The sequence below is a fragment of the Pteronotus mesoamericanus genome, unplaced genomic scaffold, assembly GCF_021234165.1.
Source record: "Pteronotus mesoamericanus isolate MK-2021 breed Mesoamerican mustached bat unplaced genomic scaffold, CSHL_Meso_final contig_263, whole genome shotgun sequence".
NCBI lineage: Eukaryota > Metazoa > Chordata > Mammalia > Chiroptera > Mormoopidae > Pteronotus > Pteronotus mesoamericanus.
In genome coordinates, this window is record NW_026555112.1 from 7,074,050 (window position 1) to 7,218,228 (window position 144,179).

At 43.4% G+C, this 144,179-nt stretch overlaps 2 protein-coding genes across 2 annotated transcripts; one reads left to right on the forward strand and one right to left on the reverse strand.

Annotated features, from left to right (window-relative positions):
- Positions 1-23,328: 23,328 nt before the first annotated feature.
- ASCL1 (achaete-scute family bHLH transcription factor 1) lies at positions 23,329-24,773 on the reverse strand. Its single transcript, XM_054574443.1, has 2 exons — positions 24,016-24,773; positions 23,329-23,631 (listed from the first exon to the last, which is right to left on the reverse strand). Exon 1 carries the CDS (start codon positions 24,756-24,758, stop codon positions 24,063-24,065), a length of 696 nt encoding a protein of 231 aa, XP_054430418.1. The 5' UTR covers positions 24,759-24,773; the 3' UTR covers positions 23,329-23,631; positions 24,016-24,062.
- A 22,683-nt stretch (positions 24,774-47,456) lies between these two features.
- PAH (phenylalanine hydroxylase) lies at positions 47,457-100,498 on the forward strand. Its single transcript, XM_054574618.1, has 13 exons — positions 47,457-47,636; positions 54,326-54,433; positions 64,951-65,134; positions 77,969-78,057; positions 84,192-84,259; positions 87,104-87,300; positions 89,381-89,516; positions 90,582-90,651; positions 94,232-94,288; positions 95,085-95,180; positions 95,722-95,855; positions 99,050-99,165; positions 99,894-100,498. The coding sequence occupies exons 1-13, from the start codon at positions 47,577-47,579 to the stop codon at positions 99,938-99,940; spliced, it is 1,362 nt and encodes a 453-aa protein (XP_054430593.1). The 5' UTR covers positions 47,457-47,576; the 3' UTR covers positions 99,941-100,498.
- Positions 100,499-144,179: the final 43,681 nt, after the last annotated feature.

The following is a 144,179-nucleotide window of genomic DNA, read 5'->3' on the forward strand; positions in this document are numbered from 1 at the left end:
CTCAGGCTGAAACAGGTCTAGAGAAGCTGGCCACATGATAACTTGGAACAGCCACGGGCTGATGCAGGCTGTGCAGGTCATGGAGAGCACGGACAAGGATGAGTTAATGAGAGACTTGTCAGAGACCCTGAGACCTCCCAGAGCCTAAAACAGGCTGACAGCCCTGCTTAGGAGGCGGGAGGAAGGGCCTCCCTCTCCTCCAGGAGTGGAACATTCAGGAAGTCTGTGGCAGGGGCTTTTGTCCTTCTACGTGGCAAATCTCCAGCCTTTTAGAGTTGTGCAGAAGTTAGAATTACCATCGATGGTCAAACCTGGGTGATTTTCAGTTAAAAATAAAACAAAAAACAAACAGAGAAATCTAAGAGCGCATGATTCCATAAATGAGAAAATAAAATGCAATTTTAATAGCTGGCATTAATTAGATCTTTGCACTTTTGAAAAATGCTTTTAAATACCACACTATAGATCATCTTTGAGCGCTTACTTTGGCCAGATACTGAGTTAAGTGTGTTAAGGATATAAGCCTATTTAATCTCTGCAACAAACCTTTAAAGTGGAAGAGATTATCCCATTTTCATAGATAAAGAAATTTAGCCTAAGTAATCTTATGTGACATTCCTCACATCAAGTTAAGGCTCCAACTTAAAGCTGTTTAAACCTCACAGTCAGCCCTTACCACCACATTTTACTTCATCTTTCTATATACTCATAAAACCCATGATGATGACATTTATTAGTTCCACTGTAAAGCGAAGGGATTTATTCAGCAAAATTAAAGGAATAAGAGACTCCAAGTCACAGCACTCAGTAGAAATGGGCCAGCACTAGAACTCAGATCTTTTCACCGAAGGTGAGGCACCAGGGTACAGTTGAAGATAATGTCTTTGAAATCAGACAAATTTGCATTGAAATGCCTGTGGCTGAATGTATATACTGTGTAACTTAGGCAAATTTCTCAACCTCTCTGAGTTATAAAATAGGATTTTTTATACCTACCCAAAAGAAGAATGGTAAGGATTCGATGAGAAAACGTGTGCTCTCAATATTAGCTTCCTTCTTTTTCCCTTCAAAATTTCTTCTTTTTCCATCAAGCTAGATAAAATGGAACAACTCCTAGCTCAAACTCATAAATATATACATAAAGAGAAGAGGCCCATCAAAGAACATGTATAAAGGACTCATGGACACAGACAACAGCACAGGCATTGTATGTGGGATGGGCGATGGGGGATGGTGGCACCAATTTACCAATGGATGGTGTTCCCAAGATTCCTGTACCAGATGTTACGTGGAACGCTGAATGAATTTTCCAACACAAGTAATTTGACTGAGTGTGTTGTGGGTTGAATTGTGTCTCCCCCAAAAAGATACAGTAGAATGTTTAACGCCTGGAACCTGTGAATGTGAGCATGTATGGAAATAGACTTTTTTGAAGATGTAATCAAATTGAAGTCATATTGGGTTGAGGTGGATCCTGATTCAAAGATGGGTGTTCTTATTAGATGGGGGAACAGGTGCACAGCACAGAGAACAGCAGGTGATGACAGAGGTCAACATCGGCGCCAGGAAGAGCCAAAGAACAGGTTCTCCCTCAGACTCCAGAAGGAACTAACCGGGCTGACACCTTGATTTCAGACCTCTAGCCTCCAGGAGTGTGAGGGAACAGGTTCTGCTGTATTAAACCACCTGTATATGGTACTTTGTCATAGAAATTCTAGGAAACTACTGTAAAGATGAAGTGAGTTAATGAGAATAAAGCAATTAGCACAATGCTTTGCATACCAAACAATCACCTTAAACAAACAAGGCTTAGATTTGTAGAGCTACATAAAGAGCATTATGCAAAAAGGATCATATGTGAGAAACTAACCTCCCTGCATTGCCAATGTTTCTGTGAAAAAATAATTTCTGGATTCTGGCTGAAAACGTAGCGATACAGCCTTTTCCTCCACTGTCCCTGTTGCACCAGAAAGGACCTATCAGAGGAAGTACCTGAGGAGGACTGCAGGGACATCAGCCATTAACCTGAAGGATGACAGGTGCCTAGCATCCTGAAGGCATACGGGTGCTCCATATATGGCATCTTTTATACCCCAGTGTTAATTTATCACATGTTCTTTCTCAGAAGCTTCCTAAAAATGAGTCTGTGAATCAAATCCAGCCTTATTTTGGCTTTCTGAGTTAAAAAAAAATAATCCAGACTCTAAAAAGACCCTTTTCACCCAGAGCATCAATTACACATGCTGGGGCGCAGAGAAGGAAGAAGAGAGAGGTTGCTTGCTTATCTATTTGTTACTAGATTTTATAACATTTGCATTTGCCTGCTTATGTAAATAAAACACACTTTCACACGGGAAATATTTCTAAAAAGGTAATTAAAACCATTTGAAATCCTCCTACCCAAGAATGGTAGGATGCTCTTTCTTTCCTTTCATACTCTTTCTAAAAGGGTGTGTATATTATAATTACGCAATTGGGTTTGGGTGCATACTGAACATGCAGTTTATGTGTTCTGCTTTTAAAATTTTATTTAATACTTTATTGTGATTGTTTTCATATCAATGAATAGCCTTCATAAAAACACTTTTACATGAAGATGCTAATTGTTCCCATTATGGCTCCAGCATATTTATGTTATTCCTCTGTGTTGGTCATTTGGATTATACCTAAGATTTTGCTATTACAGGTAGTACTTCAGTTATAGATTATTTATTTCTGATTGTTTCTTTATGGTTGTTTTCCTGAATGTTAATGCCAAGGAATGGTATTTCTGGTTTAAAAGATATGAAATTGTCAAAATTCTTTATAAGTATTGTAAAATTGCTTCCTAAAAGGTAGTATCAATTTGGATTCCGCCAGCCATTGTAAAATATTTATTTCCATGGCCTAAATTGAATATTACCAATTCTTTTAATCTTTTAAAAATGAATAAAATATAGTTGACATATAATGTTTTATTAACTTCAGGTGTATAACATAGTGATTCAATATTTATATACCTTATGATGTAATCACTACGGTAAGTCTACTAACTATCTACCACCACGCAAGCTTATTATGATACTATTGACTCTATTCCGTGTGTTGCACATTACATCCCAATGGCCTATTTATTTTATAAGGAATTTTATCCATTTCATATCCCTTCACCTTTTCCTCCATCCCCCCAACACCCTCCCCTCTGGCAGCCATCACTTTGTTCTGTGTATCTGTGAGTCTCTGTATTTATGTTTTGTTCTGTTCATTCATCTGTTTAAGAGCGTTTTCTTTGTGCTTTTTTGGGGGGGGCGGTTCTAGTTATAAGTGAAATCATACCATATTTATCTTTCTCCATCTGACTTATTTCACTTCGTATAATATCCTTTAGGTCCATCCATGTGGTTGTAAATGACAAGATTTCATTCTTTTCTTTTTATTGTTGCATTTAGCATCTCATTTAAATTTTTATTTCTTCAATTACTGGTGAAGCTAAATATTTTTCTAATCTTTATTGACCATTAACATATTTTGTAAATTATGTTTGTTTCTTTTCCTATTTTCTATTTTAAAATTTTGCTATTTCTATTGATTTATAAAAGTTGTTCTTATTGAAAATACTAAACAATCGTGATATGTGTTGCAAATATTTTTTCAGTTTGTCCTTCATTTTTTAATTTAATTATAACAATTTAATGTATTAACTTTTAAGTTGTCTTAACAGTCTAATCTATTTTTTCTCTTGTGTGGTTCTTTTCATTGTTTTTATGTTTAAAAATATCTTCACATCCCACAGATCAGTTAAGACCAATGTTGTCTTCTAATTGTTCATGGCTTTATTTTTGTATACTCAGTTCCTCACTCAAGTCAGACTTTATTTTGCATTACACAGTAAATAAAGTTAGAAACCAAATAACTGCTCTCTCCTCAAATAACCAGTTTTACCAACATCATTTGTCAAATAAGTTATTCATTCCAAATTTGTTTATAATAGCTCTATTATCTTATACTACTTGTTAATAAATATTGTTTCAAAATGTTGTATTCTGTTCCATTGATTCATCTATTGATTTGTAAATTATTACCATACTGTTTTAATTATTGTAACTTTCTAGGACCATTTAACTTAAGGAGGTTGCACCCAGAGTTTTGATATAATTATTCTGTTAGGACTTCTACACATTCTGGTTACACATAAAAATGTCATTAACCATTAACTACTTGAGGCGTAAGAGCCCTTGTATCTCATATATCTCATTAAACAGACAAGGTTACAACAAAAATGCTTAAAGTGACTTGCCCAGGATTTCTCAGCTCACTAGAAACAGGGCCAGAACTTGAACTCAGGCCTGTACACCCAGTTTGGACCCCTTCTACCACATCATACTATTTTTTCCCTACTGGGTCTGAACAAAATGCAGCGTTGGTGGCCTCATTTCAGCAAAGGATGAGCATTCACTGGGATGCAAACCTCGTGTCTACCCAGCAGGTACTGCAGTATCCTGACATTGGGGCATTAATATGCTACAGATTGCTAGCTTTCTCTCCCTTTTTTTAGCATTTGGCTTGGTGCCTTGGGGTCCAGGGGTGACCGCTCCACCTCCAGATTGCGTCTGCCATCCAGACAAGAAGGGGAAGGATAGGGAACAGAGGGGCTGTGCCAGCTGAAGCTGCTCACCTCTAAAGTGCTTTCTTCTAAGTCCCCTCAGCAAGTTCCAAATACATCTCTTTGGTCAGAGCTACAGCACTAAATTCTGTTTTTGTTTTTTGCCTTCTTTTCATAAAAGCAAAAATCCTCTTCTGATTTCTTTCAGTTAGCAAAAACAGGTAATAATGTAGGCCTTTTGTAAAAGTGAAGTGGAGTGAATGCAAACTTTTGAAAAGCAGGAGAAACCTGGACTTGGTTTGACATTGTGAGTGGTAAGATGGCTCTTCAATGACAAACAGCCCCTGGGCAGGTTCTGCCGGAGTTGACCAGCTTGCTCTACCTAGATCAGCGTTTCTCAGCATGGGCGCATGTAAGAAGTACCTCGGGAGCTTTGTAAACTCTCAGTGCCTAGGCTGCACCCCAGACCAAAAAAATTAGGATCTCTGGATAGGGGCCCAGACCTCTGTATTTTTCCAGCCTCCAGGGTATTTTCAGTATGCTGCCAAAGTTAAACTACTGAACAGGGTGATAAAGTTGCCACCAGCTTGTCACGTGACCGAAAACCAGTCCGTCTAGATGCTGATGTGCTTTCTGCCAGGATGCTTCCCACTTGGATATATGCTTGGCTGACTCTCTCACCTCCTAAAGATCACTGCCAAGTCCCACTGTTCGCTAAGGCCTGTCTTGACCACCATGTTAATGCTCCATATTGCAATCTGCCTCCAAGCCCCCACCCATGACTCTCCTATACTCCCTTACTCTGTTCTTCTCCATAGTATTTATTATCCTCTAACATACACAATGTTTGTATTAATTATCTTTTTTGTTCATGTTTGTCTCACCCTTCTAGAATGTAAGATTCTTGGGCACAAGGATCTTTGTCTGCTTTCTTCCCTAAATATCTCGAGAGCATGGAAAATTGCCAAGTACATGATGGGCACTGAATAAATATCTGCTAAACGAGTAAAAATCAGAGCCAGAAAATGCCTGCTTGATTGTTTGCTAAATTCAACCTTGCTGTTGAACTGATGTGAACATTGCAGCCCAGGGAGGAGAAGAAATGCATCCAGGGTCACACAGCAAGACAGTGGCTGAACTGAGACTAGACCTCAGTCCCCTGGTTCCCAGCCCAGTACCCTTTCATTCCCATAGGCAGGTTTCCTGTTTTGAAGTGTGCACACACACACTTCCAAGCAGCAGACCTTGAAGTGCAGCCTTTGTTAAGCATAGCGTTGTCCACACCCCACTCTTTGCTTTAGGAGGGCATAATCAGCGTTAGTCCTGGGTGAAGCTGATTCAGAATTGGGGACACCGCCGTATGCTGTCTATGTAATCACTCAAAACCTAGAGACCCTACAGAGAGATCGCTTTTTACCAAGCTTTTTCCCCCACCCCCAGCGATGTTTGTTTTTTTGTTTTCCTTAATCTGTGCTGAAATAAAGAAGCGGGGAGATCTCCGCTTTGGATGTGGTAAATGAGCCCACTGCGCATTGCACATTTCAGCAAGATAAGGCCCACATGGCATCTGCAGAAATGCTTCGCTATCTCTCAAGCAATCCGGCTCCTGTGCAGGCCCCTTGGTAACAGCCTGGCAAATCCGCAAAAGGAATGCGACTATACAGTTTGTGTGTGGACCGCGGAGTTATTATGGCTTCCAAATTGCCTAGCAGGTCATTAATCATAGGCCAAGATAGGCCATCGTCGCGGCAGCGGAGTGAAAGCACCCGCATAATGCCAGCAAAATCATGTTTAACATGCAGCCCTTGCCGGCGTAGATATGGAAGGGGGAGAGGGAAGGGAAAAAATCGTTCCCCTTTTAGGAAAGAAAACTTCTACTTATCTTTGATTTGCATTCAGTCCTCCCTCAATAGTCCTTAAGCCTGTTATTTAATTCATTTTGGTGCCAGGGTTCATCACAAAGCAAAAACCCTAAGCGAGACCTATGCAGTCTGTGACCTCCAAACCCCCTGTCTTTTCTTGTCAGTTCTATGTCATTTGTGCAGTTGAACTCCACCAATTTGAAATGCTGACCTCTTCCATAGACAACCTTATTCTCCTCCAGTGAAAGAAAGGCCCAGGCCCGACTAACCACTCAAGCGGGAGAGGGCAAGAAAAGAGAAAAGTGGTTGACTCGTAAATCAATTTCCACAGCCCACCCAAAACCCACACAACACATTGAATTTGTATAAATTAAAAAATTTTTTTTTTTTTTTTTTTTTGCTGAATGGATGTATAAAGAAGAGGACTCCAAGAACTAAATAAAAATTATGAGTTGGGGCCAAAGAGAATGCAAGATGAAATGCTACCCCCTGTGGGGCAGACCAGCGCTGAGGGCCCCCCACCCTCTTTTACACCTGGACTCCCTGAGGTTGTTTGAAAAGAAAAGTTGAAAATAAAATGCAGGAATAAAGTTCCATGTCCCTGGCAAAGGCAACAAAAGAGAAGGGGGTAGGACTACCAGAAACATGGAACTTAAGTGATGGACCCTACAAGTTGCCAGGCAACTTGTATATATGGCCCATCTGAGCTGTACGGTATTTGTGCACATGTATATTACCCCAAAATGTAAGACTAGACAGCCCCCTGCGGCCCATGGTTTTATACAGCCAGTGCTTTCATGCTGTGTCTATCCTTTCTCTTAGATTTTAGATCTTTTCCCATCAAAACCAGTCATCAACTATATAATAGTTTCATTTAATTGAAATCTGCATTTATTGAGCAACTACTATGTTTCTACATGAGGCACTGAGAACATAAAGCACACAGTCCCTTTACCAAATACCTAACAATCTACTGTGAAAACAAAATATGAAAGCCCCTTCTCACGGGAAAACAAAATTATGAGAATAGAAATATGAGTTTCTTCTTTAACACCTGAAGCAGTTATCCTTAGATTTTTATTTCCATATTCCCTTTCTCTTGCTACCTGGATTTTTTAGGCTGAGAAGAAAACATCCAAGTCAGCTTGCGTATTGCTATGGCCTGTTCTTTCTGTTCCCTAGACCTTCTGACACCTGGGCGGTAAAAAAGAGAATAGTTCTCTTGTTGTATTCTGAAAGTCAAGTGTTTCTTCCTATTGTGAAGCACACACTGATGACCCCTTTTATTTCAGTTACTTTTAAAACTTGTGAAACATTGTTGGACAATTAATGAGGATTCACAGATTGTTACAGTTGAGTGAGATGAAGCATCATGGAGTTTCTTGGCTCCTTTTCTTAAGAGCTATTGTTCTCAGCGCTACAAAATGCTCATTGTAACTCCTGGTGGTCAATGTGAAAATTGTCATCATTTCTCTTCTTGATACAGCAGTCTACTAATAAAAGTGAGCCTGGCAGTTTTTCTGAATTTTAAACACAATTCAAAGTCCTTTTGTTTTGATCACCTCTCCGCCCTATGGGGGAAAAAAGGAAAGGCTGTAATTAAAGAAATATAAATCAAATAAATCACATTGTGATAACGACAACTACAAAACACCAGAATACGTCAAAGTTTCCGAGAAAAAGTGGCCAAGAAAGGAAGTGGTGTCTGAGCTGGAATTTAAAGGGTAAATAAATACACCAGACCAACAAAGAGAGTGTGTGTGTGCAAGGGTAGCGAGAGGAGAAAAAGCAGAATGTGCTTAAGGGACTATAAACTCTTCGGTATTGCTGGGATATAGTGGTCAACAGGTTGGATGTCTGGACAGGGCTGCAGACAGAAGCTAGGTCATCAGTACCCTTTTTAACCATTCATTAAAGTGGAAGCTCCAGGAGAGTAGCCGCATGTTTGTCTTACTCAGCAGCACAGCGACATTGCCCAGCCTAGTACAGGCTCATGGCAGGAGCTCCACAAATATTTGTGGAGTGAATAAAGTAGCTTTTCTCCTGGGCACTGGGGAAACAATACAAGTGTTTTAAGCAAGAGAAATATATGATCACTCTTCAGAAAGATAACTCTGTTGGCAGTGTTATGGTCTGCATATTATTGTTAAAGTACTCAGGTGGGCACAATGTGAAGGATGGATTAGGGTGACATGAACAAGGAGATTCTTTAAGAGGCAGAGGTTCAAAGAGAAATAATAAAGTCCTGAACAGAGGTAGGGCAATAAAGTTGAGAAAATAGAAGCTGAATTTAAGAGAGTATTAAAAAGTCTAGAAGCAAACATTATTTTTAAACAATATATTAATTATATTTCCAAAAAGCATGCCCTGAATGTTTCCTTCAACTTCCAGATACATTTCCATGCAAAGTATCCCTAAATGTAAAACCTAATTCCTTGTATTCCCAAATCATTCATCTGGGGAAAGAGTTCAACAAATCACTTGGATAGCTTTCCTCATTTTGTAGAATTTTCAGACATTATATAGAATCTTTTGGATTTAGTACTGCTCACTGGGTGACAGCTGCAGAGCATGAGAAAGGATTATGCACTATTCTTGAGTGTCTTGTTGAAGATATTGGGGAGAGAGGCAATATCTGAAACCAAGATTTGAAAACAAGCTTGGCATGTTTTTTCAACCAATGTATTCAGAGCCTGCTAAATACCTAATGAAGGCTGGATTGAGATCCTTAGAGGCCCTACAAATGAAAAAAAAAAAAAAAATAGGAGGGGCCAAAAATGTAGTTCAAATACCAATACCACTGCTATGGGCTTAAATGAAATAAACCAGTTAGAAAAGATTCCACCTTGTCTTGATGGTTTGCAGTTCTTGCAATTTTGAAATCTGACTGAGAACATAATCTTTTGAAAGAATATACCCAGCATTCTCTCCATGTGTTCTAATCTTGGCTATGCCCCTTACTAGCTGTGTGGTGTTGGGCAAGTTACTTAATATCTCTGGGCCTCCATTCCATCATGTGTGCTCAGGGGGTTGAAAGAAGAGACCTTTTAGGGACTTCTACCTTTAAATATTTAGTGACTCTATAAATGAAACTGATGAAACTCTGCTGTGAAATATGACCTAGTTTCCAATTTAAAAATACAGACAAATGAATAAGACTGAACAGATTAGGAGCAGATGCCAGCTTGTTGATGGGGCCCATGAGTTGGTACAAAGCAACTGTTGAGTGTGAATCTACTGTAGGGGGACCCTGAGTCTCTTTGAGATACCGTGTTCATTCACCTCTTCCTCCTTACTCACAGAGTCTTACCTGTGTTGGAAGCAGTAACACTCTTGGCTGAAAAAGTACATTCTTGGCTTCTTTTGCCTATTTCATTAGTCATTTGATATAATTCTGACTAAAGAGGTATATTTGGGACTTCCTGAGGGGACTTATAGGAAAGCATTTTAGAGGCAAGTAGCTTCTGCTGGTACAACCCTTCTGTTCCTTATCCTTCCCCTTCTTGCCTGGATGGCAGATAGAATTTGGAGATAGAGCAGCCACGCTGGGACCCCAAGGCACCAAGCCAATAAGTACCTGTGGCCTAAGAGAATTATGAGTCATCATAATAATCCTAATTCCTACATCCAGACTTCTTCTTCAAAGAGAGACACAGAAAGAGAAAGGGAGGAAAAGAAGAAAGATAGAAAGGAAGGAAGGAAGGAAGGAAGGAAGGAAGGAAGGAAGGAAGGAAGGAAGGAAGGAAGGAAGGAAGGAAGGAAGGAAGGAAGGAAGGAAGGGAAAGAAAGAAAGGAAGGAAGGAAAGAAAGAGAAAGAAGGAAGGAAAGAAAGGAAGAAAGAAAGAGAGAGAAAGGAAGGAAGGAAAGAAAGAAAGAAGGAAAGAAGGAAGACAAGATAGAGGGAGGAAGGAGCAAATCCTGATATTCAGTTCGCCACCACGGGTTGGGTTTTCTGCACATTCCATCAAACCTATTTCTGATCAAAGTGATGACCAACCTCCCTTACACAGTGATGAAAAAGTCCATTTCCCTGCAACATTTAGTATGTTTGGGAGAAACAGATATAATAAGTGAGTGCTTTCAGAAAAAGAAAATCTTGCTTATAAGGACAAACAAAATCAACTGAATGTCCTCCGGGACAGAGGCCATATTTCATTCATCTTTGTAGCCTCACTGCTCAGTGTAGACAAGGCATACTTCAGGATCACAATTCCTATGAGTTAAATGAATGATGGAAAGAAAGAAACAATCTTTTTCCTTTTGATGATTTCATATCTGATGAATTGTCATGAAGTCCATTGAACTGACTCTCCTCTGTCCCCAGGTCACATAAACCAGTTTATGGCAATATCACATAGAAAAGGAAAGAAGCTACAGATTATTTCACCAATGTGGCTGGCATACGCTTGGGAAAAAAACTCCAGGATCCTGGAGGAGACTCAGTGCCTCTCTGATGTCATCCACGGCAGGCAAGGATGCCATGTCCTGTAAAAGGTGTGATAGTCCAGCAGAGCTGGGAGAGGAGCACCTAGGAGACACAGGGGAGACCTGGAGTGATTGTACAGGAGGGCAGAATGGAACGAGGTCCCTTCTCTGCCACACTTCTCACCTGGAGGGGGATTCAACTGCTTCTCAAATATAAACTGTAATTCAAATAATTTACCTGTCATTAACCACCTAACTAGGAAACTTTGCACAGTGAAAGCTGCAGTTACCAAGGGCGAGTTGCTGCTATCTCCACCTGCGTTCATTTCCAGCCAGGACTCAAAGGACAGTTTTTGAAGTTGCCCTCATTGTCACCACCATCATCACTCTAGAACAAGAATCTGCAAACTATGACCTGAAGGCCAGACCCTGTTTTTGTAAATAAAGCTTTATTGGAACACGGCCACACTCTCATTCACATATTGCTCCTGTTGTTCTTATACTACGATCACGAAAATATTTACTTACTACCCTTTACAGTGATAGTTTGCTGATCCCTGCTCTACAAGATTTTCCCCTTCTTTTGTTATTTGTCGTTTTGTTTTGTTTTAGGCTGTCCAGCCTCTGAGCATCCTTCCCTTGGATGCTCTCGGGCATTTTGGTAGCAAGCAGGGCCCATCTGTTAGTATGAAAGTGGGCGGGGCCAGACACCCCCTTCCTGGCCTCCCTTGCAGCCAATCAGAAGCCACCCCCAGAGGCGGACCTGATGGCTAGTGGCTCAAGGAAACGTGGACAGCAGGGAATTCGTCTTTGTCACAACAGCAGCTGCAGCTATGGCTACAGCCAACTAGTTTCCAGGAAGTGACGCCGTCAGTGCCAGGGGGACATGCAGAGTCTAGTCCCCGAGATGGTGGCAGTACAAATCAGAGCGTCCAGAGTTTGGAGTAGCTGCAGCTTCACCCAACTATGGTTTCAGCCATGGTTTTGGCTGCTGCTCAGCCTCACCTCTACTACTAGCCCATTTTCTGACCCTGGAACCAGCCTTTCTAGTAATTCTATGAATGACTCAAAGCCTTTCATTAAGTTTATTTTAGTTTAAACAGCCAAAGTTTATTTCTGTTGCTTGCACGTTAGAACTCTGACTCATAAAATGTAACATGTAACACAAAAATAGATGTATGTTTTACATCTATTAGATGTAAAAATAGATGTGTTACATGTAAAAATAGATGTGTTACATGTGTGAAGCAGCTAGCAGATTACAAAGCACCATCATATAACCTGCTGTGTTCATATGCCCCACTTAACAGAGGAATAAACTGAGGCTAGGTGAGGTTAAGTAATCCCTTTGAGCCAACACCGGAAACCCTTCTGACGAAAACAAAATCTCTTTCTACCATGCCAAGTAGCCAGAACTCTTTTTTTAACACTAGGCTCATGCTCCTTGGTTTTCACTTATAAAGGAAACAAACCCGCAGAGGCTTGAGAGCTCTGTTAATGCTTACCAGGATCCTGTCATTTTTCACCTCCTTTCCCCCAGTCCAGGTGGCTTTATTTTTTCATTGAAAAATGTCATCACCACGTCATTAGCGATGTGCTGCTACCTGGCCGTAGGAAGACGCATCCCCAGGCCATATGGCTGAGTTTAATCTACATGGTCACGGTGTAATCCCATTGAAATGGCTTCCCTTTGCAATCAAAACCGAATTTCACACTTTACCAAGATGAGGACAGCTCTCGTCCCCCCCGGAGTAATATAGATCTCCCCAGGCGGCCAGGGCCGGTGGGAGTGGCTTTCTTCTCTAGGCCGGCAGCAGGTGGGGGGCAGGGCTGGGAGGTCAGCAAGAATGGGAAGGGGAGGAAGCTGGAAAAGAGAGGCATGAACACGTGGAGAATCAGAGTCCAAAGTCGTCCTCTGCATGCCCCACCTGTGGGTTTTCCTGGAACTTCGGAAAAGTACATTGAGAAAATAAGTGGCCTTTACAAGATTGATGGTTTTAGCTTATCCATAAGTTTCTGTCTCTGATTTATCTTGCTTATCTTCCCAGAAGGGCTAAAATAATAAAAATAAAAATGGCTTTATATCAGAGCCACTTAGTTCATCAGAATTTTCAAGAATATAAATTTTAAGCGAATATTGCCTCCCCCATTTATCATAATGTAGCTCATCCAGTGTGTGAGAATCACTAGGGTAAATAAATATTTAAAAAATTGGATGGTGCTAGTGATGTAGGACAAACAGAATGGAGGAATGAAACATCAATTTTTTTTAACGTACCAATTGGTAAATTTATTTATTTGTATAATAATACCAAGTGTTGAGTACAGCATATGTTGGTACTCATATCACCGCTGGTGAAATCATAACTGATTCAACATTTCTGAAGGCAATTAGGTAGTGTGAATCCAAAAACCTTCAGAAAGCACATCTCTTAACAAAGCAATTCCTTTTCAGACGTATCCTGAGGACATAATCATGCATAATTGTTTGGCTAGGAGGTTTTTCATCACAGGATCTATTCACAAATGGCAAAAACTAAAAATAAAGAGAAAGAAACCTCTTTGTGTGAAAATACACAGATTAGTTAGGAGGTTATTGTACATTCAGTCACCATTCAAAACTGTGCTGTAGAAGATGATTTGATGGTTCAGAAATTTGTAACCAGTAGATTTTCTAATGTCTTTCTTACTCCATAAACTTTAAAGGCTGGGACCATGGTGATCTTTTTCCTTGACTGTATCCTGAGGGCATAGAAAAGGGCCTGGGAAAATACATGTTGACTTAATAACTAAACATTAATGTTCAGATTTTAAGTAGAAACTTGAATTATATGACATCATTTTGTCAAGAAACATTTAGACTAAAGATTGACTGGTTTTCTTTGGTTAGTAGTGTTATATAGGTGATAGCTGTTCTTTTCACTTATGTGTAATATATCACAGATATATTCCATGTGAGTAAACATAAATCTCCATTACCATTAAAAATTCTTCATGATATATACTATTATATAAGCCTGCCAATATTTATTTGAACCAATATTCCAACACTAAAAGTTCAGGTTGTTTTATATACTTTACAACATTAATTTAAAAGTAATAATATTAAAACAAACATTCTTTTCTGGGTGTTTTTTGAGCATGTCTAACCTTTTTCCTTAGAAAAAGTACCTACAATTAGAATTAGCATGTCTGTTTCTATCTGTAGAGGACCTCTAGCAACAAGTTAGCTGCTCACTGAAATGTACAACCTATTTAGATGCCACAAAATTAACCCTCTTCATCTGTGTGTTTAAATGAAGCAGGGTAATATTGTAGAGAGTGGGGAGGTGAATGTAAGCAGGCCTCTTCGTTGGCTGCTCCAACAGGAAAAGACTGGAGGAAGAAGATGCAGGTGCTGAATTCTCTCCTAAACTTGGCGTTCATCTCTTCAGGAAGTGGGGACACTATGAACTGTCTGCAGATGAAGCGGGACTGGTCCAGCCTGGCTCCCTCCCAGGGCTGCAATGTTCATTCATTCTGTTTTTTCTTTTCATGGAAAAGATAGCATCATTAGTTTCTGTAAACCATCACTGACTACCTCTCAAAGTTTTACAAATATATATTTCACTGCAGCAGTGTCATAGCATGTGCTGGGCAGGGATGGAGAGTGGTTCCTAAGACTGGCCTGCATGATTGTATTGTGAACATCTTCAGACAATGTAATATTTCCCGAAAATATTCCCCAAAGTAGACCTCATGCTTACACTCCTTTATTTTTGGCCAGCAGTCAGTGAGGTAATGAATATCTATCAAGGACAGACTCTGTCTCCTGGAAGATGAAGAAGGATGCTCAGAGAAGGAAGACAAAGGAGAAATCTGGGAGGACAAAGGAGGAATCATCCCTGTTGTCTGGAAAACATAACATTCACACAAGGAGTCAGTGGAAGAACACTGCCTGAGAAGCTGACCAACTGTTGCAGAATTATTCAGTATTCCTGGAATTAGAAACTGCAGCTTTTCTCGTTTCTTTTTATTTTAATTGGTGTTTCAGCACTTGAAAGAGCTGATTGGAGAGTGAGGAGGGGACAAGCAATCCCGAGTTTGGGAGTGGATACCAATTTAAATAATCTCACCAGTGACAAATGCAATGGAAGTGATGGCCAACACTTGAATTTTTACAAATGGTTTTCCAAAATTTTTCCTTATAAGGCCTGTGGAAGAGGCTGAAGTCCTGAATCACTCCAGAATGCTGAGAGAATAAGGTTCCCAGAGGGAACAGAGGCCAGTTCTGACTCCTAGTGCTTACTGTCCCCTAGCAAAATGAGCGCTTCTTGGTGCTTCATTTTTGTCTTATGAAAGGATGACTGCTCACTTGTTAGAGGCCCTGAAACTCTTAGGCACCACCAGGCAGCCTCCCTCACAACCATGGACTTGGACTCCGCTTTATCTCACACCATCTTGATGACACTGATGCCAGGGAAGAGCAGAACACAAAATTCCATGATGACTCCACTATACGCAGCGTTTTTGTCTCATGGGTGTAAGTGTATTTGTGGCATGTAGTTTCCTGATACAAAAAAATGAAAGGCCAAATCCTATTTATTTTCAACTAAATTTTCTTGACCACCTCCTATGTGCTGGACACCATGCTAGGCACTTTGGCATAATTTGTCTTATTCTATCTTCATTATTACCCTCACAGTTAGCTGTTATCTCCATTTACACAAGGGAGGAAATAAAGTTTCAACTCCCTACCTAACTGATGGTACATGGAAAATTACAACCAGAGCTCTTGACCCAATATCAAGTATCTTCCAGAACAAAATTATGTTCAAAGAGAATCAAAAGAATCTTTATAGGGAATCCTCCTTCCCCTCCTCCTTTTGTTTCTCCTTTTATTCCCTCTTTTCTTCCTTCCACAAGTTATTGAGTGTCAAACATGTGCTAAATAACTGTTCTAGAAGCAAGGAATAGTCTTTGTAATACAAAAACGATGACAAAGAACATTCTCATATATTGATAATGTTTTCAGAAGCAGACAAGCATAGAGTTGCTCACTAGCTCTTATTGGAGAAACTAGGGGCTGGATTACGGTGGAAAGAACACGAAATTGGGAGTCGGGCAAACCTGAGTTCAAACCCTGGCTCTGCCACTACCTAGCTACCCATTCATGGACAAGTCATACAGTTTGTTTGAGCCTCTCTTGTTTGTTTTTTTTTATCTATGAGGTAAATATAATAATATACTACCTACTAGGGCTGTTCTGATTATGAACAAAATAAGATGCCTGGCACTTGGAAAATGCACAGTAAACAGGAGATGAGGGTATAGCCATGTGTGTATATTTTAATCATGCCCATTGTGGGGAAAAGTGTCTGCTCTACTGCTCTAGTCTGGGAAGTCTGTCCATCTGCCCATCCGTAGGGCTGTCTCTGATGACCTCTCCCAGGCCTCTTGTCCCGACTCCGAGGAAGAAGACGACAGGGCCATCTCCTCACACCCTGATGCTACAGACACCGCACTTCGGCAGGCTCCATCTCTTTTGGCGTTCACATCCCTGCTCCTTTGGCTGGCGGGGGCCTTCACGGGGTGGAGAGACAATTCGCCATGGCGGTTTGTGTCTGCAGCAGGCCTGACAGGCTGGGAGAGGAAGGCGTTAATGTTTTCTGACAGGCGACCCCTAATTGTGGGAGCTTTTCTTCTGGGCCTTTCTGTGAAATTCTGACTTAGGCGAGCAGCATAACAAAGTGGTAGGGCATTGATCAGGGCTTGCACTACATTGAGCTGGGGGGTTGGGGGGATTGGGGGGGGGGGGGTGGCCCAGCATTATTCATGAAGACTTTCAGCTGTTTTTGTCTTTTAACTAACCTTTGAGTTTGATCAGAGGGCTGGCCGGCCTCCCTTTCGCCAAAGGCCCTGCTGGCACCTGGACAATGGAGACAGACTGTTTTTCCCAGTATAAAGCTATAGCTGGGGGAGGCCAAAGGCTGTGTGTTCTGGAGGTGGGAGGGTAGGGCTGAATGTCGGGGGGAGGGCCAGCTTTACTTCTTTCTTGGTCTTGGGGACAGGGGTAGTTAGTGATAGAATTTCCAGCCCCCCAAACACAAGCAGCTGACTCGGACTGTTGACTCTCTGGGCTCAACAACTTTATCCAGGAAAATGCAGTGGACTGATTTCCCCATTTGATTTTCAAATGCCACATCCCCTTTGCTTCCAAATGTCTTCCTTCTGCTCTTTCTCCCTACCCTGCGCACTCCTTCCAAAGGGCCCATTGGCTGGAGCCTGGCTTCAATCTAGAAGTGTTTGGGTGGGGTGTTTTTTGGTTTTGGGGGTTTTTTTTGGTCACAAATGATGACAAAAAAGGGAAGAGAGCAAATGAGTGATGAAAGAAGAGGGGGAGGAAGAAGTAAAGGGAGAAAGAGAAATAAGAGGAGAGGAGAAATGGATTCTGAGGACAGCTAGAGAAAGACCCCCAGAAAGGGAGGCAGAAGTGCTTGGGTCCAGAGAGGATTTAGCAGGGAATTCAGTTGCAGTGGGGTCCAGAGGCAGCGGCGCTGGGCAGCGCCCAAGCCTAGCGCTGCAGCTTCCCTGGCCCGCGGGACCGCGGCGGGAGCGAGTCGGGGGGCGGGCCGGGAGGTGCTCTCCAAGTGTTCTGCTTTGGGCAGGTGCCGAGCTTTTGTCCCTGCGTCCACTTCCTGCCGTGACCGCCCAGACCCAGGGCCCAGTCCTCTCCAACGTACTTTGCAGAAAGTGACTCCTTTCAAGGAGTGTGGGTTGGCGCCTTTTCCCCCATTTCGTCCCCAAAATAGCCCTGGTAGCGAGCGCCTCAAAGGCCGCTTTGTGAGCGGCTGCCTGCAGGCTGCCTGGAGGGGGGGCGCACGTGGGACATTCTGGAAACTGCCCACTTCCCTCTCCAATCTCTCTCTCTCTGGTCTCTCATTCATTTTACTCCTCTGTCACTTTCTTCCTCTTGTTTCTCTCTTTTCTCTCTCTGTCCATCCCTCTTTTCTCCTCCCATCTCTCCTTCCCTACCTTATTCTCGGCATTTTTTCTTCCTCCCTCCATCCATTCTTTCCCCTCTCTCCCTTCTCTCCAAATCTCTTTTTCTCTCCCTCATCTCTTTCCCCGCCACCTCCATCTCTTTCTCCTCCCCTCTCTCGCCTCCTACTTCTTCCTTCTGTTCACACCACTCCCCTCCGGGGCAGGTGCCCGCGACTCCCCTCTCCTCCACCCCCTCCCGCCACCCCGCGCGCCACCCCCGCGGTCAGGTAGCTGGGCGAGGCCGGCGAGGCGCGCGCAGCTGACAGCGGACGCATGCCTGCAGCCAATCAACGCCCGGATGCGCTGCAGCCTGAATAAATCATTAAACCTGACACGCGCTCCAGGCCCGCGTCCGCGCTGCAACTTGCTTCCTGCCATTAACCTACACACCCTCTTTTGTAACAACCTAATCTTGCATACAAAGGAAGAAGGAATATAACTTGGACCCGCGCTAGAACCCGGCCCTTTGCCTTGGCAGGGGCAAGAGAATATTAGTGTCGACAAATGCACTTCCCTCGCTACCTTTGACTCCGGACAACCTGGAGTTTCTGGGGAAATCCGAAAACGAATCATGTCTTGGCCCAGGAGTGAAGAGAGGGAGAAAAAGAAGTTCAGACTTCTCAACAGAAGCATAAGGGAAACAGGGATGAGGACATTAGTACATCAGAGAAGCATCCGTAGTGTTTTTAAAAGAGATTGCAATAATACAAGCTTCTCGGAGCTCCCTCTAGAAGATACAAATTAGGACGATTAGGTCCTGGAAATGTTGGCTAAATTTCATCGTATTCCCTCCCTTTTTAAATGAGTGCGTGAATGGCCGAGTGAGTGAATGAATGGAGGCAGGGATGGCCCCTCAACAGGAGGACGGTCTTTGTTTATCTTGGTGGCAAGTCCCCAGCACCAGCTCCTTTCTGGTTGTGGAAGATGGTGAGAAGCAATTATCTCTTGCACTGATATAGCCATTGACAGCTCTAAAGCGCTTTCCTTTTTCAACTTCCCAGTTGACCTATAAAAGGGAAGATAGCCGAGATAACTGCATTTTCCAAAAGAGAAAACCATAACTGACTTTGTGTGCAAACTTTCAGGTAAGTCATTCCCTGCTCAAAAGATGCAAGTGATTTTCCAGAGTTAGGTTTTAAACAGAGCTTGGTTTGTCTCTGCCCTGGGAAGTTTCTTTCTGACAGCCACAAGCCCCTGGAAATCTCTCCCAAAGCTAACACATCCCCAAGAACCAGTGGGAGAATAGCCCAGGCGCCCACCAGAGTCAGCAGGAGCAGATGACACACTTTAAAGGGTCAATGAAAAGAGCTTAATAGAGAGACAGAGACGTGCATTGGGCTAAGGGAATCAGAATGATGCAGCACCCTAAGACTACTAGCAAGACAGGGCCCTTACCACCTTTGAAACTGAAGGAACAAGGAGAGGAAGCTGTTACTGCCGCCATAACAGCTGCAGCAACAAGAGCTGGTGGCATGGGAGAGAGGCCTCCTGACCAAGTGGCGGCCTTAGACTAAGGAGCAGAACCAATGCCAAAGCAACTGAGCCCAAGCGGTGAGGAGCAGGGGTATAAAGCTCCCACCTACTTCCCCTCCTACCTCACAGTCTCCTAGCGGTGCTTCCCTGTGGCCAAACCCTACAGGAAGCCAGAGGGCAAGGGAGCCCTGGTGATGAAGTACAAAGAATCAGCCTTGGGAGACACAGCAGAGCAGAGCAGAGAGGCAGAAAGTGGATCTGGAGCAGGAAAGGAAGAATAGGGAAAACAGCTGTCAATGCAACAGAGCAGACCCCTCTTCAGTTAACAAATACCTATCTCCCCAAGGGCTAAGGAGATACCAGTGAATAAGACAGGTGAGGTCCCGGTCCTCATGTAGTTCACCGTCTAGTAGCGGGCTATTGACAGCAACTGCAGGGTTTTTTCCCACATAGTGGTAAATACCAAGGAGAAACAGCATAATGGGTGGAGAGTGACTGCAGCCTACATGGAGCTCTGCTTTAGCCGGAGCAGACAAGTAAAGCCTCTCGGAGGAGGTGGCTTCCCAGGAAAGCCTAAGTTGACTCCACGTCTACTCCCAAACTGCTATGTGGTTTGTGGGTAAACCTCACAGCTAGCCTGTGATTTAGAGGCATCAGCTCTCCAGTCCCCAGGAAAATGACAGACAGGACTGGGAGATGAGAATAACAACAGGCACTCACATTTACATAGAGTTGTCACCTCCCCCACAAGGCCATGTGCTAACTCCTTTACATTGTCACTTGCTGCTGTGGGTACCATCAAACCCATGTTACAAACAAGGATACGGGGGAGGAACTGGGCCCTTGATTCTGTGTCCTAACATCCACAGCCCTGAACGAACAGAAAAGCAGAAAAGCAGAAAAGCATGTTGGACTCCCTCTTTCTTACTACGTCTCAGTCCTATTCTTTTGATGCCCAGTACAGAGAGCAGCCTGGTTTCTCCTCTCTGTCTTGGTGGGCCCACCTGACGTGAACTGGAGAGAGATTCTTCTCCATACACACCCTCTTACTTCCAATTAAAAAATATATATATACATATATATGTATATAAAGGCTGTAAGGTTATGTCAGGGAGATGAAACGTGTGTTCCAGCAGCTCCTGTCCAGCCTCTGATAATACTCGCATTCAGCGGGTCTGCGGTCTGTTTATTCTTTCTCTCCTGCACGCCCCGCTCCTCCTCGTCAATTTCATGCGTGTCTCCAGCCTTAACTCGGTGGTCTTCGGGTCATTTGTTGAATAGGTAAGATTTCTCAGTCAATAAAGTCAGGGCAGTTTTCTTCCCCAGCATGCCCCCCCCCCACCCCGAAGAAAGTGGGGTGGGGGCTACGACCGGGGAGAGGCCATGATTGCTGGCCGCTGGGGTCTACATTTTGTATTTCGCTGACAGCCCAGGGCCGCTCCAAAGCCCGCCGCGCAGCCAATGGGCAGCGGTGATTTATGGAGCTGACTAATGCTGGCTGAATGCGGCCTGTCACAGCGCTGTGAATGGCTTCCCTTTGCCGCACAAGCCCCGGCTTTGTGTTGCTAAGCGATTAGAGCAGATGTAATGAGATTTTGCCCAATCCCCGCTTTGCCCTTTCCTAGCTTCGGCAAAATTGTGTGTGTTTTTGTGAATTTTTCGAGTTTGCCTTCGCATTGTGGCAAACAACGGCTAACTTTGCCTCGAGTTTAACGAGACTGGATATTTCCCATTCAGAAGTGAGTAAAAGAACACCTGTCTTCACAAGGGGAAGGGGGGCAAAATCCCCTTTGTGGGGGCTGAAACATTATCCTAATGTTATATTCATAGCAATAAATGACTTGCTACACTTTCTTTACCTACCTTATCTGAAAACTTGCAAAGGAGCTAAATTAAAATAAAAAGAAATGAGTGGGGGTGGGGGGGGGGCCCAGCTCTGGTCCTTTCAATGAGAAGATAAAAATGAAAGCCGGCATCACAAAAGCATTACTTCCCTCAAGTAAGCTCTAAATTGGCCCACTGCTGGCAGAAAGTCCGATTATTTATGGCGATGAGGAATTTACTGATTTTTTTCCCCTTAATTACGCTCATCTCTTTGAAAGGGACTGAAGCCTCAATGTGCATTCTATAGAGGGTCATTTAGCAAAATGACATCAGACGCTGCGGCGTGCTCCGCGCATCGCAGCTTTAAAAAATGATTATTCTGTGCCTCTAAATGGTATAGATGTACCAACACAGACTAGATTTTTAACTCTGGAAGACGTGCTGGCTCCCCGTTCTTTGTTGGGTTTTGTAAGACGCATTTTGCGCTCGGCTTTCCGCTTGGCTGGAGACACGCAAACTGAATGTGCAAGTAACGCAGGAGGCGAGCGAGGCGCCGGCGAGAGGCGGAGTGGCATTCTGATCACGTCCTTGCTAACTGACAAGAAGCAAGCCAGCCAAAAACCCCACCAATTTCTTTTTGAATCTTGGTAATTGGGTACTTTTACACGCAGCTCACGCTATTGGGATAGAGTCACCAGCTTAGATGGGCCAGTGTCTCTGAAGCGACCACACATTTCTAAGGCTTTTCTTTCTTTCGATCTAATTCCTTCCGCAAGGAATTCATATCATACGTGCCCTTTACTTAAAACCAATATGGAAAGTGTGCATCCTGGGGCGAAGAAGGGGAAAATGCGTGCCTGGCAGTGAAGGCAGAACACACCCAGCGCCGGGAGCGCGGAGAGGGCTGCTTCCGCGGGCCGGCCCTGCCCAGCCCTGTACCACCACCCTTCCTCGCGCCCGGGGGTCCATTATTCCATCCAGCCCTTCTGCAGTCCCACAGCGAGCGACTCAGAAATGCTGGGAAGGGTTAGACTGTGGAGCGACGACCCTCTTTTTGCCAGTTCACTTTTGGGGGTACTTTTTGAATTGTTAAGCCCTAAGACAATGCAGCCTTCAATCACCACCTATTCTCTTGGTGTATGAGTGTATCTGCAGCATAAACGGGGAAGAAAACATCCCTCATAGAGCCACCCCAGGTAGGACGGGTCCCACCTCTCATCTTTGTCATTTCTGCCAGTGAGCAAGCTTTGCACCACCCTCTCCTCCCTCACCCCCCTCCCCTCGGGCATTTCCATAGCTTGGACAGGGCAAAGGAGTCAAAGAAGACTTTTTCACTTGTAAAAAAAAAAAAGAAAAAGAAAAGAAACATGTTTTATTACGAAACTAGTTTGTATAAAACAGGGTTATACATTTTTTTTGTAAGTTTGTAATAAAACAGTAAGAAAAAAAGGCAGTGATAGAAATTTCCCCAAAGGCAACCTATCAAAATCACGGGCTGCCACTTTGCGTTTGGACAGTAGCTGCATAAACTTTGTTCTGGAACAGCATTTAATAACATCATTAATACATTAACAAAGTTTCTATAAAGTAAGACACATTGGTGCTTAAGTACATCTGGTGGCCTTTTGATCTCACCTATGAGGAGAGCTCTTTACAAAACCACATAGGGAAAATGGCAGTTGTAAGGTGGACTACACATCTAAAATATGAAGAGGTAATATCATTACATGTTAAAGTATCAAGATATACACATTTTAAACCATTTGTACAAAACTCTATAAATTTTTTCTTTCTCTCTTATGTACAAAAATATCTTAATATATCCCCAAACTGGTTAGGATAGATACAAATAGATTTTTTTATAATAAAAAAATTCACAAAAGATTGGAAGCATCCTATGATGAAAATGGTAGAAAAGACGGTGTGAGGGAGTGGGGCGTGGGGAAGGGGCCAGATGACAGGGTGTCGAAGGACTGAGGACAGCATAGTTTCACTGCAGACAAATGTCCACAGCTTATTGAGATGGGGGATACTGAGAGGAAAGACACCAACCCATTGCTACAGGGTTAAGAACTGCGCTTTCAAAGAGGGCGGGGAGGTGAAGACACCCAGCAAGCGCTTTCAGCTCGGCCTGTTAGTTTGGGCGGGAGTTCCTATGGGATGTGTGCTGCTCTCTTCTGCCAGGAGCCCAATGGTTTTGCACACAAGCAGCATTTTGCACATGGACTCAGGTCCTAGTCACTCTTCTTATCTCCGTGAATGATTGGAGTGCAAAGATCCGGTTCTGAACGCATCCCTGTTTTGTGAGAGCCTTGCTTCGCAGGCCAGGGTCGCTCGGTTGGTACTGGAGTTGGTTGCCTTTTTTTTTTTCTTTCTTTCTTTTTTTCTCCCTTCCAGCATCACTGTCGAGAAAGCACTAAAGACGCAGGTTGTGCGAACACCCTGCAACAGAAGGAGAAGAACGGGAGACGTTAATGTGAACTTGGAGGCCAGCGTCAGGGGGAATGGAGGTTTAGGGAGGGGACGATCTGACAAGTAGAGCTCCTCTTTTGACAGGTCCTACTACTCGGTTCTCCAGCGCCTCTCCGCCTCGCCCCTCCCTCCGGTTCTTGGAGACCTGGGCAAAGCCACTCTGAGAGGCCAATGCTGAAAGTAACAAATCAGGATTTGAAATCGACTAACTTGAGCAAGTCCCTGCAATCAATCCCTGCCCCCCGCCCCCGTCTCCGTGGAGACAGTCCCCCTCCTACAGATACTAAGACGAAGGAAATGGAATGAAGACAAGGAGACCCCTCTCACCCCCCTTCCCTCCAAAATGCAACCTACCTGCTTCGAAAGTCCATTCGCACTGTGGCCTGAGCAGGCCGAGCGCCTCAGAACCAGTTGGTGAAGTCGAGCAGCTCTTGCTCCTCGGGACTGAGGGGGTCGTAAGATCCCTCGTCCGACGAGTAGGAGGAGACCGGCGAGCCGGCCATGGAGTTCATGTCGTTGGAGTAGTTGGGGGAGATGGTGGGCGACAGGACGCCCGCCTGGAAGGCGGCGCTCACCGCGTCGTGCTCGTCCAGCAGCTGCTGCAGCGCGCGGATGTACTCGACCGCGGAGCGCAGCGTCTCCACCTTGCTCATCTTCTTGTTGGCCGCGCCGTTGGGGACGTGCTCCCGGAGGGTGGCGAAGCCCAGGTTGACCAGCTTGACGCGGTTGCGCTCGCGCTCGTTGCGGCGCGCCACGGCGGCCGGCTGCTGCTGCGGCAGGCTGTAGCCGAAGCCGCTGAAGTTGAGCCGGCGTTTGCAGCGCATCAGTTCGGGCGAGGACGAGCGCTGTCGCTTGACTTGCTTGGGCACGGACTTGTGACCGCCCCCTGAGGGCTGGCCATCGGCCGCCGGGCTCAGCTGCGGAGCCTGCGGGGGCTGCGGCTGCTGCGCGCTCTGCGCCGCCGCCGCGGCCGCCGCGGCCGCCGCCGCAGCCGTGGCAAAGAAGCAGGCTGCGGGCGGCAGGAAGGGCTGCTGGGGCTGCGCCGGGGGCTGCTGGCCGGCGCCGCCGCTGCTCTCCATCTTGGCAGAGCTCTCCATGCGCAGCGGCTGCCAAGGAGTCGCGGGATCGCAGCGAGCGGGGACGCGAGGTGCGGGGCGCGTGCAGAAGACGCGGGCAGGACTAGGGCGCACGAACAGGGAAAGACAGACGGGGAGAGGTGAAGAGGGAGTCCGCAGGGGAGTTTAAAATAGTACAGAATCCCCGGGAGACTTCGGAGGATGGGAGCAAAGAAAGTGCAAATGCTTTTCCTCCTCCCTCCACTCCTCCTCCTGACTCCCCTCCTCCCTCCGCGGGTTGGCTTCGGGAGCCTCGCGTGGCGCTCGCGTGTGAGGCTGCCGCTAGCGCCTTCTTGTTTTAAAAGAAAAAAAAAAAAGCAGAAGAAGCAAAAGTCAGTGGTGAGCGCGCTCTGCTGAGTCTCCCGTTCCTCTCCCCCTAGGGCTGCGCTCTCTTGCGCCGGGTCTCGATCTCTCCAGCCGTGGGGCAGGCAGTTTTTATTATTTTGTTAACCTCCTTTCTTTCTTATTTCCTTCTTTCACTCGCCCTCCCTGGCCGGCTCCCTGTCGGTGCGCCGTCCACGTTCCCTGGCCAGAAGTGAGAATGCTGGGCGGCCGGAGTGCGGCTCCCTTTTCAATGGGACACCCAGCCCCACGCGCAGCCCTGGCCCCGCCTCGCCCCCCACTCCCCGCTGCTGCTGCGAGCGGCCGCAGCCCCCACTTCCCCCTCCTCCTACCTCCTCCTCCCGCCCACTCCCTAAACTCCCTCCCCGCCCCCCCTCCCCGGCCCGTTCCCTGCGCCCGCTCCTTGCAAACTCTCCATTCAGCAGGGTTTGTTGTTGCAGTGCGTGCGCCTGGCGCGTGCCGGACTCCCGGCTGAATAAACAGGCGGCGCGCTTGGGGCGGGCTGCAGCCGGGGGTGGCTCTAGAAAGGGGGGGCCCAGCGTCACAGGAGGGGTGACCATGCTCTGGGATTTGGGGTGTAAGAGTTACCAGGTTTGGGGTGAAGTACCCTGGGATTCTCCTGAGAACTTGGAGCAAAAGACAGGGAAAGATTTGAGCAGAAAAAGCAGCACGGGCGATGTGGAAGTTAGAGAGGAGTGGGGCTCCTTGTTTCCTGTTTTCTTCTACCCACTGTGATTCTCTGGCTATGGGGGGAGGAGGTCTTCACTGTCTTTGGGAGCTAGTGCAAATTTGCGATTGAAGTTCAGAAAGATGGGGGCAATTCCTTCCGAAGCACTGGACTGTTAAAACTACAAGTACCGCTAAGACTTCGGTTCTAGTCCCAAAGTCTAGAGCTCACACTAGCTCTGCGGCCCTCGGTAGTTGGCATCCTCTCTGAGCCTCAGCTTTCTTGTCTGTAACAACAGAGGTTGGATTAGATGGTCTGTGATGTCCCATCCAGGTCTAAAAACTGGCCTGTGCGCCCCACAGTTGAGCAAGGGTGGAGGGGTCCGAGGAGAAGGAGGTGATGGCATTGCGAGCTGGCTGGGGTCAGCGTCCTTGGGTAGGTGTGTACGTCAAGGATGTCCCCCTCCTCCCCAGGATGATCTCCGGCTGCCTGTATCATGGCCCCTACAAAGGATAATTTCTGATCCCGTTGTGTGTGGGAGGGGGTGCAGAAAGGGAGTTCTCTGGGACATTCGTGGTTGGATCTGAGGGAAAAGATGGGGGGCACGGAAGTGGGGTGCGGGGGAAGGTGATGGAGGGTCCTCGAGGGGCTAGAGGAGCTTCCTTGGTTGTTCGGCGCCGCCGCAGGCACCTCGGCGGCCTTGGCGCAGCCTCCATCCCGCCCCAGGCGTGTGCCGGGCGGGCTGGTGGCAGGCGACTGGGAGCCGAGCCCGGCGGAGCCGCGTGTTGGCGCCGCGAGGGAGGGGGAGGCGCTCGCAGCAGTCTCTCAGCCGCTTGGACAGCGCCTGCCCAGGCGCCCTTCCTGGGCCCTCGGCCCTGTCGCTCTTTGGCCGGAGCCTGGTCCAGCTTCGGGGCGCCTTGGGACACGGCACTGCGGGGAAAGCGGCCGAAGCACCTGGTCCCATCTCCGTACAGCTCTGCTGAGGAAGGAGGCTGGGGCGTGTCCCAAGCTGCGTCTCCGTAGGCAGGAGAAAGCAGAGAGTACCCATCTGGGTGCAGGGATGATTGTGGGGAATTATCCGTGATGGCTTCTCATTGGATTTCCCTTGGTGGAGTTGGGTCTTTCTAAAGCATACGTGGCGGGTGACACAGGTTGCAGCCTTCAGCTTGTGTGGCTGGCCCTGAGTTTTGGCGGTGTGATGGGCAGTAAGGAAGGGTGGCTCCCAAGGCGAATCACCTCCCTTCTCTGCCACAGTCTTCTTTTTTAGAATAGGCGGGTCTGGGGTGTAAAACACTGAATCAAGCCAAAAGAGTTTAGTTCTGTAAATCTCCCCACCCTCACAGCCCCTTCCCATACAGTAACTGATGGCTTGCTGACTCCACAGGACTTTGCTGAACCGGTGGGATTTACACCCTCACGCCCCGCCCCAGGAAAGGAGCTGAGAGGTCTCCAAATTCACCTTTGTCTCCATTTCCGGGGACTGTAGGAGGCGCTGAGGCCTCCTACACAGTAGAACCACACCTCCTGCTTTCCAACGCGAGGAAGACTCACCACCTGGCGAACTGGTTACTCATGCACTTCCTGCCGCTCAGCGCTGTTCTCTGGGTGCTGGCCGCTAGGAGGCGTCTAGGAAAGGCCTACGGTGTCCCATCCATGTCCCATCCACTCCTCCTAGCAACTGTGTGTGTGTGTGTGTGTGTGTGTGTGTGTGTGTGTGTGTGTGTGTGTGTGTGTGTGTGGGGGGAAATCACTAACATCGAAGCATCTAAGTGCGTTTCCTTTCACATTAGGCTGAACCATGCGCCCTGAGCTCTCTTGCAACTCAGGCTCTAAACATTCCACACTTAAAGGTCCCTAGTTCTGGCTCTGACCCCTATTTTGAGTTGTAATCATGAGCAAGTGCCTCTTCCTCTGCGGCCCTCAGTTTTCGGATCTGTGCTTGAGGGGCTTACGCCGGCTAATTTCACAATGTATCTTGGTGCAGGGAAAATCTTCCGATAGCTTCCAAGTGTTCTCAGTTTACTTTTCGAGTGCAGGCTCTTCTTGTGCATGGAGGCCCTAATTATCATGGACGTCAAAGCCAGAGCCTACCGTCAACCACCACCACCAACACACACGCGCACACACGCCGGCCCATGTAATGCGCGCACAAATAAAAGCGCCAACCAATGAAGCTAAGCATTGTAGTGGTCCTACACGTTGGCCTCCGCCCAGGAGGAAAGACAGCAGGCGCTGGGATCCTTCCGGCCAAAGCCACCGAACCATTTGTCCCTATTCTCCCCGCTCCAGTTCTGAGCCAAAATTCTGGCTTCATGCTCCAGACTCCTGCATCCTAAGCTTACTTCTTTATCTGTTTGCAAAGCTCTCCAAGAACCCATGCATTCTCCTCCTCCAATTGGAGTAAATAAATACAAAGAATGTTCCCCACCACCATCCGAGCCTGGCGCTGTGGGCCCCCCATTGTCCTCCAACTGAAAAGTAGAGCGATCTAAGATTTCTCTTGGGGGGTTTGCGCCTCTGCCTTTGGGATTCTGTATTACCGAGGGGAGTTTTCCACTGACATTGGCTTTCCTGTTGTGGTCATTCATTTGGAGCAAAAGACTGAGGCTCAAGAGCCAGTTGGAATCCTGCCTCAGATCCTGTGACCTAGAGTTCGACATCTGTCCCCTCCACCTGCCCCCCACACACACCTGAGAGAATTACCACAGGCTCTCTTATGCCTATGGAGCTCCAGATCTTGGGGGAGGGGTACATAAAGTAGATGGGCTTGATTTGACATCCAGGCTTTTTTACTTGAAGAGCAGTGTGACCTTGAGCAGACAGCCAGCACTGCGGACCTCAGTTTGCTCATCTGTCATGCCTCTCCTTCCAACTTTTGTGAGATTTCAGAGAGATGTGTGTGGAGCACCGCACATCAGGCCTAAACAGGAAGGGATTAATAAGAGTAGCCTTTTTAAAACAACAAGGAAGCCCTGCTGCTGCTCACTCAGCCCCTCCAGGGAAGGGTTTATAGCGGGTGGAGGCCCAGCTCTTGCCTTTCCTGGAACTACACTCTGATAGTTGCTACAGCCACGGGGGATCCAGTGCCACTTGTCTCACGGTCCCAGCGCCTGGGAATGGGTAATTCCTGTCATTTTTGAGCTGTGATGGTGGTGCTTTCAAGTCAAGGTGATGGGAGTCAGCAACCAAGGTAACATAAACAGTAGAAAGTAAGAGGAAATGCGGACATGCGCCATGGCTGGCACGTGGGAGGGACTTCAGCAGGGCCACTGGCTCTGCCCTCCCTTGCTACCCGTGGGCCTGACTCTGAACAAGGCCCCAGGATTTACTTGACCAGGACACTCAAGGTTCCATTTATCTAGATGTGGAGGGGAAAAAAATAACTCACAAAGGAGTGTTGGATGACCTCATCCCTAATGGAGTAGGGAGGCTCTCTCTGTTCACCTGTCAAGGCTGTCAGGAGGATTACATCAGATGTTGTTAGATGTTGTTTGGGAATTCACTTTGCAAATCCCTCCATACATATCAGGGACTGTCATCCTTGTGATGGGGAGACAGGAGGCTGCCCCACTTTGGGATGTATTACCCAGAACATAGACATCCCAGAGAAACAGGAAGGTTTCTAATTCCCTGCAATACAATAAGGACCTTAATTTCTGCACCTTAAGGCCCCTTTCTCTTTAGGGAATCCTGAAGCTGGACCATACTTTAGATTAAACCTTATCCACGCTCAGCTGCTATATCTACATGGAGAACCGGCACTCCTAGAGATGCATAGGGCTGGTTGCCTTGGAGACAGGAGAGTCTGGTGTCCCGAGTCTCCTGCCACCTTAATTTCCACTCACAGTTGAAGGCCAGCCAGTGTCACCTCTGCTCACACGCTATCCTCATGCTCCAGAAATGTGAGCCTCCTCTCGGCAGAAAGGAGATGTGCCTCAGCACTTTTGAAAATGTTTCCTGTGTGCTTTTCTTTGGGGAGAGTGAAGTTAATATGAAAAGTGAACTTAGGTGTGCACTGAATGAATCATTTAGTAAAATTACATTTATAGTGGATCCTGAGGAAGAGGCAAGGAGAGTGCAGAGCTGAACACAGGTCTTAGATTTTTGTGTGGGCACAAGAGTTTTAGTGCAGCCCTCAACTGTGATAAGCACTAAATGGCAGAATCCAGGGGTGTTTTGAGAAAAACAAGTGTTCTGGGCATTCAGATATTTGGGTTCCAGTGGCTCTACCACGGGGCTCCTGGCCTGGGCGCACGCCGCTCTGAGCCTGTGCTTGCCCCTGTCCCACCCGAGGAAATGAAAAGCACGTTACTGCACCATCTACTGTCTCCAGGGCACCCTTCCCAAGGTAACTTCAGGAACAGCTGCTGCCCAGCCTGAGTTAAGTCAGACTAGCCTGGGACAGCCTGTTCACGGGGGCAGAGCAGGACAAAGTGCAGACTTGGCTCAGCTTCTTGGTCACAGCAGCCGGGCCTGCACCTGCATTAAGGAATCCAGGCTTCTAACAAATATATTTGCTTTTTCAATACCCCTGGAAAAGGGAAAAAAAAAAAAAAACTCCGGGAAAACAAAACAAAACAAAAAAAGCACAAACTATTATTTTCCTGTGGCTTTTTGGTTAGGGAGAGGAGGTTGGGGTGAGGGGAGGGGTAATTTGCAGCCACCCTCACAAGTCCTTTTGAAGTTCTCCAAATAAGGAGAAGTAACTCGAAGTCTTTATTTTTTTTCTAAAGCCCCATTTACATTATGATTAAATACCTTCCTCGGTTAAGCATAAAGAAAGTCGTTAATCTATATAGCTCTCCAAAGAATCAATACATTCTAAACTTTTGTAGGATTTGTTACACTCTATTTTGTTACAGTAGGCCAGCTCCTCTCTGTCTAGGCACATGGCTTCTCTTCCCTCCCTCCTCCCCACCTTCTCCAAGAATGAAAATAAAGTAAAGGTCTTTCACGGTAAACAAAACCAGCTGATTCTTCACAGAGATCCCATGAATAGCTGGAGAAGAAAAAAAAAAAAACTTACAATAAATGGTGCATTTTTTTCTCTGCTGGGTATAGTATTCAAGGATCAGGGCAGTATTCAAACAGAGGTCCATTTTTTGCTCACAAGAGAGTTTAGAAAAGAAGCGTGGGGTCCATTCAGCGCTTTCCCCCTTCACAATCGCAGGGTTCTATGAAACCTATCTTCCATGCCTTGTCGGAGTGTTTCTGGGGACCAATTAGTGCTTTGTTGTACGGCTTCTTTGCTGAATCTTTGAGCAGCAAGAAAAAGCGCTCTCGAGTCTCTCCTTATTTTGACCATTTCAGTCATTACTCAGTGTAATAATTAATATGACAACTGGACGCTCGAGTTTGTATAGAAACACCTCAGCTACAGGAGCGAGCGTGCAGTGGGTGGTAAGGAGCCGCGTATCAGCCGGAGAAGCCACACACACAAAAAGGAATGAATGGCCGGAGAGAAAGAGAAGGAATAAAGATAAAATAGTTGGCACAACGCAGAGGAACATAAAACAGACTCGAATGGAGAGAGGGAGGGGAAGAGGGACAATTAGAAGCGGAGGAAAAAAACACCCTACAGAGGTTAACTTATTTTGAAACAGTTTTCTGAAAAGAATTGTGGGCGTGAGTGGCCGGCTTTCAGTCCAGCGCGGTCCGCTGTCCCCCAACCCCCAACTTTCTGAACTCTCCTGGAACGCGGGGTGGGGGTGGGGGAGAGGGAGGGGAGGCAGCCTTGAGGTTCTCCCCAGGGTCTCCCCGGAGGGTGCACCCAGCATACAGCCCAACCCGAGTTCTCAGCTCCTCGTTTGGCTTCCATTTTTTGCAAAATCCTGTTCCTCTTTGCTCCAACTTCGGAGCCGGTGATAGGGAGAGTCCGCACAAACGTAGACCACAGAGGTAAGTACTGCGCTACCTCCCTGGGGGTGAATTTCGGGGAGAAGGCATGTCTCATGCACCCCAACAACTCTGCAATGTCGCCTTGAGGAACAGTGTTTTGCGGCGCCCGAGGCGGGAGGGTCTCCCCTGGCAGAGCGCGGCCCAACTGGGCGGTGCGCCCCAACCCCCGCGCGGTGCCCGCTTCTGCCGGTCCCCGCCAGTGCGCCCCGGGGTTGTGACCTGCTCCGTGACGGCATAATAAATAATTAGAGAGTTTAAGCGTGTTAGCCACAGCTCATGCTAATGAGCCAGATAAGGGCTCACGCTAACCTGAAGTGACAGTTTGCATATAGGAGGAAAGAAAAAAAAGCCCTGCTATTTTCCCCCAACTTGATTGCTCCTTCTCAAATTCCCTTCCCCCTTTCCTCTGGGTTTCCCTCTTTTCATATCCCTCTACCTCCCACTACACGCACACTCCACACTTTTTTGACCCTTCTTCCTCAGTGAATCCCCCTGCCCCGCGGCATTGTGACGTCACAAAGTCCCCCGGTGAGTCCTTGGGACCTGCCAGGAAAGTTCACTGCCAGAGCGTCCCGGTCAGTCTCAGCGCCTAAGCAGTTCGTGCACCTCTCTTTACACAGTGTGGAACGCACCAAGGCTGCCATTCTCCGGAAATAACTTTGAAGCTCAGGTCATGGCCCCTGAGAGCTCCGGGGCCCTGGCGCGCCCTTGGGTGCTCTCTGTGTACTCAACCCGAGCGGCGGAGAAGTCCCCTGGGGCGCTGAACGCAGACCCCGGAGCCCTGGAGCTTCTGAAACGGTCCTGCCGCCTCCCGAAAGCAGGGGCAGTTTGCCGAAGTGACTGAGGTCAGTCGTGTGTCCCCATTGTGTGGCCACGTGTCCTGTGTCCATCATCACCTCTCCAAAGTCCGAGCTCAGCCCGACTCCTTGCGGCGCGGCCTGGGAATGCTCTGGCCTATAAATCAGCCCGGCGACTGCGAGCTCTCTCTCCATCTCGGTGCAGACCTGAAAGGAGAAAGTTTGCTGGAACCCAGTTAGGAGGAAGCAGCCTGCCCCAGCTTGTTGTCCAAGTGGGAAGCTGTGCGCGCCCAGGTTGTCGCATTGATTCTTTCCTCTCCTTCCCACCCCACCCTACCTCTCTTCCCCAGGCCTAGCGTGCACCACTGTAAGGGTCTTTTCTTTAATTTTTATTTTTTATTTTTTGAGAAGTAAGGGAAGGAAGAAGGTAATTGCTAATACATGGATATTCCTTGACATGGAATCTTAAAGAAGCAGAAAAAAAAAATTAAATGATTTGATATTTGTAAATGCTGAAAACAGGGCCTGGCACACAGTGAACACCGTTTCTGTGACAGTCAATAAATACAAAAGTACTGAATTCATAAAGGGAGGTATATGCTCTCCATCGAACACAGCGATCAACCCGTGTGCTGCAAGAATTTTTAAAACATGCGGTGCCTGACTATTGAGTCAGGGGCACTGACCTTTTTTCCTTTAGATTGTCAAATAAAAAAATGGCAACAGCCCTGATAGTGTGGCTCAGCGGGTTGGGCGCCCTCCCTCAAACTGAAGGGCCAACCTTACAGTTCAGATTCCCGGGCAGGGCACACGCCTGGGTTTCGGGCCAGGCCCCTAGTTGGTGGCCAGTGGGAGGCAGCCGCTCCGTGTCTGTCACACGCATGGGCGTGTCTCTCCCTCTCTTTCTCCATCCCTTCTCCTTTCTCTAAAAATAATAAAATCTTTTTTAAAAAAATGACAACAGCTAACACAACAATAGTCACCTGGTGTGAATGAATAAAAAAATTATACCTATTTTTTGTCAGGTTGGCAACAATGGTTTCTGGAGGGATCCGCAGAATTTCAGTAATCAGTCTATGTGCGCCGTGAGATGAAACGGGTTGAAAATGACTTAAGAACATACCACTTAGATGTGAAAGGATCAAGGTTGATATGCTCATTTATTCACCAAAAACGATTGAACATAATCTAAGCCAAGCAAGACAACTATTGCCTTTGACAGGCTTGCAGTTCAGTGGGCAAAAAGGGGAGTAAGTAAGACAAGGAGGTCCATTAACACACCATGGGCACAGCTAATGGAGAGCCCTCCTCCTCCCCCAGGCTCCGTCCGTTCTTGGACTCCCACTTCCCCCATCCTACAGGCAACTCCCAAACAAATATACAATCTACGTGTTTTAAAAAAGGGTGGGCTGCTTATGCACATACATCCTGAAGTCACCCAGCTCCTCTTCCCCCATCAGATGGTCATCCCTAAGCTGCTGCTGTGTGACAATTTATGAGCAAACACTATAATGAACTGACATGCACTTTGAACCCCTGTTAGTGTTAGGTGCAGTGAAAAGGCAGGTCACTTGAAGTTAAGAGAGACTCCAAGTTTTAGAATTGTTTAGTTAGGGGCCCCGGGGCAGATTGCTCACCCTCTCCCAGGCTGTCTGTCTATATGAGGGGCTAAGATGCCTCCTCTCCAGCTCTAACTATATAGACAATACAGACACAACCATATGACCCTCTAGTGGCAATGGCTTTCCCTTTTTGAGCAAGCATCTTCTGTTCTCTGCCCCTCCTGCTTCCGCCCACTCCCACCCCCACCCCAAGAACCTGTAGCCGGTAACATCTATAGACAGCTTCAGGAGGTAGACCAGTCCTTGCTGATACCAGGATTTTGGCTCTTGATGGCCAGAAGGTGGCGTCAGGGTTCAGCAGGGATTTAACCTCGGGAACTGGGGTAAGAAGCGGGCCATTGGCTCATCGGAATTCGCGTGCAAAGGGAAGACATACACTGCTCTCGCTAACATCTTTGCTGGGGAAACAGGATTCCTCATTACTTGCTTGGGAAGTTTTTAACTTAAGATTTGGGGGCTGGAAATGCTCGAAAATTCTCCTTTGCGGGTTGTGTGAATCGCTTGCCACCTGCCGGTCGTTCCTCAAACTGCAGTGGAATTTGTGCGAAAATCAAATACTTAAAAACATGTTAATTTATCTACCCCAAACAATTCAGTTCAATTTTAAAGCACCTTTCTGCCTGTATCACGTCCCCCAGATACCTACATTAGAAATACATGAGCTGCCTATTAGTATTCAGGTTCTGAATCTTCATCCCAGACCTGCCAAATCAGAATCTGGCCAATCTGCCTTTTTAACAAGTTAGAGTAGTCCTTTTGTATACTGAAATGAAGAACTAGTACTCTAGAGGTGTTTTGGGGTGAGAAGACACTTTCCATTATTCATACCTGAGAAGAACAAATCCCTTCTGATACAGAAGTTGCGTTAGTCCCATAAAGATACGTTCTTTGGGTAAAGGGATGCCCTGGTGACTTCTAAAGGGGGTGAAGAGAATTGCTAAGTCATTACAGAGATGGCCTTTGGAGGTGGATCGTTAGAAATTTGAAATGGAAACAAAACACTCATGGGAACAACTTACCCAGCATGGAGCCTTTTGCCTCCTTGACTTTGAGACTCCAGCAGTCTTAACCTCTCTCCCCTTTGACCACCCCTTTCAAGGCTAAGTCTGGAGTTTTTTTCTGTACGCAGAACAGCTCCGCCTTGGAAATCTTAACTTTCCATCCTCTGTTGCGATTCTTTCTCATTTTCATTTTTGCTGTACCTCCCTCTAACCTCCTTTCCCAAGCTCTGTTTCTTTCCAAACTGGTCTCTCCCCAAAATTCAGGCTGGAAAGCATGATTGATTATTCAACCTATAAACCTATAAAATTCTTACCTTCCCATCCAAAAAAACCCCACAACAGAAAACAGCCAACTCATTCCTTGATCTTATGCCCTTCACTCGGTCATATGTTGAATTCCAACTCACCCCTCCGAAGTCCATCGCTGCTGGAGTTCCTAATGGTAATTGTTGAATTTATGTGCTACCTCGTCTGGGCCCAAATTGTTTATTTGGTTAAACAATTTTCTGAGTGTGCCTCTGAGTGTTCTGGGTGAGTTAACACTTGAATTGTAGACTTTGTAGAACAGATTGACCTCCCCAATATGGGATGACTCATTCAATCCATTGAAGGCCAGAATAGAACCAAAACGGTGAGTAAGGGAGAATCCACACACTCTTTCTCTCTCTGTCTTAATGTCTTCAAACTGGGACATTGGTCTTTTTCTGCTTTCAGAGTTGGACTCAGACTGGAACTATATCATCTACTCTTTTGGGCCTCCAGCCCGTCAACTGATGATTTTGGTACTTCTCAGCTGTTAAAACCACTTGAGCCATTTCTTACAATCTCTTAATAAATAATAGATAGAGGTGTATCTACAATTGGTTCTGTTTCTCTGAAGAATCCAGACGAACACACTCACCAATGACTCCATTGTGCTACAGGTAATAGCTACTTCAGGCCCTACCTTATTGATTGTCCCAATGCATTTGGCATTGGTAACTGCTCACTTCTTACTGATGTTCTCTTCTCCACTGCCTACCATGATTCTTATCCTTTTGATATTTTTTTTTCAGTGTTACCTTTCAGTTTCCCATTTCCTGCATAAAGTCACACAATGACACATGTTTTTAGGTTTTAGCTTCTACATTTTTTTTTTGGTTGATGATTCCTTATTTCTAGTCTGGACTGTTCCTTGGGATAGCAAACTGTGTGACCAGCACTCCTTCTAGGGTGTTCCACTGGGTAGCAAGTACAACATGTCTGAAACTGGGCTCATTATTCTAACTCTCTTGAATCTTTACCTCCTTTGTGTTCTCTAACTCAGGGATTGGCATCATCTGCCCATACTTTCAAAACAAAATCCTGGGAGTTATCTTACATTCTTCTTGCCTCTCATACCTCTCCACAATGACCAAGTCTTAAAAAATATATAATATGTATGTATTTATGTATGTATGTATGTATGTATATCATTTCCCTCCTGTCTATCATTCATATCATTGCCCTATTTCAATAGTCTCCCAGTTTCACCTCCCTCAAACATCTTCTCCCTGCTGACACCAAAATGATGTAACTCAATGACATCACTGATATAAAAGGCATCAGAGTGTAAAGAAATGGTGCTTTATATCACAGCCCAGGCAAAGCAATCTTTTCAAAGTATGACATACTCTATTGCTCCTCTATTCAAAACCCTTCAATGGCCTCCCATTTTCTTATGATAAGAGTCCACTGCCCTTGAAACTCCATGATAGCAGGGGTTCTGCTTTACCGCATTTGCCTTCCTGCTACTCCGCATGGTGTCTAGAATAAGGCATATGCTCAATGAACACTTGTCTGAGTAAATAATCTTGGTGGAATTAAAAACTATTTTGATGGTATAAGAGGTATGCATATGTGATACAGAGAGTGGCATGCAAAAATTTTTAATGAAGAATTTAAAAAGCTTAGAAAAACTATTCACCCCTCTGGGCATGTCCCCCTCATTTACCACTTGGCATAGTCTCTCTAAGATCAGCAGTGACCTTTTCACGTGTATCTTCCTAACCTCGAGGTCTTCCCTCCAAGGAACATTCAGAGCCTAGAATATAGCAGGTACTTATTCAATGTTAATTCTAGTTGATATTGATTGTATCATACAATGAGTATTATTAACTTGTCAGAACTCTTAGTGTATATTTTTCCAAATGTGTGAAAGAGGCAGAATGAGAGGAGCAGGGGCCATGTGTTAGCTGAGTGCACTCTGGTGGATATCTTGGTCCTTCAAGATCAAGGATGGAGCCATCCTTGAGAATGGCACTGTCTCCATCTATTCAGTGGCCTATGAGTCACCTTTGACCTGTTTCTCCCCTCTCCCACCATATCTGAACCAATTCCTTTTTTCAACTTCATTGTGTAACGGCTACCCACCGTCACCTAAATGACTAATGGCTGCAGGGCCTAGCTTTCAAATGCTCACACGTACCAAGGCTCTGCAGGTGCCAGGGGGCTCTGAGTGGACAGAGGTATTCATTTTACCCTCTCCTTCAGCAGAGGGCTTCTCTTTCAAGAGCCAAAGGGAAATGACGATGGGCACTTTTCTCAACCCTAACATCACTATCCCAGGTCTTTTGCTTCCTTTCCCACAAGACCACAATTTTTCAGATTTCTCACCCATACAATAGGAATACTAAAATTTTTTCTCATTTGATTTTATAATAGAGTAAGTAAGAATGACCTCTGCAATATGGCTGGTGCTCTAAAAATATTTGAGTGCTAAATAAATGTTTGTCTTTTTTCTCCCCAGACAGGATGATGGAAAAAATAAGGCTGAGGAATAGTCCATTTATGGCTAATAGAAGTGGAGAAGGATTGAGGGAGGGAGATGGGGGAGGGGGCAAGGGAAAGTGGTGGGGGGAAGGCAGAGACAAATGTATTTGGAATAATTAATTAATTAAAAAAAGAAAAAAGATATTGCATACTATATGATCCTATCTAATAAACATTATTAACATGACACACACACACCCAAAAAAAAGTTTAGTATGGCTTTGGGCAAATCCTCTAGGAAAGCTAGTTTTTTTTTCAACTTTCCTTCCTTACATACATTTAAGTGGAAAAATAAAAGATAAAAAATAATTTCTCTTCTAATCCCACTGTCTATAGAAAATGGCTTTTTCTCATTCTTTGTTATTGTTGTATGACTCAACATATCTGCACAATGACAAATACAAGACTTTGCATGCCACTATAATCCATAACTAGGTTGATTTTTTACATTTAAGATATAATAATTTTTTATAACTCAAAAATAATTTTTGTGTCTGCATTTATGTGAATGAACTGTAATTAATTTAATTATTCCCCTATTGCTAAAGATATTTTGTCTAAACTTTTAAAATAATGTTGCCTTGAACACTTGTGTGAATATTTTCCTATATTTCTTATTAAAGTAATATGAATTGAGTACTATGTATCAGGCACAAGGCTTAGTTCTGGAATTCAGAAAGACTAATATTGTAGTTTCTGTTCAGAGAGCCCTTAACCCAGGAGACAAAAGAGTGAAAACAAAACCAAAAGAGGGCTGGTGAGTCTGCTAATAAAGTTTAGTTCAAAATGCTATGTGAGCCTAGAAAGGGTGACCACACCTGTCTGGGGGCAGTGAGTCAGAGAAGTGCTTTTGGAAGATGCGGTACTTGAGTTGACCAATTGAGTACTGGCCCTAACTATTAATCCTCACCATTTTGGCAGCCTTCCCTAGCATAGACCTTGGATTTTTCTGCAGACAGACTCTTACACTGATTTGCTTGGATTTGACGCTAGTGCTCTGTTGACCAGCAGCTGGACCCACTCTGCTCCAAAGTGTCTTCAATCCCTGGGTTACATTGTTTCCCTGCCCTCTGAGGCACATGGTTTTAATCCAGTCCTATATATGTCTTTGCAGCCATAGTTATAGTAGGTGGGATGATGGTCAATGTTTAGCAACCCATTGACTTCACATTTATAGGGACTGATGATGTCTATGTTGTAAATATTGCCATTATGGCAGATTTCAAGCTACCAATATGAATGTGTTCAGAAGATATATGCAGTAGCATATTATTATGTAATATTTATACCACACAGATATATAATGAGCATAAATAACTTTAAGGACATGCATAATGAAATTTAATAAAGTAATTATAAAATGAATTTTGAGTATTATCTTTGCTTTAAATAATATAATTTGTTTAATTGTAAATTTACATAATTTAGTTATTAATCATGGATATATTTAGCAACAGCCTCACTGAACTCCTGAAAGATCAACTCTAGGCCTTCCCTATACATCTAACTTAAATCAGCTTCCCCAAAGCAGTTTATCTCTTTTATAACATGTCTTTTAAAAACTTTATTTCTTACAACCACATCAATATTACAATTAAAATATAGAACAATGATCATTCAGAACCATCAGAAATCAAGTTGAATGGAGTTGTGACAACTATGGAATTAAAGAAACCACATCCACCCAGACTGGTAGGAGGAGTGGAGATGTGGAATGGGCTAGCCCTATATCCACATGTGGTGGTTAAAAACTTAGGAGGGATATCTCAGGAGTTCCAGAGCCATACCAGACCCCCCAGCCCAGGGTCCCAGTGCCAGGAAAATAAGTCCCTGTAACTTCTGGCTGGAAAAACATCTCAGGAGTGAAGAGTTCTAGCCCCATACCAGACCCCCAAGCCCAGGGTTCCAGTGCCAGGAAAATAAGTCCCCATAACTTCTGGCTGAGTTGGAGGAAGAAACTTCTGGAGTCCTAAGCAGTTCCTTTTAAAGTATCCACACATGAACTTATTCGGGCTCACTCCCTCTGAGGTCTAGGACTGGGGTAGCAGCTTGAAAGACACCAGTAGCGTACAGGGAGGAACTGAAATATCTGACATCAAGGCAATAGCTGGGGACAGCTTTTTCCCTTTGCTGAACCCTCCGCCTGTGGAGACACAGAGATGGCAGGTGGGTGCCATATCTGAGACCCCATCAACCTGGCTAACATTGTTTGCATTGCTCAGGAGATCCCTTGAGGCTCTGTTCCACCCAACTTATCCCCACCCAAGCTGTTAACAGTGTCTCTTCCATATGAATGACTGGTCTTGGCTCATGCTTCACAACTTCCTAAATCTACTCAAAAAAACAATAGTTGGCCTCGATAAGCAACTAGCCCCTGTAACGCTTGCTGAGTGGCCTCAGGCACAGCACTAACATCAGCCAGCCTAGATTCACAGCTTGGCTTTGCCTGGGAATCTCCAAACCCAGCCATAAGGAGGAACTATCTCAGATTTATAGCCCATGCAGGGTGGCTTTGGACAAAACGCAGATGGGGGTTGAACTTGGCTTGCTTCATCTGGGAAACCACAGAGCCTAAGCACCCAGTGGACAGCTACAGACCATGTTGGACAACCACCACCATGCCCCGAAATAGCTCATCCTCCATAGAGGGCAGAGGTTGGTGGTCAGTGGTCACAGCCAGTCTTTGCAGCTGACTGGCCTAAATCCCTCCCATTGACCTGCCAAAAGCAATCAAAGCTCAACTACAACATATAAGTGTACTTAGCTCACCTGAAGGGTTCACCTTGAGTACCCAGCCTGGGTCACAAATGAGGCCATGCCACTGGGTCCTACAGGACATCTACTACATTAGGCCATACTACTAAGACATGGAGTCAAAGCAGCTCTACCTAATACATAGAAACAATCACAGGGAGGCTGCCAAAATGAGGAGACAAATAAACATAGTCCAAGTGAAAGAACAGATGAAAACTCCAGAAAAAGAACTAAACAAAAAGGAGATAAACAATCTATCAGATGCAGAGTTCAAAACATTGGTTATAAGAATGCTCAAGGAACTTAGTGAGGATCTCAATAGGATAAAAAATAGCCAGTCAAAAATAAAGGATACACTATGACATAAAGGACAATTTGCAAGAAAACAACAGCAGAGTGGATGAAGCCAAGAATGAAATCAATGATTTGGAACATAACAAAGCAAAAAGCAACCAATCAGAACAATAAGAAGAAAAAAGAATTAAAAACAAAACCCAAAAACAAAAATCTGAGGATAAAGTAAGCAGCCTCTGGGACAACTTCAAACCTTCCAAAATTTGCATCATAAGGGTGCCATAAGGAGAAGAGAAAGAGCAAAAAATTGGAAATATATTTGAAAAAATAATGAAAGAAAACTCCCCTAATTTGGTGAAGGAAATAAACATGCAAGTCCAGGAAGTACAGAGAGTCCCAAACAAGATGGACACAAAGAGATCCACTCTAAGACACATCATAATTAAAATGCCAAAGGTTAAAGACAAAGAGAGAATCTTAAAAGCAGCAAGAAAAAAAAAACAACAGTTAGTTACCTATAGGGGAGTTCCCACAAGACTGTCATCTGATTTTTCAAAAGAAACTTTTCGGGCTAGGAGGAATTGAGAGGAAATAATCAAAGTCACGAAAAGCAGGCCCCTACAGCCATGATTGCTCTACCCAGTAATGCTATCATTTAGAATTGAAGGGCAAATAAAGAGCTTTCTAGACAAGAAAAAACTAAAGGAGTTCACCATCACCAAACCATTATTATATGAAATATTTAGGGGACTTATCTAAGAAAAAGAAGATCAAAACTATGAACAATAAAATGACAATAAATACATAACTATCAACAATTGAATATAAAAAACAAACTAAGCAAACAAGAAGAACAGAGACAGAATCATGGATACAGAGAGTGTTTTGATGGTTGCCAGATGGTAAGGGGCTGTGGGGAAATAAGTGAAGAGGTGAGAGGATTAAGAAGTAGAAATAGGCAGTTACAGAATAGCCATGGGGATGTGAAGTATAACATTGGACATGGGGTAGCCAAAGAACTTATATGCATGACCCATGGGCATGAGCAATGGCATGGGGGTTGCCTTAGGGAGGGGAGGATGCTGGGTGGAGGGGGGTAAAGGGAGGGAAAACTGGGACAACTGTAATAGAATATCAATAAAATACAATTTAAAAAATTAAACTTTATTTCTTGGCTATTACCAGAACTGAGCATGTGTATGTTTGTTTGTTTGTTTGTTGGTTTGTTTGTTTGTTTGGTTTGTTTTTTTTTTTTTTTTTTTTTAGCTAAGGGAAAGGAGGGAGAAGGGGAGGGAGAGAAATATCAATGTGTGGTTGTACTTCATCCACCCCCTACTGGGGACCTGGCCTGCAACCTAGGAATGTGCCCTACACTGGGAATCGATCCAGCAACCTTTGCAGACCAGCACTCAATCCACTGAGCCACGCCAGTTAGGGTTGTATGTTGATTTTTTGTTTTTTGTTTGCTTATTTACTCGTCATGTTCCCTAACAGAATGTGAGATCAATGAGAACACAGACTGCCCTGCTTATCAAAGGCTAAAACAGTCTGACTCATAGTATGTACTCAAAAAATATTTGTTGAATAAGTGAGTTCATGAATGACAATACTCAGTGCCCTCACTCTGGTATTGTCAAAAAGGGATAATAATGTAATACTATTATATTATGGCACCAGAGTCTTGAGTGTTTATATGTATGTTTCATTTAATAAACCTGTGATCAAATGTACTTAGTTTACCAATTGATTTTATTATGACCCAAAGAAATGCCTCCATTCTCCTAAGAATTCCTGGAATAACCTGCTATAAATCTTGTTTTGATACAAACCATGACTTCATAGATTAATTTGCATTTACTTTATGTGGGCGTTTGTTTGGTAGTGATTTTCATATTTCTGAGTTGTCTGTGTAGGAAAAGTTAGACTAAAAAGAAATATGACATAAATGAGGTTCTGAAGAAGCCCACAGCCAGCTAACTTTGCAAAAGGAAATCTAAGTTTTTGCAATGGGGTATGCATTATTCTCTAAATTCTGATGTGAAAGGTGTAGTTCTTGGACTGATAAACCTTAAATCCCATTCCCATGTTTATTCTATTGTTAGAACTGGATTTGCCTGTGAGTGACAACATTTCAAAATAATAGAGGTTTAAGCAACATTTTCTCCTGAATCTAAGCCAGTAGCCCAAAGCTGCTGGAGTGCCCAGAGCTGAGCTCCTCCTACCTTGATTCTTTTTGCTCTGAAAAGCATGGCTTCCATTTTTAAACTACCTCATAATCCTATATGGCTGTTCCCGCTGCAGTCAGCATTTCTGTATTCTGACCCTCAAGAAGGAGAATGTAGAGGGACAAAGGTGTGCTTCCTTTAAGGACAATTCTTAGATATTGAACACACTTCTTGTTGCATTTCTTTGGTCAAATATTAGACTTGTAGTTATACCTAGCTGCAAAAAAATAAAAAATTAAAAGTATTTAAAAAGGCTGAGAAATGTAATTTTTATTATGGGAAGTCTTGGGGCTGGATAGCTAACTAACATTCAGAGCTTCTAATTCCATGAGAGAGAAAGAAAAAAACAGGGTGATGAGCTGTATGTGTCACATTGATTTCTTCTTCATCAAGTGGGGCAAGTAGTTCCTAAACATCAGTGTAACAACTAGGCTAATTCACTCCATGTCTATGAAATCGGTCAAAATTCCACAGTAAGAAAAGTAAGGAAAAACCAGGCTCAAATGGATTTAGACAGTTTATTGCTCAGAGCACAATAGACAACTGAGTTTCAAGTATACATTGGTTCCCCTTGTCCACCAAATTCCATGGGTGTCAATGACAGCTGATTTTGCAGGGTGGGAAAGAGCAAATCCAAGGAGACACTGAGCACACATTGGATCTGTGTCACAGCTGAGGGACTCTGGGCTTAGTGAACTCTGCTCTTACATAGGGATTATCACACATTCTCCATCTTGCTCTTCAAAAGGGAGGCATTATCTTTATCCTGGAATGTAAGCAAATTTTGTCTGGGGAGAGAAGATATTATCATGGAATATCTTCAGAGATGGAAACGTTCTCTATCATACTGGTCAGGAAACAAATCTAATCTTTGACCAAGGCTGTGCCAACCCCAACAAAATCCTTGAAAAGGTAATCTGAGAAATGTGGAAATGCCAGGAAATTACCTCCCTCCATACCCCCTTTCTAAATTCTGCATAAATGTATGGACCTAGTTAAATATTTAAGGGAATATCTCAATTTTTTTGAAACCCGTATGTTTAGTTTCCTACTCTAAAGGTATGTTCAATTTTCATGCAGGTCTATGAGGGGAGAAGGATGAGGATGTTTATCTCAGTACAGCTTGGGGATGGTGAAAAGTTAGAGACAGACTAGGTGTCCATCACTGGGGAATGGAGACATCCAATGAGGTGGATACACACTACAGAATACTCTACACCAGTAAAAAAAAAAAAAAAAAAAAAAGAGCAAAGACTTAGATGTGCAGTTACCAGCATGGCATGATCCTAAGAACATAGTTGAAAGAAAAAAGTTAGAAATTACAAAATCTATATTAGCTCTATATACTGTAATAAACCTATACTACATCATTCATATCCATGAAAAATACATACATGCACCAAGATATCCATGCATTTTAAAAATCCAAGGCTAAATAGGAAGCATATTAGGGACGTTGACTCTGGGGGATTGGAATGGGAATGGGGAATGAAGACAAATAAATAAATAAATAAATAAATAAATAAATAAATAAAACAAGAGAGGGGCCTTGGAGATTTATGTGCTATGAACTCATGGGTTATGATTAACTCAACCCTCTATCTAGGAGGTTAAGTAAAAAGGGACTGATAGCCAGCGATGGTTGGGAAATCTTTAACTTTCAAATCAGTGGTCAACTTCAAGTTTACTGTGTTTCCAACGCACGTCTTGCAACATGGCACCACCTGTCCATGGCCATTGACATTATCTCATTGGTTTACAAGCTGAATTCTTGGATTCCTTCTAGACTTACATTGTCAGTACAGTTTTCTGAGGACCCAGTACCATGCTTGCCAGTAACAGCAACACATAGTATTCCATCCAAATTAACTAAAAAAGTTTAAAAATCATTTAAAAGATTTATGTTACAAACAATCTCTTCTTAAGTCAGGCTTTGTCTTAGTGTGTGAGTATATTTCACCTTTCTCTCTCTCTCTCTCTCTTTTGTTTTTACCAGAATAAAAAATTTTAAAGGAGCCGTTAGTGTTTTTCTCTGAGTGGCAGACAATTAAGTATGTCCTCCTCCCAACCCAGAGTGGGGGCACTTTTTCTGTGAGTTGGGATTTTAAATCCCATTTTTAGCTGGTATGAGGATAAAGAGAAGTGCTATTAGTTTGTTGTCCTAAAAAGAAATCACTATTTCAAAAAGGAAAGAAAGAATACTTAAGAGCCAACACTTTGGAATCAGGTGAAATGTAGTGTGACTTTGGACTACTTATTTAAACTTGCTGGGCCTCAACTTCCTTATCTATAAAGTGGGGATGCATAATTCATAGGGTTGTTGAGCAAAAAAAATTAAATTATGTTTATGGAGAGTGTGGCAGTGTCTAACATACAGTGTGCATGGAAGTAAGTAGGTGTTTTTGCTTGTTTATTTATTGCTGGTGGTTACGTTTACTTCTTTCCTTAATATACCAGCAGCATCAAGGGAAGAAATGATGTTTGTAAGGCAATCCTGGGATAAAGGAAAACTCTTCATTTTATGTCTACCACACAAGAAAAATATTGGAGTCAGAAAAAGGATAGAGATTCTTCTGAGAGTGGAACTCAAGGTCTTGTCCTTCATGTTCAACAATACTGAGCATTTAATTTACCATATGAAATATATATTTTAAAGTTTTTATTTATTTATTTTTAGAGAGAGGGGAAGGGAGGGAGAAAGAGAGGGGGAGAAACATCAATGTGAGGTTGCCTCTTGCATACCCCCTGCTGGGGACCTGACCTGCAACCAAGGCATTTGCCCTAACGGGGAATCAAACCAAGGACCCTTGGACTCGCAGGCACTCTATCCACTGAGCCACACCAGCTGGGGCTAACGTATGAAATATGAATCAGACACCCAAAGACTCTTGGACAGAAATTATACTAATAAAATTATGTCTGTATTCTTAGTAGGCAGTAGAAAACCCAGGACATTAGAGACGCTCAAGAAATCCTAAACAACAACCCTTAAAACCCCTATTTTAAAGATAAAGAAGTGGAGGCAGGCACTTGGCCAAAGCCTCAGTGGTGAAATCCATTGGCTTCGAATCTCACATCTGAAATTTTATTTTTTCTTTTTTGGTAGATGCTTGGTCATTCCATTAGAGGATTGTGGGAGGGGAAGGGGTGGATTTCTAGCAACCTCTATTATTGGCTTGTTTTCTTGCAGTTCATTACCCCTTCTGGTTAAATATTAGGCAGCCACTCATAACCTTGCTGTCCCTGATTTTTCACATCCTTCTAGAAGTTCTGAGTTTGCGGCATTCTTTTATTTCTTGTTTTGCTCCCACTGGAAGTGACTGCCTCATCTCAGTTTGCTGATCTGAAAAAAATGGGGTGAATGACATCTTCTTGTGTACTTGAAAGAGTCCACTCTCCAACACCCACCAGCTCACTCCCAGCTCTTTTCTTCATTTTCTTTTGTAAGCTTAGCGCTGCCTAAACTTATTTATTTGTTTATTCTCTGACTCCTCCCCAAGAACGGCAGCGGCAGCGCGGTGGGGGAGGCAGGATCCTCCATTCATTCGTTGATGTTTCCCCAATGCCTACTGGCCCCGCAGTACAAGTCCTCAGGAATTACTTGTGTTCACATGCTTTTCAACAATATCATCCATTTACCAACTATTTAACATATGGCAAGGACTGTGCTAAACATTTAATGCATTGCCTTATTATCCTTATTATTCATATCCTTAAAACGCCCTCAAACGGGGGGCTCTGCCATCCTCTTTAGGGCACTCCCCGCAGTTAGGTAAACAGCCCCAGGACACATGGCTGGATTTCAGTCCAGGTCTCTCTTTCTTACCTTTGCTCTTTAGCAACTGTGCTCAGCGTTCACGTCACCTTGTATGTCTGAAGTCAAAGCCTAGAAAGGCAGCGTGCTTAGTGGTTAATACAAAGGGCAAAAAAAGAAAAACCACCCCAAATCTAAATTAAGGATCCTGGCTCTGTTTCTGTGGGTGGAGGGCGGGGTGGAGGGGGAGAAAGGATTGTTTTCTGTAGTTGTAATCCTCAGGCGGTCACAGGTTTACTCCAGTGCAGAGAATCTGTTTCCATGCTTCTGAGAGTCCTAGAAAGGCCACTCTGTCCAACCATCCGCTCACAGGTGGCCTGTGGGGCAGCCTCCTCCTTTGAGGGCAGGCAGCCAAGTGTGGCCTCCCCGCCTCACGCTCCCCCATGCTCCCCGCCCCAGGGCTGTGACCTGGAGCTCCCTGCGTCAGAACAACGCCCACCAGGGGCGGCGCTGTGGCCGGGTGCAAGGCACCAGACAGCTAAGCAACGGTCCTGCCCTTCCCAACCTCAGGTTAAAAACTTCAGCACCTAGTGCTGCTGACAAACCTACCTGTGACTGACAGCCCGGAGCTAGAGACCTCACTCGTGGGGGCCAGCATGTCGGATGTGGTCCTGGAGAAAAGTAGCTTGACCAGGAAACTTTCCAACTGCGGCCAGGTGAGCCAGCTGGGCAAAGAGGGAGTTTGGTCCCAGTGAAGGAGGTCTGAGGAATGTTGGTGTTTCCTACTTCCTTCCATAAGCTCACCAGGGAGTCTGGATCCATTTGAAGATTATGAAATTGCCCAGGAGGTCATCAGATAACACAGGTCCTCAACAATTGTTTTCGATGGCGGACATCTGTCCTGCGTGGCTTTCAGGGGAAAGGGCATTCATTGCTTTGTGAGTTGGGGATCTGGCTTCCAGAGCTGCCACCAACTAGCTGTGTCTCTGGACAGGTCACCCTTCCTCTGTGTTGCCTGCTTTCCCTTATGTACATTGAAGGAGCTGTTCGTTAACAATCTGGAAAGGGAGATGGGATCCTTCTCTACCTGCTCTTCTGTGATGTTTATAATATGCTCTCAGCCATGTACTGAAATGGCAAAATTGGGAGAAATTGCATTCTCTTTTTACCTTTGGGAGAAAAGGAGGCATCAAAAAAGGCCGCAGACTTACTCAGACCTGGGGAAGGCGAAAATAAACAGGAAAATAAACAAGAGAACCTTGGACTTGGAATGTGAGAAAGCCCTAAATGTGACTTGGGGATAACACCCAGGGTGTGTCCCATTGTCTGGAATTTAGTGCCTTTCTCTGGAGGTGAACAATGGCAGAGCACCTTCTTTGACTTGTCACGGTCCTGGACTTTGCAGTTCTGAACTGGAGCCCCGCTCAGGGAGATAGCGTCACTCTGCAGGCACCTGCTGTCTGTAGGACTAGTGAGGACCAACCAGAGATCAGGAAGCCTCAGAGAGGATGGAGGTGCTTGCTGTTTCAGTGTAACTAGAGAAACGGCAGAACTTTGCACTGACTCTGTTTTGAGTTCTGAGAGGAAGACTTCCTTTGAGAATGGTGTGCGATACTTGAGAGACAGGAGAACTTGGGCTTGAAGAGGGACGGTGTGTGGGTCGGACAGATCCCAGGACAAATCCTGAATTTGTCATCATTTAGTTTCTGCTTTGCCGGACAGAGGACCCCCCACAACCATGGGAGGAGGTTGGGGGCAGCGATCTGGTTAGGGGGCCATGGAGTGTAAAGCTTTAAAAGATGGAGATCCACAAATTATCACTCTTGACAACCAGGGGTAAAGAGCAAGGTTGAGAGCATGCCCTGGTTCCTCCTGTGCATGGAAAGCAGGGTATTTAACTTTACAGAGCCGCAGCTTTATTCATTTGAAAAATCGGAATGAAAATGCTACGGTTAGTGCGAGAATTAAATAAAATGTCAATAAAGCTCTTGGCCCAGTTCCCGGGTCACAAGAAAGTTCCAGCGCTGTCTAGCTGTAATTAATTTAGTTATTCAACAAAATATGTCTGGAACATTGGTTGGATGGACAAGCTCTGAGTCAGGGACAGTGAGTGACTGGTATAGATTTGCAATGAAACAATGCTGGGCATGAAGTCAGGAGACCTGGGTTCTCGCCTTTGGGTTACTTAAGTTATGTTTTGGGAAAGCAACCCATTTGGGGTGAGGAGAGGCTCAGTTTGGTATCTGTAAAATTTGTGAGGAGTGGGGAGTGGAACTAGAATAAACTTAAGGATCCTTTCTACTTCTGACATTCTGCAAAAGAGATATGGTTTATACCTTTGCAAAACTCCCAGCTCAGGTGAAGAGCACACAGTGGGCATAATTCTCACCTGAGGCTGGAAGGCATACAGTACGGCAAGTGCTCTCCAAGTGCAACAAACACAACAGTGCTCTAAGAGATGGTGATGCATTTGTTCACCCAACAAAAAATTACTGAGCACCTACGATGTGCTAGGCACAGCAGAGTTTCTGCCCTGGAGAAACTTACATTCTAGTGTAGGAGACAGACACAAAAACTAACCAAATGAACATATAATTCCATGTAGAGATAAGTGCTGTGAAGAAAAATAGGACAGAGGGTGGAATGGAAGACCAGGGGAACTCAGAAATCACAACTATGAATGGCGAGACCAGTGTTCAAAACCAGATCTGACTCTGATCCCCTGCATGATCCTCTGCCTCACTGCTTTCTCCTGTAGACAAATGCTGGGATATGGTATAGTGTGCTTATGGCAGGATGTTTACATCTTGTTTTTAGTTGTCTTAACACTGTAGATACGTGTGTTTAACCACACCAACAAATAAACACCTCCTACTATGGTTCCCCCAAAGCACTAAGGTTAAAAGACCAATCTGTTGGCCTTTTAAGGCCAATATTCCTTGGAATATTCTTGCCAAAGAATACTACTGCTTGCAATTTGGGAACGTGCTTTTTTTCAAAGATAATGGATGTATTTGTTAGGCACAACTAAACATAATATATTTCTATTGCTAAAGGTATGACTCAATGATCAAAATAATTTTTCATTCCTAGTAAAGTTCTTTCTCGGCCCTATTTCTTCCTACTTAGTTTCTGAGCTACTCTTCTCTATCTCTACCTGTCCTGGAGGTACCTGTATTTCTAAGTCAACTTATGTGTCTACTGGAAAAAAAAATAAGGTATAGATTAAGAGCCAATAAAAACATTCTGGAAGAGATTTGCCGACCGTCCCATGCCAGGCCAACAGAGTAAGGTTGAAATTAGTATCCACTCAAGACAGCACAATTTCACATATTTCCATGAGCTTCCTTCCATGTAAGTCTCTCAGGCTTTGAAAGGGGAATCTGTAGTCCCAGCTGATTTTGCCAAGAGCTGTGGGACCTGAGCTCAAAACCAGACTCTGCCATTCATTAGCTGGGCGTCCTTGGACAGGCCACTAAACTTTGCCGAGTTTATTTCCTCCTATTTACAATATTACAGCAGCCATTTCTCGGGGCTATTATTGTGAAGACTTGTAACCTCTTAGACTAGTGCTAGTTGCTGCCGATGATGATGTTTATTAACTCTGAAAAGTACCAAGTGTGGATCCTGGCTCATAGTGGGTACTCAATGGCAGGTGCTACTGTTAATGTTACTAACACTAAGGAGTAGGGACTTGTCATGGGGTAAATGTGAATTTGCTGACACATTTGAGAAAAGTTATGATTTCAAAAAATAAGCTGTATATTTTTTGTCAGTGGTTTAAAAATATTCCATGGTTAAGAATCATCTGGGGTGCTTTCGAAAATGTAGATTATAAGATCCTACCCCAGAAATTCTGATTTGATTGATGAGGGAGAAGCCCAGGGATCTGCATTTAAACAAGGAGTCACTAGGTAATTTCGGAGTGAAGATCCAAGGAACACTCACTGAGAAACGCTGATTTAGAAAGTTTGTGGGGAGAATGGAAAAAGTAAAAAGGACATCGGCACAGCTAAGGGGTGGTGTTGAGTAAACTAGTAGTTAGACCAGAGAAAAATCCTTGCTTTGCAAGAAACCTAAGCCTTTATATGGACATTATGTTCATAACAGAGGGAATTGTATAGAATGGCTGATATTTAGGAGCCTGAGTTCTTGACCTGGGACCACTTACCTGTGTGATCTCAGGAGAGTCACCTTCTTTGGCCCATAGTTTTTCCATTGAAAAAAGAGGGTTTGAACTACATGAACTCTAAAGCCAAGCCTAGCTTTGTGAGCCAATTATTATCGAGTTCCATGTGGGCATCAGAAGCCAAAGAAATACACACACTGAAAAGGCACTGCTTCTGAAGGAAGAGAGACCCAAGAGGGCTTTTGAGGAAGGGTGAGTTACTTGAAAGAATAAGAGACAGAGGGGTGCAGTGCATTTACTCCGATGAGGAGTTGAAAGGGCAAGGAGGAAACCAATTTGCTGGCGTGGGTGGGGGGCTATTTCTTGTGGGTGGGCCTCAGGAGGTTCCTGAATATGAGGAGATATTTGATCCTATTGGCCACGGGGAGCCTCTGAAGAATTCTGAGCAGGGGCACATGAGCTAAATTCTGTTGGGGCTGGATCAAAGGGCTGGGTTAGTGCTGTGGCAGTAGGAACAAAAGAAGGATCTGATCATGAGAGCCATGCTGCAGAAGGTCACATTGGACTTGGTGGTTGACTGGTCATGCACAGGAGTGGGAAGTGGGTGGTGATGGAGTTTTGAGCATGGTGCATTCACATCTGAATTGAAAGGTTACATCTGTGGAGATGTACCAGGAATATGTTAGTGGGTTGGCCAAAAAGTTTGTTTGATTTTTTCCATAAGATGGTTCTAGTAACACTTAGTTGTCTTTAACTTCATTTGAAACAACTTTGTTAGATTATATTGTGACAGCTGTCATATCAGGGTGCATTTAAAAAAACATATGAAAATTAGTGAATTTTTGTGCAGCCATTTTCACATTGAAGATGGAAGAAAATATGCATCCTTTTTGGCGTATTATGCTTTATTTCAAGAAAGGTAAAAATGCAACCGGAACAGAAAAAAAGATTTGTGCAGTGTATGGAGAAGGTGTTGTGACTGATCAAATGTGTGAAAAGTGGTTTGTGAAGTTCTGTGCTGGAGATTTCTCACTGGACGAGGCTCTGTGGTCAGGGAGATGAGTTGAAGTTGATGGTGATCAAATCAAGACATTAATTGAGAAAAATCAATGTTATGCCACACGGGAGATAGCTGCCATATTCAAAATATCAAAATCAAATAAGTTGTTGGTGAAAATGAAAAACCTTGTTTTTTATTTTATGGGAAAAACTAAATGAACTTTTTGGTCAACCAAGTACTTTTCTTGTAGGCCAACAGGAAAAGAGAATATTGCCAAGGGAACGTGAAACAGGGGAACCCTTTGTCATTTCAAGGAAACCAGAAAGGACTAAGGGCTCACTGTTCTCTGGTAGGAAGAAGAAGACTGCTGTCAGAAATTCATCTGCATATCTTTGGCAGGGCTTAAAAGAGGGAGAAGGCAGGGTAGAGTCTGCAAAGAGTCCTGATTCATAGACAGTATCCTGGGATCAAATAGGCTGGGTTCCCATTCTGGCTTCACTGTGTACTATGGGTAACTTACTCAACTTCTCTAAGCTTTAAAATTGTCATCAGTAAAAAGAGGTGCCTGGAAGTTAATCAAACCCACCTTCTCAATCAGCAATTTTCAGCCCTTTTCATCCCATGGCACACATAAACTAATTACTAAAATTATGTGGCAACCAAAAAATATATTTTTTGCAGATCTGACAAAAAATAGGTATAATTTTGATTTATTCACTCTAGATGGCTATTGTATTGGCTGTTGTCATTTTTTAATGTGACAGTCTAAGGAAAATTGGCCAGTGCCCCTGGCTAAATAGCCAGATATTGCATGTTTTCAAAATTCTTGCAGCACGCTGGATGAAAATCACTGCTCTAGATTGTTACAAAAATTAAATGAGAGCATCCAAATCAGGTACTGATAATGCCTGCAACATTATAGGCTCATAATAAAAGATGGATTAAAAATTTTTTAGGAATATTGCATCATGATCCTTATAGGGATGTATAACAGCTCAGTCTTCTAATTCATTTGAAACTCCCTCTAATCACACTAGCTGATAATTTAGGGTCTTTCTCCACATCGCTCTTTCAGGTGAGGTTCTAGGAACATCTGAATTTTCTGAATTCAAAGAAGTTCATCCTAAGGGTCACCAGTGCTTATTCAGGGCTTATTGTGCCTAGTCACGGGTATACCCTGCCCAACACAGGCTTCCCACTGACAAAACGTAACATCCACTCAACTAATTTCTTCACCTTGCTTATGGGAGAGTAAATTTCTGCACATTTTCTTCTACCCAGGTTCAGGTACATGCTGTTTGTTTGTGGGCACACGTGGAATTTTACATATTATTATAAAACTTAATTTTAAACATTTAAAAGACTCCAGCAAACTCTTTGTGGAATACCAACCCTAATCCCACCTTAATTTGCTGTCCCATGCATGTGGAAAGTGCTATCTCTTTGATATCCTTCATTGTCTTAAGACATCCACTTTCCAATGTGTCTCGTAACTATTTTTCTACAATTGGATATCCAAGATCCCAGTATACAAAAACAAGTTAGCACTTCCCTGAGATATTTGCCAAAGGCCAAGAGGCCATTCTTGTATATTTAAAATATTTCCATCATTTTTATAGACTCCTCTTAATATTCTATTTCAACTACTTTATCTTTTTCTTTTTCCATCTTCTGAATACTGTTTAGACAGGGCTTATTATTAGCGTGATTTTATGGATAATGAAACTATGAAGGCTGAAATGATTTACCCAAAGTATTCCATCTGAGAGGATCCCAACCCATGTCTTCAGACTCAAATGCCTACATGTGTTTTCTATTTTTAGGAATTTCAACCCCGTCTTTTTCAGTGTTTTCCTGGGACACTTTTTGACTCACCTCTAAGGATCTTTTTTTCCCAGTTATTTGGTGTGTTGTGTGTCTATTAAGCCAAATTTTGAGCTGCTTCTATTTTGTATGTATTTCTTAGCACCCTGTTACTTGACACATGGTAGATATTCATTAAAACTTATTGGATCTATAAGGTGACTGGTGACATCAATGAATAATTGAAGTTCCTAAAGTTGAAATCTAATCTAGGAACATTATTGAAAATATCACTGCACTTGACTTACTTATTTTCCACCATGCTATGTACTTCTGTATAGAATATATGTAGCTCATTGTATCCTAAGGCTTAGTTAGAAGAAACAATTCATGATGGTCTTTTCTTGAGGTTTCACAGGGATGAATTGCTAAACCATGGAGAACATTTTAACCAAGTGTGTTTAATCCTGTAGGAAACAAGTTATATTGAAGAAAACACCAACCAAAGTGGTGCCATATCGCTGATTTTCTCACTCAAAGAAGAAGTTGGTGCACTGGCCAAAGTCTTGCGCTTATTTGAGGTAGGAGCTTTATTCATTTCTGCCAAAGATACTTGATTTTCAGCATACGCTCTTACATTAACCAACTGTGTGACTTTAGTTCAGTCTTTCATTCTCACTGAACTTCAGCTCCTGCATTCGCAACCAGATCATTCAGAACCACTGGTTGCATACCCTGGAAATGAGCCCTGGCCTCAGACTTCTTTTTATCAATTTTGTCTTGAATTAATTATTGTCTTAGCAGTGTCCTCAATACACTTTTTACTTTTAACAGTAGCCCTTACTTGTCTTACATGTGTACATTTCTATCTGGCCCTGAGGATGGTTTCAATCATGGCTCAGTAATCTTATATCCTCTACAGGCTCAGATTTTTATACAGTAAGTCTTCAATTAAGAATGAAATTATATTTAAATATAAGCAAAGGAAGTGGTCTTTTCTTTTACTCTTCTGCTTTGGATTTTAAGAAGAACTATTTCTGAAGCAATTAACTTTTACTTCAAGTTCCTTCATAAAATTAAACCTGATGGCTGATTACATAAGTAAATGGAGAAGACATAAAGCTCCCATGCAGAAGAATTCCAAATCACTTAAGTAGATACCCTACTCAAAGAAGGAGAACGTAACTCCTCGTTTCTTTAGTGAGGGTGGCACAGAGCGATGGCCAAAGCAAACAATATGAAAAAGAGAGGAAAAGGTAACTTTTCAGAGAAGAGTCCAATGAACAGTAGTTCAGCCAGGTGATCAAGGTCAGCATCAATGGAGAGAACGGCACTTTACCTCTGTGATTTTTCTCCCCCAAACCCATCACCTCAGTCTAACCATGAGAAAAATATCTGACCAATCCTAATGAAGGGACATTATGCAAAATACTTGACCCATATCCTTTAAAACTGTCAAGGTCATCAAAAACAAGGAATATCTGAGAAATTGTCATAGCCAAGGGGAGTCTCAAGGGACATAATGACTAGATGTAATATGGTGTTCTGAATGGGACCCTAGAACAGAAAAAGATGTTTGATATAAACTAAAGAAATTCAAATTCAGCGTCGTCTTTAGTTTATGATAATGCATTAATACTGGTTCATCAGTATAAGATGTTAATAATAGGGGAAACTGGGTGCAAAGTATATTGGAATTTTCTGTACTATCTTTTTGATTTTTCGGTAAATTTAAAATTGACCTAAAAATAGTTTATTACAAAAGAAAACTTGGCTATCCAAAAAGGGGACTGAGGGTTGGGGAAACGTCTGCTTTAGTGAGAGCAAGCCATAAGTGGCGAAGAGACATAGGGTACTTTCTGAATGACAAACTGTTTATGAGAAATAATATACCCGTAAAATGTGCCTTTGTAACAATTTAGTATTTTCCCCTTGAGCGGTCAGGCCTTAGAGTCAATAAATTAACTAATAGTAAATTAATAGGATGTTTTCAACTTAATAAATAAACTGCAAGTAACTAAATTACTTGGACTGGATGAAATGTTTGTACCCAAGGCGTGTGTGTATGTGTGTGCGTGCGCGCATGTATGTATTCTGGATAAACTTTTTAAAATTAAATTTATTGGGGTGATATTGGTTACTAAAGTTACATGAGTTTTAAGTACACAATTCCCTAATACAACAAGCATATATTATGTTGTGTGCTCACCATTTAGGTGAACTTTTTAAAGCATTATCCAAAATCTCAATTGCCCTGGTCAATAAGTGGTCTTATTAGACCCATTTACAGAGAAGAAAACAGAGGTTAATGTATTGGGTGGTTGGTGAAAGTGTTGGTGTTAGCATGTGATGATTTTTTCCAGAAGTATTTCAGCTGCCCTCAACATTGTATAGTCCAGCATGCCTTCTGCCCTTCTTACCACCTAGCAAATAAAGAGTTAAGTTGTCATTATTCAAAGTGCCAAGGCAAGGAGGAAAACCTCATTGCAGTATATGTGGACCCACATTAGGTGATGGATGATGCTTAATTAAATCTTCATTGAACTTGGTGGAAAAGGTATTGCTCCATTTCATGAGTGAGCCAACCACACAGCCAACGGGTGGGGCAGGTGGGATTGAACTCAGGATCTTGTTTCCAAGGCCCATCAGCTCTCTCTGAACCCCGATCCTGCTGCCAAATGCAGCTGTCCCCGCACATCTGAGCAACACTGGAGTTGTTTAAAAGCCCAGATATTCTGGCCCCATCCTCCCTTCTCTGGGGAGTGGCGGATCCGTTACCAGGTATTCTTTCTCTTTTCCAAATTGAAAAATGCGTCCATATACAAGAAAAATATTGTCCATAATTCTACCGTCCGCACAATAAACCACCTCCAGCTTTTTAACACATTCACTTTCATTTTTTCTCAAGTATAACTATGATTTCCAAAGTTACAAATTTTTTAATATATTGTTCTTTAAAAATAGTCCTTTCTGACAACCCTGCAAACTTCCTGGTCAGTGCAACACTGTTATCAATTTAATATATTTCCTTCCCGTCCTTTAAAAAGCTTGATGGATACTGACAGGTACCATGCTATGCACATAGTTCTGCAAACTCTTTGTGTCGGTTCACTAGTGCGGTCAAGGGTACAGACTCTGGGAAGACAGTGCTGTGGCTTTGGGAGAGTTGTGTGATTTCTTTGTGCTTCAGTTCCTTATCTGTAAAATGGGAATAATAATAGTGCCTGCTTCAAAGGGTACTTCTGAGGCTCAAATGATTAAATGACTTCATGCATGTAAAACACTCAGAGTAGTTACATATTAAGTGTTCAGTAAGAATCACTCTGTATGTTTTTCTGAATACAATGTTTTTGAGATATATACTTGTTAATACAAAATTCATGACCTTTGAATTCTGAAGAGCAGCTCTTGATATGTGTACATGTGTGGAAGCTTCCTTAGCCCCTGTCTACCAGGAGTATGTACAAGACGTCCTAACTCCTCCAAGAAAAAGCGAGGTCTGCCCGGGAGGGCACACTTCTGCCCGCAAGGCTAGGTTTCATTTCCTTCCTGAGAGCCCATCTTTTCCTTTGATGAGCAGCAGCAAAGTCACCATCCCAGTAAGAGAAGATGTTGCTTGCCCAAAGGGCTTGTAGCTTTCCGGGCCTCAGCTAGTAGCCACACCAGCATGCAACACAGCGGGTTTGATGTTTATAACAGAGATGCAGAGGAACTGTGTTTGCACATGCTGCACAGGTGAGGGGCGCAAAGTAGCAGGCGTCTTCATGAATTGGAGCCAAACTATTAGGAATATACCAACACCTGTACCTGCTAACCCACAAATGTCCCAATGTCCTCAGTAGTTTGTTCTGCCAATTCTTCATGTATTTATTTCGACATTTTCCATAGTGCTCTAGTTTTTAGCCTCTATTATTTTATGTCCCATTCCTTCTTTAAAAAAAAAAAGTCTCCTGCAAGTCTTTACTTCAAGTGGTCTAACCATGGGCCCTCAAATGAGAAGCAGGCTTCTTGGGGGAGTCGCACACAAGACGTTGCTCTCCCTCCACCAGCTCTCCACTAGCTACTTTACTGTGTATTCTCTAGGGAAGGGAACATCCAAATGAGCAGATACACAGAAACCTGAAGTGACCAGTATGCTCCTTTGCATCATGGGATTGATGGTGACATGGAGGCTCAGACGGTGCTGTCCAAGGCTCGACACCTGCAGCTAAATATTGCTTCCGACTTCACGCTCCTTTTTCACAGTAGACTGGTCCTTTGAAAACAAGTGGGAAAGGCACAGTCTATGTTTGTCACACTCACTTCCTGTACTCAATCTACCTCTACCCAGACGGCCCAGGCCTTCGCCTCAGCAGATATTTGGGGGGTTTGTAGTCTCCCATTTTTGCGTTCAGCTAATATTTTTTTGAGTATCTACTGTTTTCAGACCCTATATAGGCATTGGGGAGACTGGGATGAGCCAATCAGTCCATGCCCCTATCAACCTTAGGAGAGTTCAAGGTTCACGAGCTTCCTTAACCCACACTGGAGAGAGAGTCGGCCAGGGGAGGTGTCTTGCACACAGTGTTCAACCTGAAACCTGAGGGGTGGGCCAGAGGAGAGGGAGGGGGAAGTAAATTTCAGAACAAAGATGCAAGTGGTTCGAAGTAAGAGATTAAACAAATGATCGGGTCATGAAATCCTCCAGTCCTTTACCATCTGCCAACCTTAGCGTTCTTGGGCACGGGGACTGGGTTGCAGAGTGGGCATCCAGGCAGATAAATGATTATTACTCTAAAGTTTGGACTTTAGTCCTGCCTGTGACCCCTGGGTCTGGTAAGTGGCAGGATCAATGGTAAGTGACAAGGGCTGTGTTTGCCCCACTGTGGCCTCAGGCCCAAGGTAGTAATAAGTAGTAAAATGCTTTTGGGAAACATTCCTTCTTTAATAAAAATATAAAGAGCTTTGAGTTTCACTGGAGGGAAAAAAGTTCTTTGAATCCAGATGACTTTTTCACTTTGTTTAAATGCCTCAGTGTAGATATTGATATAGAGAACACCCATGGAACTCACTTCAGGCTTAAAAAAAAAAAAAGCATTGTATAAATGACTAATGTCCTTTAGTGTCCCTTCCCCGTACTGTCCCTCCTTAGAGGCAGCTATTAATCTGAGTTTTATATGTGTGATTCCCATGCATGCTCTTTTACTATGTTTTATATAGATAACCATTGGTGATACATGGCATAGTTTTTCAAGCTTTTAATCTTCACACAACTGTAAAACTCTCCTCTGCAGTTTTCTTTCTTGAGCAGACCATGGTGAACATTGTTTCTGAGATTTGTTCACACGGGTCTTACTCTTGCATTTTCCCCTCTGCATATGCCATCTTGTGGCGATATTTCATTCATGTCCTGTTGGGGCTATGTAGGCGGCTTCCACTCTTTATCCATACGAATGGCACTAAGCATTTTGTACAAGCCCTATGACCTACTTATTGGAAAGAACAACCTCCAGTGGAAAACTGGCACTGCTCTTAGCTACTAAACAGGTCCGAGCTGGACACACTTGAGAAATAGCCACACAGAGCTTACTTTTAAAACTTTCATTATGACGTTAGACCTCACACTGTGACCTTTTAGACAGCACTGTGACCTGTGGATGATGCACATGTTGTCACTGTTCTTCAGTAGCCTGGACTGGAACAGACCACTGTGCCTTTTTGATCTTATCACTCTGGTGGCAAGAAAAGGTGTAGGAAGAGGAATAAAAGGAAAAGAAAGCCTTTTTCCTCAAAAGCCTTGAAAAGACCCTTGATGAAGCTGCTAACCCAGCTCTCCCCAGGAAGGGGTCTCCTCCGAGTTGGAGGCAACTCCAACCTCAAGGAGGGTAGGGTGGGGCAGAAATAATCGAACAAAGAGAGAGAAGACTAAGGGAAGGGAAGGCCAAAAGATTACAAGAGACACTTGTAGAGGAAGCAAGAGTAGAATCCCAAAAGATGGTCTCCAGGATGTACTGAGAATCCAGCATGAACCTGCTCAAGAACTCTCCTCCAAGTTAGTGTGTGTGCGTGTGTGTGTGTGTGTGAGTGTGTGTGTGTGCACATGTATGGGAGGTTTAATCTTAGCTCCCTCTAGAATTTAATTGTGCTGCTCATACTTTCCTGAATGTTTTTGGTTTCCTGATAATCCTAGTGGGTTGAATTTCCAGACCCTTGATCATTCAGGGCTATTGCTGGCCCTCTCACAAGAGGAGACCAGCGAAATACATAAGAAGCCCTGGCTGCACCTGTCTCAAGTCTGGGTTAAGTAACCTCAATCTTTGCAACTATCGTTTCCCACCCCCAATAGTGTAGCAGTCTCCAGATTGTCTTCTGCCCCTGCCCAGAGTACTCCTTTTAAAACAGGAGTAAAAGGATGTCTCTTTTCTTCCTGATTAGCAACCTTAGCTTCTCCTATCACTTGGAGTGAAAAGCAAACTCCAGGTCATGGCCAACAATGCCTTGCGGGGTCTACTCTCAGTTACTTCTCTGCCTCATGTTCTGTCGACCTCCCACTTGCTCACTCTGCCCTAGTCACACTGGCCTCCTCGATGGCTCTCAGTCCTGTTGCACGCTATCTTACCCCAGGACCCTTGCACTGGCTGTTCCCCTGTGCCTTTCTCCTTCAGCGACTCCTGGTTGGTGCTTAAGTGTCACCTGTTTATTTTTCGAGGCCTTCCTGACCATGCTGTTTAAAACTGCATCTCCACTGCACCCCTAGAATAACGAATCCCCTTTTCCTGCTTTATTTTTCTCCTTTCCACCTAAAGACTATATGCTATTTATTATAGTTATTGTTTGTCTCCTCTTTCGAGAACATAAGAGAAGGGCAAGGATTTTTCCTGCTTTGTTCCCTGTTGTACCCCAGCACCTGGAACAGTGTTTGGCACATGGAAAGTGCTTGATTGGATGAGCTAATTGGAAGCTCCTGGGGGTTTGCTTGAGACCAGTGATTTGGGACATTCTTTCTGAATGTCTTTGTTACTACCTCTGAACTAGGCCAGGTAGAGCTTCGTGTATGCTTACTCTAAGGCCGCAGCATGTAGTGGTTCAGGGAGCTCTCTCTTTTCGGTCTTGCCTCATCTGAAAATAGGCTCAGCTTTTCCTTCTCCTTTTTGAAACACGCTCTGAGGAAAGGCTCCGAGGAAAGATTAAGGTAAAGCAAATATTATAGGGAGAAATGGCTCATGAAACGGAATGTGTTTTGATGCCCAGAGAAATGCACATCTGTACCAAGTTGCGAGAGAGTCAGAGTGTAATGAGTTCTTACTGAATACCCATGAAAGAAGCCAAAATTATGCTTTTTCTCCTAATTCTCACAAAGCGGTCAGTTATTATTATCCTTATTTTCATCATGAACAAACAAAGTTCATGGTCTACTGACATACTCAAAGGTAATGAGCAGCAGAACCAGATTTTGAACTCAGATTGTCCCAAATCCCATACTCTTTTCACGATACTTTTTCTCAAGAAATGAAACAGGGGAGGAAGGGAAGGGGCCCTGAGATTGAGGTCAAGGAAATATACAGAAGCACCAATCTCTTCTCCACCATTGTGAATTCTGTGTTTTCATAGTTTTATCCACTTGTGACCAATCCCCTTTTAGAAAGATTTTCCTCAAGATTGGGAACAGAAAGGGTTTTCTAGTCAATCTCTATTAATTTAGACTATTCATGTCACTTTGCTCTTCTCTGGGACCCACACTTTCTGCTCCAGGGTCCTGACTGATCAAGTATTACACTGCCATCTTTTATGTATAAATCAACTATCAGACAGATCATGAAATTGTCTTTGAAATCTTTGACTCTAACCCTTTCTTGCCTCCACCCAGATGCCCATGTGGAGTAACAGAAAGCTCTTTCTTTATCCCTCACCCGAAGGGGTGGTTAGGTTAGTGTGTTGGGGTCAATTGGTAAACCTGCATAGAGCCCTTGATTAAAAATAAAAATTTATTTACTAAACGGTAATTATGATCATAATCAGGTTTGGAGGTTCATTTCTAAAACCATGCTTAGCAACCCAAATTATCTAAATATCTATACTGATCAGCTGGAAAAACTTCAACACAGAAATTGCATCTCAAACTAGAGAGTTAATTACTAACAAGTTGATTCAAATGGGAAAGAAAGAGTTCAAAGAATTAGGCTGGGTATTCTTAGCTAGAAAATTCCCTCACACTTAAAAAATACATTTTTTGGGTGGGGGGGAATGGGTGGCGGGGGAAAAGGGTAAAAAATTAAGACAACTGTAATAGAATAAACATGATTTTAAAATTTTAAATAAAAGTAAAAAATACATTTTTCTTTTCATTATATGGGTAATATTATAAAACTTTTGGCAAATAAATAAAAGTTACACATAAGCTTGTCATAACCTATTCTGATGCATTCCATTCTAATCATTTATTTATTTGTTTATTGCCATATTTAAAAAAATATGTTTTCATTATCACATGCCTATATCCATCATAACTATTTTCCCAAGGGGTTGTCGTTATAACCCTGTAAGAAATAAAGTGAAGTTTTCATTATTAAACCAATAAACATTATTTTAGAAAAGTTGAACTACGATAAAAACGAAAATAGAAAAACAATATCACCTCTAGGCCTATTATCCAGAGACCACCAGTGGTGACAAGTCTCACAATGATCAATGACACTTTATTTTCTGTACGGTGCTGTTGTTACTTGCTTTTTAATAGATGTATCATCTCCACTGACTGATTATACTACAGTCTACCTAACCATTCCCCTACTGTGGAAATTTAGTTTACAAATTTTGGTAAACAATTTTCCTGTAGGATAGGTCTCTAGATTAATAAAAACTGAGTTTGGGGGTATAAATTGTTTTGTGGTTCTTCCCAAAAGAAGTGTTGTTTCCAGGGGTGGAGTGTGGGTGGTGATCGCTACCAGCCTATGGCCAGCCTTCCAGCCCTTCCTCCCCCTTCCACCCCTCCCCCCTCCCTTAGCAGTCAGCTTGATGGAGGTGTGGGGGTTCCTGGCTGCTGGCCTGGCTGTGTTCTCTGCTCTCCATGAGGCAGAGGTTGGTACCTTCTTCTTTGAAGTTTCAACTTATGTAAATAGCAGGTGGAACTCACCCACCCTCTCTCTTTCCTTCTGAGCCAAGAAGGATGATTCTTTGCTTTGTTTAGGAAGTTACCTCTGCTTGCTTAGGAAAACTTCAGAGCAGCTACTATGTCTTTGGCCTTCCCTCCTCCACCATCTCTCTCTCCAGTCTTCATCCTCACGTCGGGTAACCTGGTGGTTCAGGACTGTGTTCCCTACAGTGGGCACCCACCGAGAACAACTCCCTCACAATGACTCTGAAGTGAGAAAAAATGGGCCCCTGGCTCCTACCACTTCTGGCAAAGCCCCTTCATCTTTGATTTCATTTTTTTATATCTCCTTTAACCTTCTCATATGATTGTTGGGAAGATCACAGAAAATAATTGTGAAGTGTGAAGTGATATTCAAAGTGAAAATGTATTTATATTGTAATTATTCATGTTCTTGTCACCACATGCCATTAACCATCAAGGGAAGAAGTAGACTTCTTTCACTACAAGGTTGATGAATTTTGTTTTTTAAAATTGTTGAGTTATTCAAGTTTTTCCAGGGTGTATACTCTCTATTTAAATGCTTGGGATAACCCCAATTATTATTTTTTATTTAAATAAAAGGTAGAGGGTGCCCCTTAGTTTCTTCACAATGAACAGCACTATGAAGAAAACTGACAAAGAACACAGACTTTCTGAATAAGTAGCACATGACTTGCCATGCGTTGAAATTTGAGGATCAATTTAAGTAAATGACTCTTAATGACAAATCCAGAATAGCTAAAATATCACCGGCTAAAGATGTTGAATTTGAGTAGGCATAGAAAGTAGTTATTATTTTTTGTGGCATTTAGTAAAAGTGGCAGGTACACATCTCTGCCCGTTCTCAGCGGGGCCTCGTGTGTCCTCCCTGTTAGCGTCCTCGCTGCAGTCTGTCCGCACGCCACCCAGGACTGCCTGCCTCCTTCACCCTGCTCCGCCTCGTATTTCCTTCCTTAGCCCTCATCATTATATAATAATATATAAATTAGTTTTCTTTTATGAGTGTTGTTTATCTCCCTGTAACGTGAATGTAGGCTTTTATAAAGGGAAGCACTTTTGTTTTGTTTACTGATGCATCCCAACCACCTGGAAGAGTAATCGGTACCTGGTACGTGCTACATACACATTGGCTGTGTATTTGAATAAAAAGTAATTACACAAAACTATGAGCAGTAATTTTTACTGAGCATTTACCATGTACCTGGCAGTGTACATGTGTCATTTTATCCAGTGTTCCTGAAAAATTTATGAAGCAAGTGTCACTGTTATCACCAAATTGCAGATGAGGACACTAAAGGTTAGAAACATGAAAGTAAATTGTTTCAGGTCTTATAGCCGATATACTGAAGAACTTGGATTTAAATCCATTAAGCTTGACTCCTGTGGACCCTGTTCAAGCAGAAATCTGTTGCTTCTATATATTTATTTATAATATATATATCTATATATATAGATTCTATATTTATATAGAATAAAGCTGCTATAAACATTCCCATGTTTATATTCTATATATATATATATTCTATATATAGCTTCTATATATATTATTCAGATTCTATGGAGTTTCATTTGGAAATGGGGGTTTTCCTATGTAAATACTTCCGGTACACACTGTCCTAGACATTGGGACCAGATCAATGTTTTACTTTTGCAACTCTGGGCCATCAGCTGATTTCCATGTAATTAAATTCTGAGGCATTGGAACTATATCCCCACCTCTTGCCATTTATTACTGGGTTTTGAAAAAAAATTAGAGAGGTGATGGGCAAGGGGAGGGGACTGGGGACATCTGTGAACAATAAAAATAAAGGAAAAATAAAATGTAAAAACCCTGTGTAATGTTAAGGACTTTCTTCTACTGTAATTAAAAAAACCCTATTTCTCATCTGCTGCATTTTGTGTGCTGTGTGTTTTGCTCTGTTTTTGTGTTTTGTCTGTGCTAATGCCAATGTCTGTCCCCTTCACATGTCCAATTCTGTTTTCTAGGAGAATGATGTAAATCTGACCCACATTGAATCGAGACCTTCGCGTTTAAATAAAAATGAGTATGAATTCTTTACCAATCTGGATAAAAGTAGCCTGCCTGTTCTGGCCAACATCATCAAGATCTTGAAATATGAGATCGGTGCCAAGGTACATGAACTTTCCCGAGACAAGAAGAAAGATGCAGGTAAGAAGGAGAAGAATTTTGCAATTCCAGCAACTCTGCATTCTGTTTAGAAAATAATGACAACAATATCCACCCTGGAAGATCCTCGGGGGATTAAGTGAGAGGATGTAGGTTAGAGACCTAGACAAGTGCCTAACACATTTTAGACATTTAATAAATATTAGCTTTTTTCCTCCTTCCTCAGGATAGCTGTATCTTGTGTTCGTTGTCTTCTTTCTGTTGCTGCAGCTTTTATATATTTCCTTCGTGGGTTGTCATGCTCTTGACCTCCTACCTCAGGAGGTGAGATGGTCAGCATGACCAGGGTGCTTTCTGTGTAAATACAACTTCAAGACAAACTCTGTGCTTCTCTCCACTCCAGCCAGAGGGCTGTCCACACGTTCTTCTTGTAGCATGTTGTCTCTGTAGCTGGGGGGTGCCTGCCCCCTTGTCCTAGTGCTCTCATTGTCATTGTCCACCTCTTTGTCTGTCTCTTCCACTACATTATGAGTTTCGTATAGGCAGGGGGAGGCTTTTATGTTGCTATCCTAGGAGTTTAGCCCAGTGCGTAGAACGCAGGTGCTGAGCAAATAGTTGGGAGTGAACGATTAAATCGAGGAGTTGTCAGGACTTGCTCTCTCTGTCTCCTTGTGGACTTGCTGAAATGCTTCCCTCTGATGTCCCTTGAACAATAAGGCAGCAAAGTAGGACGATAAAGTGCTGGCATTGTAAGTATGGGCTGGAGTTGAACAGACTTCAGTTCAAGTTCTACCTCTTCCACTTAATGACTTTGAGACCCCTGACAAGTCCCTTTAACTGCTGTGACCTCAATTTTTTGTAGGGTTTTTGTGAAGGTTAAACAAGATCATACATAAAAAATGCTTAGACTGGAGAAATAGTAGTATGTGGTGGTTGTTACCATTATGATTATCGTAAAAAGAAAACAGAGGACCAAAGTGATTGCTTTTTTAGGATACAAAGTATATTCAGATAAACTATTTTCATTAGACTTTTTATCTGTAAAAGCAGTTTCATGCTTACTGAGAAATTGTGCAGAAAGTCCAGAGACTTCCCACATGCCCTCTTTCTCCTCCCCCTCCCCCACCCCAATTTCTCCTGTATTTAACATCCTGCATTAGTCTGCTACATTTTTTATAATCGATGAGCCAGAGTGTTACATTATTCACTGAAGTCCGTTGTTTACATTAGAGATCATGCTTTGTATGTACGGTTCTTTTGGCTTTGACAAGTGCGGGCAATGACTTGGTGATTGGCAGTGATGGTTAATATCATGTATCCATCATTACAGACTCATGTAGGTGTTTTAACTGCCTCCAAAATGCCCAGGCTCCACCGATTCATGTCTCTTTCTTGGTCCCTCCGGCAACCACTGATCTTTTTACCGTCTTCCTGATTTTGACTTTTCCAGAATGTCATGTAGTTGGAATCAGGGTATGTAGCTTTTTTAGACTGGTTTGTTTCACTTCCATGTCTTTTTGTGACTCAGCAGCTCATTTCCTTTTAGTGCTGAATAATGTTCCATTGTATGGACGTGCCACAGTTTGTTTATCCATTCGCTTATTTAAGAACATTTTGGTTGCTTCCAAATTGTGGCGATTATGAATAAAGCTGCTATAAACATTCCCATGCAGGTTTTCGTGTGGACCTGAGTTTTTAGTTCATTTGAGTAAATACTTAGGAAGGCCATTGCTGAGATAAACTATTTTTTTCTAAATAAAAAATGATTTTATTATAAAATTAAATTTTTTGTTTTTGTTTTTGTTTTTTGTAAAAACACTGGAGACTTTAGGTCAAGAGGATTTCAGGACCTAGAGCTGAAAATAGCATTTTCATAGGCAGAGACGCTTTAAGACGAGACAAGGCCCACCTCTTAGCACAAGGTACTGAAACAGTTACTAAGAGACACCTCCAAGGCCTTCCTAGGAGAACACGCTTCTTTTTCTGCCTCTGTCCCCCTGTGGCCATCGCGCAGACCAGGGAGTCCATTTAAGGCTCTGTCCCTTCCGAGTATGGACAGCCACGCTCGTGGGCTCAGGTCTCTGGGGGCGGCACTTGGAACTCCTCCTCAGATCAGCCCTGCCTCTCTGCCTCCCCCTTCCGCCTTCCAAGCTGCTTCCCGGATGATCGTCTTCTTTTGCGTTTCCGGCCACCTGCTCCCCACAGGAGCTGCAGGCTCTCAGGACAAAGGCGCTGCTGGACCCGGGGCCGAGCTCTGCTTCTGCCCGGAGCAGGTGGAGGCCTGGCCAGCTGGGGCCCTGGGGTAGGAAATCAAAGCAATTGACAGGCAGGCACACGGCCCCTTGGGGAGCCAGGGAAGATGTATGTAGATCAGATGACGGGCTGGCGGCCTGCACTGGAGGCTCAGAAAAGAGGCTCTTAACTGGCCGTGGAAGAATAGTTAGGAGCCCACGCTTTGAAACCAGGGCGCACCGTAGCTAGTGTAACTTTGGGCAAATTGCTGACCTTTACAATCTCCCAATGTATCCCATGGGAGTAACAAGTGTCTCTGTCTCCTAGGATTAATGAAATAACAGCAGTGGACCATTGAGAACAGTACAGAGCGTGTTCAAGGGCTTAATAGATGTCCTCTCTTTGGGCCATTATCACGATTGCTATAAATAACGGCCCGAACGCGGGGGCTACGAAAAGCCAGCCTGCACACAACTACTTTTTCAGAGATTCTGGGCACTAGAAAATGACCTCAGAGGTCATGCAGCCCAACAGACTCCTTAATTTTTATTGTAAAAAACAGAGGCGGCGTCTTGCCTTAGGGCACAGAGTGGATTCTGTGCGGCGGTGGGTGAACGTGTGTGGAGTGATGCTTGGGGCCAGGCACCGTGCTGGGGGCTGGGGTCAGAGAGGGCCACCCTGCCCTTCCTTAAGGAGCTCACAGGCTGCCGGCGCTGACACGGCACCCGGGTGGATACCACAGAGGGACAGGTGCTGCCGTGGAGACAAGGCTGAGGGAATTGGGTCTCTTCCCCAGTGTTTCATGTGAGGCGAGTGTAAAAGCGAAAAAACCACCCTGGCCACTCTGGCTCATGGGGTTGAGCGTCATTTCACAAAGTGAAAGGTCGCCGGTTTGATGCCTGGTTGAGGCACATGCCTGGGTTGCTGGTTTGGTCCCTGGTCGGGGTGCTTATGAGAGGCACCTGATTAATGTTTCTCTCTCACACTAATGTTTCTCTCCCTGTCTTGCTCCCTTCCTTCCCCTCTCTCTAAAAATAAAAAAAATAAAATCTTTTTTAGAGAATTGAAAAAGCCAACGTGTCACACAGAAGAATCGTGTTGTCAGTGTTGGGCTGATCAGAGGCTGGGCATAGCACAGGTTCGATTCCCCAGCAGGGCTCAAAATAGCAGGGCATTGAAATTTGACGTTGGGTTACACTCTGCCTAGTGGAGGAAAAACTGCTCAGACTAATCCTTTAAAATAAGGGTCTCGGACGCCCCATCCCATACTGGCTGCCCCTACCTGACACGGCTTCCTCACCTTCACTCCTTGTGACAGAACAGCTGCTAGGGATGCAGGTGATGTGGAAACGGCACGACCTTGTACCTGCAGAGAGAGATGGGCCCCATGGGCATCCGGGGTAGTTTTGTGGAGAAGTCTGGGCCCAGAAACAGATCTTTTCTAGGGTAAACAGAGCCCCACTGCTGAGCTGCTCTTTCTGCAGAGCTCAGTGGGAGGATGGCTGGAGGAAGGAAGGCACCGTGGTGGATCCGAACCCTTGGTTCTTTTCACTCCACAAAACGCCCTTTCTAGTGAGGGGCTCAGGTCTTAGGGCGAGTGTGACAGCAGGTTGAAGGGTGAGATCTGAACCCCTCAAATCAATGAGGTTAAACCTCCTGTCACTCTAGTTTTTAAACCATTCAAAGGGCCATCTGAGTGATAGAAAATGAAACTTTTCAGGTTCTTAATTGCCAAAAGTTCCCCACCCAAAACAGCTTAAGAGAAGGTTAATTACAGTGACAAGTTAAAAATAAACCCCAACCTTCTAAAATGCCTCCTGGAGAAAGTGGTGTGAGTTTAATAGGATTTTCATCCAGAGAGTCTTTTGAATGCTTGAGGTCTTTTCTCCGGCTCCTCTCTCTCCTGAGGACCTCAAATCCTTCTCCAACCCAACATAAAAGGGCATTAATATCTTCCTTCAATCCATCTCCTAATCCTTTTACCTTTCTCTTTGAGTCCTGCATGACATTGCATTTGGAGGGGGTTGGAAATTCCTGTATGGAGGCAGATTGCAGCCAGGAGAACAGACGGACCATATAGCTTGGCGAGACAGAAGTATAGGATCATCGCCTCTGGAGAAAATGACCTGTTGGGAGTTATTTTCTAAAAGCATTTTGTGGATTTTGTTCAAGTTGTGGTGATTATAATGGTCCTGGTGTGGAAGCAAAGGGAATCCAGATGGCTTTGTGGGGGCAGAAGAGCTATTTATTTTCCTTATCTACCTCCCTCCCTCCCTCCTTACCTACCTACCTATCTACTTATCTATCTAGCCTGGGGGCAATTAGGATTTTATTTGTCTTTTTTATTCGGACCAATTCATGAAGCAATGGTTTAAAGGAAAAAATCATTGTGAAAAAACAAAGCAACGTCATTATACTCATTTCTTTCCTCTCCTGCCCCCTCTCCCCTCCCAGCCCTGTTTGGAGTTTTCTCTTTTCTGCTTCAGTGTCGCTGCCCTGAAGAGCAGAACCACGAGACAACTGCAGTTTCAGATCATTTGTTGGGAATGGAGGGACAGGGGTCCTTGGAGGACTCTGAAAAGACCCTGAATTTGGGGCAAAATGGTACCCATGTGTGTGCACGCGTATTTTTAAGAGAAAAGGTTTTTTAAGGCCACCTTGACTCCTGAAGAGATGAGAATCTTGACAGATAAGCTACTTAAGGCTGGAGGGGGGTCCTGATGGCTGGGGGTGTCCCCATTCCCGCCACCTGGGCCCCTCTTTCTTCTCTCGCTTCCTCGGCTCCTCTGTTCTGCGTCCCCTCTTTGTCTGCTTCTCAGCTCCAGCGCTTCCGCCGTGCACTTCCCTGGGGCCCGGGCGTGCCTCCCAGGCTGCAGATGCCCGTGGCCCCTGGCCTGCCGCGGGCCACGCACCTGCACGTGTGCAGGCTGCCTTTGGCAGCCGACCTGGACGCTTGTCGGGTGTGCTGACGTTGCTGCAAGCCCGAGCAGCTGGGGATGGGGCTTGTGTTTCAACAGGTTCCACCCCCCTCAACACCCAGGGCTTTCCTCTCCTGGGTGTCATTTCATTAAGCCTTGTCCCTGATCTCCAAGGTGGCAGCTGGTGGGATCCTTCTCCCAATCCTTAGGCCTGGCCTGGGCCCTCTGAAGCCAGCAGGGCCAGGCAAGGGCTCCAGGAGGGAGAAGGGTGTCCTCTGGAAGAGGCTTTGCATGCCTTCTTTTGGACCCAGTGTAGGGGGACCGGAACTCCCCTTGTACGCGGCAGGTAATCAGGTCTCAGTGCAGTGCAGTGTTTGGGGGACAGAGTGGGCACCCTGCCAAAAAACATGTTTATAGGATAGTGACATTTTAAAAAAGAGCATTGGGAGGACAGTTCCAGTTTAGATTGGTGATTGGAATAAATGACCTTGCAGGTCTTTTAAAAACTTTATTCTATATCTCATCCATATACATTTACTTATTCTGTTCATTTATTTGTTTCAACACATTTTTACTCTGCGTTTCATGACTAGATCCCTTTTACTCCTCTGGTTCTCGATCCCATTTTAACGTGTGGGTGGACCGAGAGCAAATGTTTTGCGGGTCACACCAGGGGCAGGAGCAGGTGCTGAACCCTCCCCACCAACCACACCCTGTCCATCTGGGGAGTGGAGGGGAAGAGCTTAGCACCTCAGCCTGCATCTTGCCCAGACGCTGCCGAAAAGTGTTTCTTCTCCAGAAGGAAAGTAGATGCTCCTTAAAAGAGGAAAAGAAAACCATCCAATGTCTCCATCCTGCCGGATGTTGGCAAGCCATCCCTTCTCTCTTAGGGGGAGATGTGATTAGCACAGAGACTGCTTTTCTTGGGGGCTGGAGACCATTGCCTCGGAGGAGAGACACCCAGGAGCCAGGGAGGAGGGGGTGAGAGCATCCTTCTATTTTGGGCCTGAGAAATAGAGGATTTATTGCTTCCCCCGAGACAAGCTGGAGGCCGGAGTCTGGGGCAAGCCCGGTGCCTCCTCAGCTAAACCCCGGGGCTGGTGAGGGCCTGGTGGAGGGCAGGGTTTGATGGCGACTCAGCCTGCACCTTGAACCGCTATAAATTTAAGAGGCCTACTCTGACCCGCTGGCCTGGAAGCAGGCTCCAGCCAGGCCTGTGGGGCCCTTTGGCTCAGGAGCACCCCCGAGCCAGCCGCCCTTTGGTCTGAGCTGAGCAGTTGACCCCGACTTAATGAGACTACGACGTGGGTGTCCAGGGCCAGCTCTCCTGCGGCTGCTTCTCTTGAAGCCAAATCAATATTCATTACGATCTGCCCCCACGCCCGGGAGCCTCGGGCCTCACAGAGGGCCTCTGTATCCTCACGCTGCCCAAGTCATTCATTAACCCCAGAGCCAGCAGCCCGCAAGTCCGTGGAGGGGCTCACGGAGGCCAGCCCACCACCGAGGTATTTGCAAAGGTCATTAATGAACTAATCTGATTTAACTTTTCAAAACGGAGGCCTGGGTCGCGGGGTTCCCAGCTTTGTGAGTAAGACTGGGTGGGGAGAGGGGCCTCTGACCTTCACTGAAGAAGGGAAAATGCAAAGGTGTGTGGGAGGCGCTGGGACTTTGGTACTAAAAAAGTCACTTCCTCTAAATCCAGGGAGTCTTGACAGGGAGGGTGGGAAGACCCAGGGCTGTCCTGGGGATTATCCTCAAGGGCCTTTACATTCCTGTTTCAGTTTGCCCCCTGCTGTCCCTCTGCTGGTGGGAGAACAGGAATCTCAGACCCAGGACCCCCACATGCCCTGCCCAGTCAGTGGTCAGGTGCCCAAGCTGCAGAGCTCTGATTCCAGCTTGGCAAGCCCAGTGACCTTGAGCTGGTCCTTTCATCTCTTGAGCTTCAGCTGGCTCATCAGTAAAGCACTAACAATAACGGTGCTGCCCAGGATTGCTCTGGGAATGAAAGCAAACAGTAGAAGTACAAAGTGCTTAGTACAGGATCTGGTGCATTGTAAGCTCTCCAGGAATGTAACTTAAAAAAAAAAAAAAAATGTAGCTCTAATTTTTTTGTGGTTGGGAAACTTGGAAGACCTCAGTCATAGAGGAGGGGGGTCACAGGTATGAACTCCAATCCTGCCACCAGTGGCCTGTGTGACCTTATCTCAACAAGTGTCTGTGTTTTGTGTGTGTGTGTGTGTGCATGTGGGTATGGTTCAAGGGTCATGACGATACAGGTTGACCTACAGTCCATTGGTTGCTTCTCATCCCAACCCAGGAGGCCAGTGAGGGACTGGTTGCCTCATGCATCTCACAGATGAGAAGCCAGAGGCTCAGGCATCAAGTGACATGCTCAGAGTGGCACAGTTTTTGGGTGGGAGAGAGGAAACGTGAACACAGTCCTGCTGGCTTCCAGTGCTGCATGTGCATACCTGTCAACCAATATAAGGCATAAGCACAAATATAAAGGCTTGGTCCTGATTTTGCCTGGGGTCCTCTGTAGTCTTTCTTCCTCAAGCACTTAATGTCCCCACACTGCTTGTTTTATAGCCCTGCCCCGTCTGGCCTCTTCCTCAGACAGTGAAGCATGTTAGGACCTCAATACCGTGTTCCCAACACCCAGAACTTGCCTCTCCTGGGTCTCATTTCCTTAAGGCTTGTCTCTGCTCCCCAAGGTGACAGCTGGTGAACTCTTCTTAGTCGTTAGGCCTGGTTTGGGTTCTCTTTCTACCCAGGTGATACATAGGCTGTACTCAGCTTTGCCAAGACTTGAAACGTTCGAGTCTTTGCAAACATCTCAATTTTTCTTTTTCCCACCAAGATGTCTGAGCTAAGTCACCGTAGCCCAACTAGTGTTTTCCCTTTGGAGGACAAAAAAACACAACACAACACAACACAACAAAATAAAACAAAGAACAGAAAAAGGAAAAAGGAAACCAGAGCTGGAAAATATGCTGGTTTTGCTGCCCTCTAGCGTTCAGATGAGAAACAGCCAGTACCTACGGCAAGCTGAAAATATTCTGGTTCTGCTGCCCTCTGGCGTTCAGTTGGGAAACAGCCAGCACGCCCAGCTTCCACCTGTGGAGCAGGAACTTGTTTCTTTGGTGAGAAGAGAATGGAAAATGGTAGAGGCAATGAATTTTGGGAGCTGAACACATGCAGTGACTACACTTGCAGAAACAAGCGACACTACCACACTGATTGAACTGGAAGTGTATTTTCATGTGTCTTGGCCAGGCTCAGCCCTTCAAAGACATTCCGCAGGTCTCAGAATAAGAGAAACCCCAAAGGGATTGCAGCAAGTGAATCCAACAGTCCACATTTTATGGAGAGGTAAACTGAGGCCCAAGATTGGAAAGCTTGTTAATATCAGAGCTGAACTGACCACCAGCTTCCTGACTCTAGTCTCTCTTCTCCCTCCATCTTTTCCCTCCCCCTCTTTCAAAAAATATCATCATCATTAAAATTTTGGTCATCCTAATTGTTAACACTGAGCACTGACTGTGGGTCAATCCCTGTGCTAAGGTGTGTCACATTCGCTAATGTAATTCATGCAATAATGCAATAATGCAGACAGTTTTTGTCCGTTTTGTGGATGAAGAAACTAAGCTCTGAGAGAGAAAATACTTGTTCAATTGTACAAAAAATAAAAAATAAAAAAAAAAGGGGCTAGACCTTCTAGCCTTGCTGGAAGACTTTCCATTCTGTTCTCTGTGCTATGCTGAGCTAAGAGCAGAGTAAAAAATTCCCTGGAGCTTGCAGCTGAACAATAATAGTACGGTTGACCCTTGAACAACGTGGAGGTTGGGGCCACTGGCCCTGCGCAGTCAAAAATCCGCGTATAACTTGACTCCCCCAAAACTTAACTACTAGTAGCCTAGTATTGACCTGAAGCTTTACCAGTAACATAAACAGTCAAGGAATACATATTTTGTATGTTATATGTATTATATACTGTATTCTTATAATTAAGTTACAGAAAAGAAAATGTTAAGAAAATCATAAAGAAGAGAAAATACACTCACAGTATTTATTGAAAAAAATCCACACAGAAGTGGACCCATGTAGTTCAAACTTGTGTTGTTCAAGGGTCAACTGTATTTACTGGGTACCAGTACTGTTTTTCAGCAAATCACCTATATGAGCTCATTTAACCTCATATTGTTCCTATTAAGTAGTACTTTATAACTCTATTATTATCCCCATTTTGCTGCCAGGAAGGCTGAGGCACAAAGAGGCTTGATAATCTGTTCTGGGAGCCCCAGATAACATATGCAGAGACAGCGCTCCCGCCTACGCTGTCCAGCTCTGTTGCCTAGGCCCTTAACCATTGCTGGACGGACTCTCTTGAGTTGAACAGGGAACCAGCTCTGGACTAATGGGTCTTGGCTATTGCAGATGCCCTTGGGCTATGGTAGGCAGTATTGCGCCATTAAACCCCTTGCCTGGGGTCTGGAGCCGTAGAATGTCCTGTAAAATGGTATCCTCATCCCTCGCCATCGTCTTATGCTGCGTTCTTCTTCAAGAACTTCCTGGCATTGTTACCTATTTAAATTTATGTATTGCTTGCTTCTTGTGACCCCCTGCTAGAACACAAGCGCCGCAAGGGCGATGATTCCATTGTGCTCACTGGCTAAGGTCCAGTGCCTAGTACTAGTAGCTGCTCAAGAAATGTCTGTGGAGTCTCCTTTGGCAAGTCTAAGGGTCCCGCAAGTCAGAGGGGGAGTAGTAAGGAAGGGCTGGCTTGTCGTGTCTCTAAGAAAAGCTGGAGTTACCGCTGGAGATAGGGAAGATTCCTGGACAAAAGAGAGAAACGAGTGGGGGAGGCGCGCCTTGGGAGAGAAGTGAGGCGGAAACAGGAATGGCCTCAGAGGGGATCCAGAGCCCTGGTTGACTGCAATGGGGAGGGAACAGACCCCATTTCCAGGACTGACAACAGAGGTCCATTGAACAAGGCAACGTGCTGGATTCAAGAAGAACGGAAAGCGTGGGCTGACGTTCAAGTGATGAAGTGGGAAGCCAGGTCCTGTAATAGGTGGGCGGAGTGTGGGGCTGAGTCCTCCAGTGGCCGGCCCGAGGAGGCTGTGAAGAGGCATATCCTCTCTGTTCCTCCGTTCAATTGCAAAATGGTGGTAATAGTGTCACCTACAGCATGGGGCTGTTTCATGGACTGGCTGACGTAGTGCATGGAATGGCTCTGGAAGTGGTGTATAAGCAAGGGCAGGAATTATTATCACGACGTCTATCCCTGTTATTGTTATCAGAGGGAGCCGGTCTGGAGAAATGGGCTGGGCTTCAGGGGTGTCGAAACCTCCAGGCGGGAAGCTGCAAAGACAGCCGGGCAGTCGGGCCCCAGGGCCAGCCCTCCAAACCCGCGCGCTCGGCCACCAGCCCGTAAGGGGTGGGACGGATTCTCAGTTAAGACCTGAGATGGCAGAGTCAGCCGGGCCTGAGTCAGAACCCTGACTGTTGTTTTCTAGCAGTGTGTGCTCGGGTTCGCCGCTCAAGCTCCCTGTACCTTCGTTTCCTCCAATAGTACCCACCTCATAGGTAAGTTATGTAGAATAGCTCTCAGTGTTAGCTTTTATTACTCACCTAGGCAGTAGAGAGCTTAGCACCTCAGACCTATGGAAACAGGGCTCTAACTGAACTTTTATTTTTTACTTTTACAAAATGAACCTTTACTAATGCGGTCGAGATAACCGTTTTGTTTTGGTGACCGGTGTCTAGATCAGGGATGACATTTCCCATGTAGGGCCACTAGGTGGCATACATGTTCTATCCTGCCCCACCTGAGCTTTTGGGCCAGAATTGCAAATAACTGGCCGGTGATGGAAAGATACCTTTTTCATGGGCCAGACATTGGGCTGTGCTCTTTGCCTAAATTCTCATTTGCTCCTCACAGCAGTCCACATATTAAAAGAGGCATTCTCTAAAATGCTAAGCACGGTGCTTGGCACATGTTAAGGCCTCATAAAATGTTTGCTATTCTTCCTATTGTTGTTGCTATTATTCCTGTTTTTCCAGTTAGAACTGAAGCACAGAAAGGATAAGGAGGTCGATGGGGCCTGGATTCGAAGCCACACCTGGCTGACTGCAAGGTCAGCATCTTTTCCCCTAAATCTCATTTCAGGGGAATGAGGGGGGCCTTGGGTGCACTTCACGCCTCCCCTCCCCCATGTCTACTTTTGCTCTCTGATATTTTCTGGATCTACCAGTTTCTCGTTTCCTGTGTGATCGTAAAAGTTATTTAGGCTTTCAGACCCTCAGTACCTCATTCATATAATAGGAGTCATAATACCTTCCTAATTTTGGAGATACTTCAGAAATAGCAAGGAAGCCAGAGTTGGCACTGTGCATGATGGTTAGTTATTAATGCCTTACATGTTAACATGGCCAGACTTCCTCCCTCCCTTCCTTCCTTTTTCCCTTCTTTCCTCCTCCTACGCACCTGGAACTACAGTGCGGTCATGGCTCCTGCCTTCGGGGACCTTACAGTCTGAAATATTCTAGTCCCTGTTCATTCCTGGGACAATTTTACCCCCAGGGTGCCTTCTTTCCTATAGGCCAGAGGGATTTGGGTGCCACCACCTGCTGTCCCCCCTGGGGTCCCTCTCTATGCGGGACCCAGTCTCTGAAGCCATGCACCTCAGCCCTCATCTCATCCCTGCTGAGCTGCTTCAGACACAGGCAAGCCCACGGAGCCCTTGGGTTCTGCCAGGCACCTGCTGCCTGACTCCACTCACTTCACTAGTGGCTTTCAAGGCGGCTTTGGCATCAGAAGATCCTTCCAGGATGCCCAGGGGCCTTTGAGGGGAGACATGTGATAGGAAGAGGGGGTCTTGTGGGCTCATCCTTGCTGACAGTAGAACAGCTCTGGTTTTTATCTGATTTATATTCCAGGATGACCTGTAATATTCCGCTGCTAAAGAAAAACATCAAAAACGACTCCGCTGTCCCATAACAGGTGGGAGGGAGATGAATTTTGAGATAATTCAGAGAAAATCTCCAGGAAAGAGAATACGTTTGTGAATGTGTTTTAAAATTGGTTTCCAAGGTGCTAAGTGAAATAAGCCAGACAGAGAAAGACAAATACTGCATGGTATCATTTCTATGCTATGGAACCTAAAGAAAAAATTAAACTCATGGAAACAGAGAATAGATAAGTCGTTGCCAGGGGCTGAGGTGGAGGAAATATGGAGATGGTAAAAGGGCACAAACTGTCCGTTATAAGGCAGATAAGGTTGGAAGATCGAACGTACAACATGGTGATTGTAGTTAGTGACACTGTATCATATGACTGAAATTAGCTCGGAGAGTGGAATTTAAATGTTCTTACCCCGCCCCTCCCCCAATAAGGAGAAACGCTTGTGAGATGATGAATATGGGAATCAGCGCATGGGGGGGATCATTTCACGACATGTACGGATATCAAATCACAATCATGTGCACTTTAAGTACCTTACAACTTTGTCAATTATACTTCAACAAAGCTGGAATAAAAAATACAATCATTTTTCAAAGAAAATATGATTTCCTATATAATCAGCCATTTGGAGGATACCCGGAGCCTTAGCTTTCACCGCCATGGACTCATCCGGGCGACCACGCGCCGCTGCCCTTGGAGACGTCTCTGGCCGTGCTCTGCCGCCCTGCCGCTCAGGACTCTGCCCTTTCTGTGTTGCAGTGCCCTGGTTCCCGAAAACCATTAAAGATCTGGACCGATTCGCCAACCAGATCCTCAGCTACGGCGCGGAACTGGACGCAGACCACCCCGTGAGTCCACGGCCCTGCCCCTGCAGTTCTTCGGCTTCCTCCCCTCCCCCACCCCCAGCATCTTACTCCCGTGACCCCGTTTGCAGCAAAGTGTCTTCGCTTGTTTGCCTGGACAGCAGTCATTCACGGAGGGCCTACTCAGTGAGGGTGGTGACATCATCCTTACCATGGCCATTGTTGCTGGAGTGAGGAAGGGTTACCATCCAGACACTGTTGTTTATACATAATACAGGCATGTAAGTATGTGCATACACTCACACAACCACACACATATATGCAAGTCATCTTTATTTCTCTGACTTTGTCCAGCTACCGAGTTTAATTCAAGTGCTTGGGAAACAGTGAGCTGCCCTAATAGCTCTGCCACGTCCCAGGTGGCACAGGGAATGGTGGGTGACCTGGGGACAGGATCTTGGAAACTGAGTGGAAGATGCCAGTCAAATAGGGAAACAGGAGGTGTTCCCGTCTGAGGAGACAGTACATGCCAGGGTCAGGGCCCTGAGGGAACCCGGGATATTTAGAATGGCTGGCTGGTGTGTAGGTGTAAGGCTGTGCACGGTGTAGTTCCCGTCGAGAACTCAGACGGTGTCCTGTGTCCTAGGGGCAGGGGAGTGGGTCCTTTAATGGTTCTGGGTAGAGGACCAGGGTGGGGAGATTTTTCCCCCTCTGCGCTGGGGTGGAGGGTCCTGGGAGCCACAGTCCAGGCTGGGCTTGAAGCCCATTCTGACAGCCCCTGGAGGCGAGAGGTGCTACCATCGGGGTGATGGCCTTTTCATGTCCACCAGGCAACTGCCTCCATTGATTGATTTCAAATGACTTGAAGGCTATTCTCGTTGGCAGCGGTTTAGTAGACCATTAATGGGAGTGTCTGTGTTTCATCCAGTGTCTGTTTTTTCCCCACATCATGTGGGTCCTTACTGTTGAGTAGATTGTGAATGACTCTCTTTGACACATCTCTGCCTGGGGCCTCTGGCCTATGGGCCCCGAGAGCAAAGCATCTCCAAAGATATCGTTTCTCTAAAAAGCTGTCTGATTGCCTCTGACCCAGGCCCTGGAATCAGCCCATCTTGGTCCTTCCTCCTCTCGCCAACCTCCAGCCCCCACCCCCAAGCTCCTTCCCGTTTGTTGGCCACACTCCCGTCATTTGAAGATGTGGGAAGAGAGGCCAGTTCATGGGCTTGATCTTAAAACTCTGGAATTAATTTCTTCTTACAGACCCAGCCCACGTCTTTGGCTCTCTGGCCTCTCGGTGTCATGAATTTTGTCATAAAACTATAATTTATCAGGTACACAGTCCCCCTGACGAGGGAGCCAGGCTCTCTCTGTTCCTTCCTGTGGCTTCTCATCAGATCTGGGAAGTGATGGGCCAAGGACAGAGCAAACCCTCCAGGGTGTGAGGAGAGGGGCGGGTGTTCCTCCAGAGAGGACCCTCTGTTCCCCGCTGTCCATGGTATTTAGGATGAGCTTGCCTTGCCCTGACCCCTGCTCTTGGCAGTAGGTGCTGATGTTTGACCCAATACCCCAAGCCAGGGCCTCCAACACAGCTGCTCGGAGAAATGAAGCCAGGGAAGGATTGTTCCCCAAACAGAGGAGAAGGGCATCTGCCTTGGGGTGTTTGTGAAGTGGGGAAATGAGCTCGGATAGCTGTACTCCACTCTGTCCACCCTGCCTTCCCCTGATCCTTGATTTCTTTCTTCCATCCACACATATTTATTAAGTGAGTGATATTCAGAGCCAACATTTCTTGAGTATGGTTGGTATGCCAGGCACTGTGCTAAACGCTTTACCTGCATTTTAAAAATTTAAATGTTCTAACCCATGGGAGGGTTGTACTTTCTCACCTTCAGATGAGAAATCTCAGCCAGAGTGGGCTCTGTGGCCTCATGTGTCTGCGAATGGTGTCCCTGGCCATGTGCAGGGAAGGGGGTTGAAACAATTAATGGAACATGAACCTTGCCCTTCAGGAGCCTCCACGTTTGGGGTTGTGGGGGGAGGGGTGGCTGCTCTTTCCAAAGGGATGTCTGAGGGGACTGGGATACCACTGTGAGCCTGGCAACATGGGGGAGAAAAGCATGGTGTGTTTGAAGAATTAAAATAAGACCATTCTGGACAAACTTGGAGACATAACATGTGGAGAGTTGTAGATTAGCACAGAGTGGGAAGTGTGGGCAAGGCAAGATCACATAGACCCTTGTAGACTACCTTAAGGATTTTGGACTACATCCTAAAAGTGATGAGCAGCCATTGAAGTTTTTAAGGCGGGGAGTGATGCCACCAGGCTTGCATTTTGTAAGGTTGACTTGGGCTGAAGTCAAGGGGGGTGGTTTTGGAGAGGAGCAAAGGAAGCAGTCATAGTGGTCCAGGCAAGAAATGAAGGAGGCCTGAGCCAAGGTGTGACAATGAGAATAAAGTAAAAAAGGATTGGCTCAAGATATCTGAGAGGAAAAAATAGACAGATATAGAGTATTGGATGTGAAGAAAGGGAGGAGGAGAGAAGCAAAACAGTGACTCCCAGGTTACTGGCTTGGGCAACCAAACCAGGTGTCTGAATCCTTTCCAGAACAGGCTTTATTGGAGGTGACCATGGCTTACAACAGTGTGGACAAGGGCAGGAGTCAGGGTGAGCACTGCCTGTGTCCCTTGGTTTGCAAACCTTTGGCCTGTGTCTACAGAATGACAGTAGCACATCCTTAAAAAGTGTCACTTTGAACCTCTTGTCTCCTATGTACCAACCTTCCTCCTGTGGGCATGAGACTGATAGAATGCAAAAAAGCCTCTTCTTACTGGTCTAGATGAAATATAAATAGCAAGATAAGAATTCTCAAGATGCTGTTTAAAAAGCCCAAGGATGGGTGATGGGTGGGGTTCAGTGACCCTTCCAGAGAGTATCCTTTCTCTGTTCTGAGCAAGACATCTCAGCTTTTGGACTTCCTGCCATTGTGAACGAATGCATTATTCTTTGAGTGTCTCCTTAAAAAAAACAAAAACAAAAAACTTTTATTTATTTATTTTTAGAGAGAGGGAAAGGGAGGGAAAAAAGGAGGGAAGGAGACATCAATGTGAGAGAGAAACGCGGATGGGTTGCCTCTTGCAGGCGCCCCGACTAGGGACCGATCCCACAACCCAATCTTGTACCCTGCCCAGGAATGGAACAGGTTGTCTTTTGTTTTGTGGAATGATGCCCAACCAACTGAGCTGTACCAGTCACGGCGAGTGTCTCCTTCGTACTCAGAATTTTAGTTGATCTAATCCACCCAACATTGTGAGGTAGCTGCCATGAACTGTCTCTTTTTACCGACGAAGGAACTGAGGCTGTGAGAGGTGAACTGACCAGCCTTGCTCCTAGTGATCAAATGGGTTAAAAATCCAGCCCAGCCTGTCAGACATTTTTTTAAGGTTAAAATTTGCCTGTAGTCATTTTCTTTTTTAATTTTATTTTTTCAATGGGAGTTGGCATTCAACATTATTTTACATTAGTTCCAGCCTGTCTGACTAAAGATGGCATTTCTGAAGTTTAGCTTTAGCCATGATATCAAGAAATGATGACATCAAGGTCTCTATCTAGAAGAATACTCTGAAGGCTTTTCCTTATAACTGCTCTTTCCCCCAAGCTCCCACAAAAACAAAATCAGACGCCTCCACACCCTCAAGTAACAAAAATCCTGAGATTAAGAAAAGTGATTGCATGTCAACTTTGCATCCCGTAGAATTCCCTCTACTTTCTTCCATCTGTCCTCCCTCTCCCCCCTTCCCCTCATCACTTCTTCACCAGTGATATATTTTCCTGTCAAAACATACTTGGTTACCCGCAGTGCAACCAAAATTGCTGCTATTAGCTTAATTGAGATAGGGCGATTATAAATAAATTACATGCAGCGCTACTGACATTGCTGCTATTAGCGTAAATTGACACAGGATGATTAGTCGTCTCCAACTGCAGCTCCATTCAGAGCGTATTCCACATGGCTGCAGAGGCCTGTGGTCACCCAGCAGCCCGAAGAATGCAAGGCCAACTCCTCGAGAGGTGGACTTCAAGGTTACATTTCGCTGGTAACTGAGAAAGCAAAAGCCCAAAATCCATGCAGCCTAGTTGATGGGATCCCCTTGCAGACTAATAATGAACTTTTTAGCAGCTTAGAGCTGAAAAGGACCATTGTTAGAAACCATCCCATAGAGAAAATCTGTGCAATACAGTACATGTGCATGTGCTGATGCATCTCAATGAAACAGTCTGCTGCCACTTTCTGTAATGATTGGAGACAGGCTTTTACTAGTATTTTACTTTTTTTTTTAAACTATAAGCCCCCCTACACACACACATACACACACACAAAAGAAAACTTCAAAAACATAAATAGTATACAAGAATAAAAACTGTTACTCTTTCTCATTTTCATACCATTTTTTAGGCTCTGGTGTATTTCTTCCATCATTTCATTTATGTATTTATACATTCTCTCTGACATAGTTGACACCTACTGGATACACAATTTTATACTAAGCTTTTTTTTTCTTTCGTGGATGGAAAAATAATTAGACTGTACATTACAGATTAAAGATAAAGAGTCCACCAGGGAAGAGAAGTTGTCATGACCCCCCTTTTCTGGAGACAGCCTGATGAGTTGGATCCACGGGTTAAGGGAATTTTTCTCTTGTCTCCCTAGTTTTCTGCCACAACCCTCCCACCTCCACTCACCCCCTTGGGTAGGTCCAGCAAACCCAAGTGGAGGTCCTGGTTCTGTAGTTAAGGATTCTTGGGCAAACGGCTCTCTGAGCTTCACCTTCCCCAGGGAGATGTTCTCCTATTCTCCAAGGCACCTTGTAAGTGCAAAAGTCTACACTCCTTACTTTGGAGCTGTTGATGGTCATTTACTACTGACTGTTAAATAAGACTGGAAGGTGAGGGTGACTGTCACGATTGAACCTTAGTGATTGACAGCCATTAAATTTATCTTTGGAGTTCGAAGTTTGGAGGTGTGTTCTTCATCAGCCCAGAAAACAATTTCATAAAAGGTTATGCTAGTCCTGCTTGGAAATCAAATCATGGTGCCCAATTTTCTTACCACATCATCTCAAAGCAACTTACCTTCTCCCAGAAGAAGTAGACCCAATGGTAATTCTAATTTTTCATATTCCTAAACTTTTTTTACCTGCAATTAATGATTCAAAACCACTCAATGCCCTAAGGAAAATGAATTATACTTTGTAATAATCATGTCATAGAATGTTTTCTAAACAATGATCCTAACTTATCTGGAACTTAGGTTTGGAATGAAAAAAATGTATGGTAATTTTGCTTTACTTTTCCAGTGTGAAACATTTGCATTTCTTTATTTCTCAAAATATATACCTATAAGTGAGATCATACAGTATTTGTTTTCACTGTCTGACTTACTGCACTTAGCCTAATACCATCAAAGTCTATCCATACTGTCAGAAGATTTCCTCATCCTTTTTTATGGCTAAATAACATTCATATGTAATGGAATATTGTTCATTCACCCATCAATTAAACCGTAGGCTGTTTTCAGGTCTTGGCTATTGTGAATTATGCTGTAATTAACATGGGGGTACAGATATCTCTGTAAAATAGTCTACTTTACAAGTTTATTGTGAGAGTTAGAAATAAAATAAGTTTCTAGCACACACAGACAGGCTCAGAGCAGGCAGTGAATAAATGGCATTTTTAAAAAATTGCAATGACTGTAAGCATATACTGTTTGTCTGTCAAGAAGTTAGGAGGCAGTGCTGGACACTTACCATTAGTCAAGCATTTAGGGGATATTGTATATCTTCATCATAAATGCCGATCCTACTGGCTTGGCCTAATGGAGCAAGTGTCCACTGTAGAAATGCTATGGATGAGATTTCTTTAAAACCTGTACACCCTTTGCACTTTGCAATCCTGTGGCACAGAGGTTCACACCAAGTTGGAGGTTTTGTTAATTAACATGTCTCCCATCATAGTGGTAGGAGAGCTTACCCTCAGTTTCACTGAGACTTTATTTTCAGGGTACAGTCAAGGCAAGGAAAAACACTGTCCAAGGTCAAGAGCTCCCATTCAGAGTGTTCATAGGTACACAAGGCCTCTCCCTCCAAAGTCTCGAGATTAGCAAGTGTCTCCTTTCTCCTAGGGTTTTAAAGATCCCGTGTACCGAGCCAGACGGAAGCAATTTGCTGACATAGCCTACAACTACCGACAGTAAGTCTGCTTACTTTGGTTGGTGGGGGAAAGAAAGAAGAGCACACTGCTAGCCTGCCTCTCCCTTGGCCAAGATGGGAAACATCAGCATGGAGAACCCTGCCATGTGTGCGCGCGCGCGCGTGTGTAGACCCTCCCTTTAATAACACCTGTTAAAAAAAATCCTGCTAGACAAAACAAATTACCCACTGGCTGGGGCCCAGCTCCCTTCTCAGGCTTTGTTGTGTAATTATGCAGTGATGTCTGAAGTGATTATAAAGGGCCTCAGTCCTGAATAAAGGAGCCTCTGATATTCTCCATATTAAACATGGAAGAAGGAAAAAGAGAATCATTTACATTCAAGAAGCAGTTGGTGAAATAATGAGTCACGTGAAGTTCCAGGCGAGCCAGCCTCAGCATTCTCCTTTCATCCACCCAACCCAGCTGTGAAGGGCAGTTTTCCGATGAGTGTCTTTTTCCCTCTCTTGGATTCTCTGCCCCTCTCCTACCTTCTTTTAGCCAAAGGAAAGTGCAAACATCAAATAGGTTATTTGGAAGAGAACTAGTGTGCTATTTTGAGTCCTGAGGAACCATAGAGATGCTACCATGGGAAACTTAGTGTCTGGGGGTCTGAACCCCATTCCTGAGTTCAGGGCATGAGAAAAGATGTGCACCAGGAGAAACTTAATAATTGGCCAGAACACTGAGTAATGGTTCTTTAGAACTTAGACTATGAGGGTGATAAAGGAGATGATAGAGTTCTATTCTGGAGACCAATTCACCTGTCAAATGAGAAAATTTCCTTCCCTGAGTGACTCCTCATAGTGGAAGTATCCAGAGCTGTGCTGAGTTTGGTCTAATGCATGTGGGTTTTGGCTGGTGGCAAGCAGGAACCACAGAACCTGGGGCCTCTCTCTCCTCTCCTTACCTTTGTCCCAGAATGGCAGGTGGACATCATCAAATCAGTTAGAGACAAGAGTCCTTCTTCAGCTCATCAATAACAATAGATCACATTTATTATCTCCCTGCTTTGTCCGGGCCTGTCCTAAACACTTTATTTACATTATTTCATTTAGTCTTAGCAGTAACTCCCCATTTTCCTGATGGGAAAACTAAAGCTTAAAACAGTTAAGTAACTTGTTAAAGACATACTCTAGTAAGTGGCATGTTCTGGTTTTGAATTCAGGCTTGTTTAACTGCAAAGTCATTCTCAATCACTTCCCCGAGTGCCGGGGAGCCCTCAGAGTCAGGAGGTGTTACTTCTCCATCTATTTCACTTTCTGCTCATTTCTCTCCTTCCTTTCTGAAGTTTCTTCTCAGTCTCCTCTGGCCAGCTCCTCCCACCCCAGAAACTACAACATCTTTCAGGACTCAACTTTGGCCTTCTCCTTTGCCTTCTGCCACCCTCCCTGCCCACAGCCTCCACATTTGGGTCTCTAACACCTTTCCAATCTTTGCTCCACATGGGAATCGAACTCATGCCTCATGAATCGTAGAATCTCGGTATATTGATCAGTTGATAAAATGTGCTTCTGAATAGTCAGCCCATGCAACAGCTGCACAGGCTAGGCTCAGAGAGGTTTACTAAATTTCCCAAGGTCATTCAGCTATGAAATGGCACAGCCAAGTACTGACCCCAACTTTGCTCGTTTCCAAAGCCTGTTCTTTTCCTTCATCAGCACTTAGCCCTGAAATAATGTCACATCCTCAGGCAGGGCCTTACCTGATGTTCTTGTTTTAATTCCTGCTGGTTGTTACAGGGCCTTGCCCTTCTCTCAATACTTAAGCAATCATCTGTCTTTCCTCCCTAAGTCCTGCCCGCCTCTCTGTAGAACATAACAGGGACCTTGCTTTCCTGTCCTTGGATGAGCTCCAATTCTGAAAAGGCAGGGGCGACCTAGTTTAGGGCCTGGTGATGACGAGCTGTTTATCAGATAAGGACACCCACTGTGCACCCTGTTAGGAAACAGGCTGGCTGCAGCCTGCAGAACAGTCCCTGGGCTTGGAAGGCCGGCTTTCTTTGGTTTTATTTTATTTCGCTGTTCAGAACACAGCTCATTCATAGACAGTTTTCAAAAGGACCTTTGGAACTAATGACTCTCAAACTATAACGTGTCACCTGGGAGCTTATTGGAATCTAGATGCCTGGACCCTCCCTGCCCCCACAGATTCAGGGTCTATGGGGCTGGGCCAACATATGTACTTCAACAAGCTCCCTGTAGTTCTCTTACGTCATGGCAGAAGATGCTAGGTAAGCAGATTGTATGCCTAACATGCATTTAAATACCTTTATGACTTCCCAGGGGCTGAAATATAAATTCTAGAAAGTGCAAGCCCACTAAACAAGAGTCTCAAACTCATGGTGCACATATTAAACCCACTTTAGGCCACAGATATAATTGCTTTAGTTGACATAATACAAAACTTTAATTGAACTTGAATGCCTTCCTTTAGAAAGAGGATACACTCTCCAGTTTTTTCAGCCCCACCCTCTTATTACCTATAGCTGCTGGTTTATACATTTACATTACCTGTCTGGCTGGCCTCTGAAGGTAAGTGAATTTCCACCTTACTTAAATAACTGGAGAGATAAGAGAGCAGAAAGGCCAAGTGACTTCCCAATGTGACAGCAAGTCTTTGGTGCAGTGGATGAGGAGAGACCTCGTATTGTTGTTTAATCAAATCAGTTGAATGTTTCCTACACCAAGAAGTAGAATTTCCCTCTTTCAAACAACCTATGAAATGCACTGGAGCCCAGGTGGTGGCCGCTCACAGACCCTGGCCCATCTCCCCCTGCTGACGCTCCTTCATCCACCACTGTGCACCTGCTGAGCCAGAGACAAATAACTCATGCCTGTCTTCTAGTGGGCAGCCCATCCCACGAGTGGAATACACAGAGGAAGAAAAGAAAACATGGGGGACGGTGTTCAGGACCCTGAAGAGCTTGTATAAAACCCACGCTTGCTACGAGCACAATCACATCTTCCCACTGCTGGAGAAGTACTGTGGCTTCCGTGAGGATAACATTCCCCAGCTGGAAGAGGTTTCTCAGTTCCTGCAGTGTAAGTCCACGTCAGGGTCCAGGCTACAGGGGCAGGCGGGGAAGTGTGTTTGTGGCAATGCATTCACGTTGATTCTCCCAGGAAAAGCGAAACGTCACTGCTGAGCTCCAACTCCCCGCAAAGGCACCAGGCATGAATTTAGCCTCATTGGTGCCCATGAAAAGTGTTTTATTTTTTTATATGCAAAGCCCAGGTCTCTCAGTCAGGGTTCTCCTTGCACCTCTGTTATGTTATGAGAGGCTGCAGCGTGCCTTTGTGTAGGTAACGTGCTGTTTGTGGGGCAGAGCTAAGGGCCCTGAGCTCTAAGTCTACATACATCCTTCTGGTATGAATCATGCTCCGACTTTCTCTAGTTGGGTGAACGGACCTCAGTTTTGACATCTGTCCAGTGGGGCCTGTGTCAGCCTTTTAGCCTTTCTCAGGGCGATTGTGAGAATAAAATAAAATGTTGCGTGGAAAGCACTGGCACAGTGATATATCTGTGGGAGGTGCTCAGTGCACTGGGGCTCGGTGCATTTGCACTCTGAGTACCGCAGTGGAGAAATCCATTCTTAGGGTGACCGCGCTCTTCAGTGCATTTCCAGGAAGATAAGTGTTTCCCTCTCTGCCAGGAAGGGTTGTTAATTCAGCAAAACCAAAACAGAACAATCAACTAACCCATGGTAAACACCCACCTGGAAGTAGAATGCAGGGAAGTGGGTTTATAGGAATGAAGAACTTTCTGTGCTTCTGAGCTCTGTGGTGATGGTGTGGTCGGCCCTGGGGCAGGGAGCCAGAGAGGCTGTGTGGCAGGAAGGGGTGGCAGCTGGGACAGATTGTAGATGGGCTAGATGACCTTTTGGGTTCCTTCCATTGAGAGAGTCTTTGCTTCTCAGATCAATAGGAGAACGAGAGCTCAAGCAGAGCGAACTTCGCTCTGAAGGCCCAGGGAACATAAGTAGAGGGGTAAGGGGGTCCTAAAGACATTCTTTTGCTAATTACCCATGTATCCATGGCCAATAATAATAAAAAGAAAACATTAATATTAACAACTGGGGAGTTAGATAGTAGTAATTAAGAGAACACCTTCTGAAGCCAGGCTGTCCGCAGCTGTGACCTTGGACAAGAACTTGACCTGCTTTGTGTTTTAACTTCCCCGTCTCTAAAGTGGAGATAGTAAATGCATCTACCTCACTGAATTTTTATCAGGATTAGTTAGTGTGTATAAAGTGCTTAGAACAGTGTCTGATAGATGGCAAGTAATGCACAGTGTTAACTATTATTACCGTGTTCACTGTTCACTGTCATTCTCCACCTAAGTCTGACAGGAGTTGAAAGATAAATACGAGAACCAGAATGACGAACAAAATGTCAGCCTTATTGCTGATAAAAGCAGCTTAGAGAATGTGGTAGAGAATGTGGTAGAGATGTGCAGCCCCCATGGACTCCCTGATATTTCACCCCTAGATTAGGTGAACTTATTTGACAATTCATTGGCACAGTGTATAGTCCATTGCATGGCCAAGAGCAGGCCAGAGTGTGTTTCTTGGACAGACAGTCAAGAGAGAAAGGGGAGACAGTGTGGAACTGAGAATATTCATTCCTCTTCCCAAGGGCTCCAAGGAGAGAAGCCACCGCTTCTCCCAGGGTGGCCTGTGTGAGGTGCAATGGGGAGGCCGGGTGCTCCTTTCATATTTTTCTCCCTGGGAAGTGCAGTGAATGTCCCCTCTCACTCTGGAAACAGGACAAGGGGGGAATAGGTGTTTCGACTTAACAAACAACAATGACAGCTACATTTATTGGATGTTTCCAAAGTGCTAGGTATGGGAAAGTACTTTATTAGCTCTGTTGATTCTTAGAGCAATCTTAAGAAGTGTTTATCCACGTGTTGCAGGTGAGGAAACTGAGGCTCAGAGAAGTGAACTGACTGGCCCACACCCCCCCGCTGGCAAGCCCTGGGGCAGACAGTTGAAGCCCAGTCTACCTGGCGTTGGCACCCATGCTCCTGGGTAGCTGCGTGTGTTGCTTCGCTACCTAAAGCTTCAGGGCCCTCTGGCCCTGCTGTGATGGGTATTGAGTTTTCTTTCTCCCTGCTCCCCAGCTTGCACTGGTTTTCGCCTCCGGCCTGTGGCTGGCCTGCTTTCCTCTCGGGACTTCCTGGGTGGCCTGGCCTTCCGAGTCTTCCACTGTACCCAGTACATCAGGCATGGGTCCAAACCCATGTACACACCCGAACCGTGAGTATGGTCCTCCCACCGCCAGCCTCCAGCGAGAGCGTAGGCCACCTCTCCCTCATTCGGAAATGAGGGTTGGGTTCATTGTGGACGATCTTTAGAACAAGTTGCCTGGATTATTTGATTGACATGAAGAGAAAAACTCATCTCTTCTAGGGATTTTCTCTCTCCAAACAGATAGACCATACTGATCGGAAATTTGGGCATCTTGTGAGCTAAAGATTCAGACCTCCCCTGGCCATGGGAATGAAAGGTCACATTCAAATTTCAAAAGGATTGTAGAAGTCAGAGCTATGAAGTTTCAAATGGGAACAGGAAAACAGGCGGCAAGCTCTGTCATCACCTAAATACACGCCTAGATGAGTCTAAGCTTTCCTTGCCTAGATTGTATTTTGGTTGAAGGTACAGAATGGCTGGAGCTACACTGCTTACTTTTGAATTTAGCTGTCTTCTTAGGCAGCTAAATATTAAGTAATGTATAGAAAAAGTTGGCAGGACACCCCAAATAGTCTTTCTCTGCCCACAAAGTTCATTACTTTAAATCAGAAAAGATCTGTTTTTAATGGATCTGGCACATAAGGTGTTAAATCAATGTGTTTTTTTCTCTGATTGACCACTGCCCACTCCAAAATAAGAGAGGAATGGTACTATTAAATTTTTTAAAAATTTCCTTTGGGGAATACCTGAGCACATTGGATATGCCCAGGAATGTCAATGCCAAGGTGAAGACTTGGGATGGAAAGTGTTCATGACCCACAGCCCACTCAGGTGTATGAGAGGATGCCCACAGGAATATTTGCCCCTCTGCACCTCAGCGGGCATACACCTAAGACCCCCTGGCTGCTGTGTCCTGCCCTGTCTTTTACTTTTCTTTCCCCTTCCTTCTTTTCTCTTACACCCTGCCTCATCTCTTCCCAAGGTTTGCACACCCCTTATTCTTGGAAGTGAGGTCATAAACCTGAATGAATTACTTCATTTCTTTCTGCCCATTCCTTGTGTGAAAAGACTGAGTCTAGCTCACGTTGTAACCCTTCTTTACTCCCAAACTCTGTGCTTTCTATCTTTCAGCGACATCTGCCATGAGCTGTTGGGACACGTGCCCTTGTTTTCAGATCGCAGTTTTGCCCAGTTTTCCCAGGTGAGGAGTGAACCTCTTTAGCCTTCTAGCTACAGGGGTGAGACCTCGGTTGCTCAGATAAACTGACACCATGGAGGCGCTCCCTTATCTTCTGGAAGGTACAGTTCTGTGCCCCCCCTGAGAGGGGCGTATGGTTCTGTGGAGAGGGCTAAATATCCATTTGAGAGACCGCAGAGTGGGATTGGTGAATTGCTCATCTTCTGAATTATATTGTTGAATTTGCTAATCTCACTTGTCCTGCCAGGTATAGTTTAAGAGCCTTTTCGTCCATGAAAGCTTCCTTGGTCCCCATGTAGAAGTAACCCTATCTTCTCAAGCAGTCATTTGGCACATGCTTTCATTAAGTAAGATGACATTTACCAAGAATTCAATGCCAATAGAATCCAAAGCCAACTCAGAGTTGGCAAAAAATAATAAGCTGCTTGTTTTGATGATGGTCTTCTTACTATCATCAAAATAACAGTCTAGTTCTTGATTCATCTATCACAGTGGTGACCAGGTTAAAAAAATGCCTTTGGGGTCAGTGAAAGAATCCTACTTGTGGTCTCTGGGCACTGGCAGGCAGCCTAGTACTATGGTTGGGGAGGGGGAATCATGAGATTGTTGAATGATGAACTCATAGGTGCCACTGTGCCACCCATCAGCTGTGTGACCTGAGACAAGTAGCCTTGCCAGGCCACCCTATGCTTCAGTATCCACAGATATGGATCAATAAAAAGCCTTAAACACACACACACACACACACACACACACACACACACACACACACACAGGATCAAATAGAATGACCCATGAGCAAATGCTGGACTGAGGATGAATTTCACAATAATGGAATTGTATGTGAATTTTATAAGCAACTGGAAGAAATAACTATTTCTACTGTTGAATGAAGAGGCTACTACTTAATATCTGAAATAGATAAACAAACAAAGAGCTGAGTTAATTGCTTGTTAAGTAAAGGAGAATTGTACTTGTGAGACACAGCCTTCTCCAAACAAAGAAAACTACTTCTTTTATGTAGGATTCTTGGAATTGTGGAGTTCAGAGATCACTGGACTTTTAGAAGTGGGAGTGTTTAAGAACTAGTTGAACCTTAAGTGTGGAAGTGTTATGACTGGACTGAGGTTACTGCTGAGTGGCGGACTTTCAGAAGTGTGGTTCTTGCTGCCAGGATGTCATTGATTGTTTGGGAAGCTTTAGAACCAGAGTTTGTTAGTATGGCCAAAGATAAGTCAGTGTTCTCAGAGAATAGGAACTTTTTGTCCTCACCACCAGAAGCTATTCCACACAATCAGAGGCTAAGTAACAATCCTTCTTAGGTCATTTCCATTTTGTGGAGCCTCACAGAGGAATGGACAATAACCTGAGTCAAGAAATGGAAGCTGTGGGCCATGAGGGTCACATGGTTTCTACTTTGACCTGGGAAGTCCCAAGGCTGAGAAACATTTTGAAACTTCCCTGGGCACATTCCTTTTTAATCTAAAAGCAGAACTTGCTTTCTGCTAGAGTGAAAGATAGGGTAGGGATGGAGCATAGGGAAATATTGAGACCCCATGTTCTAAGCAAGCCCAGGGCTCACAAGGAATGGTGACTACTGGAACAAGGTATCATTTTGATTTTGGATTTAAGACAGACTTAGGACTGTGGCATTTCTGGAGAGGGGATGGGGAAGGGGCAGGAGAGTAGAGCTAGGTTAAGCCAGTATCTAAATTTGGTTCATTTTAACTAGACAGCATTTTCCCAGCATGCAATCTGGGCCAGGTATTGGGTTTAGCCTGGGTAGAAATACAGGGGTAAAGACCATATAGCTTTTTGCTTTATAGTGGACTTAATTCCTAGTTCTTCTCACTGTCTACATTAATTCCTTGGTTATCTCACCCAATATCATAGCTTTGAATACTATCTTTACCCAGATAATGAACACATATCTTCATCCCAGACTTTAATCCTAAAACTTAGATTTGCATATCCAATCACCTATTCGATATCCCCACTTGGATGTCTAGCAGGCAACTCTATTTATCCTATCCAAAAGTAAATTCCTGACTTTCCATTCAAACCTTCTCCCCACAGCCCTCCCTATATTAGTTCATGACAACTGTGTCTACCCGGTTTCTCGAACAAAAAGCACTTGGGGCACATAACTGCCTTTCTCTCTTACATACCTAAAACCAACCCTTCAGAACATTCTAAGTGTTTTACCTTCAAAATGTGTGTAGAATCTGGCCATTACCCATCATGTTCACTGCTCCCAACCTGGCTCGGCTGCTAGCATTTTTCACCCTGGTGACTACAGTAGCCTCCTAACTGGTCTCCCTACCTTTACTCCCAACCCCCTGGAGACTTTTCTTACCCAGCAGCCAGAGTGAATCTTTGATGACATAAAATAAGATCTTGCCACTTCTCTGCTCAAAACCTTGTAATGGCTCCCCATTTCACTGAGAGGACAATCTTAAGCCCTAAATAACCAAACAGGTCCTACATGATTGGGCTCCAGATTCCTCTTTGATATCACCTGCCACTCCCCTCACCCTCTTATTCTGCTCTAACTACACTGGTCCCTCCCTCTCTGTTCCTTGAACCAAATGAATTACCCCTCCTTACAGAGCTTTTCATTGAGTGTACACTTGGCCTATACAATGCTCTTCCCTCAGATGTCAGCAGAGTCAAGAGCCTCACTTTCATCAAGTTTTTGCTCAAATACCATCTCAACAATGCTTACCCTGGACCCTATTTAAAATCACTCCTGGCACTACTCCCACTCCGGGCACTCTCAATGCCCCTTGACCTTTTCTCCTTTTGTTTCTTCCAGAGAACTTATAACCTTCTAACGTACCCATGTATATGCTTAATACGTATTGTCTGTTTCTACCCACTCAAATGTAAACCCCACGAGATAAAGGATCTTGATCAATTTTGTATACCTACAGCCACATAGAATGCACTCAATGAATACTTTTACAATAAATTAATGCATGCAGTAAAGGCGACGTGTGTGTGTCTGTGTGTGTGTGTGTCTATACACACACTGATGCAAGGCAGGCTGAAGCAAATGCTGTAACAGACAGAGACCACTAGAGAAATTATACAGCTGGAGATGTGATGAGAAGTGGTCCATGACATTTCATACCCTCCAACTATACGAGTATATACCTGGACAGATGTCCAGCACTTCTCTTGTGATGTCTTCAGGATATATGATCAAGACTCACTTAGCACTCAGGAATGTTCCACCTCTGCTGTGGGAGAATAATCACTGAGTTGGAATCAAGAGATGAAGCTGTAGACACAAAGTACTGTGTAACCTTGAGCAGGTCATTGCCCTTTTCTGTGCCACTGTGTACTCATCTATAAATGGATACAAAGGACCAATTGTTTCTCCTACTCTAGAGATCTGGGGTTCTATGATGTGTGGTTAGGGAAGACTTGACAGAAAAATCAGGGTCTCTCTGGGCTCTTTTGAGGGCATCAGGCTAACTATCACCTTTCTGTGGTCAAGTACAAGGTTGAAACTGAAGATAAAGGTTGAAGATAGGCAGACCCCAGTCATGCCAATGACTCTGTTTCTCCACAATTACAGGAAATTGGCCTTGCCTCTTTGGGTGCACCTGATGAGTATGTTGAAAAACTCGCCACAGTAAGTTCCTGTTTTCCCTGGTGGGTAGTGGGAATGTTACGGGCTCTAGCCCTCAGGTTTTTTGTTTCTATCCTCCCCTGAAAGCCAGGTCATGTGGAAAGAAAATCAGAATGTGCTGGGTTATATTTGCACAAGTGAAATTTTACATTTTTACTTCTCTTTAATGGTTTGATTTTGAAATCAGCTGCATGCAGATATTTACATGTGATTCTAAACAAAGTGCCTTGAAAACAGCAACAGGCTGCAATAATCACCATTGGGAATTCTTGGGCATAAAGTGTGTGTGTGGAAGCAGTGACTGATGGGGTAATTTAGAAACAGCCCAAGTTTAGCACAAGCGAGGGAATGACCCCCCCCCCCCATTGATTCTATCACCACCCAATCCCCTGCCTCCCACTGTTGAGCTTGATGGAGATGCCTGATAGCTTCCATCAACTTAAAGAGAACATCTTACTCTAGTTGATACCATGGAGAAGAAAGCACAAGTGGTGGTGGTGGTGGGGGGGGGAATTCCTGTCCTAGAGAGAGGAATTTGTTAGGGGTATGCTTTTGGGGCTCCCTCAATACTCTCCCCCGCTACCACGCTTCCTGTTACATCCTGCATTCAGCTGACTCTTGATTCAACAGGTGATGGTGTAATGTGAGACACCAGAGACAGAGAGGTAACTCCAGGTCATGCTGATTCAGAGAAGAGACCTGCACAAATTCTCACCTGAGCAGGCTTGTCCTTGATCCTGGGGCCTCTGCTGCCTTCACCTTCCCTGGGGTGTGCTCTCAACTTGACTTTCCATTGCAGATTTACTGGTTTACTGTGGAGTTTGGGCTCTGCAAAGAAGGAGACTCCATAAAGGCATATGGAGCTGGGCTCCTGTCATCCTTTGGTGAATTACAGGTATGGCCCTAACAGGAGCCAACAACGGATTTAAAAGTGGGGGAAACAGCTGACGATTCTTTTTTTCTTGGTGCTATGGAAACCCCATTTATATCCATTCTGAGACTCAATCCTGAGGATTAACCTCAAGTGATTGGCCCCTTAGCAGATATGATTTGATCATGAGTGTGGGTGTTAGAAATTGAACTGCACGTACGCAGGTCCCCAGGACAGAAGGGCCTCTTGATTCCAAGGCTGAACTGTGCATACAGATGTATGTACACACATGCCAGAAAAATGTGGTTGGCTCCCACATCATCTATCGATCACCTTACTTGAAAATGGTTGGAGTGAATTATTCTTTTCTATCTTGTCTGTAAGTTTTAGATGAGCTATAAAGGGTGGTATCTAGTAGATGCGAAATAATTTAGCTTACTGCACTGGCCTGGGGTGCAGAAGGAAACAGGATGAGATGGGAGAAGGTGTACAAATGGCTTGTAGGAGGCAACAGGGACCGCTGGCCCTGATTTAACTATGAAAACTTTCTACTTGGGATTTACAGTACTGCTTGTCAGACAAGCCAAAGCTCCTGCCCCTGGACATGGAGAAGACAGCTGTGCAGGACTACACGGTCACAGAGTTCCAGCCCCTGTATTTTGTGGCTGAGAGTTTTAGTGATGCCAAGGAGAAAGTAAGGTGAGTTGGCAACTAAGGTGGGTCAGCCGCTCTTGGGACCTCCTGGCTTAATCTGATGCCCCTGATTTGTGGATAGTGGGTCGGGAGGGGGACCCCAATGCCCGTAGCAACAGTGTGCAGCAGACAGAGCCTTCCACACTTGTCCCTTCCCACCCTCTGTTGGGAGGGGCTCCTGAGTGGGACCCTGTTTCACAACTTATTGCTTGGAGAAGCCAATCCCTGCAGACTACTCAGCCACCTGATCCTCGTTCAATGCAACCACCAAGTCCACACATTGAACCCCCGTGGGTACAGTGTAGCCATAGAGGTCCCTGCACCAAATCTCTCTTCGAAATCTTATAATCTGGGGGAGTCCCTTGTTCGCTTTATTTTCCCACACACCTGCATAACTTTTTCCCTGATTTCCTTTAAATCTTCACCCACATTTAACCTTCGTGCATCTTTTTTTAACCAACATATTTAAAATAACTAATTAGCACCATCCCAGCACTCCTTTCCCCCTCTTATGATTTATTTTTCTCTTTACTACTTACTAATGTCTACTATTCATATATTATATGGTTTAAAATCCACAAGGATAAGGATTTTGTCATTTTTGTTTTCTGCTCTTCCCCCAGCCCTTACATTGCCTGATGCACCGTAGTCACTCAATAAGTAATTAGGAAATGCACCAACCTCGGGTGCTAGCTAGCAAGAAGTTGATGGAATATACAAGGACTGTGAAACTCTCAGCCCACTGAGCTGATAGCTCTGCCATTAACCTGCCTGAGCAACTCTCTCATCAGCAGGAGATAGGCCAAGCAGAGGGTCTACCTGGACATGCTTATCTTGATACTCACCATTTGTTACCATATCTTTTTAAAATAAATGATTAGTGAAGGATGATAAACATGAGGCATATAGGCCTCTGGGATCCTATGATGCTGAACATGTCAGCTTTCAATGCATTGGACTGAGGTCATGAAAGGTAAAATTCTCACCATGAGTCTACACGGTTTGGCTTAAAATGACTCCCTTTCTCCCCTTTCTTCCAGGTTCTGAAGTCCTTCCTGCCACTCTTTTCCAATTCTCTCCTAAGCCTCTACCCCTCCCTAACCCCTAAATGTTCCCTTCTGCCATTCCTGTGAGCCCATTAGGGTTATGGGTTTTAGTGGATTAGTGCAACATTCCACCTGAGTAATAATAATAATAATGATAATAATAATAACAGCAACAACAACTGGTAAGATGCCTATTACTTATAATTACTAAACACTATTCTAAATACTTCCATATATTGATTCATTTAATCTTCAAATAAGGCTACAAAGTTTGCAAATGAGGGTACAGAAGCATAAAGGGGTATAAGTAACTCACTCAGGGTCATGCAGCTAGTAAGTGGCTTGGCCAGGGTTTGGACATGGGCAGTGGGGCTCAGAGCCAGTACCTTTCACACAGGGATCCCATTGGGATAGGACCTACTGGAGACAACTCCCTAATTCAAGAAGTAATAAGTCCCAGACCCACAGGGAAAAGCTTGCCGGGAACTGGGCCTGTAAAGCCTTTGGAATCCCACTTGCGTTGTGGGTGTTCAGGGCCCAGAGGCGACATCCACAAAAGCTCCATGCTGCAGAGAGGCATCTTGCAGAGACAAAGAGAATTCTAAAAAGAAGACTCAAAAATAAAATTAAATTAAAAAAAGGAGGCTCACAAAAGGAAGGAATCTGGGCATCTCTGGAATTCTCAAGAGGCTTCCAGTTAAGATAAACCAACACCAACCTCTTTCAGTTTCAAGATTCAAGTTCTAGGCAGAGACAAGGCTGAGTATGGTCATGTTCCTACTCCTTGGCCAAGGGAAGCCTGGGCCCTGAGACTCAACTCAGGTACATCGGTGGGGTAGAGGTAGATGACCCAAAGCAAAAGTGAGGTGCACTATGGGAATAAGGGACGAGCTGCAGAGCAAAATCAGATATGTGTGGCATGATTCATGTCACCAGCTAGGCTGAGAAATCTCTTTTCAGAGAAGAGGGGAAGAGGTATACTTAACCGTTTATGCTTCACAAGTCCCCAGTCACTAATAAAAGATAACAGCTAGCACACGTGTAGTGCGTACTCTGTACTGTAACTGCACTTGCTACAACCCTCTGAGGTAGTCCTGCTCTTGTTCCAATGTTTACAGAGGAATAAGGAAACTGAGGGATAGAGGGTCCCTTGCCCATGGCCACAGGGGTGGTCATTGGAAGAGGCAGATGTGAGCCCAGGCATTCTTGCTCTGGAACTTGGGTATGCAACCACTATGCTCCACCACTCTTGCTAAACTTGGAGAGCCCTACTAGCCTCCCTTGTCATTGACTTCTCAGTATGGCAGTTTCTACTGTCACCAGAAGCCAACTTAGAAATATCATTTGTGATATCTCTGCATTTTATAGGTCACTTTGGAATATCTTGTTAATTATATTGCTTGATGTCCCTCATAAGGCTCTCACAGTACAATTCTTCCAGACCCAGAGTAATACAGAACACAGGCCTAGTGAAGGATCAGATTATCTGGGTCTTTTCCCAGCTTCACAGTATATCGCCAGTGTGGTCTTGGTAGTCACTTAACTTCCCAAACCTCATCTGTAAAATGGGGATAATAATAGTACCTTTCTACTAGTGTTTTTATGAAGATTAAAATAGGAATAACAATTATAAAGAGCACAGAACATTTAGAACTCAACAGAGTTCTTGGTACATAGGAGGCACTCGAGCCATGCTAAATTTCATTAATAATGTAGTGTTTTCTTCAACTCTTGAGAGCTGTATTTCCTTTCTCACACTGACTTTGAAGCATCTCAGAGCTTATTTTTTTCTGTAATATTCTTTAGCTGGTTTTTTATACTCGTTTTATTACATTTTATGTAACAATGAGAATTTTAGCCTTATTGTAACCTGTGCTTTTATTGTAAGCTGCCTCTGTCTTTTTGGAGGTAAGTGACCAAAAAAAATAATGTGCATACATGTGTTTGTATATTCATACAGACAAAAAAACAGCAAAGGGTTTCCAAGAGGACCCTGCTAAAACTCCACTTCACTTCCCAGCCTGGCTTCTAAACTCCTATTCTAATGAGTTTTCAGTGCTCCTAGTAGCCAAGTGAAATGCCACTGAGAAATCTTGCAGAATTACATTTACCCCAAATGCTGCCCTTCACTCAGATCTATGGTTTTGGTTTCAGGAGCTTTGCTGCTACAATCCCGCGGCCCTTCTCTATTCATTATGACCCATACACCCAAAGGATTGAGGTCTTGGACAATACCCAACAACTTAAGATTTTGGCTGACTCCATCAATAGTAAGTAACATACTTTTGAGGTAACTCCCTCTCCCAGAAAAACAGGGTTGTGTTTCTTGTTTTCACAATAGGAATGGTAAGAAATTTATTAAATATTGAAGTAAGGAGAAAATCATCTCCAGGTAAAAACATGGCATGAATAAGAGTGGCTTCATCGTATCTTAGGCCAGTGGTCTAGGCTGCGTTATCTGCTTAGATTGTGCATTTTCAAACCTAGTGTGCATCAGGATCACTTGGGGTGATAGTTAAAGATGAATAGTCACGATTCATAGCCCCAGACTAAATTCACTAAATTTGTGATGGGACTTGGGGGTTTGTGTTTATAATAAGGTCCCTGGTGATTCTGACACAGGAGTTTTTTATGAAGCACACTTTCATGTTCAATGGCTTAGCTCCTTATAAGCATTAATGGATGGTCATGTAAAAGAGAAACAGAACAGCTGGCGATGTGATTTTCCTGGGAGAGAACTCCTTTGCTGAGAAACAGCTTATGGAAAGAGGAAGCTAATTCCATTAGTAGCTCTAGCACTTCCTAAAACTTGTAACTACCTGTGCCATAACTGCCCAAATTCTATCGCCAGAGCTAAGCCACGAGCTCCTTGAGGATTGGGGCAGTACCTAGCATCTCCATGCATCCTGATGATTTCCCAGTGCTCTACACTTTGTGGACACTTGAAGGGTGTTGTTGTTCATGATATGAGTGGTTCATCTTTTTCTTTTTTTTGTAGGTGACTTTGGAATCCTTTGCAGTGCCCTCCAGAAAATAAAGGCATAGACAGAACTGGGTCTGTCAATTGAGAATCTGTTGATGGAAATCCAACTACTTCTTTTATCTGAAAAAGTCTGAAAATCAAACCTTAATTTGAAATGATAGCCTTAAGTCATTTTTTTTTAGCAAGATGAGTATTAACAAATAAGTCTAAGTTTAAGTAATTTGAAATGACAGTATATTAATACATACCCAAGAGCATAATGGTAGATCTTTTGGGGTTCTTTGATTTAGAGATGATAATCACATATTCTCAATTGAGTTAAAATTAATAATCTGTTATGTTTCATCAAAGTTAATTAAAATTTGTAACCTGCTTCTTTCAAACTTCATATTTACCATGGAGAATTCCTAAAGGAATAGCTATCACTCAGTGTAAAACACAAGCCTGTGATTAGAATTGAACTTTTGGATTTACATAAATCTTAGCCTACAAGGGTCATTTTCTATTTCAGTAATCTGTGATTCAATAACTGCTTTGTTATGTTACCTATGAAGATTTTCTTTAATTCAGGACCTTATTAAATACTTATAAACATTAAAGTTCATAGTATAATATCAACACATCTCTGTATGTTTTATTGCAACCATAAATACTGCTGTGGGAGATAATAGAACTCCCCGCCTGACTCCTACAACTTGCACAACCATTTTCCAGTAATTGTAAAATTTGTTTGGGGAGACATTTTGAAGACTCTTAAGATAAAACAGATGTTAACTAAAAGCCAGGCCGGTAGGTAGTCAATAAATAATCATTGAATGAGTAAGGGAATGCTTTATTAATTACCAAATGAGAGTTTTTAATTATGTTTAAAAACTTAAGTGGTTACAAAATTTTGCACTTCCAAACAGTTCTTGGAATGAAATCTTTCTCTCATTGCCTTAGAAATATATTAGCTGGAGAATCTTGTGACATGAAAGAATAATCTGAGCCTCTAATTGCCAACCCTTTGCAGAGGCTCATTGTGATAATCTAAGTCATGTCTGGATAGTCAACAGACTTCAACTTTTACATGAACACTGGATATCTGAGAGAGCAGGGAGAGCAACAATGTCTGAAAAATAAGCTATACTTTGGAATACTTTTCACACTATTTTAACATTTCATTTTAGAAATAGTTAAATCTTAAAGGATTTTCATCGCATTTCTTTAAGTGTGATCCTCAGACCAGCTGTGTCCCAGCTCTACCCACCTAGAATATCTGAGGATGGGGCACAGACACCTGCATTTTTAAGTGCCCCAGGTGATATTTTATGCCCATCCAAGTTTCCTGGGTACATTAGATTTGAGAAAACCTGACTTCGAGTGATCAGCCCTCACACAAATCGCTTGCCAACTTTGGACCTCGGTTTTACTCTAACAATAAGGGAGTTACACTGGATGAATCAATGTCCCTTCCAACCCTGACATACTATTCAAATACTAACACGTACCTTTAAACAGATGTCCCTAATTCACTAATAGGGTGTAATAATACCCACCTAAATATGCCAACTCGGTGGAAAGAGTAATTTGGTCTGAATGTGTCTGAGGTTTCATTGCTTTGGAGCTGGGACTTTCAGGTCAGTATCTTTTTCTTCCTGCCTTTGTAGAACCCATTTACAAGCACAAATTCTAAAAATGGAAATGGACTTTTTCACTGGTGTTCCTCGAGAGCCCATATATTTTGCAAAGGGACTATTTTGATAAATATTTGTTTATGTCACATTAAATGTAAATTAGATAATTTCTTGACTTTGGAAATGAAATATTTATAGTTTTTTTAGTCTGAATATTTTATTTTGTAGCGGCTTTTAGTCCTACTGAAAATAATTTAGTGTGTTTGAAGTCAAAGCTTAGGGTAGGTTGTAATTTTGTCAAGAAGAAATTACATACTAAATGAAAGATAATCTTTGAATTTTTAGTAATGTGCTACTCAGAACTTAGTCTTTTTCATCTGGATATAAACGCCCAGCCTACAACAAAGAGATTCAATACATTTCTGTATGTAGTATTATCATCTGCTTAATATCCACTAAATGAGCAGTTTTTTTAGAAATAATGGTAATGTTTTACAGACAGCTAACTGCTGTGTCTAAACAAAAGAAATACATCTAAGGACACTATCAGTGTGTAGTGTTAGTGCTCAATAAGTTTCTGAAAGGAGGGATCTAACTTTTAATTCTATGTATCTAAGTCATGTAATTTAATTGTGTTTCATAAAAAACAAGAACCTTTGACTACTTTTTTCTCCTCTGAAAGCCTTAGCTTTCAATAATTTTTAAAAAATTTCTCTGTGAGTTGAATTATAAGGAGTGTAGTAAAGAGTGTCTCTCACAAACTTTGCACAAGAAAAAGTTGAGAAACAACTAAAGTTGCAATTTTCCCTTTTAAAAACTATTGACAATTTTGTGTCATCATTGAAGTTATGATTTTTAAGACAAAAATATCCCTTATACTAAGCTTGCACTATATTATGCTTAGGTAGTTTGCATTTACATTGTTTCAATAATAACTTCACCATGGGAATGCATACTAAATGTTTGTTAATAAAAGGAAAATTCATCATGAAACTACTTTGTTTTCTCTCGTGGGGCTGAAGCAGTCAGAAAGTAATGAGTGATTTCCCTCACAATTGCAAAAAAAAAAAAAAATCACAGAGGAGACAAAATAAGAAAACTTATAAAAATGAACTTGGCAAAGGAAAGAGAAAAATATTTCATCAACGCTTCCTCTTCCCAGTGGAGTGTGCTCTCTTTCTGTCTTTCTCTCTCTCAAACACACACACACACACACACACACACACCCACGCACACACACCCTTTTCCTTTGAACTCTAAGAAGCTACAGGATGAGTTGGGACTGAGTGCGGGACTCTGTCAGTGAAGGCACAAAGTGGTTGACCCTTTCTTTCAGCCTCCACCTACTGTGCCGGGGCTGGGGAAACGCTTTAAAACTGTTCCATACATGGCCTCCAGGCACTAGCACCACCCAGAAGTGAAGAATTAGCCTGGAAAAACAGCATTAATTGCAAAGGATAACTATCAGCCTAGGAAGGTTTTCGAGCTTCTCCAATGTCTGCCAGAGACTGAGGAACTCAATGAGCTCCCCTTCCTTGGCCAAACCAAAATAATCTAATATCCGGATAGATAAGGAGGAAACGTTTCCCAAACTTTTCATTCCCAGAATGTCATTGGGAAAATCAAGGAGACAAGAGACTCTCTTCAGAGTTCCTCTTGGTGGGGGTGGGAGAGATCTGTTTCTCGGTGCAGAGGGCAGCCTGGGATTACAAATTAGCGGTTTTAGGACCTCGACCGGGCTCCTAAAAGAGTATGCCTGAGGCGGGAGATGAGAGAGAACAGACCGGACCGAGCTATCCGTGCCTTCCTCAGCAGAGTTTCTCAGCACCGAGGACAGCACCCCCTGCCCCCCCCCCCCCGCCCGCCCCGCACCCCCACCCGGTCTCCCGGGGATATCCCGGGCAGGGAACCCGGTGGTCAAGCCCCAAAGCCTATCTTTTTATGGAGCAGAAGTCAGGAGGGGTAAGGAGCCCAGCAGGAGTCCGTACACAGACAAAGAGACACAACTCTGAGGATTGTCTCACTCACTACAGACTTGGAATGAATTTTGACTGAAGAAAGAAAAGAAAGAATGGACAAGCACAACATTTATTCCCTTCGAGTGTTTATAAAGACAAAAGTCAGGTACCCTGTTTTGGTTAGTGGGGCATTGCTACCTGACACTATTTGAGATGGAAGATATAAATCTTTTAATAGCACTGCTCTGGCAATCTCGATTTAAATGCTGATTTTCCATCAAGCTGAATCTACTTGGAGAGAGACTCTTAATCTCCCAAGTCTCAATTTCTTGTCTTTAAAATGTGAAAGTGTCATGCCTACCTCATAAGACTGTCACAAAGGTCAAATAACATCTTGTGTGTATAGAAACCTCTCAATAATTCTTAGCTGTATCTAACACAAAGGGGAAAAATTGAGACAACTATAATAGAATAATCATGATTTAAAAATAAAATTTAATTGTATCTAACAATTTAAGATGGGTATATGAAAAGGGAACTGACTGTATAAGAGAGCTTATTTTCCAATGATATATTGGACAAGGATTTGATCTCCAAAATGTATAAAGAACTCATAAGCTCAACACCAGGAAGACAAACAGTCCAATTGAAATATGTGCAAACGACCTGAATACACACTTCTCCAAGGAGGACATACAGATGGTCCACAGACATATAAGATGCTCAACATCACCAGCGATTGGCGAGGTGCAGATTAAAACCACAATGAGATTCTGCCTCACACCAATCAGAAATGGCCATCAGTAATAAATTTACAAAACAAGTGGTTTTTTGGGTCACTCATACACATTCTTTAACTAGTCATTTCTCTTTCTTTCCTCCCTCCTTTTCCCCCTCCCCTCTGGTTACTGTTCGTTTGTTCTTTATTTCAGTGTCTCCGGCTATATTTTGCTTGCTTGTTCATTTTGTTGATTAGGTTCTAGTAATAGGTGAGATCATATGGTCTTTCCCCATCTGGCTTATTTCACTTAGCATAATGCTCTCCAGTTCCATCCATGCTGTTGTGAAAGAGTAGGAGCTCCTTCTTTCTTTCTGCTGCATAGCATTCCACTGTGTAAATGTACCACAGTTTTTTTATCCACTCATTTACTGATGGGCACTTAGGTTGCTTCCAGCACTTGGTTATTGTTATTTGTTGATTTGTTTATGATGACCATTCTGATAGATATGAAGTGGTATCTCATTGTGGGTTTAATTTGCATCTCTGATGGCTAGGGATGCTGAACATCCATCCACATGTCTCTGGGCCCTGTGTATGTATGTCCTCCTTGGAGAAGTGTCTATTCAGGCCCTTTACCCATTTTTTAAATTGTATTGTTTGTCTTCCTGGAGTGGAGTCATATGAATTCTTTATATATTTTGGACATCAAACCCTTGTCCAAGATATCACTGACAATGATTCAGCAAGGCCATGTTTCCATCTATGCACCACCCAATTCCTGAACCTCCTTTTCTCCTCCCTCTCCTGGAGCTCTTTGAGCTAAAAGGGGGAATCTTTCATTTTTTTAGTCTTGGCTCAGAATTAGCTCAGGTGGAACTACGGACACAAGCTCCATTTTAAGAGGCTCAAACCTCAGCATTCCAAAGATCCAATTTCTATTTGATGAAATTAAAAGTTCTCTCTCCTCAACATACAGACCAGGGTAGTGGGTTTTAGGCCAGCCCTGGGAGTAGCCTACCCTGGATTTACCAGGGCCAGTCTGAGGGCCTGGGGATCACAAGTAAAGCTGAAAATGACCACGTGCTTATGCAGCACACACCTGGCGTTTTTCCACCTAGGCCAGGAGGTGGCACAGAGGAGGGAAATGGGGTAGGCAGAGATTCTGAGAGGGAGAAGGGTGAGAGGCATCAAACTGGTTAAAGTATTTTAAATCCAAAAAAGCAGATGGCACTGAGGGGGGACATGAAAAGAAAATTTCATATTCACCCAGGCAACAACATATGCTCTGGAGGGCGTTGAAATGTGGCCCTCAGATCTTGCCAGCAACTGGGTTACTTAAAACCAATTCCACGTCCATCCACACCATTAGACAAGATAAAACTTTCTTCTTCTTCTTTTTTTTTAAGGCCAAGTAATATTCTACTGTGTAAATGTCCCATAGTTGTTTGACCCATTTATCTACTGGACACTTGGGCCTCCTCCATATCTTGGCAATTGTAAATAATTCTGCAACAAGCATAAGGGCTCTTTATATTCTTTCAAATTAGTATTGAAATCAGCCAGTCAGAGAGAGAAAAATACCATATAATTTCACTCATATGTGAAATCGAATGAACAGACTGACCTAACAAGGGAAATGGGGACAGACTCATAGATGGAGAGCAGGACGCCAGCTATAAGGTGGGGGAGGTTAGGGGGTGGAGGGATTGAGCAAACAGGAAAAAGGACTCATGGACATGGACAACAGTGTGGTGATTTCTTGGGGGTGGGGGGGTATAAGGGGACAAAGTGGTAATGGAAAAAATAAAATAAAGATTAAATAAATTAAAAAAAACAATTCCTTGAGCAGGTTAATTAAAACTAATTCCTGCTCCACAACCCGAGGCCCCTCCAACCCTTCAGCAGAAGATGGGCGGGCTGCCCTTGGCCTTAATTATCTACGCGTCCACGTTGGCCAGAACCACGGACAGCTCCCGCCCCGCGTCCTTTACCCCTCGTCGCCTGGGCAGTCTCCAGTTCCAGCTTGGGTGACCAGGAGTGTGGCTGTCTGGATTGGTCGCCTCCTGCCCTCCATACCCCCCGCAGCCAGGTGTCTTGTTAAGGGCTTTGAGTCCCGTCTTGAGCTAGGAGCCCCAGCAAGGGTCAGAGCCCGAGAACCGAGAAAGGGGTATCAGATAAAGACCGAGATCTGCTGCTCTCTGGGAACTCAGCTTCTGCGTCTGAAAGGCAGCACCCAGGGAGATTACAGTGGGGAGAAGGCAGCCGAGGGCCTGGGGAGACTCAGGGTGGAGGTGACCTTGCTTATCCTTCCGAGGGAGGCTGGCATGTCAAACCAGTGTGTCTTGGAGGGACCACTTTGCTTTGGGTCTGTATTGGCTTCCAAGTGAGGAAAAGGGGAAAGAAACCTGTCAGGAGCCTCTTTGCACAGTGGGGCTGATACTCCCCAGGACTATAAGCCCAGCCACCCTGCTTTCCCCTTCACACCCCATCCCCAGCTCCGCCTCACCTGGCCCTTTGGTGACAGAGTTTGGTGAGATACGGAATTTCTTCACCCATGATGGCCCTTTCCCCAGTTTTACTAACCACTGGGTAGTCTCCACGCTCCCCACCGCCCCTCTTTCCAGATATGCTAATCTCCAGGTCCTGTAGAAGGGGTTCTTGCCTTCTGCGGGAAATTAGGGAGCAAATGTGCGATCTGTCTGCTTCAGGCTGGTCTTCTTCGCTGGCTTCCAGTTTAAGTGTAGGGGCCAAAAGCTCAAGGAGAAAAAGTATTCCTGTTTTTCCAAGACTAAAGAAGCTTTTCACAGATACAGCCTTTGTTAAAAAAAGCTGCACCTTTCTGGCTGTGTGTGTGTGTGTGTGTGTGCGCGCGCGTGTCTGTGTGTGTGTGTGTGTCTGTTGGGAGAGCTATGGGGAGCATATTTCAATTCAACTGAGTAACACCTTCTAAGGCTTTGGTTTCTGTGAACCCAAAAGGACTCAGGGCTGACCCAGGAGACAATGGTCAGAGTGGAAGTTTGGATCTATGTGAAGGTGGGAGGAGGGAGAGAAGATGAAGAAAGAGGAGGAAAGATTCCCACAAAGTTTGCTTCCTGGTTGCATATTAGAATGAGAATGCAGACATCCTATTGCCTCTAGCAATTTATAATTTAAACCATTGCTGCTGGTTGTGGGCATCTAAACTAGAATCAGAGGCAGGAAGCATTTCTGGAAGGGAGTTTGAGAATCTGAAAACTAAATAATCAGTTAGGCTTAACCCAGTAAATTCAATGGGGAAAATCCCAATTACCTGACATCTTTAGGCAAGGGTTAAATGCTCTAAGAAGACACCAAATTGGGGACTGCAAAAAGATACATGAAGATGATTTTTGTAGCACTTTTTGTATTAACAAATACTTTTAAACTAGCCAAATATCCATCAGTAAGAGATTGTTTAGATGAATTATAATCTCTATGCTGGAATATTGTGCAGGATCTAAAAAATAAAGTGGTACTCTTCGGGAAGTCTAGGAGATATTATTAAGTAAAGAAAAAGCATGATCACATTTTCATTAAAAAAATGCTATCAATCACAGAAAATAAAAGATTGGTGAAAACCAGAATGTCGACAGGGCTTACTCCTGGGGCTTTGATGGGGTTTGGAAACTGCTCTCACTCTTTACCTTATATACTATTTTAATAAGAAGAAAAATGATATAATTAAAAATAATTTGAACATTGTTTTTCTGTTGCTTTTATTTTCTTTATTTAAATATTTTTGTAATAAACAAAATATCACTGAAATCAGAAAAAGCAAGTACATGAAGATGTCAATTACTGATGCATCTCTTCCATTTAATCCTTTGAAACAAAGATCCATGCTCTAGAATCCAAACCTGCTGCCAAGGCCAAGGGTGCTTTGTCTCAACTGGAAATTTGCATGAATATGACCTTCCTACATCCAGTGTGAGCCTTTTTATTGATGCCTTTGAACAAGAGCACAGAGATACATACATTCACTTGGAAGAAAGAGGCATATGGAATACTTCCTTATTTCTACCTTCTGATTCAAAACTGAGTAGAGAGGAAGTTTTGTCATTTCCCCAGATTAACTATGCTAACTAACCTTGTCTCATTGTAAAGGTAGTTCCTAGAATTGTCAATTGCTACAGAATACTCAAAACTCTGTCCTTGTAAACCATTTCTGACTAAGACAGGAGGACATAGTGATTAACCAAGGAAGTTGAATTCAAATTAAAACTTGGGTTTTCTATTCCTTGAATAGGTGGCCTCAAACAATTCATTTACTACATCTTGCTTCTGTTCCCTCATCAGTAAGGTGATAATACTGTTCTCTCATCAGTTAGGTTTGATAAGAGTATTAACTAAGATAAATCTATAAAGAGTTTAGGAAAGTGCTAAGTATAGATTATTATCACTAACACTGCCTAGAAATTGCTAATCAAGGAGCAATGGAAACCTATAAAAAGCAACTTGCATCTTTTCTGGATTAATATATCCAGTGTGGCCAAGAAGAATGGAGTTGGAGAAATGGGAATCGATTAAGGAGGCTGAAGCTGCAATCTGCCTACTTAGATGGAATAAGATGATGGATTTTAAAGTCAAGACCCCCTGGATTCAACTCCTGCCTTTACCATTTACCAGCTCTTTGCACACAAACAATTGTTACTTCTGTGTACTTTATAATAACAAAGTGCCAACAATAATAGTGCCCACCTTATGTGGCAGCTGTGATAATTAAATGAGTTTCTAAGCATTCAGTAAATGTTAGATACTCCATGTCTCTTGCCCCCTAGAAGCAAAATTGATTCAGAAGCTGGCAGTGACTCACGCATATCCTTTGGCCTTTCTGCATCCATGCAAGAAGGCTGACTACTAACCGCCAGCTCCTGCGCTTGTCTTCTTGAAAGTGTTATCTGGACTCTAGAGCACTTTGCTCACCTTTCTGGTAGACCACAAGAGCCTGGGAATTAACCTTCATCAGCTTTCTGCCAATGATCGATAAAAGTTGGTCAAGTTATCTTTTTTTTTTTTTTTAAAACCTGGCTCCCAGCACTTCCTCAGGGAAATTAAGCTCAGTTGCCCACAATAATAGCTGCTTGATAACACTACTGCTTCCCCCCCACCTTTATGTTTCTATCTTCACTTCCTAAATAAACTATGTGCACTAGAACCCTTTCCTCAGAGTCTGCCTCTGGGAGGACCCAAATGACGACAGAGATGCGTAGTGTTTTGTGGTGGTCATGATGGTGGCATGCGCTGCTTCTGAATTATTTCCTTCAAACACTGCCTTGGAGAAGCCCATTTCCTCTGAAATTATGAGGTCTTAACTCTTACCACCTAGTAACCAAGTATGGACTCAATTTGGACCCCTATCACCCTGTAACTTAAATGACCTTGTTTGTCTGAAATCCAGTCCATAACATACTGTTCATACTTTCCCAGCTTCCAAAAGAGGATTCGAAGCAAGTTTTTCATCTGCACTGAAAATAAATACCATCGTTTCCATTGTTATGCAAGAATCTGACAGGCAGATCTCTATTTCCTGAGAATATGTCTGGGAATCTGATTATGGATTGAGGACAATGTAATGTACAGCAAAAACTTTAACCCCAGATATGCATACAGAGATAAATCGAACTCTCCTGTTCATGAGTATCTTGGAAGGAGCAACTCCCGCAGTATAGCGGGTAGGCCAGAGTCAGACAGGTGGAGTTCTCATCCGCTTCCCCCATTATAAACTGTGTAACTTTGAGAGATGTATTTAATCTTGCTCTACTTTGGTTTTCTCACTTGCAACTTAGGGATAATAATAATACATACGCACCTAACAGGTTATTTTCCTAGAGATCAAAATGCTATTGCATATATAGTACTTAACACAATGGCATTAGTGTTCAAGAACTGTTATCTCTCACTCAAAGTATTGACAGTAATAACAACCGCATTTTGTAGAGGAATCGTAAGAGATCAAATAACACAGAATTTTTAGAATCTGGAAGCTGAAAAGAGACGGTAGACATCCTGCGGTATAGCGATTTCTAACCAAGGTTAGTGAGGTGGCATCCTGCAAATACAAAACAGGTTTCAGCAAACAAATGTAGTGATTGTTCAGTGCATGTGAGATGTGATTGTTGGTATTGGTGTTGCTGTCGGGTCTACTCGCAAAGGGGAGAGCTGGCTGTTGGAAGACACTGAGGTTAGGTCAGTGCAGTCCATTTATTGTCATCTAGCAGTTACCACAGGTAACACCCAACATCAGCTGAAAAGAGGAAATCCTATCTTTGCTCCAGGCCAAGAATGTGGACAGGGACCTCTCTCCCTTGGCAGAAGAGATGGGACTTCCTGGATTCAGTTTACCAGAGGGAAGAGTGAGTCTAATTAGTATGACCCTGAGACAAAAGTACATAGAAACAGAGAAGGGAGCATGGATTCTGCCTGGGTGTGATCAGTGGGCTGACATCTAGGTTGGCCAGTTGGCTAGTTCCCAGGATAGAATGAGTATCCACAGTATACAAGTCACATTGCTGCTAGGTAAACACATGGCGTCATTTGCCTTAGAAATATCTGTCCCTTATTTTCAAGCTCCCATACTAGAGGCTCTACCCAAAATGAACTCCTGGGATTCTTTCAGAAACTTTAATCCAAATAAAGCTGGGTTGCCTTACTGCCTATCTGACCACAGTATTGCTTTCTAAAGAAACATTGTCCTCATGGCAAAGAAGCATTGTTGAGCATAAACACTTTTGTATCTCTTTCTGATTTTCTGGCTCTAAATAAAATTTAGTATTATGTTTCAGAGGATGGTCTCTAGACACAGACTGACTAGCTTTAACCTGAGTACTGCCACTGTTTGTGGCCTTGGAAAAGCTGCCTAATAATATTAATTGATGTATATTGACCTTTACCTTGTGCTAGGCTGGTATTAAGTAACATGTCCAAAGTCACTTAGCTAATTAGTGATAGAGCCAGGACTTGGGCTTAGGCAACTTGCCTCTCAAATCCGCACTCTTGGGGACTATACTATTCTGCTCTGTGATGCCTTGGTTTTCTCATATTTAAGATGAGGATAATAATAATATCTTCTTATGGCAGGAAAGGCAACATATTCACAAGTGCTAAGGCTATAAATATAATAATTTCCCCTGATATCAGATGTTCTTAATGGTGCCATTTTACTGAGTAAACTTAAGCTCAGAGAAGTTAAGGTACTTTCTTACAGTAAACTTCTGAAGCAAACTGGATTTAAGTTCAAACCTATATTACTTCTAGACATGGCTTTCAAACCCATACTCAGACATGTGCTCGTGATGTGATGATATTGGGCATGTTTCTGTACTTGCCTGGGCCTCAGTTTCTTCATCTTTGAATTGAGAAACGATAACACCTGTCCTCCACACCTCACAAAGCTAGGGTAAGGATGAAAATTAAATATGGAAGTGCAATTTGTAGACCTTTAAATGGCATGAGACTGTAAGTTAAAGTGTCATTGGAGCTTTCTGGAAAGTTTCCCTTAAGGAACACACATCTGGGGAATAAATAAAGGTTGACGGACACACCAGACAGATTAAAATCACCCAAAGTCACCATAGATGGCTATTTAATTACTGCGGGATCTATTGGGAGAACCTGCTGTGTAGAGGATGGGGGGCGGGGGTGGCTGCCAAGTACACCTGGGGCCAGAGATATAGGAGAATTGGACAGGTACCTCTGTTGTGCTTTTGTGGACAAGAGGAGAATCTGTGTTTTACTGAAACAACATAGAGGCTATTTGTAGAAAAGAAGGAAGCTTCAACAGCTGAGCTCATGGAGAACCTGGTCAACTAAATATCCAGTCTTTCCCCATCCCTTGTTCTCACAGAATCACTAAGATTGTCTGCCAGACACTATTCTAAGAAAACAATCAAGTGTCCTGCTTTTGTGGCAACTGCAACCTGGTATATGGGTAAGGAGGCAGGAAGGGAAACATCAAATAAAGAAAGAACATAATTTTTTGTGATAAAAGCTATGAAGAAAATAAACATCTAATTGTTCATTAAAATAATTTTGATAGATTACTATAGACTTGTGGTAAGTAATCTGAAGATGTTCAAGTAATTGAATTGCATTGCTATAATGAACCTTATATTCATATTTGTCTATTTTTGTCAATAAGTTTTCTCAGCACCTACAACTATAAAACTTTTTTAAAAAACACAAATAGAGTAAATGCTTGCTTCTGACTCATTATAGCAATAAGTAAATTCTATGTGAACTAACAGAGGTAAAAAAAAATCCCATCTATCTAATTAATAAATGCATTTCTAATTAATATGAACTTTTGTGTTTAATAACTATTTGTAAATTGTGTACTAATAATATTTGTCCATTTTATTCAATCTACAGAAACTAGCATTTTAACACTTAGGGCCTTATGGTCATAGAAAATTTTTAAAAAACAGATTTAGTTTTAATTTATATTCATATTTTTTATTGCAAAGTTTAATAAGATGCTTTTAAAAACAAAATACATTGCATTGGGATAAATTTCTGTGTGTGATAGGGAATGGAAATAGGATTTAAGAAAAAAATAAAATTTCACCTATTAGGTAAATTCTTATTCATATATTTTGAGTGGATAATGGTGAATTTCAAATTGTAATGAAATTCAGATTTCATTGGGTACCTATAGAAGAATGACCTGCCACGGGGAGCGCGGGGCTCCTGGATCTGAGGGTCCCTGTGCGGGGCCAGCAGAAGTGGGAGTGAGGCCTCTGATCCTGCAGAGCCCGGCCCAGGGCTGTCACGGACGGGGGCAAATGAAATGAATCGTCGCAGAAAATTTCTCTGTTTGCAGGAGAGAGGAAAGAACTCTTCTCTCTAGTAGAGAAAAAGCTCCAAGTCCCCATGTCCAAAGGTTTTTATTGAGAACCCTATGCACAGGGGTATACAACAAAGCTCATCGATCTATGTCAAAAGGCTATGTTTCCAGAAAACAGACAGGGACAGTTGAAGGATCATAAGAGATCTGCCTCAGGTCAGGGTCTATTTATAATGTAAATCTCCTTCCCAGTAGGAGCGTGTTGTCATCCTTTTGAGGGAAGAACAAAGCATGCTTCAAGGAACTTACATCTAGGCCTGATTGTCCCAGGGAACTGCCCAATCCAATTTAGGGCTGTACTTGCCTTTAGTATTGTTTCAAGCCTGAGCCAAGCAGGTGGGACAGAGCCACCAAGAGATAAGGAGACTTCTTTCAGATAGAATGAGGACTACGGCCATATCCAAGCTGAGCCAAGGGGTGCGGGCCTTTTTGCCCTTTCTCTGTGTTCTCCAAGTCCTTGTCTGCTACCCATACCTGCCGATGTTTGGCTTAGGTCGTTCCTCCTCTTGAGAGAACTTACCTGTCATCAACAAGTGACCATCACAGAGTCAAGCAGGGGAATGTGAGGGGACCAGGGCTGCACCCCTGCCAGGGGGACAGGTTTCATCTCCTTAGTGACCAGTTTTCCCAAGGCCTCCTTGATTATCTCCTGCCTTGGGGTCCTTTTGCCTGTTAGCAAGGCTACAGTCCCTGAAACCAGGTGGAGCATTTTCCAACAATGAACTAGAGTTTTATTATATTATTTATTTAGTTAGGCAGTATTATTTAAAAAATTTTAAATTATTTATGCTATTGTCCTGCTCCCCCAGCCCCTCCTCCCAGTCAATTCCCACACTGTTGTTCATGTCCATGGGTGATGCATATATGTTCTTTGTCTAGTCCCTTCCCCTTCTTTCAACCAGTCTCAACCTCCTCCCTCTCCAGTTATAGCTATCAGTCTATCCTTGTTTCTGTGCCTCTGTTTCTATTTTGCACATTAGTTTAGTTTGTTCCTTAGATTCCAGTTATAAGTGAGATCATATGGTATTTTTTTTCATTGCTTGCCTTATTTCACTTAGCATAATAGTCTCCAGTTCCATCTATGCTGTCACAAAAGGTTAGAATTCCTTCTTTTTTACTGCTGTATAGTATTCCATTGTGCGTAATGTACCAGTTTTTTAATCCACTCATCTACTGATGGGCACTTAGGCTGTTACCAACTCTTGGCTATTGTAAATAACATGGCTATGAACATAGGGGTACATATTCATTAGTATTCTTTTGAATAGGTGTTTCAACATCTTTAGAGTATATTCCCAGCAATGGAATCACTGGGTCAAAAGGCAGTTTCATTTTTAACTTTGCAAGGAAACTCCATACTGTTTTTCAGAGTGGTTACACTAGTCTACATTCTTACCAATGGTGCACTAGTGTTCCCTTTTCTATGCATCCTCACCAGCACCTGTTTGTTGATTTACTAATGATAGCTATTTGGCAGCTGTGAGGCAATATCTCATTGTGGTTCTAATTTGTATCTCTCTGATGGTTAGTGATGTTGAGTATTTTTTTATATGTCTATGGGCCATCTGTATGTTCTCCTTGGATAAATGGCTATTCAGGTCCTTTGCCCATTTTTTAAATTGAACTCTTTGCCTTCCTGGTCTTGAGCCATATGAGTTCTTTACATATTTTGGAGATAAACACCTTCTCTGGTGTATCATTGGCAAATATGTTTTCCCATAAAGTGGGTTCCCTTTTCATTTTGCCTATGGTTTCTTAGCTGTGAAGAAGCTTCTTAGTTTAATGTAGTGCCATTTGTTTATTTTTTTTCCTTTATCCCCCTTGCCATAAGAGACATATAAGAAAAAATTTTGCTATGTGAGACATCTGAAATTTTACTGCCTATGTTTTCCTCTAGGATATTTATGGATTCATGAGTTATATTTAAGTCTTTTCTCCATTTTGAGTTCATTCTGGTGAATGGTATAAGATGGTTGTCTGGTTTCATTTTTTCCCATGTAGCATTCCAGTTTTCCCATGTAGCATTCCTGTGTAGCATACACTGTCTTTACTGCAGTGTATGTTTTTGCTTCCCTTGTCAAATAGTAATTGACCATAAAGATGTGGGTTTATTTCTGGACTCCCTATTCTGTTCCATTGATATGTGTCTGCTCATGTGCCAGTACCAGACTGTTTGGATTACAGTGGCCTTGTTATATAGCTTGATATCAGGTATTGTGATCCCTCCAACTTGGTTCTTTTTTCTCAGAGTTGCTGAGGCTATTCAGGGTCTTTTTTGGTTCCACATAAATTTTTAGAATATTTGTTCTACATCTGTGAAATGTGCCATTGATATTTTAATAAGAATTACATTGCATTTACAGATTGCTTTGGGTAATATGGACATTTTAATGATGTTAATTCTTTCAATCCATGAACAGGTGTATGCTTCCACTTATGTGTATCTTCCTCAGTTTCTTTTTTCAGTGTCCAATACTTTTCCAAGTACAGGTCTTTTATCTCCTTTGTTAAATTTATTCCTAGATACTTAACTTTTTGTTGTAATAGTAAGTGGGATTGTTTTCTTAGTTTCTCTTTCTGATAGTTCATTATTAGTGTATAAATGCCATCAATTTTCTGAATATTGACTTCATATCCCTCCACTTTGCCAGATTCATTTATTTGGTGGAGTAGTTTTTTGGTGGAGCATATCGGGTTTTCTATGTACACTACCATGTCATCTGCAAGTAATGACAGTTTTACTTCCTCTTTTCTCATTTGGAGGCTTTTTATTTCTTCTTCCTGCCTGATCACTGTGGCTAGGACTTCCAGTACTATGTAGAATAACATTGGTGAAAGCAGACACCGTGTCTTGTTCCTGGTCTTAAGGGAAACATTTAGTTTTTACCAATTGAGTATGATGTTGGCAGTAGGTTTCTCATATGTGACCTTTATTATGTTGAGGTATGCTCCCTCTATTCCCATTTTGCTGTTGTTGTTTTTTTTATCATAAACAGGTGCTGGATTTTATCAAATGCTTTTTCTGCATCTGTTGATATGATCATTTGATTTTTATCTTTCATTTTTGTTTATGTGATATATCATGTTTATTGGAGTGTGGATATTATACCATCCTTGCATCCCTGGAATAAATCCCACCTGATCATGCTGTATGGTCTTTTTAATGTATTGTTGGATGCAGTTTGCTAATATTTTGTTGAGGGCTTTAGCATCTATGTTCATCAGAGATGTTGGTCTTTAATTTTCTTTCTTTGTTGTGTCTTTAGCTGCTTTTGGAATCAAGATAATAATGGCCTTGTAAAAAGTTGGGAAGTCTTCCCTCTTCTTGAATTTTTTGGAATAGTTTGAGAAGAATAGGTGTTAGTTCTTCTTTGAGTGATTGGTAAAATTCACCTGTGAAGCCATCTGGTCCAAGACTTTTGTTTGCTGGGAGTTTTTTGATTACTGCTTTAATTTAATTAGTTATTATTGGCCTATTAAAGTGTTCTGCTTCTTCATGATTCAGTCTTGGGAGATTGTATGATTCTAGAAATTTGTCCATTTCACCCAGGTTGTCCAATTTCTTAGTATATAATTGTTGATAGAATTTTCTTAGAATCCTTTGGATTTATGTGGTATCCATTGTTATTTATCTTCTTTCATTTATGATTTTATTAATTTGGGCCCTCTCTCTTTTTTTCTTGATGAGTCTCATTAAAGGTTCATCAATTTTTTTTTTTTTTTTTTTTTTTACCTTTTCAAAAGACCAGCTCCTGGATTCATTTATCTTTTGATTTTTTTTTTTTAATCTCTATGTCATTTATTTCTCATCTTATCTTGATTATTTCCTTCCTTCTACTCTTTTTGGGCTTTGTTTCTTGTTGTTTTTCCAGTTCTTTTAAGTGTAGGGTTAGATTATTTATTTGAGATCTTTCCATTTTCTTGAGGTTTGCCTGTAATGTTATAAACTTCCCTCACAGGAGTACTTTTGCTGTATCCCATAGGTTTTGGGTTGGTGTGTGTTCCTTTTCATTTGTATCCAGGTAATTGATTTCTTTCTTGATTTCATTGGTGACCCATTAATATTTAATAACATGCTATTTAGTCTCCATGTATCTGAAAGATCTGAATTTTTTTTTTACTGAGGTTGATTTCTAGTTTCATGCTGTTGTGATCCAAAAAATACTTGATATGATTTCATTTTTCTTGAGTATGTTAAGACTTGTGTTTTGTCCTACCATGTGGTCTATCTCTGAGAATGATCCATGTGCACTTGAGAAGAATGTGCATTGTTATGTTTGGGATGAAATGTTCTGTAAATGTCAATTAAATCCATTCAATATAATGTGTCATTTAAGGCTGCTCTTTTCTTGTTGATATTTTTGTCTGGATCATCTATCCAATGGTGACAGTTGGGTGTTAAAACTCCTACAATGACTGTATTGCTATTGATCTCTTCCTTAAAGTCCACAAAGATTTTCTTTATATATTCAGGCACTGTTATATTGGGTGCATATGTTTATAAGGGTTATAGCTTCTTGTTGGATTGTTCCCTTTAGTATTATGTAGTAACCTTATTTCTTTTTATGGTGTTTGTTTTGAAGTCTATTTTGTCAGATACGAGTATTGCTAACCCAGCTTTTTTTCCATCTCCATTTACATGGAATATTTTTTCCATCCCTTTACTTTCAGCCTGTGTAAATATTTTGTTCTGAGGCGGGCCTCTTGTAGACAGCATATATATGAGTCACGTTTTCTTAACCATTCAGTTTCCCTATGTCTTTTGATCAAAGCATATAATCCATTTACATTTAAGGTTATTAATGATAGGTACTTGTTCATTGCCATTTTATTCTTTTATAACTATGTTCCTCTCTCCCTCTATTACTTCTTTCTAAAACAGTTCCTTAAACATCTCTTTCAATGCTGGTTTGGTGTTAATGAACTCCTTTAGCCTTTTTTCCCCTGGTCTGGGAAGCTCTTTATTTCACCTTGAATTTTAAACAATAGCCTTTCTGGATAGAGTAATCTTAGTTGCAGATCCTTGCTTTTCATTACTTTTCATGCCAACTCCTTCTGGCCTGAAGTGTTTCTGTTGACAGTCTCATTGGAGCTTCCCTGAAGGCAACTGTTTCTCTCTTGCTGCCTTTAAGATTCTCTCTTTGTCTTTAAACTTCACCATTTTAATTATGATGTGTCTTGCTGTTGGTCCCGTTGGGTTCCTCTAGACTGAGATTTCCTGTGCTTCCGGAGCTTGTGTGACTTTTTCCTTCACTATTTTAGGGAAGTTTTCTGTCATTATTTCTTCAAACAAGTTTTCTGTCTTTTCATTTTTTCTCTCTCTGATATTTCTATGATGTGGATGTTACTACACTTCATGGTGTCTCAAAATTCCCTTAAACCATCCTTGGTTTTTTTCAATCTTTTTTCTTTGAGTTGCTCTGATTGGGTGTTTTTTCTAACCTTGTCTTTCTAACCACTGATCCAACCCTTTGTTTCAGCTAGCCTGCTTTTAATTCCTTCTAGTGTATTCCTCATTTCAGATATTGCATTCCTCATTTCCAACTGGTTCTTATTCATGGTTTCTATGTCCTCTTCAATGCTGATGCAGTTACCCCTAAGTTCCTTGTAATTCTCACTATGTTCCTGGAGAATCCTTAACACCACTACTTTGAACTGTATGTCTGATAAATTTCTTTCCTCAATTTCAATTAGCTTTTTTTCTGCGGATTCCTTCTTTTCTTTCTTTGGGGGGTTGTTTCTTTGTTTCCCCATTTAACAGCTCTTTTTGTTTGTTTCTACATATTAGATAGAACTGGTTTGACTCCCTGTCTTTGTGGGGTGGACTTATGTGGTAGGAGTCCCTGTGGGACTCAGCAGTGCATTCTCCTTGACCTCCTGAGCTGGGTGCTCTAGGAAGGCCCCTTATGCAGTTTATGTGAGCTCTCCTCTTGTATTTGGGCCTTGATTGCTTTTGGCTTGTTCATAGGTGGGTTTTCCTGTTTGGCTGGCTGACTGAGAGTCTCAACCCCAACAATGTCTTATATGCTGTTGTACCAGTGACAGAACAAAGCAAAACAACACAGAAAACAAAATGCACAGAAGCAAAAAAAAAAAGGCCACAAACAATAGCAAAATCAATGATAAAAAAACAAAAAATAATAAAAGTGGGAAGAGAAATACAATATTCTAAGGAGAACAATAATAATAAGACCAAAGGAAAGGAAAATGATTATGTGAGAATAGAGGGAGGAGGAACCATAAGAGTAGGGAATAGAAACAGGGAATTGCAAGGAAAAAAAAGAAAAAAGAAAGGGAAAAATTAAAAAAAAATAAGAGAAGGAAAGAAGGCAAAATGGAATAAGAAAAGGGAAGAGTAAAATACAAGGTTTGAAAGAAAAAATACAGAAAAATAAGAAAACAAATAAGAAAAAGAACAAAATGATAAAAGTCCATGTGAAGGGAAAATAGCAAAAATAATGAAAAAGAACAAAGTGGAATTTGTCTTGGCAGAATTTAGTACCTGCCTGCTGGGTTCTCCCTCTGGATACACCTCTGATGTCATCTGAAAGAGGTGCAATCCTATTCCAGACACAGTCCATGTCTAGCTCTAGGCAGCCTGTCTGAAGCTGCAAGCAATCCACAGCTGTGCTGATTCCTCTGGCGTGGCTGTGTCTAGGGTGGGCCTTGCTGCTCTGTAAGTCTGGCTTTCTATCAGCACAGGGCTCAGGGGTGGGTCAACTAATGACCGAAGGCACGGCAGGAACCGCCTCCACCTGTCTCTGCCTACTGTCCTGCTATTAGTCTTAGTGTAGCTGCTGACCCACCTGTTTCTGAGAGGGCTTCTGGTGGAATTGGGAGGATGGGACCCCTGGATCTCCCATGGGAGGTGCCATTCAGACTTTAGGGAAAGTGGTGGGTGTGTTCTCCCATCCCCACGCCACACATCTGAGTCTGTCCCAGGTTATTTCCTTGAACTGGGCAAGGTGGAGCCCCTAGTAAGATAGTGGGTGGGGCCTCCAGAGCCCAGAGCTTGGGTCTGCTGGAAACCAGGAGGGTGTTCCTAGGCTCTCCCGTGAGGGGGACTTGCTAGTCCAGTTCCCAGGAAAGTACATGGAGTGGCCATGCCCTAAAATCAGTCTCTAACACACTTGAGTCCCCCTATATTTTTGTCTCCTCAGAAGGCAATAAGATGTAGGCTGGGGGAAAGTAAGAAAGAAAGAAAAAAAAATTTTTTTAATAATGCACAGTGGGGTGAATAGTATTCCAAAGGGTGGGGCAAGTGGGATTCCAGAGGATGGGAGTAGGAGGCTCCAGAGGGTAGGGCGAGCAGTTTCGCACAGGGTGGGATCATTGTTTTTATCTTGGGAGGGGCTTGTTCTTCTCAAGAAAAATGGCTGCTGTGGTACGGTGTTATACCCTGGCACCAGGAACCCAGCATCCATTCCCCACGCTTCTCCCCCAAGCCTCCCGCTCCAGACTCTTCTCTTTCAGCTGCAGACCATGAGCCCAGGGTGAGTGGCTGAGAACACAAAACCTGTGTGCTGGTGCCTTAGAACAAAAGAAAGGGGAGGGGGGGAAAGGTAGCTTTGTCTCCAGTGGGCTCCATCTCTCTCTGGCGGGCAAAAACCTTGCGGCCTTCCACCACCAGATGCTGCATGGGCAGGTGACCCCAGCACTAGCACTCTTTGCTTGGGAGCCCCGTCTAAGGTCCAGGCTTTCACTCCTCTCCTGGGGAAGCTCCTGCAACGATGCGGCAACCTCAGCTACCCGCCCCCCCCGCCCCCCAAGCAGTGTCGGCCCCTTTCGCATTCCTGTCCTTTCTGAGGGTCTCCAGGTAATTTCTGCCCACCCGTGGTTAAGGATCTGCTTTTCAGATAGTCTTCAGTTGTTTGTTTCAGGTGGATGTTACACTCTTTTTATTTTCAGCTTGGTTCTGGGAGGCAGTATGAGGTAAATTCTCCTACTCTGCCGCCATCCTGCTGCTCCCCAGTTTTATTTTAAATGTCCCTATTTTAATACCAGAAATTATATCCTTTGTAACATATGATTGAAAGTTTCAGATTATACTTACAAATATATGAGGGGGTATATGGTTTTATTAAATTCTTTTAGGGGGTGTATGAGAGAGAAGTTTGGATACCACGTGTGTAATAGGTAGGCTGCACTGTATTTAGTGGCCCCTAGAGGGAGTCTCTTCTCACACTGCTCCAGCTCCACTTCAAAGGCAATTTGAAATGGAGAGCTCTTATATGCATGGATTGCTCCATTAATTATTAGAAAGGCCCTGGATGGAAAGCTCACTGGAAGGGATTGCGGCATAATGCAAATAGCAATAGATCGAATGTGAGTCCTGAGTTTTCTCTGAACTAGCTCATTGGCTCTCTGAACCATAGTTGTCCTATTTGACACACAGGCGTAAGAAAACCTGCCCTCCCTAATCCGCAGTGAAGCACAATATAGTGATAAAGTATATGGACTCTGGGATTATTCTACCTGAGTTCAAATTCCAGTTTTGTCACTTACCAGCTGGGCAACCTCATGTTTTTGCTTTCTCTGTGCCTCTGTTTGACATCTAATACTAACAATAATGGGAATAATAGTACCTACTGAATAAAGTTGTGACAACCAAGTTAATATTCACCAATAAAGTGCTTCCAGTAGTGCCTAGCACATAGCTATTATTATTATGTACTACCTTAGCTATTACTATAGTTCTAATCATTCACTTGGCTGTTGAGGAAATCAAATGTATTGGAAATGCTTTAAACACTGTGGCTGCTACAAAAATAAAAGAAGTACTGATAAAACGACATTGGTTATGGTGTTTTCAGCAGCAAGTCACCCCCACCCCTTTAAAAATAACCGACAGAAAAACTTTACTAAAATTAGTTCAACGTACAAAGAGGTTTGTTATTCCCCATAATAGGAAGTCCATGGATACCACAGTCAGGGTTCCAGGGTCACTACTCTGGGCTGTGTCCTGCGAATGTGCTGTCTTTGTTTCCACAGTGACTCTCCTCGTGCTCAGAGGATGGTTAGTGGCAGGAGTTAAAACTAGGTATTGCCCTTTTGCTATACAGTCTGAATGCTTGTGTTCCCCTGCCACCAAATTTGTATGTTGAAACCCTCCCCGCCAACGATGAAAGTATTAGGAGCTTTGGGAAGTGCTTGGGTCCAGAAATTGAGCTCTTCCCAGAACTCGGCCCTGCGGATGCCTTACTTTTGAACTTGCTGGCCTCCACCACTGTTGTTTAAGGCTATCCAGCGTGCAGTATCATGTTATAGCCACCCAAATGGACTAAGATACCTTCCTTCTAATTGGTCCTCTTAAATCAGGTGCCACTCTTTGGATCAAAAATAGTTCTTAAGGAAATACCATGCAGACTGCCTTAACCCTGGGTGTCTAAACTGATGATTGGCACGTGGGACATTGGGACCAGTTTAGAGTAATCAGGATCCGGCCCTGCCCCTGGGGATGTGAGTCCCATGCTGTGTCTTAGGGTTCTGAAAAGAGGCAGGTGACATAGTAAAACTAGTTAAATGAAGGGAATTTAATAAAATGACTCTATGGAGTTGTGGGCAGGGTTTGGGTAATTAAACAAGGGACAGTGCAGTCCAGGGGGAACGGCAAGGGGCCATCACGACCACCCCTCACTTTGAGGGCAGGGAGCTTCCTCTAGAGCGTGTGCACTGAGAATCAGATGGAGAGGGCCGCCCACGATGCTCGCTGTCCTTTCCCAGAGCGATGCTGTCACCTGCAACTACTGGGCAATGTGGAGGAAGCTAGCAAAATCAATACCCCAACCTTACTTTTTTACCACTTGCTGGAAACCACAGAGCAAGGGAGTTATTCACGCCATCCGTGTGCACCCAGCGCCAGGCCCAGCACCCAGGCCCTAGGTCAGAGGGGAGGAAAATGAAGACGCTCTTGGAGGAGCAGCAAATGGAATAGTGGGCACAAATAAATATTGTCACATCTGGGCTGTCCAGGAGAGGGAATGACACCTAAACAAGATCATGCCCCGATAGGCCAGAAAAAGGGACTGCTGGATGGGTCTCTAACGAAATTCATTCTAACAATCCGTGTTCAGAATAAAGTTGTTCTGTTTCTTTTTCAAATATAAATGATCTAAAAGTGCAAACATCTCTTATTTGTATGTAAAATCCATCCTCAAGGGAGCCGCACAAGAAGATAACAAAAGGTTGAGCTGCCACCACTTGATGAGGGATTCAGGGAAAGAGGGGGGTGTCCTGATCTTTCAGGGAAAAATGAAGAAATCCATCCCCATGAGGGATTGCAAAGGGAAGTGGCTGTTCCCTTGATAAAGCCAAAGAGAACAAGCCTAATGAGGCCTAAGCCAGTTATGTGGTGTAATTTACTGAATGGTGTTGGCTGCCTCGCAATATTTCAAGGCAATTTTTTTTGTAATACATAATTAGTAGGAAAAGATTTGGATGTTGCCTTTTTCCAAAAGAAACTTGACTGCACTTAGTAATAGAGAAAAATGTTCTCCTTGGAAAGTCTCATATTTCTATGCAAAGTGGTATTCTAAGTCAGAGTTTACACAACGTATTATTGCCTAATGTATGAGGATCAGCTAATTAGTTCTGAGCTAAATGTCAGGATAAACAAACCCAATCCCTGAAGGACTTCAAGAAGCTCTATGACTAAGTGGCACTATCAAGGGCAAAGAGAGCCTCCCCCCATGGTTCTCAACATTGGTTGCACATTAAATTAGTGTGGGGAACTTTAAAAAATTCTGTACATCCAGACTTCACTCAAGAGCAATAAAAAAAAAAACCCTTCAGTGAGGTCTAGGCATGGGTAAGTTTTGAAATGCCCCCTAAACAATTCTAGTATTCTACAAGGGTTGAGAATCTCTGGCTTATAGGAGACTTACATCTCTGATGGATGCAGCATGCCGAAATCAAGCGGATCACTTGCGTTGCTGATTAACTCATCAGTTCAAACCCAATAGCCATCCTTTAGTGGTGTCATGTGGGGTCGGGAGCTTGGTTTTGCTGTGTCTTTCAGCCAGATAGTGAGGCAGCACAATAGAAGGGTTAAGAATGGGGACTCTGTGATCAGGCTGCTGGCGTCAAGTTCTGAGTCCACTCGTGGGCTACCCTTTTGATGAGCAGTTTCATGATCTGTAAAATGGGGATGATGGTAGGAATTACAACACAGATTATACTGAAGATTAATTTAGCATTAACTTCATGCTTAGGAAGCTCTTAATGTAGTGTCTGACATAGAGTGTACTTTCAGCAAATGTGAACTACTGTTATGTGTCTAGATATGTTAAGCTACCTGGAATTCTCAGAAGAATCCCTACAACCTCTTCACCTGGCTTTGTACAGTGCTCTTTGGCATGGGGGTGAGGAAGGGGAGATGTTTAAGTAGCTGGATCTTTCCACCCTTCCCATTCAGACTATGAGTCTATGCAATGCTTTGCGGTCACTCTGCATGCAAGACAGGGGCAAGCAGAAAACTGCAATTTTGGCCAGTAAGAGCCACTATTTATTGAGCGTGCCAGGCACTGTGTTAGGCATTTTATATCTTCCCTCACTTAATTCCCATAAGAACCCTTCAAAAATAGGGAGTATCCCCCACTTTAATGATGAGGGTCCTCTGGCCCAGAAAGGATGAACAACTTTTCTAAAATATTCTAGCTGATATCTGACCAAATTAAGGTTCAAACTGGGCCTCTCCAGCTCCAGCACTACTGCCTCATCAACTGGGCCGTGCTGCCTGTTTTTAATAACTGTCCTCAGTGTTAGGACTGCGGTATCCTCTTCTCTTGGAGGAAGAAAAAAAAAAAAACACAACCTGTGCTGAACAAATGCGGCCATGTCCCCAGGGTGGATCCTCCTTGACTAATTTTTTTTCTAGGACAACACAGATTTAGAGTACAGAAGTTCAGGGAAAATTCACGTTGGCCCTGTGTCCCCACTTGGGGCAGAGGAAAGTGGGATCACTGGCTTTGCTGTGCTGCCCAGGGACAGGTAAGTTGCAGGTTCTGAGTGGTTATAAACTGACTCACATTAACATCTTAAATATGGAGTATGACCGGCTCTGCACCTGCTTATTGCCTCCCGCTGCTGAACCTGGGATAAGCCCTCGGAAGAGCACCAAAGGCAGATGCTGCCTTTCTTGCCCAAGAGCAACATTTTCTGCTAGCCCATTTTGTGAGATTAAAAAAAAAAATTTCCATGGAAGAGATAATTCCCTTTCTAAGAAAATCTCTGGACCCAGGAACACTGACTCAGAGGTTTGGAGCCCAGAGCCAGCACAGATATCTGCACCCCAGATCTGTGTTGTCTGGCAGGTAGCGTGTGTCTGCCGGGGCAGTGCTCCTTTAAACGACATCGAGCAATGAAAAGACACTATCTTTTCATGGAGACAATGGGCAACCTGAGCTCTTGCTGTTTACTCTCCCTGCTAGTATTTATTTTTATACTTAGTATTTTCATAGGGCTCTTCTTCAAGTCATTTTAAAACACAGCCTCACAGAAAAATTGTTCATTCATTCTTTTTTTTTGCATTTAAATAAGATTTTTACTTGTGCTTTTGTACAATAGTGAAGTATAACAGTAATCTCAAGTCATTTGTCATAGCTTTTATTAAAACGCATGAAATTTTCTTTCATATTAAATTAGCAATTAAGTTATTAGAGGTTTAAATTGAGGACATTTAAATTAATAAAAGTTACAGTGTTTTTCTGATATTTTTGCATAAAGAAGACAATCATTAGGCTTGAAATAACAAAAGAAATGATTGCCTTGACCTTATTTGTGAGTCGCTTACTCATTTTCCCGTGAGCATCTTAGGCTAGTATGTTCACTTACTCTTACCTGCACCTGTGGAGAGAGCTTGGCTTTTTAGATTCCAGATTTGTGACTAAGACCCTTCTGTCCACCTGGGGGCAGCATATCCTTACCTAGAGAAGCAACTCAAAGGAGAAACAACAGGCTTGGTGAGCTCCTGACTCTCAAACACAAGCCTTTGGAGTATTGTTTCCCATATGATTGACCCCGTAAGTATTAATTCTAAAGGACGTTTGAAGAAAGGATTCCACAGTCAAGTTTAGGGAACTCTGGCTTAAGCAAAGTTAAAAATGTCCTTCCCACAGGACCTGTAATACACTTTGATGATGGAAAATGAATGTTAGTGCACGCTGGCGCTGCGCCCGGCACTGTGCTAAGTGCGCTACCTGCATTAACCTAGTTCATCCTCACAAAAGCCGGGTGCTGTTCTCCAGTTCGCAAGTGAAGGAACAGACAGAGAGCTCAGTTTCAGACCCAGGCCGTAAAGCTACAAAACGTGCATGTTTGACCATTACACTGTCGAACGCTTTGCCACGTGAGACTCCAAGACAAGGAATTTAACAGTCTGTTTCTCAGACACGTCTGACTTTGGAACTCTTTTCTTTCTCTGATTGGCATAAAAGACTAGCGTTTAACGGAACATATTGTGAGAAATATGTTCATAATGCGATGATGAATGTCATCCCTTTTTAAAATGTAACTGAAAATATAAGTCCACACATAAGTCCATTATGTAATTGAACAGTTAACATTCAGTCGAATTCTGATTTGACAGGAAGGAGGGCTTCTGTCATGTTAAACTCTGTTCTCAAAGCTAATCCCACTGAACCCAGATTATCCACTGCATTTACAGTATGTTAAATACCAGTCTGAATTGGGTCTTTTCAGAAAGAAAGGGGGAGAAAAAAAAAAGGCTGTATGGTAGAGAAGGAAGGCTGGAAGTCCACAGGCTTCAGCAGGGAAGCTAAGTATAGTGTGGAGTGTTCTGGAAAAATAGGAAAATGCTCCCCTCTTCATGAGAGTCCAGAAATAAGACTGAGGTTCTAAATAATGTTGGAGAATTAGAGCTGAAACAAGAGTGGCACTTCTGACCAACACGAGGTCTTTTTAGATTAAAGTAAGAAGAGCTAAAGGATAATCAAGAGGTCACATGCCAGATAAGCCCGGTGATTACTTGAAGCAGGATTTTCTAAACTTTAGTCATTTATATACTAACTTTGTGATTTTTTTTTCTGTCAGGATATTACTGCTATTATTTATCTAGTATTCCACATAAATTGTCATATCTTTGTATAGATTTATTTTGCAAAGCTTAATATCTGAGAATTTGTGGTTTAGAAGAGATAAATGTTCTAATATATACATTTAAAAACAAAGAAATAATTGTTTGTGTTCCACCTAAAATATAATGTGTACCTTTCTTTGGAAATGCTTTTCTAAATAATAAAAACGTGACAGTGTTGGGAAAAAAGAAAATGGTAGGATTGAGACTGGGTTAAACAAGGTGAAAATAAATTTGAAGAATAAGATTAATAGTGAGAGATGAAATATTTCTCCCTCTACTTAGAGGAGAAATTTCAAAATCTTTTCATAGAGTGCTCTAAAAACATCAGTTTTTCTTTTTTTTTTTTATACAGTGATTGAATAGATAGGTTATCTACTTTAATAAATAGGTTATCTTTTTCTTAGTTCTGTCCAATAGCTACAACAAAAATATCAAATATACTTGATATATGTTATCAAACCTAAAGAATGGTCATTATATAGGGTATTTTATTTATGACAATTTATAGTGCAGTTTTGTGGCTTTTTAGAAATCAATTTTGAGTGATTAAAAACTCACCTTTTGCTTCTAGCAAGTTAACAATGTATAGATGAAGCACACTCGAAGTCCACTCCATGAAGAGCATTTCATCAATTCATAGATTCCTGATGGCACCAAACATTCTTCCATATTGGTGTTTGACACAGAAATTGAAACACAGATAATTAAACTTTTTCCAGCAAACTACGAACCAGCAGATTATTTGATAAAAACAGGAGGCATTCCCTATAGCGATAGTACATAATAGAATTTTCTATGATGATGTAAAATTTCAGCATCTGCACTTGTAGCAAGTAGGTATTGAATTGGAATTGGCATAGCCCAGGCCCAAAACATGAGCAATGATAGTCACATACAAATCACACAATGGTATAACCATAACTTTACCTGAATAACCTATTTATTTTGCATTATTTTCTGTCTGGACCCCAAAGAGATAGAACCAATGCTAACCTGATTCTGTCAAAATCACATACCTGTCTCCCTTGACAATGTCATGTTCAGATTTTCTAATAGGCTTAAATTCTATGTATTTTCTTTATTACCACTCAGCAGCAGTTCAAAAATTGCAAAAGCAACTCAACTTCATTCATGTGAAAAATTTTTGCAAACCTACTCTTGGCAGGATCCTGGGGATACAGTACCAAACAGATAGCCATGGTTCCTACCTTCATGGTACTTAGATTCCAGCTGGGGAGAGCTTGTTGGAATCGCAGAGCTTCATCAATGGACGATAACGTTGTGAGAGCATGGCCCAGATAATCTAGGCACTAAGGTGCACAGAAATCCTTAGACATGTGTACTTAACTCTGGTACCCATGTGGGAGGAAACCAGTCTAAACCAGAAAATGAGACTCTGTTTACAAAATGTGTTTTCTCTTTTCTCCTGCTTTCCAAGTAATGGCCCCTTTCTAAGAGCGGATTAAGTACCCCAGGATTTCAAAGTTGTAAACTAATTTCCTTCCTTGAAATTTGTGAGGAGACTTTTAAAATCATCATGAATGTACTTTTTAAAAAACAAAACAAAACAAAACAAAAACTTCTTGTTGATGGCTCCGCCATGCAGGGTTTAGGGACCGCCATGCAGGGTTTAGGGAATGTGCCACTCTCTATATCAATTCCCTTGGTATTTTTAAGCAACAGAATAGAAAAGTTAAGGCTTGAATCTAATCAAACATTTACTCTCTACCACAAGTAGATAATGTTAAACAACCAAATAGAGCTAGCTGTCTAACTCAGATATACTAGCCAATTTGATGTGCTAGACCAGTGATTTTTAACATTTTCATCTCGTGACACACATAAACTAATTACTAAAATTCTGCAGCACACCAAAAAATATATATATTTTGCCTATCTCACCAAAAAAAAAGAGGTTTTGATGTATTCACACCAGACAATTGTTGTATTGGCTGTTGTCATTTTTTTAATTTGACCATCTAAGGGAAAAGAGGTCAGTGCCTCTGTCTAAACAGTCAAGGCATGTTTTAAAAATTCTTGTGGGGCACCTGTGTGCCTCTTGAATATTGCTGTGTTATACCTATGCTTTTTAAACAGGGTAGTTATAAATTATAAAATAATCAGCCTTAGGGCTGGAAAACATCTTAAAAATCTTGTGGGTAACAGTTTCAGAGATGGACCATGCATAAGACCCCAGAGGCTAAGCTGCTTGTATTCCAACCAAGCTAACTTCTGGCTATTTTTATTGCCTGCAAAAATACTCTGTTAGCCAAACAAAATTAGGGCAATTGCATCTGTTAGGTACTAAAGACGTAGTATATAGAACTTAAAAATATTTTACAGCCTATAAACATGTTTCAGACCTGGAAAAAATGTTTTGGTTCTAAAACATAAAACTAAAATTATAAAACAAAAGTAATAGTTAATGAAATGCCTACAAAATGTAACATACCAACCAATCGACCACTGTTTGACTATTTTGTAGCTAATTTAAATTGTATTTAATTTGGAATGTGGAATATGATTGTTTTTAACATGCTTGGTGGATTTGATGGCTGTGCAAGAGAAGGAGGGCCTAGATCCCTGAAAAAAATGGCAATACCAATCTTTTCTGGACGCTGTACTGAGTCACTGAGTTGTCAGCTTGCAAGCCCTGAAATATGTGTTCATTGCCTAGAGATAAGAAAATCATGTTTAGGGAGTTCAAGTGAGTTGGACAAGTTGCCATTGTCACACAGAGCCATGTCTCCAATTGGAACTTGCGTCCCTTGGCTGCTGCATGAGGGCTTTTGCACACAATGTCATCTGCACCTTATTCATCAGGATGCTTGTTAAAATGCATATGTGCGGGCCATACCACAGCTTTACTGAATTAGATTCTTTGGGCTTCAAACCCAGGAATCTGCATATTGCCCCATACAATGTTGTTATCATTTTACCCTTTTCCAATGACATATTTAGCCATTTAGGTAGTCAGCTGCGGTTAGTTCACTGAGCCAACTGGTTTCCAGTGAGTTCATGAATTGGATTCAGTTGACCTGTTGATACAATGTGGACAAGAGAAGTCTAATAGTGGTTCCTTTTTTTTTTCAAATGACCCTAGAATGGAGAAGAAATAATGCTTAGATTCTTTTCTCAACTGTACCATTGGATAAAGCATTTCAAAGGTCTCTTGAAAGAAAATGCTTGGACTTGCTAGTCAAATGCCAGCAGACAATTGTGATGAAGGGAAACTGAGGACTGAGGGAAATGCCAGCTGCAAAAGCTCAAGGATAACTACTGCGGCCGCCCAACTGCCCATGTGAAACAGCCAAACCTGCAGAGAATTTTTAGGAGTTTATTTGAGCCACATTGACAACATATGCTGAGAAACAAGATCTCAAACGATCCAGAGGATAACAATTTTTTCAGCTTCTTTTATCATTTGAAATTAAAGACAGAACTAAAGGAGGTTTCACAGAGGGGAGAGAAAACAAGGCAGGGGTTGCATTACAGGACAGTTAATATTACGTGCTCTCTTTGGGGTGGTAATGATTTATTTCAAAGCGGTATTAACCTAGATGCACAGAAACAGTGCACAGGGCTTGCTTAAGGCAAAGATAAACCTTTGACTAAGAAGTTCTAGGTCTGGGGCATGACAACCCACTATGACCTGCCCAGTTAGGAATTTCAAATCAGATAACTCTATCAGGTTGCTTTCAGTAGAACCTCCCCCCGCCACGCACCGCCCCCGCCCCGCCACACACTACCTTTTGGTGTCTGACTTTTGGACTTCTTTTTTTCTATATACATTAGTTCAAAATAATGGATGTAAGGATATATAGTATGTTTGAAATATGTAAGTGCCAGGCACTGTCCTAGGTGCTGAGGAATCCACGGTGAGCAAGTCAGATAGTCCTTGTCCTAAATTTGCTCATGGTCTAGCTCAGAACAGGGCCAAAAAGAATTTAATTCCAGCTCTGCCACTGTGAAGCTGTGTGACCTTGGGTAAGGCAGTTCACCTCTCTGGATTTCTATTTTCTTGTTTTAATCACCCTAGCATAACCCCTCTAGTAGCACCAATGGTCCTAGAGAGTGGTGGAGTAGCATTTGCATTGACACTTCACTGGTGTTTGTGCCCTTGTCTATCTACCAGTCAATTCTTGTTTAATTCAGAGCCAGGCTGTGCTAAACCCGGGAAAGGGTTGTCTTCTTCACATGGCACCACCCAGGGACCCCTGGAGTCAATTATATCAATGCTTTCTTGAAATTTGCTCTCCAAATGAGCTCTTCTGTGCTCTGGCTTGGTAGGAGGGTCACTTTTATGACCTCATGGGTGTGTTGTCCCCAGACGAGCCCCCAGGGAGCTGTGCAGCTCACTGCAACCTCTTCTAAGGGCTTGCAGAGGGGTGGGGGCAGGTGCTCCCCTCTACACTGCCACCAGCCCCTTATAAGGAAAGCCGTAACTCCAAAGTCAAAAGATTCACTTCCAAAACAACCCCAGAGCTAAAACAAACTGTGGTGGCACACTCGGGGAAAGAGGCAGGTAGAATGGTGCCCATGGAAAAAAAGCAGTGACATTTGTGGATATTAAAGGAGAATATGCATTCTTCTCATCACAAGCCTAACTCAGCGTCTGGCAGATTCTAAGGAGAGTACTTCTATGGACAGTTGTGTTTAAGCTGGAATCCTTCATGACTAAATTAGTTCAGAATACACACTATGGGCTACATAAAGGGAATAATAATAATCATACACAATCATGGTTGACTTAGCTAATAAATGAGTGTATCGAGCAAGTATGATATGGTTTGCATCATTGTGAGCATTGGGGACACAATGATAAACAAAAGTGTTTTGCCCTTACGGTACATGCATTCTGGTTTGGGAAGACAGAAAATAAGAAAACACTAAATAAATGGAAAGGCACATATGGCAGAATTTCAGGTAATAATGATATTGAAAAAAGGGAAGTAGGGAAGGAGGTAGAGAATAAGGAGAGAAGAGACTGATTTTTACGACGGGAAGCAGGGAAGACTTCTTCTTAGAAGTGACGTTTGAGCAGAAACCTAAATGAAAGGAGGGGGCGGTATAGGGAGATAACTAAAGAAATAACATTTCACCAATCAGGAAATAACCTAGCCAAATACTTGGCATGGGCTGGCTCCTATGTGTTTTACCTAACATTGTAAATATTTGCTGCATTATTCATAAAATATGAGACAGGATATTTAGTCACATTTGAGAGAACTGGGGTTCAGAGAGGTTAAATGATGTACCCAGGCCACACGGGAAATCAAGTTGCAAAGCTGGAGGAGTACGTTGGTGCCCTTCATTTCTATAGTTCTTGGCAGTAGTCATTCCTAAGCCTCACTTGAATCTGATTCTCTGCTTCCCCAGCATGAGGCATACTCACCCTCCTTAAGCTTCTACAAGGTCTGAGTTCTGGAATGTGATGGAAATCTCTGGAGACAGAGCTTGGTATTAAGACGTGATTCCCATAAACAGTAAATGAAGAACCTCTGAGACATGTACCCAGAGACGTTTTTAGGCCTGAAAGCCTGTGGAGGTGTGGGTGGAACTTGTCCTGGTGCTGTGGGCAGCCTAGCCTCTCCAGGGCACTCTGCCTGCCGACTCCGTGTCTCTCCTTCCGGAGAGAACTGGATTGGGGGCGCTGTTCGTTTCACCCACCCTGACGAAGAAAATGTGCAGAATGGAAAGACAGCCATTACCCCAGGCTGGCCATCGCCTCCTTAGCAACAATAGCCGTGTACACATTCACACACAAACACTGCACCAAAACAAGCAAAGGTCACTCTCTCTGGGCACTTCCAAGAATGATCTCAATTTTTCATAAAACAATGTTTATAAATTAGATAGAACCCTGGAGCAGTCCGGGAATAGAAATAACCATTTTATGAGGCTTCCTGCCATTACATTATTGCTTGTTTGCTTTGAATGAGCAAAATACTATGTGCAGCCCACCCCTTCCAGAGCCAAGCAAAGACCTCTTTATGAAGGCTTCAGCCAAGCATGTCTGAGTGGGGAGGTATCCTTGGTAGGAGCAGGGGCTTCCATTTGTGGCCTCTTAAAGGCAGGGGCTGTGCCCTATTCATCTCTCATCCCAGCACCTAACGTAGTTCCTAGCACAACCTAAGCATTTAAGAAATTATTTTGATTGTTGAGTGAGTGAATCAGTGAATGAAAGAATGAATGAATAATCTATTCCCAGGGCTTATATGATAGAGAGAGAGAGAGGTGGGGGGGAGAGAGAGAGAAGATAGCCAAGACTACAAAAGTTTGGAGCCCTTGTTACATATCAGAGCTTTAGATGTGATGGCATTGAAGAAGCGTTCTGTGTTCTTCAACACTTTCCCAGCTCTTACTGGCTTTTTCTCGGTCCCTGAGGGCCTCCATGCTGCTTGCTATAGCCCCAGACACAGGCTGCTCTCCAACCCGAACTCCAGAATTTACTTTCCCTCTCTACCTATAAAAATTCCCACTATCTCAGTCTCCTGGAATGTAGCTGGTTGGCATGAAGGAAAGCATTTGATAAACTAAGTGCCTTAGTTGAGTTCCCTCAGAAGCAGACCCTGAGGCAAGGATTCAAGTTCCTGTGGTTTATCTGGAAAGAGAGGCTGGAAGGGAAGACAACCAATACAGGGTGCATTATTAAGTGAGTTACCACTGTGGGCAACTGGACCTTAGCCCCATGGGGAAGCTCTGAAAAATGGTGTGGGGAACATGCCACCTAACTCCAAGTCATCCCACCCAGGGGCCAGGGACCTGGGGTCTGTATACACCATCTCCTCAGTCATCGTTGAGGGTTTTGATTCTCCGGCACTTCCCAGAATCCTTGCACTTGGACAGATTGGCCTTTTTCAGTTTTGGAGAAAGCACTCAGGCAAAGCAATGCTGGTGCCTGCGGATGGAAGGAACTGGAGAGCATTAAAAAGGTAAAGCTGAAGGAATGTGAGTGGGCCACCAAAGAGTTACAGATTAGCCACTGTAACTCTTACCAGGTGAAATGGCTGGCCACATCTACCACAAATACTCTCCTAGAGGGATCTCTAAAGAAGAGCTTGGGTGGGATAATGCCTTAACTCAAATGAATGTCTCTCATATTCAGGCTAAAAGATGAGAAAGGAAGTTGGAATTTGGTGTTGGGAGAGGGCAAATGAGTCTCCACTTAGACATGGCAGATGCATGAGCTTTTCTTGGGATTCTGGCTGAGACGAGCTCCATAATGGAATGATAATGCAACTGGTGCTCTCTCTGGGAGAGAAGCCTACCTGAAGCTGAGCAACCTCTGCCAGACCCACAGCTGTAGGTCCAGTACCGGGATGCCTTTCAGCTCCTGGTGAAATTTTGTGACCACATGGAGGACCACATCCCTCAGCTGCAGGACAAATCTCGAAATGTCGATTTTTATAAGGCAAGCTTTCCCCTTCTCCCCGCCTTGGCTTGCTCACACGCCTCTATGAGAGTACTTATGGTATCATGGAGTTTTACCGATGTTAAAATCAGAAGGAAGGTTTGATTTCATTTCCTCCAAACGCTTCATTTTACAGAGCAGAAGCTGAGGCCCACAATGGGGAAGTCACTGGCCTCAGATCACACGACGGTGAGTGGCGAGCTCGCTTTATTGTTCAGAATTCAGAAAATAAAAGTAAATTTACTCTAGGTTTGTCAAACAAGGGGTTTAACATGGGGGAAATAAGTACTTATAAAACCATTGGAAAGGCTGAAAGGGGAAAATGTTAGGACTGCCACCGGCTTTTAAGCTGTGGTTTCAAGAGCCATAGAACTTACGAAGCTGTCCAGAGCTTGGAAACCAGTTCCTTCTACAGACCTGAACTGTGTAAATTTCAGATGACCACTGCGAAACGTCCTGTGCATGGCATCAGAGGCCATTTCTCTGGCTTAGACTGGAAATGACATTTAAACAACCCTGGAAGCAAAGATTCTGGGAAATGTAGTTTTCTGGTTTCTAGTTTCAGGGAGAAGATAAAATGGGTCAAACGAACACTGATGGTCACAAACAAAACAAAGCAATATCTATCACTGTGGTGAGCCCCAATTTGTAGGTACATGTGCAAACCCAGATAGTAGAGGGGACACCTGCTCAGTGGTATGTGCTTCTCCCAAAGATTAAGTGGGGAAGAGGGTCAGAGAAGAGGGCCAGCACTCAGCCAGAGGTCTGTGCCTGGTCCCATCCGTGGAGACAGTTCTAGCGACCTTGATGCAGGAGTATTTCTAACATGACCGTTCAGCCCATCGTGTCAGTCTCTAACGCTGTATCATGGCTGAGGGGTGACAGACCTCGGGAAAAAAGTTGGGGTCTTCAGGACCTGTGGTGGCTCCCAGTAGAGCAAGTGGGTATATACGGGCATCCGGGAAACCTGCATTGGTGGCCCCTTCAGACGCTCCTCTGAAACTCTTGCTAGTGCCACATTGGTGTAGGGACATTTGGAGTAATGTGGCTTGTTGCTATCCGCAGATTTGGGCTACCTTGGTTGGGGTTATGGCTCTTCCGCTGACCTGATGCCTGCCTGTGGACAAGTAACCCCAGTTTCCTCATCGCTAGGGGCAATGTGGTTGGGCTACGTTATCTGTGCTCCCTGTCCTTACATTCTAGTATCTTGACATCAAAGTATCTTAACTGAAAGGTTGCCACATTGTCCTCCACCCCAAAGTATGCCAAAGTTTTACTAGAATTTGGAAGTTTCTATCTTAAGAGGGAAAGTTCTGGCTGGGCAATTGCCTCCCAATCCTCTGTCCCTTAATCAGAGTTAGGACCAACCCTTTGAGGCCAATAGGGTCACTGCAGTGTCTGGTTCACAAACAAATGTGTGAATTGTAGTCCACAGTGTAATTCTGAGTTATCCATCAGAACCAGTGCCGGGGCCTTAAATCCTGTGCTCAGAGCAAAACTTGTTTTAACCTTTTAGACTGGCATTTGGGATAACAAGATTTTTACTTCCTTTCAGGAGTCTCATGCCTTTATTTGTTCCCCTTCCTCAACTCCTGTGGTATGGAGGCGTCTCATGTTCTTAATCTCTTCCTCATGATTCAAAACATATCAAGTGCTCTCCTTCCCAGGCTGTTGTTCTCTGTTCTCCATGAGGGTGGCATTAGTCAGATAATCAAACCCACAATATCTTCTTACAGAACTAATGTATCTCATCTAATTTATAAAATATTCAAATCAATTTAAAATGTGGCATTTGTGGTGGGCTTAGTACTAGTACCATCATTGTTATTATTACTAAAAAATAAATTATTTTTGATGATGAGGATAGCACTTTATCTTTGCAGAGTATTGTAGTCTTCAGATTGTTTTATTATTAATTTTCTAAGGAGGTAATTAAGACTTACGTTAGTTGAGATTCTTCTAAGATCACTCAATCAATTAGTTGTAGAGCTGGAAATAAAACCCATGTCTCTTGACTTCCAGTTTGTGCATTTTTCACTGCATGTTCTCACAACTGGAAGGAAAGGCCCACACAAGTCCCAGAGTAAGAATGACTGAGGAAGATGTATGAACCAAGTAAAAGGACTGTCACCATAGTGTGTCCCGATGTGGCAATAGACAGACTTCTACTCCTTAACAGAAAAATACCCATCCAAGAAGATGACCAAGTGGCTGGTTCATGTTTGGTCTAATTTCTGAGTTTTAGAGAAACTCAGAAAAATAAATATTTATTTGTTTCTAAATAAATCAGTCTGGTTTCCCAGCTGGGGCCTCCATCTTTGTGTACATTTGACACTGCACAACCCCAGGTGGCAGCCATCACGCAATAGACACTGCAGATTTATATATTAATTATGAAAACTTCCTTGAAGATGACAATAAAATTTCTTGCTCTAACAAAATCATTGTATTATGATACTTTTCTGAAAGATGGAAGTGAAGAGTCTTCAGGAGGAGAGATCTTTTTTCTGATTTCATTCAAAGCCAGAAAGGTAAGTGAGTATTATGGACCGAGTCTCCATAGTAGATAAATCGAAGGTATAGAATAAAAATTTAGCTTTCATTTGCTTACTCATTGATTTATTCATAGTTTATTCATTCATGCATTCTGCATTTAAAACCAAAACTTTAGAGGAGAACCTGTGCTGGACACTGTGCCTGACACTGGGTTCCTTAAGACTAAATTCCTACTCTCAGGAAACTCAGTCTAATGAGGGAGTCAGACAAGTAAATAAGTGTACGGATTCATGGGAACCCAGAGGAGGCAGGAAATGTAACCCAGCCTTGCATGGAAGCAGACACAGAGACAGGACAGGGGAAAGTCAACAAAAGTCATTTTTTTTTACCCTAGTGGCATGAGCGTGTTCAAGGCTGAATGAGCAGCACGTGCTAAACCCTGGAGGTAATAGACTGTGTCCTCAGCACTTGACATTGGCTAATTTGAAACCTCAGAGCAGCCCCTATGAGGCAAGCACTGTTATTATTCCAACTTAACAGATGAGGAGACAAAAACAGAGAGAGAGAGATTAGGTAACTTGCTCAAATAAAGCATTTGAATCCAGAGAATTCATCTACCAAGCTCACCTACTTACTCTCTGCTTCTCCAGAGAGAGTATGTTGCTTCAGGAGAACCCAATTTGGTCCCTGAGTGTAAGTTCAGGAAGCCGTACTGTCTGGGGTGGTATGATTCAGGGCTGGTTGTAAGAACATAGCCCTGTCTTCTCGTTAGCTGTAGCTGGTGACTCTGTCTTTTCCTCTGGCTGCTTCTCAAAATCCACTGCCCAGGCCTGCAATGGGCATATACCTTACAAACTGTGGGGATCCCAGGAAATTACTTGTCTTTCTCATTCCATGTCTGTACTGAATCTAGAGATATTTTCCAGAAGTTGCTTTGTTAATTTTTAAACTAAATTTCCATCCACTTGTTTTGTTGCTATGAGGCTCTTTTCCCTAAATGTTGAGTGATGGGAAGGGTGTACCGGAAACTGAATTTTAGTTATTTGAGGGCTCTGATTTAGATTGATTCAGTTAATTGTGAGCTTACTCTACCGTGTTATTGTCTTGTTTAAGTTTTTAAAACAGCTGGGAGGAATGCATAGATTTCAAAAAATCTATTATGTACTCTCTTAGAACTTTTGGTTTATTTGGTCAAAGTCAAAAATTTATCCTGAGAGATTATTGGAAGAAATTAAATTAAAACTTAACTTAAAAAATAACTTACTCTGTATGTGTCATAAGTGTAGCAGCCCATTAAAATCGCTGTGCTAATTCTTGCCACTGTTCATAGCACTTGATCAAATGTTCAGAGAGCACTATTTTTTTTTTCCTTTGGCTCTATTCTGGGTTCAACAATTTTTTAACCATTAGAAACAAATACTCAACCATTAAAATACCAGATCATTGCACACACAAGGTACAAAATATGCTAGCATATACTAGAGTATTTCCATGCAAAAGAGCAAGAAGATCTTAATATTCCTTGCTGAAAACAAGTTCATGTGGGTATTTTGCTTTTGATCTTGGAGGGCAGAGCCCTGTCTGTCACTTTTGTTCACTTGCCATGTGGATGAGGGATGAGCTCCCTTGTTGGAGAGGCAGCTGGTTTGGTGGAAAGGGTGCTGACCTGGGTAGGCAAAAGGTTATGGAGGGAAATTCCCTGCTACCATTACACTGGATGAGGCTGTACTTTGGGAACCCCAGTTTCTTATCTAAAATGGGTCAGATTCTATGATCTCTGAAGACATTTGTTCACCCAGTTCCATGCTGTACAAGACCAAAGCTTTGATACTGATACAGGTGAGCTTCAAGGAACCTGACATTTTATTTAACTAGGGGTCTAAACGCTTTTCATGTAAAGGATCCAGTGGTAAATATGTAAGGCTTTGCAGGCCATACTCTCTTTGTCACAAGCACTCAACCCTAAAGTAGCAGAAGAGCAGCCGTAGGTTGTATACACATTGGTGAATAAGCATAGCTGTGTCCTAGTAACACTCTCTACAAAAACAGGCAATGAGCATGATTTAAGCAGTGGACTACCTACTGTGTGCAACCCCTGACGGAGAAGATGGCTGCAATACCATCATCTTGGTATTGGTGAGCAGTGGGGACAGAGCCTTGGCCTGTCTCAGGGACCTGATTGGGACAGGAAAGGATCCGTGAACTAGCTCCAGGCTCACCTTCCAAAGGCCACCAAAGCCATTCCCCACATCCCACCTTGGAGTGAGCAGAGAACAGGCATGTGTGCGTTTCTTCATCAGGGATGAAAGAGTTAAGGAGGCAGGGGCAGACACAATTGTTTCTTTCTAGGGAAACTATTTGGACTTGGGAATTTGCTCTGCCACACAGCTGGAACTCATTACTGCTGAAGTTTTTTAAGTTAAAAAGTTTTATTTAGGCCCCTGCGAAGGTTTCCTCAGGCCAAGAGTGAGAGCCTGTGCTCACCCTGCAGCTGGCCTCAACCGAGAGCTTCGGTCACTCTCGCCTTGGGCCACCATTGCCTTGCCCCCCATGCCCTCCTGCTGACCCTCCGGCCACCTCGACTCTTCCCTTCTTTCCTTCTTCTAGCCTCTTTCATAAACTACCCATCTGCACAGATCCTCTCTGGCTTGCGGGGCCAGCCTGTGTCAGCAATATGGAAAGTTTCATAACCAAACAATAGAAACATTCACCTTTTTGTTAGCTGGGATCCAAAAATGCTAATATTTTAGGTGGACTCTAGAATCTGTCACCCAGAGCCTTGGGTACAGACACAGAGGGTGGGGTTCTCAGACCAACAAAAGTCAAGTCAATGTGCATCCTGAAAATCGAGTGGAAAAACAACTCGTTTTTCTTATTTCAGGTCAATTCAGACAAAAGAGGCAAAGCAGTGGTTAGCCTGATGTGAATGACAGTAAACCTCTTAATTAAGTAGCATCTAATAAGCAATAGTCCTTAGTTAACTAGGCATCTTCTCTCCTTTTTTTTTTTTTTTTTACTTTTAGGCTAAAGAAAGAAGGGTAAGGAGGCAGCGGGTGTCAGGGCTTGGTAAACAGCACATTTACAGTTAAGCTCCTGGCGTCATTGTTTGCGGGATCTGTCTCCAGGCCCTGCTCAGCGCCAGTTGGGTAGAATGGTAGTAATTTAGGTTCAGAATGACCCCGTTTGGCACTGAAGATTCAGAATCATCGCAGTTCAGCTGAATTCCCCATCCTCTGTGTCACCAAAGCAGGGAAGGGTACCCCCAGACTCTTTTTTTTTTTCCCCCCCCCCCCCCCCCTCCCCCCCCCCCCCTTTTCCTAGCAGGATTGTCCATAAGACTCTGGAGAGAGGTTTTCTCTGGTGAACCTCCTAATTCATCAGAAAGCTTCCAAGAGGAGCAGCCCTTTCTCTGAACCCTGTATTAAAATCTACTAACTTTACATAACCGTGGGTAATCCTGGTCAGGTCAGCTGTCCTTTTGGAAGTTCAGTGGCGAGGTTACATGTGGCTGGGGGAGAAATAGGGTACAGACAATTGAGAGGCAAAGACTTGAGTCTAAGCTCTCACCGAATATACTCAGCATTCAGTATGTACATTTGGCATCAGCCAACCCAAACATTCCATCCAGAGCTAGGAGAGAGATGATAGCAGTTACCTGCATATTAGTGATGACTGACATTCCCTAAGTCATTGCAACACGTTAGGCATTGTGCTAAGCACTTTCCACACATTATATGAGGCAGATACAGCTGCTCCCCTTTAACAGATGAGGAAATTGAGGCACAGAGAGGTGAAGCAGTTTGCTCAGGTGACAGAACAAGGGTTAGGGCCAAGAGTTGGCTGGTTGCAAAGCCCATGCTCCTGCTCGCCATGCTCTGGGAGAGGAGAGAGGGCACCTGAGTTAGAGGTGGAACCTGGATTCTGCCTGAAGCTCTCCCACCCAGGGGCCGGGTGAACAACGTAGCAGGCTGTGTTCTAGGTGACAGGGAAACTGCAATGAATGAGAGGAGGTTCCCCCAACTCAGAGCTTCTTTTCTTGTGGGGAAAGACAGACAGTAAACATGGAACAACTATGTGAATGCACAGCAGATGGGGTGAGTGCGATGACAAAAATTAAAAGGGTTAGGGAATGACTGAAGGAGGGGACTTGAAATTCAGGCTGTTCAAGGACAACCTCTCTGAGGCTGTGACATTTGAAATGGGACTTATTAGGAGTCAGCCAGGTGAAGGTCTGGTGAAAGTGATAGGAGCAGGGGGCATTTAGCATGTCCCACAATCCTGCCAGGCCCCAATGGAGCAGCAAACAACTCTGCCTGGGTGCCAGGACCACCAAGCTGGCACAGGAGAGGTGGCATTCACTTGGGCTATGACTTGGAGGATGATTGAGTTCACCAGGAGGAGGACCCGAAGGGTTTGTGGCCTTGGAGAGGCGCAGCAGGGAACAGAATAGGCAGGTGCAGCCTGGAAGCATACTATCACATCGGGTGGTGGTCCAGCTGAATGGGAACCACACTCCTCCATGAGAGTGGTAATATCTGGCTTAAATTCACACCAAAGGGTGCATTAGTGCTACTGGGTTAACTGAAAGTAATTTTTTTAATAATAAAAGAGAGCATCTCATGCATTTTGTGAAGTTTGTATGTTGGGGGTGCTGAGTGGGAGAAGGTTATAAGGTATTAGAGAAGAAAGGGGAGCCCAGAGGTAACACAGTCAAGTGACCCTCCTCCAGGGTCACCCTGTGAGCACTGTGCAGTCCTTGTCTGGGATGCTGCTGCAGGCCAAGAGGCCACGCTGCACACGGTTGTGTCTTGTCTGGCACACTTGGAGGCTGGAAGAGGACTCAACCTCACGTGCTTAGGCATGGAAGAGTTTACAATTTCTCCCTCTGCAGGTCTCTTAAAAGTCATTCAGTGGTTTTCTACTACAGAAGGGAAAGCTGAAGCCCAGAGGTGAAGCCACTTGCCCAAGGTCACAGAGCCCAGCTTTAGGTCTCTTCCGAACTCCACCCCCACCCCTGCCCTAATGCCCCTCCAAACCGATTTTCACTGAAACTATAGATTCATTGTTGAAAGCAGTTGTTCTAAGTCTTTCTTCTGCCAAAGCACATGTGGTGAGTGTCCCTTACATTTTTGACAGATGCCCTGGGATGTGCCAAAATCAAGCACTGAGAGATAGACGAATCCATTGTGGGTTATGTATAATGTATGTGTGATTCAAGGCTGAGTCTCAGCCTCCACTCCTTCCACACTCCAGTAAGCACATTGCTATGCAAATGAGTGAGAGGGAGGCTATTATAAAAGAAGCCAATTATGAAAATTATTAATGTGCTTTTTCTTTGCATTCTAATTGCAGCATTCCTAATTTCTCCTATTTGCAGATGGATATACCGAGCCATGTCCTGGGAAAAACAAGAGGAAAGCACATTATTATTTTCAAAATAATACCCTCCTCTCACTCTCTCCCTGGTAAAGTTTTGCATACTCATAAATAACTTTTACTTATTTCGAAGGGCTACTCTATTCAGGTTGTCTGGCCTCAGGTCTCTAAATTCTATTCTTTCTACCTTCCAAGTCCTTCAATCCTGCCAGTATGCTGCTAGCTTATAATGTTAACTGTTCTTTGACTGGGGCAGTGTCCTGAGGAAGAATTGTCCATTTCTTTCTTTGCTAACTTGGCTTTCTCTTGTTCCCTTGATGAAAAGGCCCACCCAGCTTCCACTATAGGATCATTTCACCCATCAACCTTAGAAAAGACCCTACCATGGGACTGTTGGCTCTGAACTCCACTTATACCCAAAATGAGAACTGGAGGAAGCTTAAAAAAAATCTCAGCTCAAGGCCAACTTCAGCCTGGCCACACTGCCCTGTCCTACCTAGTTTGATGTGGTCTAGATTCAGGATGATATGGAGAAATCTGTGACTTGGCACCTTCCCAGAACCTCAGATGGGCAGTTAGGGATAGGAGATGCCCCCTGCTTCTCTTTCTGTCCCTACTTTCTCTTTTCCCTGGGATGGGTGTCTGGGTATGTGGAGAGAGACTTATGACTTTTAATTGGAGCATATTCTATTACTAAGAATGGGCAAGCTCCTGTCACATGTAGGAGGGGTAGGTATATTCGCTGCCCTACAGGAGAAGCCTTAGAGCTGGGTCTTCCAGGAATGGCCCATGCTAAAAGGGAGACCAAGGGGTTAGGAAACCTCTTAAATAAAAACTGCAATTTAACATTTTTCTTGCTTCGAAAACTTACTTTGTTCATTGCCCTCATCTTTAACTGTGGACCCTTTTGTAATAGTCCTGCTTCTCTGCAAATGGGTAGAGGAACAAGCCAAGTAGAGTGAAAGTCATGCTTGTAGAAGGAAAAAAGTAAAACACATTTTTAAAATTATTATCTCTTTTGTAGTATAAAAATGTTCTTGTATCCATCTTCAATATTTTAGCTGTTACTAGTGACTGATGATTGTTAACTGATAGTGTTTAGCAATGTGACTGTCAGGCCAGGGGAAAGTGTCACAATAGTTTATAGTCTGGCCTTGTAAAATCTCATAGGCTTCCCACCTATCTCAAGACATGATGCAAAGTTTTCAATAATAAATTATGTCTATTAACTTCCTAAGATGCATGAGGAGTTGGTGCGTGCCTGGATCGCTGATGCCTCTAAATCATCCTTCTGAGCCATAGTTGTTATTATGTCGATTACACTGAATGCTGAAAGAACAGAAGATTGAGGTGAAAGGGTGTTTGACCCTGGGTATTCCCTGCAAATAGCCCGTTGTTTCTTATGAAATTATTTGTGTCACTTGGTTTTTTAAATCACTTCAGTTTTTCTTTCTCTTTTTAAATGTAGGATAAAAACTGTCTTTCTAACTGAAAGGTCTTGTTACTTTTGTTCTAGTTCATCAAAATGTTGTTGTAATTCAAATATAAGCAATTTACTTATTCCAAAATTTGAAGCAAACCTCCTGTACTTTGCTTATGAAAGCTGGTCAGGATGATTGCTCAAAATCTGGCCGTAGACTAAGTCTGCTGTAAAACTGTCGAAAGTCCCAGGGCCAGCTCCAGAAGATGTTAGGCAGAAAGCCCCATTGTCATCTTTGAGTCTCAATATTCAGAAAACTCATTTCACTGCTGCTTCATTTTAGCT

Coding starts and splice junctions, on each gene's coding strand:
- ASCL1 (XM_054574443.1), bottom strand. CDS start 24,758: ATGGAGAGCTCTGCCAAGATGGAGAGCAGCGGCGGCGCCGGCCAGCAG.
- PAH (XM_054574618.1), top strand. CDS start 47,577: ATGTCGGATGTGGTCCTGGAGAAAAGTAGCTTGACCAGGAAACTTTCC. Junction 90,652..94,231: donor GTTTTGCCCAGTTTTCCCAG/GTGAGGAGTGAA, acceptor CCACAATTACAG/GAAATTGGCCTTGCCTCTTT. Junction 95,181..95,721: donor CATCCTTTGGTGAATTACAG/GTATGGCCCTAA, acceptor TGGGATTTACAG/TACTGCTTGTCAGACAAGCC.